This window comes from Ornithodoros turicata, chromosome 8 (genome assembly GCF_037126465.1).
Source record: "Ornithodoros turicata isolate Travis chromosome 8, ASM3712646v1, whole genome shotgun sequence".
Taxonomy (NCBI): Eukaryota; Metazoa; Arthropoda; class Arachnida; order Ixodida; family Argasidae; genus Ornithodoros; species Ornithodoros turicata.
Window position 1 is genome coordinate 19,334,812 of NC_088208.1, and position 142,065 is coordinate 19,476,876.

The 142,065-nt window shown below is 47.5% G+C and overlaps 8 protein-coding genes across 11 annotated transcripts; 4 read left to right on the forward strand and 4 right to left on the reverse strand.

Annotated features, from left to right (window-relative positions):
• Nucleotides 1-1,375: 1,375 nt before the first annotated feature.
• LOC135367545 (integrin alpha-4-like) lies at nt 1,376-17,335 on the reverse strand. Its single transcript, XM_064600839.1, has 13 exons — nt 15,850-17,335; nt 13,407-13,543; nt 11,850-11,954; nt 11,626-11,746; nt 7,955-8,030; nt 7,553-7,598; nt 7,316-7,409; nt 6,597-6,685; nt 6,459-6,515; nt 6,224-6,373; nt 2,756-2,858; nt 2,575-2,669; nt 1,376-1,555 (listed from the first exon to the last, which is right to left on the reverse strand). The coding sequence occupies exons 10-13, from the start codon at nt 6,371-6,373 to the stop codon at nt 1,376-1,378; spliced, it is 528 nt and encodes a 175-aa protein (XP_064456909.1). The 5' UTR covers nt 6,459-6,515; nt 6,597-6,685; nt 7,316-7,409; nt 7,553-7,598; nt 7,955-8,030; nt 11,626-11,746; nt 11,850-11,954; nt 13,407-13,543; nt 15,850-17,335.
• Nucleotides 17,336-19,267: 1,932 nt separating this feature from the next.
• On the forward strand, nt 19,268-23,791 carry LOC135366033 (uncharacterized). Its single transcript, XM_064598687.1, has 3 exons — nt 19,268-19,427; nt 20,902-21,546; nt 22,316-23,791. The coding sequence occupies exons 1-3, from the start codon at nt 19,386-19,388 to the stop codon at nt 23,693-23,695; spliced, it is 2,067 nt and encodes a 688-aa protein (XP_064454757.1). The 5' UTR covers nt 19,268-19,385; the 3' UTR covers nt 23,696-23,791.
• Nucleotides 23,792-24,199: 408 nt separating this feature from the next.
• LOC135366609 (integrin alpha-4-like) lies at nt 24,200-68,038 on the reverse strand. The gene is made up of 27 exons (XM_064599390.1): nt 67,385-68,038; nt 54,623-54,759; nt 53,685-53,791; nt 53,488-53,608; nt 52,254-52,324; nt 49,275-49,320; nt 48,926-49,006; nt 47,204-47,292; nt 46,327-46,383; nt 44,616-44,765; nt 42,478-42,580; nt 42,296-42,390; nt 40,191-40,293; nt 38,132-38,177; nt 37,186-37,346; nt 36,822-36,982; nt 35,002-35,133; nt 34,600-34,679; nt 34,213-34,435; nt 29,969-30,123; nt 28,367-28,436; nt 28,162-28,269; nt 27,867-28,100; nt 27,612-27,737; nt 27,397-27,495; nt 26,181-26,303; nt 24,200-25,935 (listed from the first exon to the last, which is right to left on the reverse strand). Exons 1-27 carry the CDS (start codon nt 67,546-67,548, stop codon nt 25,681-25,683), a joined length of 3,297 nt encoding a protein of 1,098 aa, XP_064455460.1. The 5' UTR covers nt 67,549-68,038; the 3' UTR covers nt 24,200-25,680.
• On the forward strand, nt 31,425-33,553 carry LOC135366034 (sulfotransferase ssu-1-like). 2 transcript variants are annotated; one of them, XM_064598689.1, is made up of 3 exons: nt 31,425-31,545; nt 31,676-31,965; nt 32,851-33,553. In XM_064598689.1, the coding sequence occupies exons 1-3, from the start codon at nt 31,528-31,530 to the stop codon at nt 33,446-33,448; spliced, it is 906 nt and encodes a 301-aa protein (XP_064454759.1). In that variant the 5' UTR covers nt 31,425-31,527; the 3' UTR covers nt 33,449-33,553. The 2 variants fall into 2 exon arrangements, with proteins under 2 accessions (XP_064454759.1, XP_064454758.1); XM_064598688.1 differs by having other exon boundaries at nt 31,425-31,965.
• Nucleotides 68,039-72,336: 4,298 nt separating the features above from the next.
• Nucleotides 72,337-75,048, reverse strand: LOC135366611 (glutamyl-tRNA(Gln) amidotransferase subunit A, mitochondrial-like). The gene has a single exon (XM_064599392.1). The coding sequence runs from the start codon at nt 73,957-73,959 to the stop codon at nt 72,451-72,453; it is 1,509 nt and encodes a 502-aa protein (XP_064455462.1). The 5' UTR covers nt 73,960-75,048; the 3' UTR covers nt 72,337-72,450.
• A 103-nt stretch (nt 75,049-75,151) lies between these two features.
• LOC135366610 (ATP-dependent RNA helicase DDX42-like) lies at nt 75,152-92,398 on the reverse strand. Its single transcript, XM_064599391.1, has 18 exons — nt 91,884-92,398; nt 91,103-91,259; nt 90,959-91,035; nt 89,011-89,164; nt 87,721-87,981; nt 87,059-87,166; nt 86,488-86,556; nt 86,282-86,410; nt 85,216-85,315; nt 85,095-85,142; nt 84,222-84,413; nt 82,664-82,744; nt 81,640-81,741; nt 80,297-80,398; nt 80,095-80,219; nt 78,388-78,507; nt 77,343-77,519; nt 75,152-75,426 (listed from the first exon to the last, which is right to left on the reverse strand). Exons 1-18 carry the CDS (start codon nt 92,117-92,119, stop codon nt 75,280-75,282), a joined length of 2,385 nt encoding a protein of 794 aa, XP_064455461.1. The 5' UTR covers nt 92,120-92,398; the 3' UTR covers nt 75,152-75,279.
• A 985-nt stretch (nt 92,399-93,383) lies between these two features.
• On the forward strand, nt 93,384-118,816 carry LOC135366612 (phospholipid-transporting ATPase ABCA3-like). Of its 3 annotated transcripts, XM_064599394.1 has the most exons (12): nt 93,384-93,449; nt 93,879-94,330; nt 95,646-96,859; nt 97,942-98,147; nt 98,577-98,768; nt 99,393-99,814; nt 101,417-102,098; nt 106,512-107,270; nt 108,116-108,390; nt 110,606-111,220; nt 114,421-114,617; nt 118,115-118,816. In XM_064599394.1, exons 2-12 carry the CDS (start codon nt 93,888-93,890, stop codon nt 118,150-118,152), a joined length of 5,043 nt encoding a protein of 1,680 aa, XP_064455464.1. In that variant the 5' UTR covers nt 93,384-93,449; nt 93,879-93,887; the 3' UTR covers nt 118,153-118,816. The 3 variants fall into 3 exon arrangements, with proteins under 3 accessions (XP_064455464.1, XP_064455463.1, XP_064455465.1); XM_064599393.1 differs by lacking the exon at nt 118,115-118,816 and having other exon boundaries at nt 114,421-114,983; XM_064599395.1 differs by lacking the exons at nt 106,512-107,270; nt 118,115-118,816 and having other exon boundaries at nt 93,385-93,449; nt 114,421-114,983.
• A 5,579-nt stretch (nt 118,817-124,395) lies between these two features.
• On the forward strand, nt 124,396-135,735 carry LOC135366614 (neprilysin-2-like). Its single transcript, XM_064599398.1, has 2 exons — nt 124,396-124,581; nt 133,525-135,735. The coding sequence occupies exons 1-2, from the start codon at nt 124,516-124,518 to the stop codon at nt 135,667-135,669; spliced, it is 2,211 nt and encodes a 736-aa protein (XP_064455468.1). The 5' UTR covers nt 124,396-124,515; the 3' UTR covers nt 135,670-135,735.
• The last annotated feature ends 6,330 nt before the right edge of the window (nt 135,736-142,065 follow it).

Consider the following 142,065-nt stretch of genomic DNA (forward strand, 5'->3'; position numbering starts at 1 on the left):
AATCCGAGTACCTGTGTAACCGTTGGTACTTGCAGCTGAAATGAAACTGTGTCGATACGTATTGTGGGCAGACTTTAACACGATTCTTTCTCTGTGTTCGAGTATATCATATATATGTTAATATGTTAATTGCCAAATTATCTCTCTTACAAATGCATTGCAAATCGGACCCTGTCCAGATGTTTAGGCCTTTTACAATCTTTTCTGAACGAGTTCGTATTGCAAGTACACAAGACAAGACTTTAAAGAACCTTTTCGTGGCGGAGCCATCCTGACCAAAGGCTGGCGTCTTGGCTTTCCACTCCCGCCACCTGCATCACCACACCTCACGTGATACCCAACGTCGCATCACACCAGTTTCGCAGCGCGCTTCTTCGGTGACCACCGCGCCGCCATATCTCAGACACAGGGCGCAGTCACGCTATCCGATGCTTAAAGGGGATGTGACACTTTGACAGATGTGGTTCATTTCATCATGCACACATTGTACTCCACTCCACACTACCGAGGAAAATTCTTCTGCGTGTCGGTTGGTGAGATAAAGACCCAAACACACGCCCGAGCAAAGCACAGACGTCACAAACATCAGGCTGCGGCCACTCCCACTGGTAGTCGTAAGCATGTGTCCCTCTCTCGTGTCCTGGTGTCGATTGCTCAATTGCTTGGGTGTTGCAATGTAAACGCTCTATTCTTGTAGTGTGTGATCATGACATGATGGATAGAGGCAGGTACAACATTCATCGGACATAGCAGGAGGTGGCAGATTGGCAAGGCACGCTGGCGGACATCATAGCACCATCACATCATCGAGAATGATGTTATGTTGAGCGTCATGTTAATGTCAGATGGCAGTCTATAATGTCAGGTTGAAGTTGAAGTTAAATGGTAGGCTTTAATTTGAAATCGAATGATGGGTTTTAAAGTTGAAAGGCCACCATGATGTGATGTCGAATTCATTTCTAGGAATGTGCTGTCCTGTGACTTCTAAAAATATGTTCACAGAGACAGCAGAAACGTGTACATAAGCGTCGCATTCGCCACCTATTGCCATCAAGCCCCAGACACGTCTAGTGGTTGTAAAGGCATACAAGTGAATAAGAATAATACGGAGCTCACCAAATCGGTGCTTGCCGATAGGTCACCGTGGTCATAACATGCCGTCACCGTGAAACACAGAATTCTTCGTTTGTTTAACGTTTTGCACTTTTCCATTTGGTTGCTGATCATGGAGATGGAAGTCGTAATTGTTGCTCTGCCATCCATGATAGGCCGCGACCTGTTAAAGGACAAAGGAATAGGTTTCATGAGGCATTTTATCGACTTCTACCAGATGCTTGCCTCAGTATACAGCACTGTCTGACTGGAAGGCGCCCTACTACGATTCTGTGAGGATATAACATTGTCTCCGTTGATACCGTGAATTTCGTGTGCCCAAGTTGCACTCTCTACATACCATTGTAGCGATTTTGTCTGCGTCGTAACCTTTGGAGATGCTGAATCCGAATCCTCTGAGAGCAGCCCCTGTCTTTGACGCGATCTGGCTGGCCAGAATGCGCTATAGACGATAAAGTAAAACAGAAAAAAATGATAAAAGGCTGTGTCCCTGTGCATTCTCGAAACAGAACTTCAGCATGGCACCCTTCTAGACAACGCCATCATGAAAGAGAAAATTCCGGTTCACACGTATTCTTCCTTCGCCACTTGGCATACGAGACACACCGTACATTGACACTGAGCGACACCCCCAGAGTACTTCAACGGAAGATGCGGGAAACGTCAAAGCTTTCTGCTGCCACGTGAGCACGAGTGCTCAACGCCATGTCTTTTCGTGCTCGGCAAAATTTGATGAGTTACCCACAGTACGCGGAGGTGAAAACGCCTTACAGTCGTCCAGCATAGGCCTATGGCTGTTTAGAAAGTCATACGCGATTGAAGAGCCCTGCTGGTGCGCAGGTCAAGGAGTCCTAGATATTCTGAATTGCCTGATGTTGATGGTTTCTATAGTTAATGTATAAGGGTGTGTCGTTCCCGTGTAGTGTTGACAGGCCGTGAGGATGTGTTCAATGGTAGCCGAGACAGCGCATTGTCGTACACAACATTGTGCTTCTGAAGCCACACTTCGAGCCAAACAAAGGTGCAAATGCAATCGACGTACGAGAGACGTGAAGTGATCGTGAAAGTGTCAACGTTGAACGGACACCTTTTCACACATTCTAAATGAGTATGTGTGGTGTCGTCCCAATCATGCAGCCACCACCTTCATTCCACATTCCACCATTTAATGACCATGACGATGGGTCTCCCCAAAACGTGTCACATCACACGACATCACAGTATGCATTGGCCCTCCCATAGGCCCCAAACACAGTGAAGTCTATCTTTCAGTACTAGACCATTCTTTATCTTCATTTTCTATGACTTGTAGCGACACCATATCATTCCATGTCGTTGCACATACGACATATATAGCGTCCCACATTAGAACACGATTCCTTAACTAAAGTTCTGTCGCATGCTCAACACAGCCGGCCCGAACTGCTACTAACGTCTCTAGAGCCTCCTACCCATATTTACCTGAGCGTAGTTACCCCTAAATGTAGAATCCCTTGCTCCGTGGTAGACGTAGACAGCTCCAACATTGTCTTCGAACGGTGCACCCACTGCAACGTCTGGCCGAATGCGAACAGGCACATAGTGTTCACTTCACCTCAATACGGTTTACAGACACACCAGAGGGCTAATATTGCATACTTGCCGTTGTACCCGTCCATATTGATGTCACCGATGTCGGCAATGGAAGTTCCAAATCTTGATTGACTTGTCGCGCCGCCATCAAGGACGATATCAAAAACCAAGCCCTGCATATGTGATGGTAGAAACGCTGTAGCCGACAACAACAACAAATACGATCACAACAAATACGTGACGACGCTGGGAGATCGGGATGTCCGTCGGACGTGCACTATTTAAGCGGTGGGTGTCTACAAGACGTCCTAAACGGATGCAAGTGGCTGCAAATTCGTTGTACTCTTAATGTCCTATTATGATCCTGTCAGTTCATCTACAAGATGTGTATGGGACACTATTTCTACATGTAGTTACACCGAATGTAACTTGTTTTAGAAGTCAGCACACATTTGCAATAGACATCGCCATTTTTTCAACATCGTACTTGTCTCACTACATAAAGTCATGGATTACCATACTTTTTTTTCTTGCTTGTATTTCCCACAACGGATGATGAGTGCAGCGTTCTAATGTACAAATAACAAATAGAACAAAAAAAGATAGCAATATAAAAGCCCACAAGACCAAACCGCCCAAACAGCTCCCATTAGCAGGTATTGTTTTCCTATGGAAAAACAGATACCATAAACTGCTTGACTCGTGAGCTTCTGCATATATAGAGTCCTATTCGCCTGCGAGTCAAAATGAAGGGTGAGGTGTCTAAGTATAATTCGATTACATATAAGCAACACTAAAGTGAGGAATTGCTTGGAGTATTAACTCTCCATGAAGATAATGTTGTGTTTCTTACAGCTTTTGGTTTGAGAAATTCAATTGTTCTGTCGAAAGTCGAACTTTCGCACTGCTACAGCATCACGCGTTTCTCTCTGTCTCTCTCGCAATAAATGCTCCATGTAACATATCGTAGGAGACCTGATTTGGACGATCCCCGAAACAGCCTTGATGGGACAGCCTGCGGATATACGGCCAGGGATGTGCATCTATTAAGCTCCTACACATGTCAGCCTGACATCCATTTCCGGATATAGAGATTGGGATCTATTTGGGACGTCCACGGGACAAAGTATTCTGTCTGGTTAGAAATCCAGAGATTGTACGCAAAGATAGGCGGCAAGTCCACCCATGTCCACCAAGTCCACCCATGTGTTTTACAGCGTCAGCTGTATAGTGGAGACCTTGCCGAAATCGCGTCAGCGTCATCGGCATCCGCATGTCCGCACACAACTCTTATCGCATGCGCACAAAACTCGTATATGTGTCTTCTCACAGGGCTCGTGGTGGCTGTGTGCTACTTCTCGCCTCGCGCCCTGCCGAAACGCAACCGCGACTTTGTCATGTATGTACTCGCGCCCTCCCGCACGCACAAGCTTCTCAGCGTCGGAGCCTTCAACGTGGACGTTTCACTGGCCAAGATCACCATTTACCTAAGTGGCATGTCCGAGCAACTGGACCTTACGCTGTGCACCGACATCCGCCAGCCCAGAACTAGCCATGGCTCAGGCATAGACTTGGTGTTCCAGAACAGCCCCCTCGTTCAGGACACCACTCATCTCGCCAACCGTTTCCGCAACCACAAATCAATACTCATCACGCTTAAATAAATTTGTCTACACACTTTCATCCGGCCTCATTTCACCACACGCATTTCGCGTTACACGAGTCGTAACCGTGCTGTAACTTTTTTTTTTTGTCAATAACCTGACAGCTGTTGGTAATGCATCACAATTGTCGGTCACAAATTATTCTGAAGTGAGTAGTATGAACTCGCGCCAATACGTCCACACTTTGGCAATATTCCCTTTCCCATCATCACGCTTACTGAAAGGTGCACGGGATACCTAGTCACCTGTCTGTAAGCCTCTCTGCTCCCGTTTGCTGGAACTTTATCGCTACGACAACGATATACACCATTGCAGTGTTCCGTAAATTTTTGTCGGACCTGTACAGACGTGGACACATATGGAGGGAGGACAGCAGGAAGGAGTGGGGGACAAAGGGGAAGGGACAACGGGGAAGGGATAAACATAATATGAATGCTACAATGTACGTTTGGATACCGCACCACAATGTGGGAGACCTGATACTTGCACGGTATGGCTTAGTCCGGTCGCGAGCCCCATTTGTTGGGGCCGCACACGTTTTAGGGGCGGGTAAGAAATCAAGGCACTTGAAAGGCAGTCGTCTACGCAAGACATAACGGCACAGAAGAGGCATCTTTAGGAAATATTGTTCCTTACCCTCCACAGAGGGACGGATTATACCATGGGGAGTAAAAAGTGGAAAATAAATAGATCACGAATGATGACAGGTCGATAGGTATAGCAACAACAATAAATGATGGAAAAGTGATAATGACATGGGATGTTTCCCCGTGTGTTTGTCCTATTTTTGGATTCTACATTTTTCTCACTGCATGAATATGGTACGACAGCAAATTACAATTTAATAAATGAATTATTAAATAAATTATTTATTAAATTGCAATAAATAAATAAATTCAGTTCATTTGTTATCATGCATTCCTGCAATTTTACTGTCCCTGCAGGTGCAGCACCTAGCTTGCAAAAATTGGTGTTACACAGCAGCGTAGCTGAAAAATATTCCGGGAGTGCGTCTATGGGGACTTTACATAGGGGGTTTGAGCACCCTAAACTCCCCTCTGGCTACGCCAGTGGCGGTACATCGCGGACGTTTTTAACTTTTTTGTGTGGTACCTTACTTTTGTATACACAGTGTTACACCAGTGAGCAATCAAGACAACAGCAAACCCAGCAACGTATTGGTAGTTAACACAAGAGTACTACATACAAGACATGCAAGTTTTGTGCCTTATTCGTCAGGTATCTTAAAAATTAAAACATTGCTCTCTCTTATTCTTTATTTTAGTCCTTAAAGTAGTGCTGCAGAATAAAAAATGATAATTCATTTCATATTATAAATCAGCCTCGCTCAGAGACTCGGCGTGCAAAATATAAATGCCGTCAGTCAACATTACGTGCATCCACAAATTTTTGAAAGAAACTGAAAAACCCCATAGATTTAGATTGTCCAAGAGTGAGCGACGTTATCGATAGTTAGTATCTCTCTTAGCAACAGCTGGATCGTCTTCGCTCATCATTCAACATCGGAAGCCCACCACCAGCTGTAGCATGTGAGCAGACGGAAGTCGACCTCGAGAGCAATGTTGCCAAATGCATTGCAGATACTGTACCCTGTGATGTCATACCTCTCAAACGTATAGAATTAAGTTTATACTTTGCATAAAGAAACAATATTTTGGAGAGAATACAGTATGAGATGCATGGATTTGATTGGAACGCATTTGATAAGATTCGATAAGGGACAGAAGACTTGGTCCATAGTACGCATTTTAAGCAAGCTCTCTCTATAAATGAGAGACGGAACGATAATTCAGAGCAAATGTAGACATAAAGTGAGCCGGTAAGAAGAGAAGGCAAGCAAATACATGTCGCACATTTCCGTAGCTCCGGTAGACGTAGACTCTTCCTTCGTCCATTCCATCAGGCTGTGTGAACTGGGGAGCTCCGACCAGAAGATTGTCGTATGCACCTCCTCGCTGGTCAACCCTGATGGCCAGAAGAGAGGCTCCGAAATACTCGCCCATCTGCAACCGACGTTATATGTGCTCCTATACTTTCGAAACGGCAGCAGGGATATGTAGAATATCGAAGACAATACTACTGGCGTACTTGATGTCCGGACAGTTTCTGCTTTTCAGTCTCTGCATCACTGGCATACAAGATCACCTAGGAATTCAGGGATATTCAAGACGCTTTTAACAATGAATATATACCGTTCATCAATATCATAGAGATTGATGAGCTTACCTCCCCTCTGTATTGATTACCCCTTGGAGCGCCCGCGACGATTGTCACTGGGTTTTTCTTGTAAAATCGACCGCTTGCAACCGAATAACCTGATGAGAGAACTTGCTGTAGCACTTATATGTCACAAGCTTTCTCGAGGACCTATAGGAATGATGAAAATGTAGTGTTGTCCTTTGATACAGAATGCATCCTGCGCATCATTAGTGAAGGTATAAAAATGTGCGTCTGTGGTTGCACCACGTGAACTCCTTCCAGTTCCTCTCTCCACCTCTCCCTTAGAGCAGGTAGACAGCAACATTAGGGTCGTATGTACATGACACGCTTGTTTCATTCCCTCTCTCAGCTTCGCCTTTCGCCTGCGTTACTGCGTTTACGGCTTCCTGCAGCGTCTTACGTCTACCCTTGTTCTATCCTGTAGGATGTTCCGTTGTAATGATGAGCAGTGTGAGCTATCTACAATTCCTGCCAAATGCAAGGGCACTTCCCCATCTGAACGGCTCGGAGGAAAGCTACCAACCTAATTTCATGCACACTGGCCTCGTCTGTCGTAATCCACCCGCGGTATGCAGTACGATAAAATAAATACGTTTGTGGGGGTAGTCGAATTTGCCCGGTGACGAATTCAATCTCTCCCTATTATTTTTCTTCATCAACATCAACATCAACGTTTTGCATACGCTAAGGGGCGACGTCTACGGCTCTCAGGAGAAATACGTTACCGATGTACGCATCCTCTTCAAGTTTCCATGGTTTTTACGTTCCCGAGCTCAGGCGCCCAACCCTGCAGCGATGGTCCGTATTTTATCACAGTTCCTGTTGCGTGAGAGAGCAGTCTCCCATGACACAAGCAAAATGATATATCACAAAGATATAGAGCATTCTTCATTCATTGAAAGTTGTCTCTGCGAAGAAGGAAAAGGAAAACTGAAAGGGGAGATCGAATGAGAGACAAGCACCTTTCCAATTGGAAAGTCCAGGAGCTCCAAGGATAATGTGACCATCCTGTAGAAGAACAAAATGTCGCCTATACATCATGTACAACCCAAAAAGGTGCTTATACCACAAAGACAGCTACGCTTATGGAAAGCAACCGACATAATTTATTGCAGGCATTACTGTTCATTATGGAAGTCACGTTAAATATGTCATACTGCGGTTAATAAGCAACTCAACGTTCTCCTCCTTCCTGTGATTTAATCTATAATATAGCACATACAGGATATCTTGTACATCTGATCTCCATGAACGGTATATTCCTGCATCTATCGTACAGGGACGCATAACAACATTTGAAAAAGCACCGCTCGCCACTAGACAAAACACTGGAATGCTGACGGAACAAAAGAAAGTCTTCTTACGCTTGCTAAGGTCGCCGAAAATCCACACTGTGCAGCGTAGTAGTAGTACGAACCGTCCCTGTGACAACCTGCAAATCTGTGCAATTTGGAATCATGTTCGTTTGTTTGTAAGGAAAAAAAGAGGAGAAATTGAACTTGTTTCCTCACTTGTTCTGCTACTCCTAACATAAATTATAACCAAAAATACTTCTCACGTGCTCTACTGATGATGATGATGATTGAAAGAAAAAAATGAGGATCACGTGCTCTACTAGCAAGGTCGTTATTCACTACTCACATGTTCGCTATTCAGAAGTCCACTATTCATATGTTCACTAGAAGTCCACTATTCACAATTATCCCTAGATCATGCACAGAGAATCCTAAAAAGGTTGTGTCCATCCCACAGTTCTGAACAAATTTCACAAGTGCCGCCAAGGCAGCATCCCTCGTGTTCGGTGCTTGAAGTCCCAACACCTTCACTGTATTGAAGACCCTGCTGTCTTGTCGAGCAAGTGTAGCTTTCAGTGTAGCTCTTTGAGACGCATACCTATAGTGCAGTGCATTATGCATGGGATATATGCAGTGCATTATATGTGCATTATTATGGTGCATTTGGAATCATGTTTGACATGCGGGGGTAAGGTAACGTGTACCGCATAACGTGCATTGCGAGATTGTATGTATAGAGATATTGTTTTACTTCAATTACTACAATTCAATTCAATTACTACTTTACTGTTCAATACACACACACTCTTAAATACCAGAACAGGTACGTGCGGTTCCCAAACCCTTCTACCTATTTTTTCAGATAATACAATTCCTCCTGAATGAGGGTGATAGAGGGAGCGTTGGCACATTTTTCCCCTTTTTCGTGAATCAAAAGGCTTCATATATCTCTCGATCCCGCTGCGATCGGATATTAATTTCTATGTAAGTTTGTGTTGATACACCTTCCCGTCTGGCCGATGTACATACATCCTTCCACAAGACAATGAAATGGACTCGTCTGCGAGCCGTGGCACCGTCATCCCTCGTAAAAGGTCAACGAGCCACTCAACACTAACGTCATCCGACGATGAACGACCTTTCTAGGACGTCGTCAAGCGGGCCCGAAAGGTCAACCTGCGCGGCGGTGCGCGAGTGAGCCCCCTGGAGAACTGCACTGTGCTCCTCACGCCCTGGACCGATCTTCGAACCTCGCTAAGATTAACCACTTGAAGCTTTCTCAGTTCCTGACGTCTGAACTCCCAGGCAGGATAAAGGAAATCCGACACAACTACGCAAAGAATATTATTGCAGTCGACGTGGCTACCGCATCTGCGAAAGCGTCTCTCCTGCGACTCGACAGGGTCTGCAACGTTCCAGTCCGTGCCTACGAGCCTCGTCCGTCGAACTCCAGCTATGGTGTCATCCTTGGAATTGACACGTTTCTGTCGGATCAGCAGATCACAGAAGCCATAGTGTCCGACCCCCGCTCCTCGCGGCGAGGAGGATACGGAAAGATGCTGGGGGTGATGTTGATGTTGACCTTCCTCGGTCCGAAACCCCCGTTGCACGTAAGCTTCCACCTCCTAACCATGTCGGTCCGAGGCTATCTTCCACGCGTACACCAGTGTAAGAAATGCCTCAGGCCTCCCAGTCCTCCACACCGTAAGCAAGGCCAATGAACGCGAGCCTCTCAACTACCAGGCCTGCAGCCTGCGCGTCTGCCTGGGTGTTCCCAAAACGACAGAGACATACCTGGTCCTAGCAGAGGGCAAGGAGTCTCCAGCACACATTCTGCGCGACGTGCAAACCCTTCGCGCCTACTCACGATCCCCTCACCCCGCTCGTCATCCAGCCCACCACTTGCGGGAAATCGACCATGACTGCCCTGCGTCGGCATTCGGTGCCGCTGTCCGGCGACTGAAGGTATCGGTCCCATCAACTGCGTCTACTTCGTCTTACACCCCACCAATGTGGTCGATGGTCACACCCACCGTGTACACACATATGCCTGGCATCACGAGCAAAAACGACCATCCCCCACCTGTCCTGCTGTACCTCGTGCTGGAGCACCTGGACGCCCTACTCAGCCAGCGACTGCAAATACATACCGACGGCTCGGTCTCCGCGGGCGTCTTCACAGCAGCACTGTTCCTCCCTTCCGAAAACATCGAACAAGCCTTCAAGCTTCCCCACGAAATGTCGTCCACCGAAGCGGAGCTTGTAGCCATTCACGAAGCACTGAAGCTTGTATCCTCTCGTCCACCTGGAAGCTGGACAGTCCTCACAGACAGCAAGTCGGCGCTGGAGGCACTGTCTTCGCCTCGCTCGCAAGTTGTTTCTGACATCCGCTCACTGATCCTGATTGTGCACAACCTCCTCGTCACCTCCGGCCACTCCGTGTGGTTTCAGTGGGTGCCAAGCCACATTGGCTTGCCGAGAAACACACTTGCCGACACAGCAGCGAGGCGCGCTCATGGCGCAGCTGAGTGCAACACTGTCATCCCGTTATCACCATCCGTCTGCCGCATACACATCCGCCGGCGCCTTTCCTCCGACACCCGCCTTTTCATGGAAGACACTGTCGCAGCCAACACTCCCTCCACCGCACTGACCCGAAGATGGCCTTCAGTGTGTCGATACGGCTGTCTCGAAAGGAATGAGTCAGCTCTCCATCGTCTTCGCCTGAATGTTGCCCGTACTACTCTCTCGGAAAGAAGAGAAGAGTCAGCTCTCCATCGTCTTCGCCTGAATGTTGCCCGTACTCCATCGTTCTGTTCAAGATCAAGCAGCGTCCCTCTTCGGCGTGCCCCTCCTGCTCCACCGACGCCGACACCCATCATTTACTCTTGACCTGCCCAAGATATGCCGCTCCTCGGACCGCACTCACGCACCGCCTATCTGCCCTGGGGCACAGAGACCTCTCTTTGGCCACCCTACTGGGCCCCGTAGGGCAGAAGCAATGGGCTGTTACCAGAGCGCTAATATGCTTCCTGGGTGACTCTGGGCTCCTGGACTGCCTGTGAGCGATCGTGTACTCATGCCCCCCTGCTGCCTATGTGCCGCTTGCGTCTTTCTCCTTTTCTGTTTCTGTTTTCTTTTTACTTTTTTTACAAGGAATAGCAAGTCGGCTTGTGCCTGGCTGACCTTTCCTTTTTACCTGCCTCTTTTTTTTCGTAATAAACATATCCCCCTTTCCCCCCCCCATGGCGTTCTTCTTCATCTTCTTCTCTTAACTGGTGATTGCTGGAGCCACGTGGTGACTTCATATGTCGCCTGCAGCTCCATTTCTTGTGGGGTGGTGTAGGTGGTGATATCCACAGAAATGTATTTAGCATGTGTCACTCTTGAGTGAATGACACGTGACACTTGGTTTTGGGTCTCATGCATACACGAGCCAAGGGCAGACATCATTCACCGAGAGCCTCTGACAACAACTTCACTTCTTGTCGCATCGCCTCAGTTTATACCAGATTGTGACCCTTGTCCTGTTCTAGACAGCACGTGTTAAAAATTCCAACTGTTCGTTCTAGGACCAGGACCTGTTTGACAACAGCAGGATTTGGGGCTGCCATGACAAGAAACGAAGTTTGTTGTTAAAGACGCGTTCGCTAATACTGTTTGTCCTTGTCTCCTCTACAGCCAACACCACGAGCTGTATACAGTCAAATCTATTCGGTATGGATGTGGATAATAGTCACCGTGACGGACGAAAGGGAGCAGCTTCCGTTCTAGTTTCAGGGCGCTGTTCAGTACGTAGCACACACCGTTGGGCAGGTGGTTCTTGTCCCACTTTTGGTTTCGCCATAGCTGCCCACATACCTAACAAAACAAAGCATCCATTCCCCCCCCCCATTGGTCATATTGGTACAATATTCTCTGAGAGTCTCTCCCTTCTTTTGAAATACTAGAAATGCAGCAGTACCACAGTCCTGCCTCCTAGTCGGATTCCAGAGTCATGCCCAGCGTCATGTTATCCTTCAGCTCAGAGTACTTCAATTCTCGTCGCCGTATAGCTTCCTGTCGTGCCCTATGTGCGAACGAGAATTGTGCGTAGGTGCTAAAGCATAAGGGTACTTATGGAAGAGACGGTGACCGCAGCGCCAAATGCCCTACTCCTCTAGAGTAGAACGGCCTTACTAGACGGTATTGTCCGGCGTGTTCCCTGCCTTACCGCCGTCCAGGAACGTCATATCTTTTTGCGGAAAACCTTGCGCCACGATTTTTCAGAGCCGCAGTGTAGGTGATACATGCCTATGTACGGAAAAACCTCTTGCTACACGACCACAAATGGCGCTGCAGAATACGGTTCGGAGTATACCCTCAAACATGGTGAAATAGGCCCGTTGCAGGATGGCTGCGTAAGAACACTTATTGTCTGTCCTCTTTTTCTGCCTCAGGTCTATTTTACATTACCATCTATCTGCACCCGTGTCCATTTTAGTTGTGCAGGTCACAAAACCTAGTCCTCTTTGGTGTCCACTTTAAGTTTCCTAAGACAACGTAGATACTACGTCCTGCTCAATCTCACCCCCCTGGTGAGGTGTTTTCGGCATGGGCTGACGTCACCAGACTGTTCTCTTTGTCGCGTGTCACACTCTAAAAACAGAGCTTCACCGCATAGCACGCTACTAGCCAACCATAATCCCGAATGACAACGTTTTCTCCCTTGATTTGATGAAATCGGGGGGGGGGGGGGGGGGCGTACGCCATTTTTGTGGCAATTGTGAACTGCCACAAAAATGGCGTGTGTCCCCCATTTTTAGAAAATCAGAGGATAGGACCGTGTCACTCGGGATGATGGTTAGCGAGGAATGTGCTATGCAGTGAAGTTCATTTTTAAGAGTACAGAGGTAAAAAAATATGGCTGTACTCTTTTGCGCACTACCAAAGGCATATGAAATGCGATAGCATTACTAACATTGCAGCAGATGAAGGACGACAACTTCATTTTGGATACGAAAGAAGCATACCTTTGGGAGGTTTAGCAGGTCCGCAACAAGGCATTCGAACCCGGGTGACTTCCAGTCTCGACGTGACATGGCCAGCACGCTAACCATTGAGCCACGCTAACCATTGAGCCACGCGAGCTGTCACCCTAGTCACCCTGTCAGTGGCAAGTCACGCGCCCTTAACCAATAGTCGAGCTCTTGACCCTGCAATCTTCGTGAAAAGCATGAAGGTTGCAGGGTAAATTACTTTACTCGGTTGAGGTCGACTGGACTCATCATCTTCATATAATGTTCCACGTGCAAAGGGGTGGGTACCGCACCGCCGCGGTGAAACACCCCATCTCATCGTCAGCAACTATTGTTGTTGTTGTTGTTGTTTGGTTAAGCGCGTGACATTCATTCCTGTTCTTCACGTCACGTGACGACCAATGAAAGACGAAACACAAAGTAATCCAGGTCGATTACCTTGACGAGAATAGGGCCTCTGCTATATAACTATTATTTTCTGTTGCACAGAATTTTTTGCTTACCTCGGGATTCGACTACTACTTCACTGCATCGCCCTCCTGGGTTTTGAAGCGGACACTTGAACAACACGCCAGGCTGGTAGATGTCCTTCCAGGTTTCGAGGGAGGAGTTTGCTCGAATCGCACCCACTAAGGCGAAACTGCAGACATATATGTACTTACGCGTTACAAAACTGACATGTCGTGTCACCCTTGTGTTCCCGCTTTTGCTCATATATTATATTCTCCAGATCACAGTTATCCTTGCACGTTTTGTTTCCTAAATACCATACAGCTTGTCTGCACTATATGCCAACCACACAAAGGATCAGTACGCTCGAGAACTATCGTTACTGGATAACTTGGAGCTTGTCCTGCTCGCAGGAGCGGGTTTGCAAAGTTGAAAGAGTTTTAGAAGATCATAGTTACATAGAAGATCTAGAATACGTTTGCTACAATAGTTTTTCCAGGATCACAGACATGAGGGGGCGTAGCAAAAAAAAAAAAAAAATATGGGGAGTTCGTCATTACACCTACGTCGTACAGAAAAAAAAAAATGGGGGTGTTGTGGGGGCCTCGATAAATCACCAGTTTGCTAGGGCCCGCGCAGGGACAGAGTTCGGAAGGGCAGCTCATTGGCGAACGCTATTTTTCAGGGATACCCTATATGCAAGTAGGTCAGCTGTGTGCGTGGCTCCTCAGCGGATCAAAGTTGATGCTGGTGGTGCTCGTGAAAGGGCTCGCTGTTCTCGGCCTCACAAAGGTGGGCAACGTCACGACTGACGCCCTGGGTGGATGTGCGTCCTGGGCCGACTTCTAAGGGAACGGTGCCGACATATATGTCTGAAAGCGTCTGAGGAAAACCCCCGAAAAACCACAGACAGCACAGCCGGCACCGGGATTCGAACCCGGGTACCTCCCAGTTGGATAAAGCACGTGACAAGCGTCTGTCCACTCAGGAAGCAGCAATAAAGGGGCATTCGCAGACGGGCCACAACACTAAGTGAGAAAGATGGGGCAACGTGGACTTCAGGTGCACTTGCCGTGGTACTCTCTTAGAAATAAACTTCACCGCATAGCACGCTCCTACACTCTTAAAAATGAACTGCACCGCATAGCACGCTACTAGCCAACCATCATCTCGAACGATATCGTTATCTGCCCTGATTTGTTGAAAACGGGAGGCGTACGCCCTTTTTGTGACACTTATGCTGTTCATAATTGTCACAAAAAATGCGTACTCCTCCCGTTTTCAACAAATCAGGGCAGATAACGATATCACTCGAGATGCTGGTTGGCTAGTAGCGTGCTATGCGGTGAAGTTGCAAAAATGCAACAAATGCTAAATGCAAAAATGTTAATTGTCACAATAGGACGAACGCCCCACGCTTTCCACAAATCAAGAGTGATGAAGGTATCACTCTGTGCAATGAGTGGTCTTCAGCGTGCTATGTGGTGAAGCTTTGTTTTAAGAATGAGAGGTTAGTCCAGACCCAGTCAGGACTGCCTACTCCAAAACGCGCAGAGACGAAACTGCCCTATCGTATAGCGAACGTACGTTAGAAGATTTTGGGGAAGCATCTCACAGGAATGCGGTTAGTATCGGCTACTTCTTGGACGTCAATGTTCCGCTCCCTATGAGCGGAAAACGGAAAGTACAACATGAGTACAAAAAGATATCCATACATCACGTTCAGTAGCGTCTTATCAGTCGTCATTGTATTACGGCTGTTTAAGTAGACATGCCGGATTGCACTTGCACCACTACACTCCTAAAAACGAACTTCACCGCATAGCACTCTCCTAGCCAACCATAATCTCGAATGATATCGTTATCTTCCTTGATTTGTTGAAAACGGGGGGCGTACGCCTTTTTTGTGACAATTATGAACAGCATAAGTGTCACAAAAAAGGCGTACGCCTCCCGTCTTCAACAAATCAGGGCAGATAACGATATCATTCGAGACGATGGTTGGCTAGGAGCGTGCTATGCGGGAAAGTTCATTTTTAAGAGTGCACTCTTAAAAATGAACTTCACCGCATGTGCCCTGATTTGTTGAAAACGGGAGGCGTACGCCATTTTTGTGACACTTATGCTGTTCATAATTGTCACATAAAAGGCGTACGCCTACCGTTTTGAACAAATCAGGGCAGATAACGATATCATTCGAGATGATGGTTGGCTAAGAGCGTGCTATGCGGGAAAGTTCATTTTTAAGAGTGCACTCTTAAAAATGAACTTCACCGCATAGCACGCTCCTAGCCAACCATCATCTCGAATGATATCGTTATCTCCCTTCACTCCCCCAGGGCGTGAGTCGTGACGTTGCCCACATACGTGAGGCCGACAACGGCAAGCCCTATCACCGCCACCACCACCAACCATCATTTTTAAGAGTGTGTATATACAGTCACAGCTCCAGAAACTTTGAAACAATAGTAGAAAGAACAAACCATGAGTACTTACGTTCCTCCTTCGTGACTCCGATAGAACGCGACAGAGGAACCGAAATAACTTCCCAAGGGCCCGTTCATCAGGATCGGAAAGGCAATATCGATATTGAACCCATGCGACACCTTACCACTGAGCAGGCACAATAGGGCAGCAAACAGCATGTTAGTAATATGGCGTCGACGCTAAGCAAGTAGCCGCCGGCAAACGTACGAGGCCTCGCTGTTTTAAATGTGAAGATCGGTATAAGAAAAGCGATTTCACTTCCTCTTTCGACGTATCTTCGGAAGGCCAACTTCCGGTGAGCCATGCCAACCGCGTCTCTAATACTCTGTGTTCCGCGTGTGAACGCCGTTTCGACGAAAGTGTAAATCATGCATTATTACTATGCATTATATGCATTCAAAATTTCAGAATTGTCCTCTTTTTTTTTTCTTTTAGCAATCAATCAATCGTCCAAAATAATCTTGCGCGTTCGTAGCAGTTCACGATGCTGACGAAGGTACAGCTGCGAAAGATGGAGCTGAAGCAACGTCAGGCTAAAGAAGGGCGGCAAGGCAAGTGACCAGAGTACAGGAACGTACTGTAAAGGCAAAGCTGAGATATTTAAATGCTATGATATATAGATAATGCAGTGTATCATGTTCAATGCAGTCATTTTGCTCATTTGGGGTCCGCTGTTTTCCTTTCACCTGTATGCATGATACACAACACAATTGCAATTGCATTGCATTGAAGCAATGTACGTGTGCGTGACAAATCTTATACTCATCGACAGCCGAGTCAACAATTAGTCAGCACAGAAGTTGAGAACATGTATGATAAGGCTTGCACACGAAGGTCACAGGAAATTTGTGTAAAGTATATGCCGGGTCTTCAGGAAGACCTGTCATCTTCCTCTGAATAATTGTCGACAGGACTTGAAAGTTTCATAAGTCAACATAAAATCAATATGTGATGTAAACACGAGTTCAATAGAAAGTCTACTTATAGCCCGTTTTCTCTGTAGACTGCGGAAACAAAAGGTCAACAGCCATTTTTTGTAAGGGGCTTCCCCGTACCATGAACCTGTTTCATAACTGGAAATAGAGAAATTAGTTCGAACAAACAAGTATATATGTTGTTCAACGCGGGTAAATGTAATTTGATCGAGAGCCGACGAGAAACGCCATACGTGTCCCCTTTGTTATAAACTCATATACCGGCATCGGTGGCTGAGTTGGTAGCGTGTTCGCCTTCTGATCCCGAGATCGCGCGTTCGAACCCGGCCGAGGACGCCAGCAACTTGGTGGCAGGGTACAAGTTGCTTAGGCACGCCGTCTTCCGCGAGGGACGTTAAATACGGGGTGCCGTGTGATGAGCTTTCATCCACGTTAAAGAACCCTCAGGTGGGCAAAAGCAATCCACAGACCGACCGCTGTGGCGTCGCTCATGATCTCAGTTGTCTCGCGACTTAAACACCCAATTATTATTATAGACTCATAGTACAGGGAGGACGGAATGGAAGTAGTATTCACCCTTTATCTTATCCCTTAGCCCTTATCACCCTTTATCTTATCTTATCCTTACCTTGTCCCTCACTTTATTCTCTCCGCCACACGTACTTATTTTATCCAAAAAGTACGACAACGGGAAACACACAACGCCGGATTTAAATTTAAACGCGTTTAGTACAATGTACAAGGACACGGCTTCTTTTTTTTTTTTCGGAAGTAATTGTGGTAATTGTTGCTGTGAGCGACGAACACACGTGGGCAGGTGGAGAGGGGGTAGAAGAAAAGAGTAAGAGACAGAGGGATGTAAATGTGTTTTCGCTTGCCGACCTAAAGGGGAAAAATGCCGATATTCATCCGGTACACCCAGTGAAAATTTCAGTGAGCAGATCCAGTGGTGGGACTCGAACCCACCCTGCTAGATGCGTCCTCTCACTCCTTCGCACGTAGACATATAAAGTCCGCCAGTCGTCAGAATGACCTTACAGAGACCGCCTATACGAGCGCGTGCTGAATTCATTGACCCGGCCACTGGCAACACCAGCTAGGGACAAAGCCTGATCGCTTGAGCGACGTGGCGTAAAACTAAGAGTACGCCAATCACGACGTTGCTTTCAGCGGTTGTAGCTATGGAAACGGTCCACCATCAGCCGTATGGGCAGCCACAGAAAGCCTGTGTTTCAAAATCGTCTGCGGCGATTGGCTGACACCTTGGCCTGCTGCCGCGATTGGCGGACTTTATTACTCTACGTGCGAAGAAGTGAGAGGAGGAGGCTCACGTCGAGACTGGGAGGTACCCGGGTTCGAATCCCGGTGCCGGCTGTGCTGTCTGGGGTTTTTCCTGGGTTTTCCTGAGACGCTCTCAGACATATGTTGGCACAGTTCCCTTAGAAGTCGGCCCAGGACGCACATTCCCCCAGGGCGTGAGTTGTGACGTTGCCCACATACTTGAGGCCGACAACGGCAAGCCCTATCACCACCACCACCACCACGTGAGAGGAGGCATTAAGCAGGCCTTCTGTATCTACGAGGCGTTGCCTCTGATACGCAGATTTGTAACCAAAATACTTTTGCCGCTTCATTCAATTTGAAGCGCAGGTTATCCTGTAGTTAACTGGTTAGTCAAACATGGCGCGTACGCTACCACTGCTACCGTGCGCAAACACTCTGCGCGCCTCACTCACACTATATCGTCTGACACGTATACGTTAGAAAGTACGCCGTGCATAACCAGTGATTCTTTCGAGTAGGTTGGCCGGTTGTGGTGTTTTACGAGAACCTTCGGGTTACCCAAAATGGTGGCATATTGCTCGGAGGAGAGATCGTACTGCCTGCGTCGACTTCACGGGAAACTGTGGCGACATTTCACTGAAGCGTCTGAGGAAAACGCAGGAGAAACATTGCAAAGCCGGGGCCGGCATTCGAACCTGGGTCACCTCCTAGTGTCGGCGCGATAGCAGTGACCTTAGAGACACGCATTCGCAGAAGAACAATAAAAAGAAGACTGTGTCGAATGCCGTTGCTTAGCACAGTGCATAACGGACAAAAACAAGCACATACATTCGCAAATACATACATAGTTGACACCTGTGTAGTGGTGGTGGTGGTGGTGGTGGTGCAGCGAAAGAGCACGCCGTTGTCGGCCTCACAGAGGTAGGTAGCGTCACGACTAACGCCCTGGGGGAATGGGAACTGGGCCGACATGCGTCTGAAAGCCTCTGTGGAAAAGCCAGGAAAAAAAAACCCGAAACAGCACAGCCGGCATCGGGATTCGAACTCGAGTACCTCCGAGTCTCGACATGACATGGTGAGCACGCCAACCATTCGCGAGCTGGTTCACCTGTGTTCATGTTGTTACATGTGATCACGACCACATGGACGTAATTCCACCAACCTCATTTAGTGACTTTCCGGGCGTTTCCTTACTGACTCCTAGGCCGTTTTCTGAGAGGACGAGGACGTAGAAGAAGAAAACAAGCACTAGCGTCCAGTTGGCTGTGCGCCATAGCAGTTAGAAGAAGAAGAAGTTGACATCAATTCTTTTCCGGGATAGGCTAGATGTCAAGCGGCATTACACCTGCACCGTTTTCAAGGATGGCGGTAAGGGGTGATTTACTTTGAGTTGACTAAACATTTTTTTTTCGACCACGTTTCACTACGTTACGCTACATTTGGGGTTAGTGTTCCACCTAACGTATCACAAAATTATATTAATAAATCTACTCGTCTGAAAATTGGGGAAATGTAGGAAAATCGTAGGAAAATTTTGCCAATGTACCGCAAGTGACGCTTTCTAGTCAGAATCGGAAAGCGCTCTGTGGATTTACCCAAAATCAAACACACAGTAGGCAACCTATACACTCTAAAAACTGAACTTCACCGCATAGCACGCTGTGCGCCAACAATTGCCACGAATGATACGGCTACCGCTTCTGATTCGAAGAGCGAGTGGGGGCGAACGCCTTTTTGTGGCAATTTTCATATATCCAACTTGTCACAAAAAGGCGTACGTCCCCCCCTCTCTCTTCCAATCACGAGCGATATAACCCTACCATTCGTGGCAACGGCGAGCGTGCTATGCAGTGAAGTTCTGTTTTTAGATGTAGCTTATTTCTGGCAGCCGAAAAAAAAAAGTGCATGTCGAGCAACCAAAAGGAGAGTGGAGGGGCAGGTCCATGTTCCTCTCGCGTCGGTTCTTGACGGAGGGCTGTGCACAGCTCAACGGTTGAGCACGAGGTGGCGTATGCTTCCTAGTTCTGGGAAGAAAGCGTTACCTCATAGCTTGGCACATCGGAGCTCACTCAGTTCAAGAAACTCTTTTACCGTAATTTCACGCGTATAAGCCGCACCGCAGATAAGCCGCAGGACGCGTTTTTAGGAACGTTTTGAAACTTTTTTGGCAGATAAGCCGCACTCGCAGATAAGCCGCGGGCAATACGAGACGACTGATTTGAACGACAAAGGAGACCATAGAGAAGGCCCTAAACCCTGTGGTCCATAGTGTGCAACAAAGGAGGTCAGCTCTATAGAGTTTTACCAAGATCGGATTGTGCCCTTGTTGGGCGTTTTTCATGGATTGATGGGACAGTAGTCTTCCAATAGACGTGAATCACTGTCACCACTTTCGTTAAAGCTGCTTGGGGGAGTGCACCAGGAAGATTATTCTACTCGAATGTGGGCGCGTCCCTGTTACGCACTGTTCGTGCATCGGCAGGGCAGTGCTGTTCCAGAGACACTGTCGGCCCGGCCCTTTCGTTAAAACTGACGTATGGGGAAAATACCAGGAAAAAATAGTCATCAGATAAGCCGCACCGGTGGATAAGCCGCAGAGCACCCGTGAGAAAAAAAAAATCGCGCATAAGCCGCGGCTAATACGCGTGAAATTACGGTAATTAAAATGTGATGAAATTACTAGAGAAAGTGCGTAGAAAAAGTGCATCGAACGCAAGTACCGTTCACACCAAATGATCTAGATGACTAGTTCTTTAACAGACATTCCCGACACGTTAAGGGAAACACCCTGAATATAACGTTAGTTTGTCACCCATTATAATATGCTCCATTTCTGTCAAAGGCACTACACAACGAGCCACCGAAGCGTTACGTAGGAATTATACCAAGGGTCTCAATACAAGAAGGTGTGATGCTTGGCGCCTTCGGCCTCCTGATAACGACCTGCACTGCACTTATTACGCTAGTTATAGCTAATCACTACCTCGGAACACCGGATTCTTCCGAGGACTACATTCGAGACCTGCAGGCCATCATGAGAACGGAAGTCAGCCCGTGTCAGGACTTCTACAAGTACGTCTGCGGACGATGGGACGCCGTCCACCCTGGAGATCAAGGTCCCCCACAGATGGCAAATAGAAAGATTGACGTGGCATTCGAACGTACCGCGCGCGGCAGGTCGCTTGTCAAGCAGAACACCATATACGACAAAATTGATGCGGGCATGAGGCTGTGCCGTAAGATGCTGAAGAACAAGCGGAACGACCGTGACTCGGTTGCCCGTTTCCTCGAAAGGTTCGACCTGAGAACGCCGTACCAATCGGATGAAGTCGATGTGCCACATCCTCTGACGGTCCTGGTGAATCTGGCCCTCGGGTCCAGTCTCTTTATTCTTTTTGGAATTCATCCTATGTTAGACTTGCGTCGCCAGGATGGAAGCACGATCATGGGGATTACGGAACAAGATATGTTCCGTGATATTATTAAGGTGAGTTTCGGGCGTTCGGGAGTTCCTCCGAGCAAGTTTCTTCAGCGCGTTGTTCGTTCAGTTCAGGGTAATGTTTGTTCAGTTCAGGTAATGGCGCAACGTGGAAAAAGTCAAGCACGAAGGTATTACGTTATGCATTTAGGACAACGTATCTTGTCACAGAGTTATTTTAAGCTATATTGAGATCTGCATGAATTTCACTGTAGAAGGCTTATAGTGTGCGGAGCTGCTTGAGCATTCAGGTACTAACCGTCTAAGTGTTTTCTTTTAAATCATCTCCCCTTGCTCGAATGAATCAACTTCTACACAGCAGCAGCTCTTGTTGTTCTTGCATTTAAGGGCGATAGAGAAAGGACGTTTCTGGCGGAGCCACAAGCGCAGCGCAAAAATGACCGCCAAATGTGCTTTTATTTCCAGGATCACCCGCAATATTAGATTTTTTTCCCTGAAAACGGTAGTGGCACCAGCGTACAAAAAAAGAGAGAGAGATGATGATGCGATCACACCGAACCTGCACCTTTCATAGTTTAAAAGTTAAGATTGCTAGCGCGGTCATTCATTATAACTCAGGAAAAAAAAACGCAGTTCCCTATTTTATAAAATTCTGTTAGTGCAGATCAGTTACAAAGCATAGGTGTCTCTTTATCCCGAGAACACGTCACAAACGAATTCCTCGCAGTTGCCTTTCAATAATATTTGACCCCTATACAAGAAAACTACTTTTCTACACTTGAATTCGTTCCACTATTTCTTCTCTTTGTCTTCGCAGTCTTCCGACAACATCTTGAACTACGCATCGGCCATTGGGGGTGACCCCTCGAAGAACAGTTACGCAAAGGACGTCCAAGCAGTCCACAGCCACATAAAGAAAGCTCTAACGTTTGCTTCTGGAGGTAACGCGGAGTACGTATCCCTCCAAAACCTCACTGTCCACACGCCTCATATACCGGTAGATGTATGGATCGAGGCCTTCAACGCTATCATGGAAGCACCCTTGCAGAATGATTCCCAGATCTTTTTACACACCCCGCTACCGCTCAAGGTGGTTGACCACATGGTCGTCAAATGCGGAAAGCACGCCAAGATACTGAACTGGATAACTTACATGGTACAGGTCTATTTCTCTGACGCCTCCTCCTCCCAGTTTTCCCGCAGCATTGGTCTTGAGAATAATATGTGTTTCCAATACATGGCGCACATAGCACCGATACCCGTCGTCGCGAAATACCTGCATGACGTGACCCCCGCCGGTGAAATTGGATACGTGAGACACGTGTACCAGAACATGAGGGAAGTCTTCCCGCTGTTCTACACCTGGATGAACAACTTGACTCGCTCCACCTCCATGAGCAGGTTCGACAAATTGGAACCGATATTCACCGAGTATCTCCAGTCTCCCACTGATCTGGAAAAAATGTACCCGTATATCCCCGAATTTGAAACTCCATTCGTAGAATCCCTTCTAGCAGCTCTCGAAGGCAAGGCTGCCTACGCTCTCCACGCGTACACGAGGAGCAAGCGGCGTGCACAATGGAGTAACCACGCCAACCGCACCAGCTCGGCAGTGGACCTGGACTACGGCAGCTCCTACCACAGCATAACTACGCAACTTCTACCGTTAATGGTTGCGTTCAAGAAGAGTAGGTCACTGGCGGCCTGGTACGGACGCCTGGGACCCGTACTGGCGCACGACATAGCACGGAGCTACAACATGAGACACGTCGTAGAAGAACGCGACGACGACATCACGGACGAAGAGGGCGAATACAAGCGCAGATCGTCGTGCATACTGCAGCTGTACGACAAAGACGTTGTCATGCTGCACAAAGACACGTATAGCGAGGTCACGTTGAACGAGAACATGGGAGACGTCGGGAGTTTGCAGGTGGCGTTGGAAGCCGCAAAACAGGACGAGAGGCGCCCTCTGGAAGGCGACTCGCGCATGTCGGGAACAACGAATAGGCAACTCTTTTTCATCTCGTCCTGCTACAAGTTCTGTACGTTCGAGCGAAACGTGACCGTGAACACGTGGAGAGACGCGCACGCCAGGAACGACCACAGGTGCAACGTACCTGTGAGGGCCACGAGGGATTTCTACGAGGCCTTCGGGTGTGCAGTGTCGGAAAGCGAACTTTGCGCTATTGCTTGATCTGTCTGTCTTCTAGTGATCTCGATTTCGTAGAAGGAATACGATGATGGTTTCTGCATAAATAGACCATGAACTCTGTAGAATTTAGTAAAACCTGTTCCTGTTTGGTTGAGCGACGACAAGGTGGGGATGTTTCTTAGCATGGTTGTAACCTTGGGGTGAAAACGCTTAGTTGTAACGCTTATTGTGATCGGACACGCTGTGAGAGCGTACAGCGACGGCTAATAGTGCACGTTGCCCTGCTCTTACTGCTCACGTTTGCTGATTGTCCGGAACGCCATGGGCATGCTCGGAGCAAAAATATTTCCGTAGACCGCGAATGGTTGTCATGTTAAAAGGCACAGAACGTCACACAATGGATTGCATGCACACAAACTAACGCTGTTGCGGGCAATGTGACATCAAGGCACAAGCTCAGTGTGTCGACCGACCTAGGCCGTATTGGATGCCTCTTTCATGCATAACCAGGAATGAGCAGCGAGGAAGTAACCATTCTGAAACAAAACATGTGTAAATGCATTTATTTGTTCATGTGGAACCTGTCGCCGGCACCGCTCCATTTTCTTCGTGGCAGCTTTCGTGGTGACAGGCGTATGACTACGAGGGTACAGCATCAAATTGCGGTGTACATGACAGCAAGAAATCGCATGAGGCGACACAGTTGCCAGTTGTGAACTCAACTGGAGACTGTCTCATCTAGCAACCACATTCTCCTGAACGGTCAGTCTACCACTGAGAAAAAGCGGTGTCTGATGGGCTGGGTAACCAGCAGCACCGGCCTTTCTGTGTAGTGTTTTGAAGGCGCACGGAAGGGCTTGAATAAAACAAGGAGTAAAAATTTAAATTAAATGTCCTCGAGTGCATGTCTGCACGAAAAGGACAGGTGCAGTGCGCAATGCTGGCGCGCACGAGACAAGTCTGTGACGCCACGTCTTCCTCCCAATAGTAACGCACGCGCCTTTTCCTTTTCCAGTCATATTTGACGCTCCCCTGCTCCATGGGCCCTAGCAGACGATTCTCGGCAGCCAATAAATGTGTTCGATGATCTGACGTCACAATACGCCAGAAGGTGCTGAGAGAGGTCGCCGCTGCTGCGCGCGTTCTTGCAAAAAAAGTTTACTCAGGAAATGCACGTTTCCTAAAGGACGATGATGACGACGATTCGAGTTTTAATGGTGCATGGACAACAACAGTTCATATCGCGCACAAAAAAAATATATATATATATATATTTATTTTTTCGGGGTGCCTTCTATGCACCTGCAAAAAGGCCTGCAAAGCAGCATATCGAGCATTATATGCATAATCGTCCATGAAACAACATGTCTTCATATGAAGTCGAGGTAGGAAAATATCACCACGTTGAACCGGGCGAATTAAAACCGCATTGGCACTTTGATGACGATGAAAACCACTTTTAAAAAGTTTGCGCATGAATATAACATAATATACAGTGGTGTGAAATACCGTCACGGTTCCTACATGAATGATGGAAGATTATTTAAATTTATACAGCCAAATGATGACAATAAAACAATCGTAAGAACTCTATGACTAGGTGATAAATATCGTCGGACCACTCGCAAGCTGCTTTGGATGCACGTAAACCATGTCGTCTCGAGTCAAGGAACCCTGCATAACTATTCACAAATTAGCTACTCAAGTTATCTTGTAACTCTGCCACGCGAAGTTCATAGCATACGATGAGTAACCGTGGCGTCCTTCTGTACTAACCGACTTCAGTAAGTCGAGAAAAATAAATGCAGCGTGATATTCTGCGGTCGAACCAGTAGTGGCAATGGCGAGATGTAAGGTCTACCCCTATGGTTCACTGTCGTGTGTATCCATGGCGCGTGCTCCTCAACGTCCTTGAATTCCAAACAGAACAGTCTCAACGCTGCAGAATTTCCTCGTGAGCTGAGGTCCTGCAAATTTGAAATGCAAAGGGGCAGGAAACAGTGTCCAATCAGCGGCTTTGAGCGTTGCTACGTCACTGCAATCCCGGTGGGGCCCTGAGCCGGTTTTTCGTCTGCACGATCCAGGTTTTCTGCACTACTTAGCGAACCGTCGAGGAAGTTCATGGCCCCGTTGCCCAGTGCCATCATCATACTTTTTCGGAATAACTCTTTCTCCGCCTGGACCTCTTCTTCAGTCACCATGAATTCATTCCACTCATTCTGTGCGTCTTCGCTTCGAAGCCTCACCATATCTTCCAGGTGACGACGACGGAAGAAGCCCAGCTGTTTTGAAAAGTAACAGAGCGCTGTTTTAGAAATAGAGACTACTCAAGTGAGTAAAGCATCGTGATCATTTTTTTTTACCCGTGCGATTTTCGGCACACAAGTAGTATAAAACAGTGTCAGCTAACACGGCGAACCAAAGATATATTTCGCAGTCGCGCAAATACTCATAATGGTGCGTGAAGTTACGCAACAAGAAGGAAAGTGGAGGAACAGAGGGGGAGAATGGCTCCACGTGTGCTTACATGAATAAGCGCTGCAAGCAGAAGCGAGAAGACAATGAGTCCCCCAAACGCACTGGCAGCTATAATCCATGGCGCTATTTTCTTCGCAGGAAGTGGACCCTGTTTCTGCAAAACTGTTGCAACCTAAAAAAAGATAAGAAATAAATACACACGCGTGTATGCCTGCTTGACATTCTAAATTTGAAATGAGCAGTGTAACAGCCAGAAACACAAATGTGTTTTGTCACTCTGTGACAGTGGTACATGAGAAAGAAGATTATCTATACAATGCATATAGCATGTGGCACGGCACATCATCCTATACACGTCGTACCCTAACTTGGCTTCCTGCCAGGATGCAATTATCATTGCTGTGTCCCAAAAGCAGCCAGAGTATAATACGCTCTGCAAGTAACCGAGCGTTCGGCGCATATCTCCTCTCCCGGTCACTCCACTCGGAAAGCCCCATTGGCTACGGCGGCGCCCTCCCTCTTCCCCCTCACTGCCTCCTCTCATGCGCAGAGACGCACTTGCACAGCGTATTGATACTGCAAAGTTTTTTTCTCTCGTACAGAGTTCCACTTGTCGCGGACAGCGTCGTAGAACTGTAGGAATGCTGTCACATATTTTTTTGCGGGCCTGACGCGTACGTCTGCTCGAAATGAGCCGTCATCTTTGCATCAACGTCTGGGTTCAGGGTACTACGCGATCACTCCAGAAAATTCGCATGTACACTCTTAAAAATAAGGGGGGGGGGGTCATTGGCTGACAGCGATACGAAAAGAGATGACTGGCTGAAAACGCAAAGATTGTAACAGGCGTCATTATCAAATCTACTTGTTTTACTGCAAGAATAATGAATAAAACCAACTACCAATGTGAAAGTATGAAACAACGGACATGACCATGACCACGTTTACATCACGTGTACGGTGACGTTTGCAATGAGGTGTCACTCAGACCTATCTAGATTGGATCGCATTCGCTCGCCACACGGCTGTCTATAATAACAAGTTTGTAGTAGGGCAACCCTGTATTCGCAGACGAATTTGCCATAGCGAAGGAAAGAATGCTACCCCTGTGCCATGACCTCTCTCTCCAACATCTGAAATCCAAGCTACGTATTTATAGCATTCTTCTAAGTTGCGTTACTCTGTGACAGTAAGCTAGTCACCAAAAATATGCTGCGCGGTTTTCACTTCCTTGCTCGCTTAAGAACATACATGCGCTAACTTACCCTTATTTCTTTCAGCTGATCGTTGGCACTAACAAAGGTGATATTGTCTGATATCTTGACCGATCCCTCCGTGCCGACGCTGAATGCATACAACACGCCCTGTGAACAACACAATACTTGTAAAATACAACATCTGGACGTACATGCTTAGAAAATGGTGGATCCAGCACAGTAGTGCACGTGGAACACAATATTTAAGGAGCACAGATACGTACAGCCTGCTTCTTAAATTCTTCCATGTCAAATAGAACGTAGAAGACGATTTGTGCAACGTTTGCTCGCCGTGGCAAGAACGGACCCAGTGTGCACAAGAACTCTTGGCAGAGAGCTGTGTGGCAGTTCTGTAATGATTGGTACCATTATACTTCCTTATTGACCTTAACTGATAGTGTCGCGTTTTCAAAATCTGCACAAGTGATCCATCGCATGAACTGTAGAAATACAAGAGAACGCGTAGCCAACGAACATACCAACGGGGGTACGTTGTCGTAATTCAGTTGAGTTTGTGCCTCCGCTCGAAGTGCTGAGACTTCCGCTTCAAATGCGTCGCCGGGATCTGCAGAGCGCTGTACTCGACCTGCTATACCAGTCCCGTTCGCGGAAGACGCTGTATTCGTCGTCTCTGTCGTTGCCTCGGCTTTCCAACTGAAGTATCCTTCCATAGCACGACAGCTGCCTGGTACGTAGAGGTCGCCTTGGAGAATCTGAAGGATTGAGTTAGTGGTCAGCCAAAAGAAACAATCTTTTATCTGTCGTGCGGTTTACCTTGAAGTTCCTGATCCGGCTGAAGGGAGGTGCAGACTCAGAGAAGATGTACGGCACATGCACGGAGAACTCCACTTTCTGTACCGGACTGGCGTATTGTTTCGTGACCTGCGAATAGATTTCAGTTTCGAATTAGCAACGACCTGCAAAAGTGTATGTTCCGGTATGCCGGGATACCTAAAACAAACGCCGAAATCTGGCTTACCAGAAAGCTATGCTCCATGAGGACGGATTTGGTGTCAGTATTGTATTCCACTATGCTCGGTCGGGCAGTGCTGAAATAAATTGGCAAAGAAAACACGGCCTTATCAAACTGCAATTTTTAGATATGTCAGTTCAAGTCATCACTGCAAGATACGATTCCTTGATTTTTATCGTGTCGTGTGCTGCTTCGAATACTGAATCTGTATGCTGCTTGGAATATCGCTTACTTCTTCCAGTCCTGTGTTCAGACTGATCTGTGTTTGCTAGAGTGTCATCTTCAACATGAGAGTCACTTAGCCGCAGTACGTGCGTCATCACGTGACTGTACATTGTAGACCAAGCGGTTAACATCTGTGATGTAATCAAGGTCACCCCTGACCGTGTTAAGATTTGGACTACAAATCAAAGTCAGAGGACTGTGACTTATCCGGATACACTCTTAGGAACAATTTTGGTCCTTGTAGGGGGCTAGATGCCTGGGCATGTCCACTCAATCGGTGGGGAATAACCCCCCTGGAGGGAATTTGGGAATGTCATGGGTGACACCCTTTGCATCCACTCTCCCCCATTAGTAACGTCTATAGACGATATATGCCATGATGGCTCCTAGGTGCGCACGGTACTGGAAGGGCTATCTACGCTCTTCGAACACATGGTAGTGGTGGACAATGGGACTGCTTGCCAGAGACGGCTGAACTTCTTGATGAAGGGCAAGAGTACGGAGGTCATATTTTCTCAACAACTGGCCTAAATAGCAACGGTTCACAGGATATCACACGTGTTTCATTCTGAGTACCCAAATAGTTAAAGTGCTCCAGGAGACGTTTGACCCTGGAAATAATTTAAAGGGACACTGAAGCGCACAAATTTCTCCTCACGGAGTGAACGAATAGGTTACCTTGACGCCAACACAAAAGGCACGGAGTTCACCGGTTGCGTCATTTGTGAACTATGAGCGAAAGAAACCGCAATTTGCGCCTTTCACATCTCCCGCTCCTTCTCACAAAGCGCGACAACGCGGAGAGGCCTCGCATTGGTCTCCTCAAACGTTCCCTCGCCATGATTAGACATATTGTTTGAAGGAACCAATGATAGAGCGCTCCGCACTGTCGGCCTTCTTGAGAAGGAGAGGAAGAGGGAAAGCGTTAATTGCGGTTTCTCTCGCTCATCAATCACGAACGCCGCGGCGGATGAATTTCATTCCTTTTGTGTTGGCGTCAAGGTAATGTCATCTTCCATTCCGCGAGGAAAAACTTTTGCACTTTACACCCTAAAAACAGAACTTCGCGGCATAGCACGTTCTGCGCCAACCATTGCTACGAATGGTAGAGCTATCGCTTCTGATTGAAAGAGACAGGGGAGGCGTACGCCTTTCTGTGTCAATTATCATATATCCAAACTGACACAAAAAAGCGTACGCCCCATTCTCTCTTTCGAATCATAAGCGATAACCCTATCATTCGTGGTTGGTGCAGAGCGTGCCATGCGGTGAAGTTCTGTTTTTAGAGTGTAGTGTCCCTTTAAAGCAACCGGCATGTTCAGCATCGTCAACTTCCCGCGTTATCGCTATTCGAGCAAAATGGCGTCGTGTTTGAGTTCTCACCCATAGATCCCGATGTCAGCCTGGTACACGAAAGGAAGCACACGAGAAAATACGTTGTCCTTCGCGTCGATTTCTTCACTGGTGGTTGTCGCCGTGACGTTCAGCGCGAACGTCTCCAGCACCTGGCTCAGGTCCAGTTTCAGGTTGAAGGTTTCCTGCGCGGTACAGGAGGTAACTTTGAATGGCATCGTGAAGGCCAACGTGAAAATGTCGGATGGTACAGTACGTGGGAATGCGCGACAAGGTATTTTGCAGACACGTGACCGTATGCTGTTGAAATCGCCAGCCGTTATCATTGGCTGTCGTAGGAATTCTTTGCAGTGTTCGCATTTCTCTGAGCAGATGGACAAAAAGACCAGTGTTCGGTTCCCAATGAGTATTGATGATGATGATGATGATGGGAAAAGATATGGAGATGGGAAAAATATGGAGATGTGATCCCTCTCGCCGCTGGTCAAGCTACTCCAGATCTAGTAGAGAAGGAGAGAGAGAAAGACGGAAGGGTAACCGTTTAAAAAGACTAGAACTCTGCTCTTAACCAAGGTGATGCGTGAGCGCTGTGCACCGTGACGATGAATAGAAGGCCATTCGCACAGCACTTTCACGACGCCAAAAGGTCGGCCATCAAGACGGACCAGGGACGAGTGTTATCAACCGCTGCTTCAAAGCTCTCTTTGAGAAGAACAGCCATAATCTTCGCTTCAAAATCACGACGAAATTTGTCGATGAAATGTCGTGGGTGCTTTTACCAATAAGGTGGAGGGCCACGCTGTCCAGCTGTGCACGTCAACAGCGCGTCAGAATGCACGAGATCTAACAGATCTCCCTCGTGAAATATAGGAGGGTTTGTACACGAGACGAGCAATTGTTATTTATATTCGCCTCCGCATGCAGGAGTAGTACGTGAACAGAAAATTATTTACGCAAAACGTCGTCCTACAGGTACGTTTCCTATGTAGTTGACGCTTCACAGTCTATATGAGCTGCCAACCATTTTTATGGTGCTTGTTACCCGAACGTCGCCACAGGAGAACCTATACATATTGCTATGGCTCTCCAGGTGCCGTCAGCTCTGTCAGGTATTGTATTAGGAATAGTACATCACTTCAAGGTCCCCAGGGCCTGGTGGCCCTGGTCACCGCAGTAGCAGGCTCAAAAAAAGCGTATTCCCTACATTAGGGCAATCCCCTAGGAATTACATTAGGGCATTAGGACAAGTTGCAGTGGTGGTGGTGGTGGAGGTCATGGTGAAAGGGCTCGCCATTCTCCGCCTCACAGAGGTGGTCAACGTCACGACTGACGCCCTGGGTGGATGTGCGACCAGGGCAGACTTCTAAAGGAACTCTGACGACATATGTCTGAAAGCGTCAGAGGAGAACACTTTCCTTAGTAGCTCACGGCTATCTTTTGATTGGTAGAGGAAGAAGAACTGTACAGAGCACCGCGTACCGCCACGAGCACGGTAACGGCACGCGCTCAGTGTCTATCTGTGTCTCCGAACCAGACAGAGAAACTTGAAACGCCTCAGTCTGCTTCGAAGCTTACTACAGAAGACTGCCATGGGATGTATTCCAATGGTAAGCAGCTATAGCATGATGCTCCGTCCAGAACACTTTAATTTCCAGCAGCAGCATGTCATCAGTTTACCAGGATTCGTCTGCGTCTTCTGTAATTCTTGAGATGCCTACCTATCTTTTCTGTTCAAAGTCCGGAGACAAGCTTGGCTTCTCGCAAGTGATAAAGAAGCCAAAGTTCATCCACGTGGAAGGCATACGTATGAACCAGACTTTGCCGCAGGACAACATTGTGTTCGCCCTCAACTTCGAACCCAAGGAAAGCGATATCATCATCGACTCGTATCCTGGTTGCGGTAGCAGCTGGGTCGTGCAGATCGTCTACCTGCTGCTCAACAACGCCCACCTGGGTAAAATATCGGAGTCCCTCACCAGAGAAGTGTGCTACCTTGAGGCCGAAGGTGAAGCGGTCGACACGTACAGGTAGGTGTGGAACAAATTGAACTCGAAATCAGCTAGACATGCAGAAATACACGTTGTTTACGACATACGTTGAGAACCGTTGGTAATTATGAACGGAACCACAGGCCGCAAAGGGACTGCTTGTGAAGCCGCATGATCCATACTATCTTTCATTCAGACCAATCCAATCCAGCGTCTGATCAACGGTAAGAGTTGGTTGAGGGTGGTAAAAGAAGCCCACTGATAAAGATTATTGAAGGGAAAGTTTGTTTGCTAGTGCAATTGAAGTAAATGTCTTGCATATCGGGATAGAAACTGTATTTCGACAATGTCTAAGTGACCTATTAGTTGACTATGGCTTAACTAGCTACGACTGACTTTTGGCCGCCATCGCACACAGGGGTCCCATTGTCGTCAAAGTAATAGACTTCGTGGTCGTTACGCGAAGAAGGCGTGAAGAAGAGGTGAATGTTACGCGCCCTCAACCAATTGTCAAGCACTTGATCCTGCACTCTTCATGCTTCATCTACTTTATCACGAAGATTGCAGGATCAGGCTCTACTATTGGTTGATGGCGCGTGACATCAATTTCTCTCCTACACGTAACGACCAATGACAGGCGAGACAAAGTAATCGAGGTCGGGTACTTTGACTAGAATAGGGCCCCACTGGCGTCCCGCACCTGGGGCCTCATTCATGACGGATCCGTTGCGCTTCTGCTGAACATTAAAATTCGTATCCGCGTGAGACACCTTTTTTTTTTTCAGCGACGTTCAGTTCTAGACTAACATTTTATGACACATTCAAACTTGTTCGTTGTACTATATATATCATATATCAAGCAGATCGCGCGGGTATGCCCCACTGCTGCGTCGATAAATAAATGCATCGTAAATCCGTTTACAGAACTCCTCGAATCATCAAGACGCATCTTCCATTCAACGGAATCGCTTACACAACCGCGGCGAAGTACATCTACATCGCGCGCAACGTCAAGGACTGTTGCGTCTCCATTTACCACATTATGAAAACATTCCCCGAAGACTACCAGTTCCAGACAGGAACCTTCGCGGACCTCTTCGAGTGTTTCATCAGGGGCGAGATGGAATACAACGACTATTTCGACCACCTGCTACCCTGGTGGAGTTACAGGAACGAGCCCAACATACTATTTCTAGTGTACGAGACGATGAAGAAAGAGCCGAAGGAGCACGTTCAGGTCATAGCAAAGTTTTTGGGAGGCGTCGCGCAAGATCTCGTCCAGGAGCAGTCCAAGCTGCAGTCTGTGCTTCGCATGTCCAATATTCTCTTCATGAAGCTCAAGACGAAGGACTACGCCACGGTAATGCCGAGAAGGAAGTTCTTCGTGCGAGAAGGGGTCATCGGACAGTGGAAGGGTTTTTTCACCGGCGAGCAGTCAAGAAGAATTGACAACAAGTTCTTCCAGAAGACAACCGAAACGCCGCTGAAGCTCCTGTGGAAAGGCATGGGTGTTTTCGATTGATGTCCGGGATGCTCGGAAAGGCTATCTGTACCTGTTGAACACCTAAACTAACACCGATGTACCTGTAGAGGAGGTAATATAAACGATAATTAAACAATAACAATAGCGCAGTTTCGCCAGCCGGGTCAAAGTTACTGTGGAACGGGAGAAGTACCGCAAAGTATGACCGCCACGACGAGCGGTTGCTTGCGCGCGTCCGGCGGCGGGTCTAATTTCAGAGGTCCTGGTCGTCTAGCCTTTCGTTCGGGGTGCTTAGAAGCAAGCCCATGCCGCCGGCATACTTGTCCCAGGGGAGCGACGGCAAAGAGATAGCGATTGCGGTAGTTCCTCTGTTCCAGCGGATTTAGCCGTACCTAGAGTAGAGCCACCCTACCGGCACTGGGGTATGACAGCAGGGAGGGCTTGGACTCCGCCATGTCGAGTTCTGGCAGTGGCGAAGCCAGAGCGGGGTTTCGGGGGTTCAACCCCACTCCCAGAAATCGTACATTTGGGAGTGCATTTGGGAGAGGGAAAACAATGGCGAAGTCATTAACGTAGAGGTTGCGGTAGAACCTCTCCCGAAATATTTTTCTGGATACCAAGGCAGACTTTCGCGAATCAGATGCACGAGCTCGGGAAACACTAACAGTTGCGTTCCCAGGCGTTGCTATGGTGGCTTCGCTCCAGCTGTCGATGAAACTGCGCCTACGTTAGCTATGCTTCGAGATGTATCTTTGTCTTTGTGCCTGCTGCGTATCTGTCAATGCACAACGAACCGAACTTACCGTAACTCCTTGTCGTAGAGGGTTTCCTGCATCGCAGACCACCATCGTGGCGCCCGTCTTATCTTGTTGGACACTGCAGCGATCCTTGTTGACGACGCGAACAGTGGACGCAGCCGTGATGACGACACGCGTCAAATAGGCAGGGTCTCCTGTACGTTTGTTGTGCACCTTTACCGCGATGGACATGATGGACTGCTCTCCCACGACGAAGTACGCCTCTGGGCTGAATTAAAAGCATGAATGCAATGTGTAATATGAAAATACAAATAACGATAACGTTCGTGCAGCGCTTTGGAACGCGTCCGCAGTTTTTAGAACGAAGTGCTGGCATGTGCCTTCATACATTATGTACTAAACCATGACGTCACATTACGTCTTGGTACTTACTCGTCATTGCCGATGTCTACTTCCAGTTGAAGGTCGGACTTGCACTCGTCGTCTTCTCTGCATCCATGTTTGTAAGGGATCTGAAAGCCAGAAAAGGCGGTGTTGCGGCACATTCTGCAAACTGGGCAGTGTCCTTCCCATATGTTGTATCCAGAGCCGTAGCGAAGGGGGGCGAGAGGGGCAGCCTCCCCGTGCGCCCTCGCGAGAGAGGGCGCCAAACGGCAGGCCCTCGCCGGTTGGTTGGACAGGATAAAGCGGGAACGAAAAAAAAAATCTCGGCAGTGCAGCGTTGTTTACAGGGCTTCTGACGGCAGTGGGTGCGGGCGGGGGGCGCTTCAGATTTATTCTGCCCTGGGGGCAAGCTTTCCTCGCTACGGCTCTGGTTGTATGTATGTCACGTACCGTCTTGCTGACTACCAACTGCTGACTGGCGTCCAGAATAGGACAGTTTGAACACCAACGTGAGTTACCAGTTTCCTTCAGGTTATGGGAGAAGCGAACCTCGAACGGAATAACTGGATCCAGGAATGTTGCCTGCAAAGCATGTTGTATCTCGTTATCTACGATAAGACTTTAGCAGGCGCGCAAATGATGAGTTCATAGCAGGGGATGGGCTTGCTACAAATGCAGGAACGGTATAGTGCAACTTCACAGAAGTAGGCACAACAAGTACCGGGGTGACTACGTGCGGTGTTTTCCAGTGTGTAACTCGGCATAACGTGTACCACTACAGTGTAAATACTGGCGCTGATAGTGCACATAAACAGTGAACTGTACATTGCCGTTAGTGTGTACTGTAGTCAAAACCCGTTCGTCGAGTGTGAGTGCTGCTCACTGCGTCTATCACGGGCGCAACGTTTACTCGAAGCCGTCAAAGCTCCGATCCGACGCGCCATAGTAGCTTCCCACAACGCAGGTTTGCGAATCAGGATGACTGGCACCACCACGGCGTCCCATGCTTCTCTGACTCACTTCACTACCTTGTCATGCTCTTCCCCAAGCAGCACAATGTACTGAAAGTCGAGTGCAATAGGGGTGGACGGGTAGGTGGAAGGGCTTGAACAGACTTGTGAAACTAAAGAACATTGATAAAACACATACCGGCCACCCCTATTGCACTCGACTTTCAGTACGTTGTGCTGCTTCGGTCGCCTCACTCTTTGTGTACCCGCATTCACCGTCTATCATTCCGTTTGTCCCCGAACATGGCCATTAAACGAACAACTCGCAACTAGTCGAGCGGCTTGAGCAAAGCCTAGGGCTTGGGACTGAACGACGTCTGCTTAGGGCCACGTCTTGGAGCCCCTCCGTGACACATCTTACAACGAGTAGCGCACGTTATACAAGGAAAACTAGGGTAACTAAGATTTATGTGAAATACAAAAGTAATGGAGTAGATGTAAGGTGTGTCAGCCTAGTTAGTGTGGTGACACGTTGCACGTGCCGCAGGGCAGGACTGCGGATACTTTCGACCACCTGGTGTTCTTTTGACGTGCACCAGAAATCTCCGCCAGACGGTGCTGGAAGCAATGTTTACCTCCTCCGCAATGCTATCGTTCTCGGCCGGGATTGAACCAGCGATCTTGAGCTCAGCAAACCAACGCGTACGTAAGATAAGTTAATAGAAGTAAGATAAAATGAAATCGGTAAAATATATACAGCTTCGGAGAATATTTTACGGAACATCGGGACGTCGCACTCCTCCATTAGAGCGACACTCCAGCTGCAACCAGGAGCGGACACACAAATTGAGACAGGGATAGAATAGCCAGTCACCCGAGTCTTATTCGTGTCTAGCAGAGTATCGCTCCGACGAAGAAACTGCCCGCTCCACTCCAGCACCGTGGTGTTCCGTGAACTCTTGTCCCAAGCTGTAAGTGGTCACGGCAGTGCAGCGGCAGTCTGCAGTAGCACGTGTCGTGACACGCAGGTGTCCGTGGCTGTTTAGTGTACGCTTTGATAATGTACGTATTGTGGTCACGTGGAGCTCCATTTAATATACAGAAACGAAACTGTACAGGAACGTCAACATATAAGAAGCTAGACATTCATCGAAACCGGAACCGAACGGAAAGAGCCCAAACAGAAACCTATAGAAGAACAGTTCTCTGTCCGCAAGCGAAGTACTTCTCTGCCAAAGCTGTATGTTGGCGTGGTCGCGTACAATGCATGAGCAAATTCAATGGCTAGCTGTATCGTATGAGAGGGAAGAAGATACTTACATGTAGGTAAACCCTCCTACTAACGCAGGTGTTATGTCCCGCCCTTGCAGTCAGGCTGCTCTTGTACTTGCTCACTTGATTCGGTCCGTCGTGCATAAAGCCTCGCACTGGTCGACCGTCAGTCATGCGCTTCGCATCTATGGTCAGCTCTGTCTCAAAATCTGCGTACGGGACATTGTATTCAGACTTCCTCTCGAAGTATTTCCTTTTTCTTTCTTTTACTCTTGACTATTGTCTTTGTCAGGTTCTGTATGTGCCTTCACAAAGTAGTTTGCACCTCTTGAGCTTTCTGACAGTGGCATATTGTTTCGGTATTACGCGCACCTTTTCACATCCCCGTAGCTTACTGCGATGGAAGACTTACCTAGTTCATTCTTTGCAAACCGTCCCGCGTAGCCGAGACACAGCTTCAAATTGAAGCACGACAATGTCTGCCCCTCTGCGACCTCACAGCTGCCGATCTCCGGGCTGATCATTGTAATGTCTGGTTCGACCGATGCCCTCGTGCGTATCAGTGGCCGGGTTCTGAAAACGTAGTATGTACTGTATCACACCCATATGAATACGTGTGGGACCCACACAAACTGATGTAGGACGCATGTGAGTCTCATACCGGATTTTTCAGTAGGGGACCTTAGATATGCAGAGTTTATCTAGCTCAGCTTGGCTAAGCAGGGCGAGCTCAAACTGCAACTACGGTCTACATCACGGGTCTTCGTAGTCATGCCGAATTTATCTCATCGGAGTTCACGTGTCTCACACTGTATTTTCCCAAAATACTGCTTCTCTGTATGACATGGAAGTAGAAACAAATTTCAGGTGTAATTTTAGGAATTACGACGTCATGGGATGCACGATCTACCAACGCGCATGGCAACATTTCTCCCCCCCAAGGTCGATTTCAACGTCCTCACTACAGCTAAAAAATTGTTAAAAATTGTGCTGTTTGGTATTTCATACTTTAAAAGCGATAAAAACCCGCGCCGGGAACCAAACAAAAGGACAAGACAACACACAGCACAGACGACACAGCACTACAGCTGCCTGCAGTCTTGCAACGTGAGGTGGAGAAGAAAGGGGGGAGACGCGCGCTGTTGCTAGGAGACAAACGAACAGAACTCTCAGTGGCGCCACCTATTTTTGGAGAGTCCGAAACTATGAAGTTTTGCGGGCTCTTTCGAAAATTTGTGGACACGCGTAATACGTTCACTGACAGCGCCTATATTTCGCGTACTGTGTCTTTGAGCGAGGTTGAGTCATAACACGATTTTTTTTTCGTCCGTCGTGGCGCTTTAGGGAAAGCAGCTTACCTTAGTAGAACGGCACTGTCCGACTGGTAGGCTCCAATGAGTACATCTGCAAATCGTAATACGGATTTGTTGATGGATGTTGAAGAAAAGTGAATGAACAACGTTCTGGTTATCGTCTACGAAAATATTTCATCGAATTTGTTTGTCACGTGGCGCTGGTGGTATTACACCACGGGAGCACTTTCTCTCTGAGCGGACACTTACTGCATACTCTTGCCATCTGGACCATTGCAGACGATTAATCTTCCATACGAATACTGTATAACGATGGCTGCATTATAGCTAGAATGCCTCGCGGAATGAAAGCTGACGTTACGTTGACACCAACACAAAAGGAACGGAATTCATCCGTGTACATCGTTCAGGGTTTATGAGCGAGGGCAACCGCAATCTGCGCTTTCCCTCTCCCCCTCCTTTGCAAAAATCTCGACAATGCGGAGCGTGCTCCTATTGGTCTCCTCAACCGATCTGTCCAATCATCGCAGGGGAGCGTTCAAAGAGGCGAATCCGACGCCTCTCCGCAGGGGAGAGACAAAGAGTAAATTGCGAATTCTTTCATTCCCAAATCACGACCGACACGACCTACAAATACCGCTTCTTTTGTGTTGCTGCCAATGTAACGCCATCTTTCATTCCACGAGCAAAAGGTTTTCCACTTCAGTCGTTTTAAAGGTCCCGGTGGGACACTTGCCCCCCCCCCCCCCCAAGTTGATACATCTGCGCTTTCCGTTGTTGCGCAGCCATCTGTGACATTTACAAGACTTTGTGGGGTTTACAGCTGCATCAACGCAAGTTACAAGGTGAAAGGGGCGCCTCTTTTATAACCTTATCCTGTTCCGCTTGGAGGATACAAAACTATAAAGTTTTGTCATCGACCAGAGTTGGAGCTGAGCCACTGTATAGCAGGCGCCTGGGAAAGATAAAGGGAGAGAGTGTTTGGGGCAGGCCACTCCTATTAGTGGAAGGTCGGTCGGTGGCAACGATCGCTACATTCCCTACCAGTGCATCCGGTATAACGGCGGAGTCCCCACTAACAAGAGTGGCGAAGCCCATAGACCCACTTTCCATTCATTTTTCTCAAGCGCCGCTATACGACGCTCGACGCTAGTAACGCTCGCAAAGACGCTCTTGCTCGCAGCGTTACCGTTAAGTACGCTTCGAGCTGTACTTTGCTTTGCCAGAGAACTTGCTGGGCCAGTTTGCAAGGACAAGATAAGGATCTTTTCTTGCTCCTTGTTTCTTACCTTCCGGTTCAGCACAGAGAGCCCTCCTTACAAGTACTCACTTATGCGTGGTTTCTTTCTTTTTTATTCCGTGTGAGCGCCTGAAGCAACCGTGGCTATGAGCGGATGTGGACAATTGTCACTATGCGGATGCGTACAGATAAAGAGAGGGCAGAGAGAGGGCAGGGCGGAAGGAGTGGAGGACAGGGGGGTTAGCATGCGTCCTGGGCAGGCTTCAGGGCGAACTGTGGCGACATTCGTCTGGGAAGTCTTCGGAAAACCCAGGGGAAAGCCTCAGACAGCACAGCCGCTGGTAGGATTCGAACGCACCACCTCACAGTCTTCAGCACGACCTTGATTACCACTAACGAACTGGACGCCTTAACCCCTCGGCCATGCCGCCCGTACCTAATATGTACTACCAACAGTAGAGTTCACGGAAAAGTGTACTATCGTGTAAGATTCCCACGACGCAATGGTTTACTCAGCTAAGTATCGTAGGTAAGAGGCTCTTGCTATGGGGCCCGGGTCGTCTGAGTGTGTCCATAGTTAAAGCACATTACGTAATATATGCCACATAAATTCGGTACGTGTTTTTCTACTACTTTTTGGTAAATTATACACAACATCGACGTAAGTGTAAACATGGATCGTAACAGAACATCTTCTCGGTACCAAAAACGAAACGTAGCAGTAAAGGAAATGGGTTGATAACGGAAACAGGAACGGTGACAGAAAACAGCCCGTTACATTCACCTGCAGCCATTTTGCCGGTAGAAAACTGGCTCGGGAATAGTGAGAATAGCCTTAGCAGAATAAGCAATGTTCTGGCTCACCATTATAATGGTTAGCGTCTGCATCATAGCCCGGAGCGATGCTGATACCGAGCCCCTTGATGGGAGAGCCCGTTTTGGTAGCGATGTCACTTGCTGAGATGCGCTGTGATAAGAAATACGTAATGAGGTACACAGAAGGGTAGAAAATCCAGCGAACCGGTAAGGACATGTGAAGGCAAGTGCCTGACACTGTTCTCCTTCTGGGCACCGTCTTCATCTTTGGCACGGTATATTTAAAGGGCTAGAGATGACGTGTTAAGGGGTCATGCGTATTGCGGGTTCATAGCCCGGAGGGTAGAAAAGGTCCATTCAGTCTTTCACTACGGAGTTGAACGGATTGCATGCGTAAGCCGCTAGAGTGTTGAAGGGGATTACGGGAATCAAGGCATCTGTATGGCAGTTCACAATGTTCACAATGAAGGGCACGAAGAACGCCGCGAAACGAGGCAACAGGCAGACATCTTACAGTGTTGCTTGGGGATTTGTGCAACACGTGTACGTGCCACTTTCTGCATTTTCAGTCAATATGGGGTGTGCACAGGCAATATGGGACCCATATTGCCAGGATTTTCCCCATACTGGCTCAAACGGGACAATAAGGGGCCCATATTGGCTCAAACTGGACAATATGGGGGTCCATATTGCGCAGTTTGAGCCAATATGGGGGAAATCCTGGCAAACTGGGTCCCCTATTGAAACCGTATCGCCAATGACCAGCCAATATGGGTCCAATATTGTGTGTTGCTCGGGTAGTTAGGTGGAAAATGACAGTGCTTTATGGAGTTGAATGTCCACTGAGAAATCCCACTACAAGAACAGAGCTTCACCTCACAACGCTCACGAAGCCGTCCGCTGATATCGCTGCCCATATCACTTTCGATATGAAGAAAGAACAGGACGCGCGCGTTTCTGTGATATCATTAACATAAATGCAGACTGTGTCACGGAAGGGCGTACAGCTACCGTTTTCAACGAAAGAGAACGATGTTATTCGGGATTATTACTTGCTCGGAGTGTGTTACAACGTGAAGTTGTCTTTTAACAGGATGTTGGCAACACAAGAGGGCGAAGATGGGTCTCAATTAGTCTAAAACCAGGGCGTCATCCCAAGTCTCCTTATCCAGTTCATCATCACTTAGTATCGTCTTCATCATCGCGCGTGTCGTGATTTTACCTACCAATATGAAGTCAACCTCAGAACTAGAATGAAAAATCACCACACCCAGTATTTTACGGTGAAGCACAGAATAACGGCCGAAACGCATAGAGCGTTTTCTGGGCGCGCGCGCTTGGTGTGCGTGTGACCTCGGAAAAGCCAATTTCCCAACGCGCGCGCGGAGAGTGTACGCCGGAATCTGTCGACTGCAGATACTGCGCAGGTCTAGGCGCGTTTTCCGGGGCGTGCACAGAACGATGGCCGCTGAGCAGCAGACAAGGTTGCGTATGACTAGGTCGCACAAATTTTTGAGACACTACCCACTAGACTAAATTTACATCTACATTTTAACGATATATAGAATGAATGAATGTAGAAACCGCAGGAAACAGCATCATCGGCACATTCTAACAGACACTTCTGGTCAACGAATGTAGCGACACTGGTCACAGCGTCATTCGCTCTGTACGCGTCCCATGCGTTTCGGGCAGCCGTAAACGCAAGGACTGCAAGCCGTAAAGCAAGGACTGACGGGGGGAAAAACGTCCGATGCGTTTCGGCCTGTACCAGCGTGTCCTTTGCTTCCTTTTGCATTTATTTATGATGCGATGAATCAGTAGCAAACCTAAGGTAAACAAAACGTAGTTGGTTGCGCTGAAGACAATGTCACGTCTTATACCCATGGCGCGTCACGTGGGCATTCTTCAACCATCGTTGAAATCAATGGCCATTGAACATGTAGGTAGCGCCACCTCTCAAGGAGCATTAGATCCAATGCTCCCGGACAGGTTGACGCATCACACGCTTCATAGCGCTACCCACATGTTCAATGGCTATTGATTTCAATGGCGATTGAAGAATGCCCACGTGACAACGGTAAAGTAAAGCTAAGATCGTTGACAGGCGTCGCAATGTATTCCCCATTTTTCAACCCGCGTCCATAGCTCACCTGTGCAAATGCAGTCCTGGAACCTTGGAAACTTGCACCGTGGTATATGTACACTGCTCCGACGTCGTCTTCATAGGGGGCTCCAACTGCAATGTCTGCGTAAAATAACGGACGTTTTAATATGCTCCAGTGCACGTTCCGTGGCTTTTCAAAGTGGTGTGAACCTGAAGTTGAACACGCACCGTCAATACCGTCCATATTGATGTCGCCGATATTGGCAATGGAAGTTCCGAACCTTGAACCGTGCGCTCGGCCGCCTTCTAGAGTTGCAGCTGGATACAGGTTCTGCGTTCACATACAAGTAGCACAACGTCAAGATGGTGACATATCTGTGTAGATATAGCAAGGAAAATGCGTCACATTCTCCCTCTTCCTATAAAACACACGTCATGTCGTTTCCTTAGTGCTGAAAGCTGTAGACTGGCCAGCACATAATTCCTGAACGTATCAGTTCCAAATCTCTTTTACGCAAAGATGATTCTGGCAAGCGACATCTCCTGCCCTCAATGCCGGCTTTGCTGAAGATGGTAGATGCGGCTCCTGTCCTCCAAGAACTCTGAAGCACTGAAGAAATTTGAAGAACTCCTACGCGACAACGCGCCCGCGTACAGCGATAACAACGTCCTCAATCACACTGTGAAAAAGTAAATAACGCGAATATTTTCCTCGTCCGTGTGCTGCCCGTACTTTTATCGGCCAGCATACGGACCCACTAAACTCTACGGGAACGTTCACACATTTGCTTTTTTCTAGGGACCGTATGTCCGTCCCGAGAAACTCGGCACATGACCAGTTTTGAGAGGAAAGAACATGCTGTGGTGGCCGGGTGCAAACGGCCGCTAGATCACATAAATGTGACGGTTTTCACGTACGTAAAATACGGACGTTCAAGACGTCACGTCGGTGTAAGTCTAGCCTAAACGAGGTCTGGACCTCGCCTTGCTGCACAACCCCATGGACGCAGGAGCTCCACGTCGGAAGTCCCGGCACATCTAGTACTGAGTGCACTGTATACCCATTTCACCATTATGACACACATAGAAACTGGATTAATCTGGGAGTACTCGAATTTAGATTATTTCACTGTCTCTATATAACAAAAACTCGCTGTGGTCCTTCACGTTCTCAGAGTCATCTCATCAGCCTGCGGGCTTCAAAATAACTAGACGCGTGCGTGTGGGCGGTTGTCTCGCGGATATCCACGAAAAATCGTGCGGTGCGCGGTATCCGCATGGCATCCTGGTTTCTGGATGAAAATAGAATGTCCTGAAAAATGTGGATGAAATGGCACGCCTCCGCGGAGCGCATAGATATCCGCATTTTACCTGCAAGTAAGCATTTGCGACTCTGGAGACGTCTCCATGGTGAAGCCTTAGTTCAGAACACTCAATGAATTCAAAACGATGTGTCCTAGTGTTGCGTTGCTGGAATTATTGGACACTACTGTGGATGAAAACGTTTTTGAACAGCTTACATGACCACAAGTAGAAGAATCATTCATTAAATATTTCGTCACATCGATTTTCTCCTGCAAATGCAGTGAGCATGGATGTGCAGATATGCTCAATACTGTGCGGGTGCGGATACATCGATCTCAAATTGTACGGATGCGGCTCTTACACGTGCAGGTACTGTCCTGATGTGGATTTTATCAATGTTATCCACGCTCAACTACCAAGCTCCTACCGGCCGACTCTATCGTTGCACAGGTGACGCTTGCAAAGGCTGTCCAGACACCCTCAGGTTGTGTCCCTTCCGTTGTGAAAGTAACACTATCCCATTTCCTCATGACCTACTTTATCGGGCGCGATGTCAATGGAGAGTGCGTAAGGGGTAACGTCACAGTTTGTTGAGTGCATGTGACCTCTGAGCCTTACGTCACGTCTTCTCGCGTATGTCCTGCGCGTCTGGAAGATTCTGTACGCTCGCCCCAGAACATTCCTTCTTCCACTTCTAGTCTGCCGGAACCATCGTTTCATCTCCCTCCTACTTTTCTAATAAATCTTCCATCATTTCTTCTAGGTCGCTGTGATGCTCCTGGCATTTCTTCCACGACTTCGTCTTGGCCTTCCTTTCTTGCTCTAATCGGCCGACTACTCTACGGATAAAGTCGTTCGCGCGAATTCCCGGTGAGAGGGCTGCAGACACACGCGGAGCTTCCTCCATTGCTCCAGCGTATATAGGATGCAACAGAAACCAATCACTATGAAGACACACTGCCCCCTTAATGCAGCATGCAATTGTTCATTGCAAAGTAAAATGCGAGGTCTAATCCCAATTGATTTACTTAGAGAAACTTCGCATAGTCGTTCTAACTTACAGTGCCAGTGCTGATGTAGACATAAACCCGCCCTTCGTCCATTCCACTGGGTTGGGAAAACTGGGGGGCCCCGACAAGGAGGTCATCAAAGCCGCCAGCGGCCTTGTCCAAGTCTATGGCCAGCAACGAGGCACCAAAGTACTCGCCCATCTTCGCAGGCACATGAAAAGAGAGCATGTCATTATACACCACCCGTAAGCAACAACAACTTTACTGTAATGATGATAGTTAGAGAGTTTCATCGCCAAGGGCGATACTCTGCTGCGTTGCTGCAGGTAAAGACAATAATATCGCCATATATAGTATATACAGAAAAGAGCTATTAGCCTATTTTGACGCTTAATAATAATGCTACAAAACATTACTAGCAATGGCAGCATTGCTTTATGTATTCCAGTTCACATGGTTCACTTTGTTGTTTCTGTATCATCCGTTGATAAGGCTGTAATTCATGCACTGTGTGCACCAGGGATGGATTATGACTCTCGCTTTAGGAGGGGGGGGTTCTTTGTCGAAGTACATAACTGGGAAGGGGAGAGGGGGGAACTAAAGTATAATGTAACATTTTTGGGGCGATCGCACAATCCGTCCTATCCCCCTGGATCCGCCACTGGTCTGCACTGGCAGAGGATTTGCAATGCAAGCAATTGTGATTACATGCCAGCAACGAAGATCACGAACACTGTTTCCGAACGCTTAACAGTAGCAAAACACAGTAGATGAGCAATATCAGAAATAGTTATCTATTTATAGCCACAGACTTCAGTACTGTTACATCACAGTTTTCTTCCCAACTGTGCTCATAGTATCTCTATAATATTAAAATTTAAACTATATAGGCAACACTGTATTGAAGTCGCCACTGACTTTGCATTGCCCGTCAGTTACGGCACAAAACTACATTGCAAGCGCAAAACACTGGATCTGGAGCGGAACGAAAGTCGAATACGTGTCGGCTATGTAGCCATCAGGAGCAGCAAAGAATTTTCGAAAACGTAGGTCATTGTTGGTTGACGAACTACGCATAATTTTTCACCAGATGACGTCGCGCCCTTTCATCGTGATTTTGCTGGTAAGTTAAAAATATTAAGCATACCTGGTAACACATATCACTTGTAACAGCCTATGATATTGGAAACATCTCAAAACACTCAACAATATTGCAATTGATTCCTCAGCCCTGAAAGAAGCTTGGAAATACTGGAGAATAAGTATGTCGGCAAAACTAGAAATTAGGATTACAAGCCCTGGGACACACATTCACACAAAAGCTACAAGCGCAGTTTGTAATCCCGGAGCGCCTAAGAGAGCGTTCAATCTCGCAGATCAGAAAATATGCTCTCCTTGGCTGCCAGTCTGCAACGTCATGTGCCCCGCTAATACTGAGGCGAGAGACTTCTTTTTTCTTTCTTTCTTTTTGCAGTCATTTTTTGCGCCGCCCCTCGCGTATCTCGACTGGTCGGTCTCGCTAGCAGATGATACTACGTGGCCAATGAAGAGTCGTCTTCCAATGTGACGTCACGAGACGCCGCATTGGGACATTAAACTCGCCTGGTCCTATACTACTGAGGTTCGTCCTTGGAAGAAATACCGTCTGAACTTCTTCTTTCGTTCAGTACACTCCGCGACCTTGAAGGATGTGTGTTTTATATATTGTTTGTCTTGAAACATTCCAAAGACCGCATGCGGACTAGTGGCTGTAAGTGCTTACCTGACTTCCAAGCAGTTTTCCTCGAAGCGAAACGCTAGTGCTGCTCACCAAGTACACCTGGAAGACACGTGTACATGTACACCGAGCTACATGCATTATACAAACGGCAAACAGACTGCCAAACGTGTGAAATGTTCTGGAAAGGGCTGAAGCTACGTTGTGCAGAAACATGGAAAGTTTATAAAATAAAGAAATAGCTTTTTTTTGTCACAATAAATGGCAATATATTATTGGTTAAGGGGGACAGCTCACTGCCACACTAGAAACCTCTTATATCGTCATCCTCAATAATTTTGACTATGTAACTTGTTAACTAAGGAATGTACAAGTTCGGCACTATGACAACATACGTTCTTTTTGATGTTTTCACATCGTTGCGTTGCTAGAAACAGGGTCGCCCCAATATAACGCGACAAAATGGCTGTCGAAATAAAAGCAGATTTCTCACACACCCGCCTTCACCCTTGCCCTTAAATACGAGGGAGCACAAAAGCTGCTACTTTGCAGATTTGGTGGCGGAGCCATAAAAGTGACCCCGAAATCTGTCTTTCTCTCAGGGGGTCATTTCGTCGCTCTAAATCAGGTCGATAATTTCTCCGAAAACAACGCAACACAAAAGGAATTATCATTGCTCGTTCAGAATTAAAATGTTCATTAGACGATATTAATTAAGACAACGCCGTATGAAGTCGCCAGTGTGGCCCCACTTGGCCTACAATACATCGCCATTTATTCGAATTGCCAAACGGGGACCTTTTCCTATTTTGTGAAATGCTCTTGATAATTTGCACAGATACCCTCAATGTCGAAGTGTCTTACAACAGTGTCACAATTCGATGAAGCTTTAAATTTCGTGTGTCTTCGTGTAATCTCTTACCTCCCCTTTGTAGGTGTTCCCCCTAGGAGCGCCCGTTGCTATGACGACGTCTTCGTCCCTGAAAAACCGTCCGCTGGTCACTGAATAACCTAGAGGAATAGAATATAAGCACGGGGGTAATTATAAATGTAATCATCTTCATATTTTTCACAGTTATAATCACCATCATGAGGCAACACACACATTCATAGCTAAAAATTACTCACTGTGGCAAAAATAACTGGGCTACAGTTATAGCTACATGGAGTCACGAGACACCGCACGGAAAAAGATGAATGCTTTTTTTAAGTTTTATATTATGATCAGAATGTGTTGAATAAACATTCGGATACACGCTACAATACAACCATGATACAATACTCTACAAGCAACAGTGATACTAATACAACTTCTGATACTGGTTCAACCTCTGATACTAATTCAACACCACTAAGGATATTCGTGCATCATAATGGCCTCGTGATGCAGAAATAGCATTGCCAAATTCCAGTAATCCCAGAAGTCGACAATGGTATTTCTGGCTGACTTTTCAGACGAATGTCGGCACAGTACCCCTGAAGTCGGCCCAGGACGCATGCTAATCCCCCCTCGCTACTTCCTGTTGTACCCTCTCCATCTGTCCATGCCTGTACCTCGCTCATAGCCACAGTTGCTTCGCGGCGCTAACACGAAACGAGATCTTATCGAAGACCACAAACCAACACAGAAAACTATGTAAGTTTTCTGTAACCTTCTAAATTTAACCAGCGATTTTTAACCACGAGCCTATGTTTCAGCCTTTCATCTCGTATCGCTTCTTGACTACTACACGTGTGTTCTCGGTTCCTTCTTACGTCGGGTTTGCACACGGCTCGCGCAAAGGAGCGCCAGCCAATCGTGGGCGTTCCGTTCGGTGCGCGGTGACGTCGTCAGTGACGTAAGTCAAGTTCATCCGCACAGCACTCCTACACCACCGCTCGCCCTCGCATAACGTCAGGGGTATCGCTCGGCTTCGTAAAACTTTGGTGCTTCGTTAACATCGGGAAGCTTTAGTGCGGCACACGTACTCGCTTTGCGTACACATGGAAATAGCGGGTCCATACTGCGCATGTGCACAACGTGGCTGTGCGGGTAGCGCGTGCGCAGAGCGAACCTGCTTGAGTTCCTTGAGTACGAAAGTCGACTGCGAACGCTAGACGCAAAACCCTATTACAGTGAGTTTTAGCGCATCCTATGTACGCTATCCCTTACGTACCCCAATAACGACAGCGTACAATACATTAAAACTCACTAATATCTCGTGGAAAAAAATACGATCCCTTGCCAAACCTAAAACTTCGGTTTAGCATTAGGGAACATCTCTTGCATTAAATAAAACGCGAGAAAAGATCGGTCGTTGTCACTTTGAGGTAAAATCGAACCGGCCTCGGTGGCTCAGTCACTAGCGTGTTCGCCTACTGATCCCGAGATTGCGGGTTCGAACCCGGCCGAGGACGCCAGCAACTTGGTGGCAGGGTACAAGTTGCTTAGACACGCCGTCTTCCGCGAGGGACGTTAAATACCAGGTGCCGTGTGATGAGCTTTCATCGCACGTTAATGAACCTTCAGGTGGGCAAAAGCAATCCACAGACCGACCGCTGTGGCGTCGCTCATGATCTCAGTTGTCTCGCGACGTAAACCCCCCAATTATATAGGTAAAATCGAGCGACTTTGAGTAAAATGAATCACTTTGATTAAGTTTACCTATGTATGATCCTTGATGTCGTCCGACAGAAGAGGCCACCGAAAACCTGTCCAGCATAGAGCGGTATCGAACCAAGGTACCTGTTGCGTAAAATATTATATTGAGTCTGCACTCTTAAAAATGAACTTCACCGCATAGCACGCTCCCATAGCCAACCATCATCTCGAATGATATCGTTGTTGAAAACGGAAGGCGGAGCCCATTTTGTGTCCATTATGCACAGCACAAAATAGACTCCGACTTGCGTTTTCAACAAATCAGGGGCGAGAACGTTGTCATTTGGGATGTGGGTTGGTTAGGAGCGTGCTATGTAGTGAAGTTCATTTTTAAGAGCGTATGATCACTTACCTTTCCAGTTAAGAAACCCTGGAGTGCCGAGAATGAGATCGCCTTTCTGTTCAATGAGAACGCATCATAATTTTGTTACTACACACAAAAGTCACTTGAGAAGTTCAAGAAGCTTAAAGGGACTATGAAACGATTTTTTTCTTCGTTTCGTTCGAAAGAAGACATTTTTCTGAGTCTAGAACCGAAATTTTACTTTCGTCGCGCGAGCGGATTTCTCGGGAGCGAATTTAGACGGAGCGGCGAAGGGAGGACAGCTGGCGCCACGCCGTGGCGAGCTGCCGAGCGGAGACACAACGGGTAACTTGACGCGACCACGGCCGGCTCAGCAACACGTCATCGTGACGTGTTGCCGAGCCGAGGAATCCCGCCAGGAGCATGCGCCGTAGGATCCCGCGTATGCGTTCATCGGGAGTGGAAATCTCCATGACAGCAGCTTTCGCGCGATCGGCAGATTTCGGCAGTGGCGGCAGCCACAGCGCGAGCTCGCTGCATTACTTGCCATTGTGCAACACCGGTGACGTAACGGAAACCGAAGTGCGGTCCGTACAGTTATACCATCGGGAGGGAAATATGCGCGGGAGAGGAGGAACGCGGAAGAGACATTTCCAGCGCGCGCTCCTCGCAGAGTGGAGCGATTTCGTCCGGAAAAATTTGTGGCATATTAGTTTCTCTGCGGGAAGAACAGTTTCCATCGAAAAAAAGTATGGGCGTTCGGGAAATTTCATAGTCCCTTTAAGCAATAGGCACTCAGTCACTCAGCGTACAGTGTGTCTATGAGAACAGAAACCATGGATGTGATTTATTGGATCACGCACACACTCCTATAAAATGGGGGGGGGGGTTGTTGGCCGCACACGTGGGCATCCGTCAGGAAGCACACACTCTTAGAAATGAGGTGGTGGTGGTGGTGGTGATGGCGATAGGGCTTGCCGTTGTCGGCCTCACGTATGTGGGCAACGTCACGACTGACGCCCTGGGGGAATGTGCATCCTGGGCCGACTTCTAAGGGAACTGTGCCGACTCTTAGAAATGAACTTCACAGCATAGCACGCCCTTAGCCAATCATAATCTCGAATGATACCATCATCTGCCCTGATTTGCCGAAAACGGGAGGCGTATGGACGCCATTTTTATGACAATTATGAACCGCATAAGTGTCACAGAAAAGGCGTACGCCTACCCTTTCGAACAAATCAGTGCGCATAGCGATATCATTCGAGATAATGGTTGGCTAGGAGCGTGCTATGCGGTGAAGTTCATTGCGGTGAGTGCAGGGGGATTTTTAAACTCGACTGTGTGTGTGGGGGGGGGGGGAGCTGTCGGCAGCGTAGCACCCAGTATGCCAATAGCATCGCGGATGACTACGCTGTGTCCCCCGATAAGCTGGGAAAGGGGGTGCACACATGTTTATCTATCAACTTTCCTTCCAATCGGAAGATAAAACGATACATTTCTGAATGTTGGTTGGCCTAGAACGCTTCATGCAACGAAGAGGGCTACCTGTTACTGCCTAAAAACCTGCTCTCTAATCACGACTATAGCCAAAAAAAAAAAAAAAGGAAGAAGAAAGTTGGAGGGTGGGAAGGAAAAAATGATGGTGGTGGTGGTGAAAGGGAACTTATGCAGTACATATTTGGTACAAAAAAGGCGTACGCCTCCTGTATTCAACAAATCAGGGGCGAGAACGATGTCATTGGGATGATGGTAGACTAGGAGTGTGTTATACGGTGAAGTTCAGTTTTAAGAATGCGCCGCACGCGTTCCGCTGCACACCACAGTGTTGAGATTTGCTTCCCGTCTACACTCTAAAAACAGAACTTCACCGCATAGCACACTCTCAGCCAACAACCGTCCAGAATGACATCGTTCTGCCCCCTCATTGGTTAAAACTAGGAAGAGTATGCACCGTTTTGTGACTCTTATGCAGTTATCTCAAATTGTATCAAAAAGAACCACGCCCCTCGCTTTCTACGAAATCGGGAGTGGTGACGGTATCATTCTGTGCAATGGTTGGTTTCAGCGTGCAATGTGCTGAAGTTTTGTCTTTAGTACACTCTTAAAAATGAACTTCACCACATAGCACGCTCCTAGCCAACCACCATCCCGAATGACAACGTTCTCGCCCCTTAGATTTGTTGAAAACGGGAGGAGGAGCCTATTTTGTGCCGTGCATAATGGACACAAAATAGGCTCCTCCTCCCGTTTTCAGCAAATCAGGGGCGAGAACGTTGTCATTCGGGATGATGGTTGGCTAAGAGCGTGCTATGTGGTGAAGTTCATTTCTAACAGTGTAGAGATGCGTGAGCTGTCTAACACTTAAAATAGAAACTCCACCACATAGCACACTCCTAGCCAACCAGCATTCCGAATGATACCATTCTGTATAATGATTCGTTCAAAACAGGGGGAGGAGCCTATCTGGGACATGCATAATGTGTTCGAGATAGGCGCCTACTCTCATTTTCAACAAATCAGTACACAGAATGATATCATTCGGAATGATGGTTGGCTCTCAGCGTGCTATGTGGTGAAGTTCTATTTTAACAGTGAAGTAGGACAAGGGACTACGCATCCCTCGAGCTTCTTCCTTTCCCTCTTTTCGAAGGCCGTGACCTCATTGGTTGGGCTTCAAATCAGGGGAGAAGCTAGTAGTATGTGCTGGACCATATTCTCGCAACAACGCGGATAGGCGTCGGATTGGTCCCCTCAAACGATCTGCCGCTATGATTGAACAAATCGTTTGCGGAGACCAATGAATGCACTCCGCCCTGCATTGTCGCGTTCTTGAGAGGTTGAGGGAAAGCATAAATTGCGGTTTCTTTCGCTCATGAAACACGAACGACGCAACCTATGAATCCCGTTCCTCTTGTATTGGTCTCAAGGTACCGACATCTTGCATTCCACGAGAAGGTTTTTGCACTTTAGTAACCACTGAAACGTAACTTGCTCTATAACCTTGCAGCACTGCTTAGCACCTACCTGTGTGAAGGTCGCGGAGAAGCCACTCTCCGCTGCGTAGTAGTAGTAGTCGTAAGAAACAACCTGTAGCGCTGAAATAACATCAAATACGTATCAGAAGGAATAAAAGTAAGGAAAAATCAATCATGGTCTTTAACAGTAACACTACGTCGCATCTACACGTCAGCAAACACACACCACAGAACTTTACCAACACAATAAACGTTCACAACAAACCGCAATACAGAACAATATCATTATGCAAGGCAGGATGTCATTCTGTTTCCTGATTTGTTGAAGATAAACAGCACATCCTGGTGCCGGATGTGCTGTCTGGGGTTTTTATTGATTTTCCAGAGCCACTGTCAGACATATGTTGGCACAGTTCCCTTAGAAGTCCGCCCAGGACAAACATTTCTCCTAGAGCGTTAGTACTGACGTTGCCCACCACCGTGAGGCCGACAATGAGGAACTCTCTCACCACACCACCCCCAAAATCGGTTTGTAGAATGCATGTGGTGAAGTTCCATTTTCAGAGGGTACGCTCCAGGGCAGAACACACACTCCTGAAACAGATTCCTCCTGGACTCCAGCTCCTCTGTTCACGAGCGATGTGCCTTCTGGTATTGGGCAATGTTACTCGGAGGCGCATAGAGCATCTTGGGCCGACTTCACAGGAAACTGTGCCGACAGTACTTCAACACATAACTCGAGGAAGGCCAACCATTGTAGAGAATGATACCGTTATCACCCCTGAGTTGCGGAACGCTTGGGGCGAATGCCTCTTTATGGCAATTAACGTAACTGTATGCGTATATATATATATCACAAAAAGGCGTTCGTCCCCTGTTTTCAACAAATCAGGAGAGAGGGCGATGTCATTCAGGATGATGGCCGACTAGGAGTGCGCTTTATGCGGTACAGTTCTGTCTGAAGAGGCCTGTCTCGTCACCACTGCCACTTGTGTTTTAAGAGTGCAGGAGAAAAAGAAAGTCACAGGTTGTGCTACGAGGGCTTTGGGAACCTTTCCCGCGTTGAGGACATGCTAGCCCGTAAATCTTAAACCTACTACTACTAATAGTAATAATCAGAAGAAGAAGAAGAATTAATTATCATTAGTAGTAGTTATTAGTAGTGGTGTTATAAACAATAATAATGATAGCACAAAAGACGTGGAAATCAATGTTGGAGGGAAAAGAAAAAGAGCAAAAAATACAGAGGTTTCAAAGTCATGTGTGAGCAATATCGTCCTTACTTCTTTTAACGAGTGGCAGAAGCTTCTTCAGTGGTTTCAAATCCCGATCAAGGACGTAGCACACTCCGTTGGCGAGATGAACGCCTTGCCACTTTTGGTTCTTCCACAATGGGCCGCACACCTAAACGACGGATCAAAGCATCAGACTACCCATCAACGTAACCGAACAACCGTGAGCACATCCAAGCAACACACACCACAGTCCTGCCTCCTGGCGTTGATTCGAGAGTCATGCCTAAGGTCATGTTGTCTTTCAGGTCGTAGTACCTCAACGCCTCGTCGATACTCGGTGTATCACGGTTTCCTAAAGTGGAAAAGGATTAGGTTGGAGTGAAAGGTTTGCGTTAGCGGTCGCGCGAAATCAGTGGTCAAAGAGAGAAACTGTCTTTGCATGCACGGGTGCACAATCCATGGCAAAGGTCACGCACGCACAGTGGTCATCAAACTAAACCGTAACAGGCAAGCTTGTGATCTGCGCAGAAGCACCTCGCGCGTTAGGGTTAAGTCTTGCAGTCGTTGTACGAGTTCATCAATTACGAGGAATGAGAAGAGAATTTTACGGAAGCTATAACTTAGTCTAATCGGTTCCGATAGATGTACGGCAAATTCGGGTGGTCATTTTGTGGCAAACTTTTTTTTTGCCCGATCCCCAGCAGTCATGTTCGCTTGGTCAGAGTGCAGCAATCTCGTATGTTCGTGTGGCCCACATCATCATCATCATCCATTCATCTATGTTGTTGTTGTTGTTTCCGAGCGCCAGGAATTTGCCAGCTATACCACTTTTTTCCGCCCGGCCTCGATACAACCGGGCAGCGGGTTGCCCAACTATATTCGATGTCGTCATATGTGCACTGCGACAGCGACGAGGGCCCGCATTGGCCCGCACGCCGAAGTTCACGTGGGTTAGCAGACGGCGAACGCCGAAGTCGAGCGACCGCGATGCCGCCAGCACTCATGTTCAGGTGGCAACGTTCACGTGATCCAATGCGGGCGCCAGATTAGCAATTTCCGAGCGCTGGGGCGCGTTACCACGAAACGACCATTCCGTGAACTTGGTGTTAATCGCCCACCCTGTTTCGCCAAAGCGGGATAGTGATATTAGGATTGTGGGTCAACGACATAAGGAATACTTTACCACCACGTTCGACGACCACTTCACTGCACTGGCGACCATTTTCAAGCAGGGGACATCGGAAGACAGCCCCCGGTTGATAGATACTCCTCCATTGCTGCAGGGAGGAGTTCGCACGGATGGCTCCCACCAAGGCGTGGCTGCAGGAAAAGTGCACACTTTATCAGTGGTCAGTGACATGTGACCATATGCGAAGGAAAGTATGTTTTAGGTTCACAGGTGTTCTTAGCCAGACATGAGAATGTTTTTTGGGTGAAGAAGTTGGAAGGCAAGGTTGGTTAAGGTGGTAGTAAATACACGTGAAACGTGGTATCGTGGCGAAACACGTGATATACACACCACGTGAGACATGCGTCATTTCATTCTAGTTCGAGCAAGCACAGGAAGACGTTTCCGTCCCCCGTCTTCCGAGTCTATATTTGTGCTTCTTCAAGCTCAAGGAAATCATGCCTGTGGTGGTGGTGACGGCGATGGAACTGCTTGCCGTAGCCGGCAATGACTATCGCGGGGGATAGTACGTCCTGGGCCGACTTCACAGGAAACTGCTGACGTTTGTCTTCAAGCGACTGAGGAAGACCCAGGGGAAACGCACACAGCACAGCCCAGACAGCACAGCCTGCGCCCAGATTCGAACCCAGGTCACCTCCCAGTCTCAGCGTGGAATGCCATCATCGTAAGAAATGAACTTCACCACATATAACGCTCCTATAGTCAACCATCACCCCGAATGACATCGTTCTCGCCCCTGATGTGTTGAAAACGGGAGGCGGAGCCTATTCCGTGCCGTGCATAATGATCACAAAATAGGCTCCTCCCGTGTTTCAACAAATCTAGGGCGAGAACGTTGTCATTCGGGATGATGGTTGGCTAGGAGCGTGCTATGTGGTGAAGTTCATTTTTAAGAGTGTAGGTACGATGATGGCCGCAGGAGCGGTTGGGAGGAACTATGCCTTTGTCATCTTTCTTGTGATTTCAATGAAGTGTGTATTCCACAAACAGGAAGCGAGACAAAGAATGAGAACACCGAGAGAGACGAAGCATATGTATCAGCGGCGGTGTACTACACTCTTAAAAATGAACTTCACCTCATAGCACGTTCCTAGCCAACCATAATCTCGAATGATATCGTTATCTGCCCCGATTTGTTGAAAACGGGAGGCGTACGCCTTTTCTGTGACAATTATGAACAGCATAAGTGTCACAGAAAAGGCGTACGCCCCCCGCTTTCAACAAATCAGGTCAGATAACGATATCATTCGAGATGACGGTTGGCTAGGAGCGTGCTATGCAGTGAAGTTCATTTTTAAGAGTGTAGCTCCACTTCTCCCTTCGGAGCAGGTAGCAAGTGACATGAGGGTGGTGTCACATGACATGCTCGCTTCGGTCCTTCTCGTCATTTCTCTTTTCGGCGAGGGTAGGGTGTGACATCAGAGCGGTATGACGTGATGCGCTTGCTTCAGTCCCTCTCTACACTTCGCTTTTCCGAGCAAATGGTGAATGATATTGCTGATTGCAAGTGATATTGCACAAGATACGCTTCAGTCCATCTTTCCGTTTCTTTGTTCGAGTGGGCAGTGAGCGACATCAGAGCGGTATCACATGATACCCTCCATTCTGTCCCTTTCTCCAACTCCTCCCCCCCCCCCCACACACACACGGTGTGATACCGTCGAGTGATGCCCTTTCATTCCTCTCTCCCCCAAGCTGCGTTGGTAGCTGTTGCCATCTGTAGGACGGGACAAGCGCTATGTTTGCCCATATCACGGTTCAAAAACAGTATTGCCTCACACTAAAAACGAAGAGCAGGCCCTCACTACTTTGTCCCCCTCCCCGGCGAACATTAGAGCGCGGACTTGAAGGGAGACAGCAACAGATGTTGTGGCCTTATTTGGCCATTCTCAGCAGTGCGCAATGTGTTATGTATGAGACGTTATGCTACTGCAGTGTAGCAGGCCCTCGAGTCTGCTTCGACGCACCAGTGACAGTACCGTTGTATTGTGAACTATATAATGCGACAAGCGCAAGCTTTCCCATGTCACGTTTCACATACGACTGGATTCCCTTGAGCCTAAAGAATTCACAAACAACACACGTAACAAAGATAAAGAGAACAGAACGCAAAATTTACACAATGGGAATTGATGTTCTAAGGCTAGAAAACATATAAAGGACAAATACATACAAAGCCTCAAGTGCCTAGGAAATTAATTATGAAAGAAGGAAGTCACTGCAAGGAATTCCTGCAGCTGGCTAACTTTTTCAGCGGCTTTCCTCTTTTTTTTATCATCACGAAAAATGTTTACTTCAAATTCTCGATCTCGTTTATTACGAGGGTTACCTTTTTTTTTTTTTTGGCAATAAAAACTATGTTATTCCTATGTTTGTTTGGTCACATTCTGGAACTACTAAGTGAGGGAATAACTGCGCGGCGCGAACGGCACATCAAACTGCGTAGATAATAGGAAAACTTGGCTGAGATGCCCGAATCCGGCATTTCTGCGTGTCTATTTGATATAGGGATGGAACGACATTTTCTGTGATCGATTTTATCGGTGCCTTCGGAAAGTATCGATATTGTTCCCGCGAATATCGATATATGTACATCGATAAAGTACAGATTTCTCAATCGATGTTCATCAATATTCAAAGCCCGATATACTCAAAAGTTCGAAGGCCAATATTTCTCGACAACGTTCAAAATTACGATATTTCTCCACTACGCTCTTAAAAATGAACTTCACCGCATAGCACACTCCTAGCCAACCATCAACTCTAATGATATCGCTATGTGCCCTGATTTGCTCAAACCAGTAGGCGTGCGCCTTTTTTGTGACACCTATGCTGTTCATAATTGTCACAAAAATGGCGTACGCCCCCCGTTTTCAGCAAATCAGGGCAGATAACGATATCATTCGAGATGATGGTTGGCTACGAGCGTGCTATGCGGTGAAGTTCATTTTTAAGAGGTACCCGGGTTCGAATCCCGGTGCCGGCTGTGCTGTCTGGGGTTTTTCCTGGGTTTTCCTCAGACGCTTTCAGACATATGTCGGCACAGTTCCCCTAGAAGTCGGCCCAGGACGCACATTTCCCCTGGGCGTCAGTCGTGACGTTGCCCACATACGTGAGGCCGACAACGGCAAGCCCTTTCACCATCACCACCACCACCATCATTTTTAAGAGTGTATAATGGCCAAAATCACCCTCGGAGACATTGCCTTTTATGGGGCTACCCGATGGCGAAATACTGCAGGGACGAAACGCTGACATCCTTGTTTATCTACGGCTTCAAAGTACACGTACACGCGTGAGAAACTTGAAGAATAAACGAACTAAGAAATGCAATTAAAAGCAAAAGCTTCAAACATGACTAGCTTGTCAACTTGTTCGGCAAATATCCGGCGCCAGTGTTCCGCGAAGTGCTCCGGTTGCACTGGGAAAACCAGGTAATACGGAAGAGATTGAATAGTTTAATCTTTGTACTGCGCATGGCGTTCCTGTTACAGGAAGTCTGAATTACAGTTTGACATACTGAGTGTGTGATGTGTGCTGTGCGTGCCCCCAGCGAATACGACTTTTTTTATTCTCACTTTGTTCGAAACTTTTGAACTGCCATGTTGAACTCCATTATCATCTCTGTTCTTCTCTCGTTATCATCTCTTTCTTTTTCATCATCATCTCATCATCTGCTTGTACTTTCTATGTGTAAGTGTACTGGGGTAGCCAGTTCGACTTCGTCGAAACTCACATCCCCATTTTTTTCCCCCTTTATCGCATCACATCACAGGGTGACCTTCGTGTGCAGACGTGAGTTTTGATTTCAAATATATGCCTCACAATGTGACATTCTCGTTTTTTTTTAAATTCACAAATTTAAATAAGCTATTATTTTGTACTTGTAACGCATGTATGCTCTAATATTTGCTTTTCATGTAATTCAGGACACGCAGGTGCATTTCAAACAACAATCTCCATCCCAAGTACTCCTTTTTTTGTTCTATCAATCAACGAACAACTTCCGGCATCTTATTTTAAAATTTTCTTCCCCATGCATGCTACCTACAACCAACTCGATGAAGAAAAAGTGTTGTCTTTCCCAGGGGTTCGTGCTTTTCTCTTTCAGGACGTTCGACAAAATCCCTTCAATGGCGCGCACAGCACTTTACACGCATAAGGTTAGTACCACGGACATTTCTAACGCTGTCCCCTCGTTAAAACGGAGCCTCACCACATGGCACGCTCCTAGCCAACCGCAATTCCAAATGATGTCATTTTGTCTCCTGATTTGTCAAAATTACTTTTACGTTAGAAGTTCTATTTCAGGAGTGTGTAAATGGTCACTGAAGGGCGCAGGCTTCGCCTCACGTCGTGAATGATAACGCTTTCGTGGCTCGTAGTATAGTCGCCGTTGAGGCTGTTTTGTGGTGAAGACCCCTTTTCAGAATGTGGACCGGAAAACTACAGCTGCTAGCAGCCGGATAGAGTGAAGTACAGGGAGTGCCAATTTGATGATAGAAATGGTTATCCAGACTACCCATCTGATATTTTTCTTAAATTCTGCGTTAGCGCCGCGAAGCAACCGCGGCTATGAGCGGCGTACAGATGTGGACAGATGGAGAGGGGACAGGTGGTTTTAGGCTGCGTCCTGGGCCGAAATTCGTTTGGAAAGTCCTCGGAAAACCCAGGGAAAACCTCAGACAGCACACCCGGTGGATTCGAGCCCATCAGCACCTAGCCTTATTCAGCACGACCATGGCCACCACTGGTCCCATCCCATAATAGAGTAGCAGCAGAGCAGCAGGATAAAGCGCTTAAGGGTCCCTACATATTACGCGTGTCCATCCCATACAGTGTCTTTGCATGTCCTGGAACCCTCTCATATTTATTTCATTTATTTGCGAATCTTACCGGCAGTAAGTCATGACACTTATTTGCACGCAAAGTACGCAAGCTTCGAAGAATACAAATGCGTCCGACCTAATTCCATCACTGCTTCAAACAGTAGTCGGCATTCGCGAAACCCTCCATGCCGCGGATATCCCACTCCAGTTACGTGAAGAACTACGTGAATACCAAAAATGACGCGTTTCCGTCTTGTGTTTCCGATCCGGTCGCGTGCCCTCGCGGATGCCATGTTCGTTTTTTTTACGCACACGGAGGACGTGTCGCGGCGGAGCCGGACCTCCGCCCAGAAAGATTGCATAGATCAAGGCCGTTCGTTTCGCAAAACAGAAGACCAGAAGCGTTGTGGTACACAACTTCATTACGTGACTCATTATATATCACACACAAGAAAACTGGTGGCGCCCGCCTTTTCTGTAAGACTTCACATGTACGCAAAGTCGTCGACAAGCCAGGACACAGAACTGCTGATTGGCCGGGAGAGTGTTATGCGGTGAAGTTCTACGCACATTCCCCCAGGGGCGTAAGTCGTGACGTTGCCCACCTCTCTGTGAGCCCGACAACGGCGAGACATTTCACCACTACCACCATCTGTGCATATGCTGTGGCGCGTGAAACTACCGTGGACACTGCAGGAATTGTATGCTGGATGATGTCCTGTATATCCCAGAGGCCCTTTCACGGAAGGACAGCCAAAAACTCGCAGTATCGTCTGCTTTCTCCGGTTGTCTGGACACGCCCAAAAGACAATGAGACTAAAAGTTTCTTTGCTCGGACTTCTCCAACTCTGGCGGTGACCCGCCTACATCTTAACTTTCGGCTGTCATCACTCCTATACATCCGTTACCATATACTATATCACCTCATCCTGGCAACAGTCGCGATGCAGCCCACATAAGTGAGGCCGACAACGGCAAGCCGGTCTCCTCACCGCAATTTGTTTTTAGAGTGAAGGTCTTATCTGCTTCGCATAATGGGTCTGCCAATTGTCAGCATGAAAAGGAATTTTAAACAATTGTATACCAACAGAAACCTCCTAGAAAGCCGGACAGCCACCATGTTGCTTCGCCAGATAACACCGCCGTGAACCGACCGTCGTTCAGAATGATATCTGTGGTTCTGTAACTGATGATTTCTTGATTGATTGATTTGTCTCGGCAATACCGCCTTCATGTCACTCACTACCCGCTCCGGAAGGAGAAGTGGAGAGAGGGATTTAAATGAAGGCATCAAACGCTGATATATGCTTCGTCTCTCTCCACTTCCTGTTTGTGCAATACACTCTGCATTGAAATGACGCGAATGATGACAAAGGCATGGTCCCTTCCATCCAGCTCCCGGGACCCAGTGGGTAGGATGATGTCATTCTACGCCGATGCTGGAAGGTGACCTGGATTCGAATCCCAGGGGGCCGGTTGTTCTGTCTGGGTGTTTTCCCCGGGTCTTCCACAGACGGGGCGCTTTAAGACAAATGTCGGCACAGTTCCCGGTGAAGTCGCCCCCGCCGTGTCGCCGTCCTGGGCCGACTTTAGGAGAACTGTTCGTGAACATTCGTCTGTCTGGAAAGCCTGCCGAAAAACACAGGAAAGGCCTCAGACAGCACAGCCGGTGGCGGGATTCGAACCCAGGTCCCCTCCCAGTCTCGGTCGTCCCAGCCATCGTGCTACGGGGGCCTCGTTATTGCGCTATTCTCGCCACATCTGCCGATCCCCGTCCACGAGCCGTCCTGCTACGAGACGGAGCAGTACGACATTATATGATGACAACGAGGAGACCCGAAAACAGGGGAAAATTAACAGATAACAATTTCCAGTGAACTGGTACCGCACTTGCGTGAATGTAACGGTTGTGAACCCATTTTCTCTCAGACTGATGTACCGTGTGAAGATAGGGACTTATGGCGTAGCTTGCTTATATACCCAAGCAGCACAACACCTTGGCAAAATATTGGACCAAGATTGACCAATATTGGGCCAGTATTGCCAATATCGATCCAATATTGTGCCAAGATGTTGTGTTGCTTGGGCACGGAGCCATTGGAGACAGCTACACGTGGCGATTGCGTCAGCAAGCCATCCTAGTGCCCATTCCTCCAATCCGGAGGCTTTTGTGTATGTAACCGTGTGTTCACACGAGCGACATCCTGATGGAATATTCTAGTGGAAGAAAAAGCGAAAACACTGCTCACAGAGACGAAGTTCCTTCCCGTGTCATGTTGGGCATTCACAGGGTGCGGAATATATAGGGAGTGGCGTACTGCGCATTTAGCAGACGGCACTTAGCAGACGATACCGTCAGCGTGTTTTCCTGTCGTCTGCTACGGAATACCTTGTAGCTGTGTAGCAGGATATTCCCCACGGTCAGCAGTGTACATGAAGACACGAGGTTGAGTGCTCACGCGACAGCAGAAAGCTATGACGATTTTCGCATCTTCCGCTTCTGGGGAAATGTCGCTCGTGTGAATACACGGTAAAGCGTGGTGTGCCATTAAAATTCGTTGGTATGTCAAAGAAATTGTTGTCTGTCAATTTTCTCCTGTCTCGAGTCTCCTCCCTGTCATTATGAACCAGCTAGCCTGCACCCGTTCACTGTTATCGATTATATGACGAGAAACGTGAATAAAAATCGTGAATTATTTTTATTACATCCACGCGCTTAAGCCCACCACCCTTGTACATCGCACGCTTGCATAATAAGATTCAGAACGACCAGCATGTCATTCGCGCTGCCTCACACCTCGATACGAGACATGACGGCACCTGAATCCATTACTCGTCGCCATTTATGGAGATCTCTGTATCCACCCACGCGGTGAGCTCACAGATTCCATGCCCTCACTGCGTACCCATATGCCCCCGCTTCCGTTCGCAGTTATGAAGAGCTTCCTCCAAATGGATCTTATCGCGACGACCCCAATTTAAGAGAATCACTGCGCAGCTCAGCTGCGGGAAAGCGAGAGAAAAAAGGATGCAGTGAGATGAGTGAAATGTGAGAATTAGGAGGAAGGTGAACTGATGCCCCTTTCTCTGACACAATGTTTACCGCTCTATGTACGGTTGGCGGCTTTATGAGTCAGGATGTGACGAGGCTATGTTGCTGTGTGGTGACAGCTGTGAGGAGAGGCGTTCCGGTGGGTCCAGAAGGGCGACATCCTGTTACCTATAGAGGCCGGGACATCTAGCCGTGGGAACAGTGAAGTTGTGAAATAAAAGTTACGCTACTTTAAAAGGAATGTACAGATACGACGAATATACAACCACGCAACATATCTGGACTACAAATGTCACTACGCTACGACGAATATTTAGCCAGGACGCCCACGAATGTTGTGCCTATACAACAAGAAGCATGTCGGTATTGTTTTTTTTTGCCACCTTTCTGCAATGTGGTAATAGTATTCCGTTAATAGGTATCAACGTGTCAAAATCTGAGTTAATATTAGTGTTGAAGGTTTTATCTTGTCATGTTATCAGTGATACCTCCGACGGCAGGTGAGAACGCTAAAATTTTCTGACTGGTTCTTTACGTTAAAGGCAGAAAAAGAGGCTCTGTAATTTCTATAACTCCCTCGGGCGCACATTTATAACCAAACTTTAAATGAAAATGAGCCGAGTAAGGATTTGCTAATATTTGAACTTTTCGAATACTGAGTCCACCGAGTCCAGGACGTATATAAACGTCCTGTTGTATGACTACTCTTTAATATGATGAAGTGCAATCTCTGCGCGAAAGTCTGGTTCGTGCTAATTGTAATGACGTGTTCCTACCCGTTTTACCTTCCCTCGGTGTAGTTACAGTTAACAGGACTTTGGCGTTGCTTTTTAGTTCTCGTATTGTGTTGTTACATACGAAAAGGCCAATAGAAAATGTCACAAGTAAAAACATTTTGATTGGCAAACTCGAAGTACGGAAAAGAAACGTACATTTGCACAGCTACTATGACACACAGAACTGACTAGGCTACATAAAAAACACCACCGTCATCTAAAATTGTTTAAAAGGTGTATCCTAGCAACATTAAAAGGCATATTGGCCGTATAGTGGTTCTTCATTTACACGGCCATCCTTGTTCGCACGTCGTATGTACGTCACTGTCACAGGTACGTATTTTATTTTGTTGTTCATAATATGCTTATCTACAGACGGTATTTTTTTTTCCCTACCAGATATGCGTTACTTATACATTATATACTGTGAATGTTTGAGTTTATATACATTATATACTAGTTTGCATCGTCATATTTATCGATTGCATTATACTGTATTGTAATATATACGTATACGTTCTAAGAACAGCCGGGTTCTGATGGCATTTATGTAATACGTGTATATGTACTACGAATTATTATTTTTGTATTTTTATATATAAAACAAAACAGTGCAACACGTTCTAGAACAACACCGTTCTCAATGTTATAGTTCATTCTCCTGATTCGTTGAAAATGGGAGGCATATATATTTTTCGCACTTATGATGCGCTCGTGTTAATTGTAACAAAAGGGCGTGTGCACCACTCTCGTCCCAAATAAGACTCATCGTTATAGCGATGAGTCTGCCACTCGACGCATCTGTTGGCACAGTGCGATGCGGTGAAGTTTCGTTTTTAGTGTGCCTCGTTTCAACTTATTTTACATTAACACTGCTTGTACTACGCTACGAAAACAAATACAACAAAAATAAATCTTCACTGCACAACATGTTCTGCGTCAATCAGAATGCTCCGAATGGTGCACTTATCAGTTGTGATTTGAGGGGAGGGCAGGGCGTACGCCTTTTTGGCAGGCGTACGCGACAACCAACGTATACCCTAAATTGTCATAAAAAGGTGTACGTTCCCCATTAAGAAAAACTAGAAAGGCAAACAACATCATTTTGTATGGCGGTTGCTTCCGAACGCCTATTTTGTTCTCCTTTTAGAGTGTTATTTAGAAACGATTTTAGCGTCTTAAAGGGGGACTAAAGTGCAAAATATTCTCTTTGCGGAATGAAATATGCCGTTACCTTGACATGAAAATAAAAGGAACGTCGGTCGTGATTTATGAACGATAAAAAAACGCAATTTACGCTTTCTCTCTTCTCAAAAAAGCCGACAATGCGGAACGGGCTCTCGTTGGTTCTCCCAAAACAACTTATCCAATCATCGCAGGAGATCGTTTGAACAGACCAATCCGAGGCCTCTCCGCGTTGTCGCGCTTCTTGAGAAGGAGAGAGCGGACACATTGCGGTTTCTTTCGCTCATAAATCACGAAAGACTGAACGTATGAATTCCGTTCCTTTTATTTCGCTATCAGATGACTGCATCTTTAATTTCTTTGCCCAACGGCACGTTTAAAAAAAAATTGGCGGCTTAGTGCCCGTGCAGTTCTAGTTTCTTACTGGGCCTTCCTGCCACCGTAACTTGTACACTAAAGGAAATAGAGACATTAAATTAATTTGAACGTTACACAATAGAATGTATCAGATGAAGGCGTAATGATTCCGGTGTTCCGATGTGTCAGCGCCGAACAATAGCGCGACTGCCGATGCATGACACAAGGACATGCATCTCATGAATAACAGACTCAAAATCATCGTGAATCACGCGCAAGGCGTAGTCACAGAACCGGAGAGTGACTAAAAGAGCGGTCTGCTTCTCGTTGGTAAAACACTGCGGCTAAACAAGGTCTGTCAACAGCGGACTGCGGAAAGTGCAATTTCACGAAACAACGCGTTAACGCAAGAGAAGGTCAAACCAATGATCCGTAATGTATAATGTCAGCACACTTCAAAGGATCACGGAACGTGTTCACGATAACGATTGCTAAAATACGATAAGCCTGATTCCCGCGAAGTAGCTCACATCACGTTAGTAATCTTTGATTTGAGAGTTGGGCTTATAGTACGGCTCTCGTCAAAGTTAACTTGAACGCGGCTTCCAGTCTACGAAGCGGGGAGAGAGCCGGTCTGTCACAGTGCCTATCAGGAAGCAGCGTCTTCGTAACGACGGTCACCCCCTCTAATTGTATATAGATGACCAAAGCACCCTCCGCCGTTATTTCTACTGAGCACCACTATAGGGTACGCAGGCGGGAATGGCGTTCAAGTCGACTCTCGTGCGAGCTGTACGTTGCAGTTGTAGTGATATGACAGTCGTCAATCATCTGGATGGCGAGTTTTTTCAGAACTGCCACACTCTAAGAAAAAAGAAAGAGAGATAGAGAGCAATCTTACTCCTTTTGGGGACTAAATGCATTGCCACAAAACATATAGTCCCCTTCGGGAATAAATGAATGTCAGAGCGGAGACTGCATTTCACGCTCTGTTCTAAGGGTCTCAGGCACTACATTATTCGTGTGCATGCATGAAAAATACTCTGAATCAAACGTCGACCGTGATAAATCGAGTGATATAAAATCTTGCGACATATAGATAGGGCACATTTGCAAAGAAAGAAGCGTTGTTTTACTCTTTGTGGGTGGAAAATTTCCAAGTTGACTGAGTTATACAGCGTTATATGCCATCAAATTGACCAAGAGCACACATTCACGAGAGAGTAATTGCAATCTAGGGGACTATAGAAGCTGCAATTACTCCCAATTTTAGTCCTTTTTCTCTTAGAGTGCACCACAACCGCGTAACGTCCGCGTGAACAACTCACGGTCTACAAGAACCGCAGGCCATAATGTTAAAAATTCATCCGTCCGCGCATATGTCATTAAGGTACGTTTCTAATACTTTGCTTTTTCAGGCTCTGTCATTGTTAGATGCTGATAAGTGACGTCACAACCCGCTTGATATGCATTCTGACATCTGTGTCCCGAGACTGTCTTTTGAAACCGCTACCTTGGAACAGCTAATCGAGCATCTTACCACCTGAACTGTACATGCTAAGAATAAAAATATAATGTAGAAAAAATACAAGAGTCTCCAGACTGAATCGAGATCGGAATCATGTTGTGCAAGAGAAAGTCGATCAGACACCGCGTTGGGCTCCATCGAGAAAATACTGCAACAGCCCATAGTAGCCGTGAATGCTTTAGTAACGTCTCCGGTGTGCTCACTGCGGATAGAACGATATCGATATATTTTTTTTTAAATCGACGTTCTCGATATCTTATGGACGTATGTATCAATATTTTTTTCTATCTGTTGGATAGGTTGTCGCGTGGCACCCGCAACCTTATGTCATACCAAGGACGATAGAATACTGATATTGTCACGTTAGCGTCGATATCCGATCGTTATTTTCTCGAAAATATCGATATGTTGCTAATATACCAATAAAGTACCTATTTTTACAACCCCGATACTCGTCTATTATATGTAAAACAGGTATGACAGTTTTGTCTACTGAGCACGTTAACTTTATATGCGAATATAGTTACACAATTTCTAGTTACTTTCAGCGTTGGTGAGCAAATTGGGCTGTTAGCTCAAAATCCGTGTACAATTTTAATTTAAATTCGTTTGTATGGTTACTGTGTAAATATTGCTTTCAGATTATGTGTGGTACATCACATCAGATGGTCAGATATATCCATCCCTCACACAAAACAGCGGTAGGCACCTCGAAAGATGATGATTATGTCGTGGATCTTGGAAATCCTCCTTTCCACTGAATTTGCGAGCAACTGAGCAGTACAAGATAAGCGTAAGGCAGCCGCAAAATTACATCTTCCTTCCTGATTACTTCTTTCTGAACAAGATAACCCCTAGACAGCAGCACTACGACAAGCAGAAATATGAAACACTCATAAAGAAGTCAAATCAACCGGTTAAGCCAAGTCAAAATTAAATCACATATCTACAAGTATACCACTAACACATATGCTGCGTCAGTAATCGGTCCGCACTTTTCTGCTGACCCCTCACACATGGCACACTCACCTTTTGCCTGTCCTGTCACGATGAAAAGCTACCGTGAAGCCAAAATCGCTGCCGGGAACCCCGTTCACGACGATCGGAAAGTCAGTGTCCACATTGTAACCCCACGACACGTCGTTGCAGTAAAGAAAAACACAGAGAAGGACAACACTGCACAGACCACACATGTTTGCTACACTTGTGTCCGCGGCACGACACAACAGGCAACTGGAAAGAAGCACATCACACTGCACGCATTCTTGACGGAGCGACCCCAAAATAATATCACAAAATCCGCCTTCCGTTAAACGTACCACATTTCCGTCGAATAACACCTTCCTGTCCCCGTAGGAACCGCCCGGTTGACAAGTTCGATGAAACGGAAACGTCACTGCTAGCAGACGACTACCTGCAACACGTGCGCACGCATACGGTCTGAATGAAACGCCACGCTGCAGACGATCGTCTGAATGAGTAACGGTCTTCCTCAGAAAGAGCCTCGACCGTTCGGCCGTCGAATATTAGTCTGCCGGTGACATTCTGCGTCATAAGGGCAGGTATTCCCCCACTTTCTTTTCGCGTACTGTGCTGTGTGATCCGCGATAACAGGTTTCCCAAGCGGGAACTGCTGGGAGGAAAAGTGTTTACGCGGACGGGCCACCGCAACTAGGGCAACTGCATGGCGATAGACGCCACGAACTTCTTAGAACCATCATATCGCTCATATCTTATAAGGGTTGCAATTTTGAATATGTTTTTCCTTTCCCCTCGTTGCGAGCGAATTAAATAGAATCGCCGAAAGACATGGTGGAGAATGTATAACCAATGAGGCATTCCATAGGGAGGAGCCTTTAGCAAGGTCGGTCTAACACGGTCACGAATATGCCTGAAGGAGGGCAGTGAACTACCTGGTGGTTAAAAAAAAAAAGACACAAACTCCAACGGCGCTTGTCCCTGTCAGAGTTCGAGGTAAGTCGTTACAAGTAACTCGCTACTGTAACGAAGTTATTTTTCTCTTTTTATTTCCTTTTTTTTTTTGTAACTTGCCACTTAACTCTGTACTTTTGCGCCGTGGTAACTTTCAGAGGAACTCGTTTCCTTTTCAGGTAACTTTGCCAAAGGAACTTAAGCCAAGTTCCAAGTTACTCTTAATTCGCTTTCTAGTCACGTCCACATATTTTCTTGCTTTCTCTCCGGTTCTTTCATGGCATTTTATGCCATAGCACGTGATATTCAATCAATGACAGTATTCTATTCAGGAAGTAAGAATCGCTGCTATTGAAACGAAGCTGAACCAATTGTGCCCACAGTGAGTAAGATACAAAGCGCTCGAATTGTTGGACATAAACGAAAATGATCTAAGCGTGCTGCACTCCTCCGCAGGCAACTCAACTGCTCAGGCGCGCTGCACCTGCGTAGTGCTATTTTGTGTCCGAAGGCTGTCCAGGCTGAATAAGTTCATTATTAACTTAGTTGCAATTTTCACACGGCAACTTAAGTCGTAACGAGTTCTTTTCGACGGGGAACTTCTCGATCTATGGTCTCTGCGTGCTACACAAATGCAGAGACCATAGAGATCTAAGAACAGAGATCTAAGATGACCACGCGCGGTGAGACGTTATATATATTCGGACGTCCCTGAAACCTTTCAGCCTTTTATACAATACTGCAGCCAAAAACTTGCAAAAAAGAAAAAAAAAAGAAACTCGTTTAAAAAGCCCTCGATCACGAGTGATATGCGAAATACAGTGACGGATAAAATTGCGCATACACATCAGCAAGGTGGTGGATTGTTGCCCCGTTCAGGCTTGCCGTTATGGAGTACATGCAGTGACCGCTTTGCTTTCCTTTCTGAAGAAATCGCAGACTTAATGCCAGTAAAACCAGTTGAGATGTTTCATCTTTGTAACTGCGCTTTTTTTTTTTTTTTTTTTTACAGGCAAGCTGGTGAGAAACCCATAGCAGAGGAACCCTAAGTGTGAGCGAAAAGCACAGGTGATGGTGATCGCGGTGAAAAGGCTCGTCGTTGTCGACGTCGCCATGCCATTACTGGACAGCTGTTTCGGCCTTCTTTGGCCTCATCAGCAGTACGCAGGCAGGCAACGAACTTACGGAACTTACAAACATATGCTATACGTGCAGCCAAAGAGCTTTGGCAATTTTTTTTTTTTTTCGTTGTAGACTTGACTGGCTTTGCACTGGGCTTTCAGTGGTGAGTTAGCTCCACCCTGATGGGAGGAATCACGTGTTACGTGACGTTCTGACGCCATCCGCACAAACGTTGCCTGCTTGCGTACCGCTGATGAGGCCCAAGAAGGCAGAAACAGCTGTCCAGTACCGGCGTGGTGGCGTTTGACTTACAATCATATATATATATATATATATATATACAGGGTGTGTGCAGAAAAACATGACTCGCATTCTTACATGTAACTCGTTGTCTACTTAGCCGAGGAACTTCCGGTGGCGCACGACGGCGTATTTATGCGTGCGAAAGCTACAAAAAAATCCTGGAAGCCATACTCAGTGTAAAAAAATAAACAGAGCGCGAAAACATGGGCTTCCATGCATTAGAATGGGGCGGTCATGACAGTGCATGGTAGTGCATTTCGGTCTCATGAGAGTTACGTGCAGGCACCGCTAGGGGTACTGCCGATGAGCATCCATGTGGGACATCGTTTCGATCAGGGGCGTCGGAACTATTTTTCCACTGGGGGAGCGAAAAAAAGTGCTACCATAAACATCATCATCATCATCACCACTTATTCTCCTTTGGGGCTCATGCCTGCGTTATAAAGTGTTGCTACGCAAACTGTAAACGTGCTCCAGGCAAATTGCGACATGCGCATATTTGTACAGTAGATCTAAAATAACATTGCAGAAGTATTGTAATTAAATTGCGCTTGGTGGTGGGCTAGTTGGTATGAGTTCAGTGCGTCCGGCTCTTTGTACCTCTACGCAGTGCGTAGAGTACAAAAACAAGTACGTACAGTACTTGTACAGTACAAGTACGTAGTACGACAAGTAATGTGTAAGGAACTTCGGGGGACTTGTCCCCGGGAATCGTCGTCGCGGCAAGTACGTGTGCGGGACTGGAAGCGAATATCGTCTGATCTGCAAGCCTTCTGCGAACAACTTTTCTGGGGAGGTTTCGAGCTCAGCAAGAGCCTACAGGTGCCCTCTGACTGGGTGTCACGCTGTCGTTATCACTCCAGGGCGACTCAATAAGAAAAGCCGGGTAAATGACAACAGCGAGTAATTTTGGACATCGGTACGGTGGAAAGTGAGGAGCCAGCAATCAGGTTAACAGCTAGAATATTTTACCATGACAGGTTAGCATATAATATGAAGATAACAAAGAAGCTGCGATACATATATCTTGCCAGAGGTGTGGCCTTCTCCGATGTCAATGGCGCTTGATAATCCTGTAACGCTGCTGAAGGCGACGAGTGGATGGCGCTCCCTCGGCGTTGCCGCTGCCGACACATGAACACAACACCGGTGCGACGTTTCGTCTCAGTCCATCTCACTTGTCGTACTACAGGTCTTACAGGCGAGCTACAAACAAAGCTTACAAACCGCCCCTATAACCACCATCTGTCTGCAAAAAGGCGGTTTCTTTGTATCCTTATTTCCCCCAGATGTCTGGTGTCTTGCGTGCCTTTCGCGATTCCCGTTTGCGCCTCTGTCCCCCCACCCCACCCCGTGGATTGAGTCTGGTAATGTTCGCGCCTCCTGGTACACACTTTCGGACTGATTTATTGCTCTTCGAAACTTCGACAGTGCACTTTGTACCACAAGCCTTGCCATGGTCAACTCCAGAACCCTGTGAACCTGACGCCATTGGTGTGTAGTTCTTCTCAAATGGTCTCCGCACACAGTGACAGTGATAGGCTCTGTGTTTATTGCTCTCTAAATTTATGGCCGCCGAAAGAACACATGCACAGGCCATTCCGTTAGACCGTAGTAGATTATGATGCCGGGCTGACACTGGGGGAGCCGTGCTCCCCCATTCGTAAATGAGGGGGAGCCGTTGCTCCCCCTGCTCCCCCTGTTCCGGCGCCCCTGGTTTCGATTTATGCACCGATAGCTCCCCTAGCGGTACTTGAACACAACTCTCCTACGTGCACCGTGTTGCCCTTTCACATACACCCTGTTGTCCACCATGTTGCCCTATTCTGATGCACGGAAGCCGAAGTTTTCGTTGTTCCGTTTATTTTTTAAGCTGAGTATGGCTTCCACAATTTTTCTACAGATTTCGCACGCATAAATGCGCCATCGTGCGCCACCGGAAGTTCGTTAGTTAGGTAGGCAACAAGCTATGTGCCTAAATGCGGGTCACGTTTTTCTGCACACACCCTGTATATATGTATGTATATATACACCTTCCGAGCGCCATATCACGGTTGCGATATACAGTCGTGGCATAAAGTTTTGAGACTGACATAATTCGTTTTTCTTTTCTTTTTTTCACAGCGTGCTGCTAGATATTTTTCCCAAGATGTTTCTATGGTGTATTAACTCTTCATGACAATCTAAATAGGCGCCTCCCTGCTTGTAAACAAATGCCGTCATAATGTTTGACAGCGCCACCAATTTGGTAGAGTTGAACTACGCTCCAAGCCACGGGGGCGTACAAGGTCGCGCCCGAAAGTCACGGTCTTGAGGGGATTGCCACCTTCGGTCCTACTTTTCTTTCAATAGGAGGCTGCGAACAAGTGCCCATTCGTGGAACTCAGCCCTCCCCTTCCGATTTGCTTCGGTTTCTCTGGCTACCAACGCCATGATGACGTTCCTCGGGTAGAGGTCTATTGAGTGCAAACTGCCACTAGCGAATATAATGCACTCCCTCTTGTTGAAACAAAAATCTACATCCGTTCCTCAAACCATTTAGCCACATCTGCAGTGTTTCTTTCATTCTTTTTATTTATTTGCACACTTCGATCGTTTGATTGTCTAAAGAAATCCACACTTGATGTCACAGCAAACAGTCACTTGCTTTATTCCAACTTCTTACAAAGTCACTAGTAATTTTACCCGCATTACAGAAGGAAGACACGAGGTTTTTCTCCTATCTACATAAAGTAGTATCAACCACACTGTCCCGTCGCATGAATTTGCGTATCTAGCCTAGGGAACATCACCTCCATTTCAATCCTTTTGGCCACGTTTAGCATTAGGGGTTCGCAAAATCGTTGCCCTATCAGCTGAAGACTCAAAGGCAGGCCCTGCGCAGACAACCTGCACGGTACACTGACAGCGGGCAAACCCGCCATGTTGACCGGCTGCGTGCAGAAGTCTTCAACCGACGCACGCTGTCTGTTGTCCTTTCTGTACCATTCTGACTGTTTCACGGCTTCAGTGAGCGTCACGGGTGTCAAGAGCAGATCTATCCCAGACTGAAACACTTTGTCGAAGTCTTCGCATATTAACCGTCTCACTTTCAGCGCTTTGTTAAAGAATTGATCGTAGTTCTTGCGCAAGAGAAAGTAGTTCCCAGCCAGTATCCTCCCGCGCACCACTTCGTTGAATCCTTCGTGCCTGGTGGCCGCATAAAGGGCTTCGGTCGAAGACTCGTCTTCGGCGCGATGTCCGAACTCGATCCCGTCGTACCGCGCGAAATTCGACGCGACTTCGCAAGCGTTCAGGACGGAATAACACTCGGTCGAGTACCGCGAGTGTGGGAGCGACACCGGAGACACGACGGCCCCTAAACGGTCGAGTATGTCGGCGATTTCACGCCACGTATCCAACGTTTCGGAAGACATGCCTTCGCAGTAGTACTCCGCTGGGATTCCTACGCGAACTCCAGACACGGATGGTTCTTCCGAAAGCGTCGTATCTCGCATCTCGTCTCTCGTCTGAACAGTCGTCGAGTCCAGAGGGTCGAACCCCGCCATCGCTTCGTATAAAATCGCTGCGTCGTCGACGCACTTAGCTAATATCCCTGGGACGTCCATGGAATTCGTGAGCGGTATCAGTCCGTGACGGGAGACGGTTCCGTAAGTGGGTTTCAGTCCGACCACGCCGCACCGAGAAGCCGGGTTGCGGGTTGAACCGCCGGTGTCCGATCCCAGCGCACCGTACGACGCGCCGGTCGCCACGGCAACCGCGCTGCCGCCTGAGCTTCCTCCAGGAATGTACCAGTCGTCGTCAGCCGTTGCAGATTCTGTGCATGCTTTCCAAGGGTTCTTCGTCGGACCAAATACGGAGTCCGTACCGCCAGAACCCATGCCAAATTCATCCATGTTTGTTTTGCCGACAATAACGGCGCCTTTTTGTCGGAGCTTCTCGACCACCGTTGCGGTGTACGGTGGGCAAAAATTAGCCAGCATTTTAGACGCACATGTCGTACGCACTCCTTTGATGCAGAAGTTATCCTTCACTGCGATTGGAACTCCGTCCAGAACACCTAAAGTCTCCTTCCGTTCCCATCGCTGCTGGCTTTCGACCGCTTGCGATCCCTCAGCGACGGTGACAAACGCATTGAGCGGAGAAATAGCCTCGATTTGTTTGAGGCAAGAGTCATAAACGTCGCTGGGGGACCATCTTCGTGATCTGAGGTTACTTGCGAGCTCTTTTATCGTGAGCGACAGCATTTGCGGCAACGGATCCACGTTCTTGTGCAGAAGCGGATGTTGACAAACGGCCGCGCCACCTATACAGGAAGTTAGCAGACGACGGAGAGCAACAGCGCCATCGTCACCGTCATAACTTCAAACCGAAACCAGAAACGAACAGCTGAGGCGGCATACGGGGAACAACAAGCCCGAAAGCACGCTCTCGTGGAATACTCGCACCAGTGTTATTTCTCAAGCAATGACAGTTGGTTCCTTTTCTCCAACTCACCTGATGCAATTCATCTCATTGGTCTGCTCGAATGATTTATTATTCCGTGCACAATTCAACGAGGTAATCATTAGGAAAGTTCCCAGTGTGACTCTGTGGTACGTTTGTCATTTCAAATGTAGTAGTAGTAGCAGTAGGGTAAAAAGTTCCAATTATCGCAAGTTGGAAGCTTTTTATGAAAAACAGCATGTGGCAAAGCATGCTGCAATCACTGTAGCTTTGTCAAGCTTTGTCTCTATTTTGTCACAGTGTCTCTGTTTAGGTTGCAAAAAGCTACACAAACCGTACCCTGTTGGAGACACCCCAGTCGTTTGTTTGTCGAAGAACTTTCCAATTGACAAGTTTGGATCACAAAACCAATATTTTAAAACTTACCAAGGAAGTCTAATTAATTACTCAGACACAACAACAACATGAAAAAAAAAAAAAGGGACTGGCAGCGACAACACACAATTCTTAACAACATCCCATTCGTTTTGGTTGCACAAAACAGCCTTTTCTGACATCATGGTGGATGTTACTTGGGCACCCTGCAACATAGGGCCTTGTGTTTAGGATTAAAAACACTTTTTGCCCCCCCCCCCCCAATTTGCTTAATCGTCACTTGGGGTAAAATCAGAGGAAAAAAAAAACACAAACTTGACAAAGTTCCAATTGAGCCACCAATACCAGCAATGGAGGACTCTAAGCACTGCGCATTTAGTACCGCTGTTCCACGTCCTCAGTTCATCTAAAGTGCGAGAAGCGCCCCCTTTTTTACCCTTCACCCTAAAATCCGCTTTTCCACTCGATATCCCTAAACTTGACAGCTCCCGGTCAAACAAAACCCGATTTTTTACGTCCGGACGTTTGAAGAAACGTAAAACCCGAAAACACAAGGCCCTATGTGCACGTGTGAAAGAAAAGCCGCAACTGCACTACTCAAAGGGGCTCCACAGACGATTCTTCATTATACATTTAATATTACAGCACACTACTTTCTAAGTAAAGTAGTGCACACACTTTGGCCGCCGCAATGAAATGTGCAGACACAGAGCAACAAACGCGGACGCCAGACCACCGCGCATCCGTTAGACGTCCCACCGCGACTTTTTGCGTCGCTTCGATCCCGCAGATTCCGTCAGGTCCGGCCTGGGATCCGATGGTGGATCCGGCACTCTCTGCTTCTTCAGCCAGGACGTGTCGGTTGCAGCTTGAAACTGGGATTTGTACTGAGACTGCGCAAATGGAAAAAAGTGGAACGAAGCGTTGAGTTAAATACGGGCCTTGATCTGAAAAGCCATAATGCTATAACGGCAGATTCGACTGGTTGATCTGGAGTGAGCACCGTGGGGTAGGAGGCACACACCCTCTCTAAATTTGGAGGCTGAAGTTTTCGGGAATTATTTTGTTCTAAATTTGGGGGGTTAAAATTGGGTAAGTAAACGCGTGCTCTAAATTCTTGCAAATTCGGGTGGAAAAACTTTCAGTGCGCTGAATTCGGGGATAAATCGGGCTCAGTTGCTCAAACTAACTGTACTGGTCTGGTACAAACTGTGATTAAAGCCCGAATTTTTTGGGAAATATTCTTTTCTAAATTCGGGGGGGTAAAAATCGGGTAAATAAACATGTGCTCCGAATTCATTGCAAATTCGAGTGGAAAAACTTCCAGTATGCTACGTTTGGGAAGAAATCTGGCTCAGTTACTCAAACTAACAGCACTGGTTTGGTACAAATGGTGATGCAACTTACATTTTCTGCCAAACAAGTAAGTTAATGCATTCCTACAGACATCCCCGTGAGGGGAATTTGCCGGGTAAAAATCGGGTTTCACCCTAAAGAGGCAACCTTCAATTCGGGGTGCAAATTCACGGAAGAATCGGGTTACAGTAAACCCTAAAACTTCAGGCTCTATTTATATTCGGATGTCGTCACAACAATCTAAACTCCTCGACGCGCGCAATGTACTACGCGCACCGTGCATCTCGAGGAGGAAGGGGTGAGGAGGTTGCACGGACAGTTTCCTCCGTCTTTGTTGACAACAGACAGCTCCCTCTGCTCTCGAGTTTCATTTATTCCATATCCCCCGCTATCGCAACATTTTCGCTGGAAAACGTCGGTGCTGTACAAGCGAGGGCTCACCTACACTAACACTTGGGATCGTAAGCTTCGGGTGCGTACAAAGTAAAATACCAGTTTATGCGTCCTCAAATTCGTAAAACCACGGGAGATTCACATATACAAAAATAACATTGTAGTTGATTCACTTGCATACTGCTGAATTAAAGCTCTTTACATGTGATAATCACTCTTTCACTGCTGTGTGTATGCTATTTTACTAATAATTAGAGCCTGAAGGTTTAGGGTCTAACCCGATTCTTCCCCGAACTTGCACCCCGAATTGAAGGTTGACTCTTTAGGGTGAAACCCGATTTTTACCCAGCAAATCACCCTCACTGAGATTTCTGTAGGATAGCACACTAACTTGTTTGGCAGCAGATGCAGTTACATCACCATTTTTACCAAACTAGTTCAGTTAGTTTGAGTAACTGAGCCTGATATCACCCTGAATTTAGTGTACTGGAACTTATTCCACCTGAATTTGCATGAATTTAGAGCACATGTTTATTTACCCGATTTTTACTCCCCGAATTTAGAAAAAAATATTTCCTGAAAACTTCAGGCTCTACTAATAATCTAATTTTATTACTTGTCTTGCCTTTTCTTGCCTTTAGTAATTCATTTCATTGTTCTTCTAATTGTACTGCACTAATATTTCTATAACTGTACACGCTTATGGTGCCCAGTACTGCACTAATTGACCTAACTTGTCTGTGTGCTAAACATATGGGTGTCAGGCCCAGTCCACTTGATTAAATAGCAACTTTTCGCCTGAACCCCCCAACGAATTTGGTAAAATAAATTGAATTGAATTGAATTGAAATATGTCACTGGTGAGCTTACTATACACTGAAGGTATGGAGGTATGAAACCTGCTGTGCTGGTCAAGTTGATACTGTAGCAACATCCAACCCCCCCTTCTTTTGACAGAGTGATCACAGGTTTAACTGCCAATTTTTGTTGCTTCTCTTATTTGGAGAAGCATAGCTCAGGCGTTAAACATATCACGTTTGCAGGTAACAAGAAGACATACTTGGAAGGCAGCTCGCATGGCTGATAGACGATCGGACTGTGGGCCTGGAGTGGTCTTTGCAGATGGCTGAGGAGCAGAGCAGGCGCTTCCCTTGTCCGAGGACGCGACAAACTGAGGCGCGGAAAGGACACTAGCCGCGTAGCTACCCATTCCAGCAAGTGGGCCCTGAGTACGAGACTGTGCAGATGGAAATGAAGCATGGCATGGCATGTGAGGGCGTGCAATAAGTCATATGTACTAACAACGCAAGGCTTTCGGCTACCACTGTATGTTGTGTTTGTGTAGAAGTACATGTGTGCAACAAACTTAACCCTCTACCAACCAGAAATTTGTCAATTTCACACTCATGTTAACTACATTGTGCCTTAACTGCAAATGCACATCGCTGTAATATTTCTACATAATGATAACAGTGATTGTTCTGAACAGTCAACCCACTAGCTGGAAGATCCAGTATGAAAAGCGTTCCAAGTTCTCGAATAAAAAATAAATGAATTTATAAAAACATACACCTGTGAAATTTTTAGTTATTCGGATTTAGCCAAACAATCTGATCTGGGGAGCTCAACTGACTGGGAGCTCCGCAAAGAAGGTCATGCTCCAACAATTATTTGTCAGGGTTCGTTTCTGCTTGTGTCTACGGAAAAAATGAGTCGAAGACTACTAGTCCACGTTTATGTGGATATCAGAAATTCCAAAAAACACTTGCCAATAAGCTGTGTGCGCAATAACACTAATAATTCTCAGTGTGAACGGTGTAACGGATGAGTACTGTTCCTTTTATGTTGTTGTCAAAGTAACAGCACCTTCATTCTGCGAGGATACATTTTTGCACTTTAGTGTCCATTAAAATACATTAATGACTTCCACTTGCCAGTGCATTCGCTGGCACTATCAAAATCAACTCGGATCATCACAGCTTACAAGAATGTAAACCCAAACCTTCTGAATTTGCCAAAAATCCCAAAGTATGAACCCTATGTATATGAGGTAATGGACACACATCATTACGGACCTGCTCTGCCGTGTGGCCTTAAATAATTACCTGCGGTGGAGGAGCTCCAAGACCTGGCCGTTCACGTATCCTAAAGCCGAGACCATGACCGCCAATGTTGAGTTTCTTGCCCTTCTCTTGTTTGAAACGGGACTTTCTGAACCAGGAGCTCTGCGCAAACACGAGACGTAATGGATGCTCTAGTTGTCCTCATCTGGCAGCGCAAAACTAATTGACAATAGAGAAAAATTGATGGAACAGCCCCATTTATTGAACAGTAAAAGTGGGGGCACACTTGTGACACACTATACTTACACAATTGTGGACAAAATAAACTGCCATGCCACAGCATTCAGTACAGCTGGACTCTTGCATACCCAGGTTTTACGTTTTCCAGAAATCGGGGGTTAAAAATCAGGCTTTATTTCAGGAGCTGTAAAATCAGCTAACATTGGGGTATATATCGGGTGGAAAATAAATTGTGCCTGTAGTCCAGCGTAGTGTCTGTAGTCCAGTTGGATCTCTTTATAGTGAAGTTGGTTGGACCACTAAAGCACTTCATAACATCAGTATCTTCACTACATCAGTATTTCATGGATGGGGCTTCAACACACTGAGACTGCAGGTTTATTTTACCAACACAGTAGACGAATGTTTTTTCGGATTCCGATTATTTGGACTCCCACAGGGAACCATGCCCTTCACCACAGCGTTAATACATTTTTACTACCGTTTTTACGGTCACATCGAAGTCCGAAAGCATGATTTTCCAGACTAAAACGCTTGCTGACTATTTTTCGCTGACGGCTTTCGAGACTGCCATCTTGGACTGTGCGCATGGATTGGATTGGTAATCGGCATCCTAGGCGAAACTGCCCAAAACTTTCTAACCATACCACCAGGTGGAGTCACGGTGTCCGCGACCGGGCACCACTGTTTTCGACGCCAGCACTATCGGTACTCTATGGAGTCGGGACACTTGTCGAGTTACTATTTAGGCGCACTGTCGCTGTTCACCAGCTTTCGACGCGCTGTCGGTACGATAAAGAGTGACGCACACGCAAATGCACGCAGGTACCATTATACACACACATGCAGCATGGCACAATTGCAGCTTTCTTTACTGCAGTTGAGGTGAGATCAAGTTTAACATAGCAACCGTCCGATTTTTCCGACTGCTGTATTATTCGGGCTGTTTTCCAGTCACCGCCAAGCAGTGATGGCCAGTAGTTAACTACATGTAGTTAAACTACCTGATTGTAGTTAAAAAGTAGTTATCAACTACTTGCAGAGATGTAGTGTGCAACTACTACTTAAACTACTATTTCGAGTAGTTAACTACAGTAGTTAGGTTAGTGCAGGCACCAACTAGTTCCGATTTTGCCCAAAGACACTATAGAATGGGATTGGCGTTGAAGGACAACGTTAGGTAGTTAGAGATGTAGTTAAAATACATTGCAGTAGTTAAAGAAGTAGTTATAACTACCTCCCCTGAAAAGTAGTTAAACTACTCCATCATAAAGTAGTCAGTAGTTATAATTAAACTACTGTAGAAGTAGTTCGTGGCCATCACTGCTGCCAAGTTCGGAAAATCGGCTGGCTACCGTATATCCATATCTCCACAATATGCAGGTCCACCATAAAGAGTTCTGCCGTACCTCCTTATTCTTTGCGCTTGTTCGAGTGGATCACACATACTACCATCGGTTTACCATCGGTTACCATCGGGGCTTCATCGTACGAACAAATTGTCCTTACTTGCATAGCGAGGTCCATGAGTGCAGAAGGTACGCCCTGATTGGCTCCTTCCAGGTTTCGGACAAGATGGCCCGCGAACTCTTTCTCCTTCTCTGTGATAAGAGTGTACGCCAGACCCTTCTCACCTGGATAATCGGCAGATATGGATCAAGTGTAAATACGGGTATAAGTACGCGTGAAAATAGGGTTTTAATTCCCGTACCTGCTCGTCCAGTTCGACCAATGCGATGGGTGTGAGTGTCGATGTCACGAGCAATGTCGTAATTGACGACGGTCTTTACATGGGGTATGTCAAGACCTCGTGCTGTTGTAAAAAAAATAATTGAACACGCACGTATAAGGAAGTTACACCATGGTACAACTTCAAATTATAGTTAGAGTCTGAAGTTTTTGGGAAATATTTTTTACCAAATTCGGGGGTGGGGGGGGGGTAAAAATAGTGTACAGTCGCCGTCCGACTTTTCGGACTCGGCGGGGATCGCGCAAGAGTCCGAATAATCGAGCAGTCCGAAAAAACGAACTTCGCTTCAAAATAAATTTTACTGAGCCCTACTAGGCTGGAAAAATTTGTCGATGCGATCCTAACGCGCTTCGAGCTCTGCCTGATAACATCAGCTTCTATTTCCCGAAGCGACATTTCGTCGCTGTAAGTACACTGACAGAGACACCGCCGTCATCAAGTCCGCAAGTCGGCTTCACCTAACGCACGCGTGCTTTAGGTGAAGCTCGCTTTACAGCGCTGTCGCGCGACTCACAGGCGGACAGCACGCGCTGGGCCGTTGGCCAAAAACGAAGACGCAAAAGCGCTACGACAGACCTCTTCTACTCAGAGGAATGGAAAATCAACAATCATCACTGCCTATTTTTTTGCCTCAATATTTCAGTTGGTTGATTTCTTTTGATACGAATTTCAGATGATACCAATGTTTTCCGTCACCCCATGAGAGAAATTCGCGGGTTGGGCAAACAGAGTCCGAAATATCGAGCGACGGAGCTGCACGGCGTCCGAAATTTTGGACGTTCGTTCTTATACATCACCTCTATGGGACCCGCGGTCATTCCGCAAACGAGTCCGAATAATCGAGCATGTCCGAAAAATCGGGGTCCGAAAAATCGGTCGACGACTGTGAATACACGTGCTCCAAATCCGTGCGAATTTGTGTTAAAAAACTTCCAGTATGCTAAATTCGAGCTCAGTTGCTCAAGCTAACTGTACTGGTTTGGTAAAAACGAAGATGTAACTGCATCTGCTGCGAAACAAGTTAGAGTGCATTCCTACAGACATCTCAGTGAGGGTAATTTGCTGGGTAAAAATCGGATTTCACCCTAAAGAGACAACCTTCAATTTGGGGTGCAAATTTGGGGAAGAATTGGGTTAACCCCTAAAACTTCAGGCTCTAATTATAGCGTTGTGTTTCTGCCACAAAGTAAATTGTATAAATGAAAGCACAAGTCTTGATTTTAAAGGGTTTGTGCACGAGCTTGCTCCACAAACCAAGGTATGTACCTAAATATGTCATCTTCCATAAGAAATGTAAAGCTTACCTGCAACATCAGTTGCAACTAAAATGGGAAACTCTTTTCTCTTGAAGGACGCGATAACTTTGGTACGATCGTTCTGGTCCATGTCACCGTGCAACAGTCCCACTGAAAAACACGTTGGGGCATGTACGCTTGAACTACGTCACATTTCGTTAGTCTGTAACATTTTTGCTGTTTCTGCTTGCTAAAAATAGTGGTGCAAAAATATAGCGCCACTCTTAAACAGAAATTCTAGCAGAAATATTCTGGAAATTGAGCCTGGCTTCTACAGTGAGGCCGTGGATTAACCAGAGATGAGCAATACATTTCAAGTGTTGGACCGGAACACAGAATGCAAAACTGTCAAATTATTGGCACATGCTCACAGGTGTTGGCATGCGTTGTATTTTGGCTGTCCATAAAATAAAATTCATAGGGGATCCAACACTGTTTCTCTTCTTACAAGGGTTGCATGAAAGAAGGAAGGTTACATTTTGAGGAAAAATCTTGCCTATTCATAACCCTGAGGAAAAGTGCAAAAAGTTTCGTTCTGACTGATGAGCATAGTAATTTTCCTTCAAATACAAATTAGTAGAGTAATGCTATACAGCTAAATAAAAACATAAAAATTAATAGGGGGAGCTTGTACTGCGCCTTCAGAGTAATCGTCATTCTAGATCTCTGTATATTAATCTGTCCTGTGTGTTACAAATACATAGCAGGGCAACAGAAATTTTCAGAATTTACGTTGTCATAAAATATTGTGCAAACACTAAAATTTGTGGAGTTGCCCTGCCTTCAGAGAGAAAGCCTCAAGTCTATGGCTCTGTATCATTTCATCTGCATCATTCTAAGAGTTTAGTTGTTTACTTTGGTGACTGTTCTGACATGAAATGGACATCTCGAAGAAGAAGTCTGTTGTCACCCGACTGCTGCGAATTGGAAACGTAAAAGTAATATTTGTAAGTACGATCTACAACCAATAAAGTAATTTCTTGTGCCCTCGTTGTGAACTGACTTGAAGGAATAGAGAGCATTCGACACTTACCTCTGTGATCTTTAGTCTTGAGATTTGTCGCTAGCTCCTCTGCGTTGGCCTTTTTGGTGACAAATATCAGCACACTTCCCACTGCAATTTGTTTTTTTGTTTTTTTTTTCAAAATTAGCTATGCTCTAAGCAAGCATAGCAAGTTGAGCACAAGCAGATGTGTAGATTATACTTTGGGTCTTGTGTTCTAGGATTAAACCTGGTAAAACCAGTTTTTGCTCCCCCCCCCCCCCCCCGACTTGCACCGTTCTCACCCAGGGTAAAACCGGAAAAGCTCGAATAAACAAACTCGCCAAAGTGCAAAATCAGCCACAAATCAAAATCAGCAAAATCGACCAATTTTTTGGACTTCAAGGAGCCACAAAATCGGCCCAAATTTTTAGACAATGCTTAAATCTGCAATGTTTCAAAAAAAGCTTTGTTTGAGCTCTCACACTGCCTTGAAATAACTTTCAACACGAGTTTGCTTTGCCCGACAGACACGGGATAATGCATAGCGTCAAACTTCTGCGATACACTTCCATTAGCTTAGTAACGGCCGCAAGGACCTTCCGGTGGCAGATCGAGAACCTGACCAACGGGGTCGTTAATAGAAAGACAGCATTGGGCATTGTCGTCCATGTCTATCTTCACTTGACAATGTACGTAGTTCCATCAGCAATACTTCAGTTTTGGAATGCGTCTAAAATGGAGCGGTAACACACGCACAACTAAGCTCCGCCTTCTACGCATGCAGTGGGTCGGCGCGCTTCCCCTCGTGGCACAGTCCGAAGTATTGAGTCCCGAAACACACTGTAGCGCGTCTGTTTTGAGCTCTTGGGAGACGAAAAGTCAGAAAAAATAAGCATGCCCGGAGTGAAATGAGTACGAAAAACTGGGCAGTCCGTCCAAAACATGGTCCAAAATATTGGAAGCGGAGATGCATTGGCTCTCTGGGGCGTTTGACGGTGCCAAGAGTTTTTTTTTCCGAAAAATTGGAAAGTCAAAGTTAATTTAGACCGAAATATCGTTTGGCGACTGTATCACCCGATCTTACCGTGTTTTACAGCCCTTGAAATAAAACCAGATTGTTGTCCTTCGATTTCCAAAACACATGAAACCCAAAAACAGGGGCTTAATTGTACTTAGGGTCCTGTGTTTTCGGGCTCTATGGTTTTTGAAAAACTGGGAGGAGGTGGGGAGTAAAAATCTGGTGTTCTTTCAGGGGCTGTAAAACAGGGTAAAAATCATGCAATACCAAGCAGAAATGCAAATTTTTGAGTGAAAAAAACAAAAAAAGAGGGGTGCTTTGCTCATTTTGCACTAACATGAGATGCAAAACATAGTGTCCACAAGTGCTGTATATTGGTGGCTGAATTTGTATTTTACCAAGTTAGTTATTGGGGGGGGGGGTTCTTTAGGTTTTAACCCAAGCGACAATGATAGAAATAGAGTGGAGGAGGAGGGTACAAACAGATTTTATCGGGTTTGACCCTAAAAACGGGGCCCTCATTACACTTTATGAAAAATCGTTTCAAGCTAACCGACACACGAGTAAAAGTGCGTAGAGCAGCCGTACCTGAAGTGAGCTCAACCAGCTTGCTGGTGAGCCAGGTCCACTTTGCAGATCCTGGTGGCATAACCAACACCAGCTGCATAACATCCTCGTTTGCCTCTCCGATATCCCCCTGGACTACCCGGATGGGGTCTGTTAGAGCATGACGCGCGAGGCGCTCCACTTTCTTTTTGAACGTTGCGCTGAACATGAGCGCTGTGAAAAGATGCAATGCACGCATGACGCATTACTTCCAACATCATTTGGGGATGCATCTTAAGGCGCAACACACACGGACAAGAGGGAGAGACACACTCGCAACCCAGTTTAATAGCAAAAGGCACATAGACAGGAACAAAAAGAAAAAGAAGACCATCCTGAGAAACAACCTCCCACCCTGTACCAGCAACATCGAACAGGTTCACACTACACAGCGATAAGCGGCTGCCACCCGCTATCATCGAGATACTTTAATATCTCCCGCATTGACAACGTCACGGAAGGCTGGCTCACACAACTTTCACCCGACTTACTTATCATGTATGCCTCAACAATCTCTCGCGTCAGCACATTGCGCGACGGTGCCAAGATACCAGTCCTCCGCAAGACGCGAGAGAGAGCATGAACAGTCACTGTCCACTTTGTTGCCGCAACTTTTATTTTGGTGTAATTCTTTCGATACAGATTTCGGATGGTACTGATTTTTTCCACTACGCCGTGAGATTCTTATCATCGAGATTCTACAGTACTTGTAGCGGTTGTTTCTTCTGAACATGGCGTTCTCTGTGTACGTTAGACCTAAAAGACTTTCAGGATATATCACTGTTTGCATAATAACTGTTTCTAACAAACAGTCGAGACTTTAAAAAAAATATAAAACGAGAGAAACACACTCACTTTGCCTGTCTGGTCTCACATGATCACAGATTGACCGTACCTGGGGTTCTGCGGAGTAATTTGGCAATGAGTGCGATTTTACTTTCCGTACGTATCTTTAAAAATAAATAGTGGCGCTCACCAAATCCCATATCAAACATCCGGTCTGCCTCGTCAAGAACGAGCATCGTGACTCGTTCCAAGTTGGTGGCTTTCATCTTGATCATATCGATCATGCGACCCTGCAAAGGGATTTGCAGCGAAACACAGGAAGGTATCAGAGAGCATTCTTTCAATGACACACATAAAGAAAGGTGTTTCCAGCGCAGCACGGCTTTGTAATAGCATCCATGATTTCCATGCACTCCACCCCGGCAGTTGGTGCAAACCATAACCATATCTGGTAGGGGTGTGCGAATATTCGAGATAACCGGTATTCGTACCGAATAACGGTACCGCGCCATTCGTATTCGACCCGAACGACATTTCATCGAATACTCGAATATATTCGAAATTCCGCAAGCTGGCTTCAACTCATGCCTCTGAGCGTTTGGCGAAGCCTACTTTACAATTCTGCGCCTCCAATATATCCTGCAAGGTGGCTTCACCTCATGCTTCTCTGTGTTAGGGGGAAGCTTACTTTACAGTTTTGCGCATGCAGATTTGACAATATCCTGCAAGTTGGCTTCGCCTCGTGTCTCCGAGCATCAGGCGAAGCCTAATTTACACTTCTGCCAGTGCGCCGCGGGGTTGCAGGCATGGTTTAAAAGTGCGATTTGAGGGATCACTGAAAATTGCCGCTTTTGAGAAATATTTTAGCAGATGTTGGCAGGGATGTTTAAGTTAGTTTAATTACTTTGAGCTTTGGCTGGACCAGCTATGACGCCATAGAAAGAGGGATTTAATCACACAGCCAGCTACTTTATGTCTGGTATTACAATTTTCAGGACAATTCTGGCACAAACGTATTCATCAGTGAAATATGTGTATATAGTTCGCAGTCAGCCTCACAAACTACAACTGAGCACCAGGTTTCAACGCAAGCTTTTGCTTACTATTCAGCAATAAGCACACATTTTTGTGTGGTATTCGACATTATTCGATTCGCTACTATTCGAAGATTTTACTATTCGATTCGTATTCGATTCGAACCCAAAAATCACTATTCGCACAGCCCTAATACATGGTTTTTGTCAAAGGCAACTTACTGGAGTAGCAACTACAATTTCAGCTCCTTCTTCGAGCGCTTTTGATTGCTCCCACTTGCTGCCACCTCCAAAACAGCATACTGCTGTTATGTTGTACACCTTCCCGAAGCGCTTGGCCTCCAGGTATATCTGGAAACATCACAAAGATGAGCCACCTTCCTGCCATCTACAATGCTATGCATTTCAGTTGGTAGCAATGATTTCACCTGTTGCGCCAGCTCTCTTGTGGGGGCCAAGATCAACCCTATAGGTCCTTCGCCTGGCAGAAGTTCTCGCTGTGGAGACAAAGTTTAAGTTTAGAAGGAATGCCCCACAGAATGCGAGCACCCTTAAAAATTAAAAAAAATAAAAGTATGCCCTGCAGGGACAACAACCATCGTATCAAATGCCAATACAGTCCCCGACTGACAATCCGGACTCCAAATGTTCGGACTTTACAATTTTTCGGACAAAACTGTTGGCACCGTGAGATGCCCCATAGAACCAATGTATTTCTGCACCCAATAATTCGAACCGTCTCTCGGAAGACGTGCTCGATTATTTGTAGACATCTTGCTCCAAACGTGCATAATTTTTAGGCCAGTCTCCTCTCAAGAAGAGCGACAATATGGAGAGGCCCCGATTGGTCTCCTCAAACGATCTCCAGCGATGATTGGACAAATGGTTTGGGGAGGCCAGTGAAAGCCCGCTCCGCATTGTTCGCGCTCCTTGAGAAGGAGAGTTTCCAGTGAGTTTCGTTCTATATGAGTAGCCTTTTCAAAATGTAAGACTTCTTACTTGATCCATAATGTGAACAAGCATGGGCCAGATGAATGCTGCAGTCTTGCCAGAACCAGTCTTTGCAATGCCTATCATGTCTCGTCCACTCAGTGCTATTGGTACACCCTAGGAAATTGCAGCAATTGACACTATTGCTCCAGTCACACACACACATAAAGGAGACCCTTTGGTCCTATGGACCAAAGTACTTACTCCCATGCAAAATGCATAGAGCCTGAAGCTTTCAGGAATTTTTTTTCTAAATTCGGTGAGTAAAAATTGGCTAAATAAACATGAACTCTAAATTTCTGCAAATTTGGATGAAAAGACACTAAATTCTAACTAAGACACTAACTGCTTTGGTACAAATAGTGATGTGACGGCGTTTGCTGCCAAACAAGTTAGTCTGCATTCCTACAGACATCCCAGTGAGGGCAATTTGCTGGGCAAAAATCGGGTTTCACCCTAAAGAGACAACCCAAAATTCGGGGCACAAATTCGGGGAAGAATCGGGTTAAACCCGAAAACTTCAGGCTCTAAAAATGCATTCTCTGGCTTTGCCACGTCATTGCTATGTAAGCTGCCTTCTTGGCAAATTTTTGCCAGTGCCTCCCACCACCACCAATGTGAATAAAACAACTATTATTATTACGTGCTCTTTATTCGCGTATATCACTCACCTGTGCTTGTATGGGTGACGGCTGTACGTATTCAGACTTTCGTATCGCTTTCATGAGCTGCTCGTCAAAGCCAAAATGAGCGAAGCTGGTGATGGGCTTTGGGGCACACGCACCCGTGACCTTCACGCCAAGCTTTTGCCGAAGGTCCTCAACCTCAGCTGCTGTCAGCCGTGCGATGTCCTCTGGCTCGTCAAAGAAGTTCTTAGAGAACTCTTTGTACTCGATTTGAGAGTGGTCAATCGGTGGCAAAGGGTCAATGTACTAAACAGAGGGGAGGAAAAAAGCAAAATCAATCAGAACAGATAATATGATTAGTTTTGTCATGCGCATGAACAATAGATGTAGGAGTAGGCAATCCCCCTTCTTATACTGTCAATTATTAATGCGTTCCAGACGCATTTAAGATGGACAGAGGTTAAGAACAGTCTCTTATGTACTGTAAAATGTGCAGGTGCACAAAAACGCTGGAGCACAAAGTATCAGAAAGGTACAGAGGGTGTCTCACCTAATATACACACACACAAAAAAAAGATCGAATTAAAAAAATGTCTTTGTCTGAACAGCATGGGGTCAACGCCATTTATCTCGGGGGGGGGGGAGAGAGATTCTGCCATGACACAAGAAATTTGAAAACCGTCACTTCGAGATGCGCAAATTGCGGCGTTCTTCGTCAAATTGCAGCAAGAATATGAACACGATATCCAGCACGAGGTCAATTACGCTAAGAAGCGTATGATGGGACTCCAAAGTTATACTACACACCACTGTGCAATCCCACCTTTGTTGTGCATAGAAATGAGGAGAATGCAAAAGTGAACAAACACTTTACAAGCTGAAGGGATTTGTTTTTTATGCAACCCGTTTCTCGTACTGTGCCCTGCGGAGTTGCAACATGCACCTTTCCGACGTCGGCGAATGAATTGCGCACCAGTATTGCAGCAGGAATTACATTACATTACATTACATTACACTACTTACATTACATTACATTACATTACACTACATCACATTACATTACTTACATTTGGTGTACACACCAAATGTAACCCAGAGTTCCTGCAGTTCATTATATCGCAGAAAACCTCACCGTAAACTGTGGACAGTCACTAGCTCCGGTACATTAATTTAGACAACATATTTGCCAAAGTGGTAATGGTAAAGTGGTGTACGGAAACGAATGCACAATCAATGGAAACATTAATAATGAAGGAATGCCATCTTTAACTCAGGCATCACAATAGCTTGAACTGGAGTTTGACAAGAAAGAGAAAAGCTATTATGCGCACTTACTTTGGACTTGAGGGGAGCAATTGGATTACCATCTTCGTCGTACTCGATCTCAACATCACTGGTGTCGTCAGCAGCGGCGGCATTTGGGTTTTCTTCAACGTACCTGTAGTACGACTCTTCATCGTCCTCATTCTCAATGTCGTCACGTACACCCCTGTAAAGGTCACGAGTACGTCACACACAGGGTTGCCAACTGTCCAGATTTCACACGGACAGTCTGGAAAGTGTAGCTCTGTGTCCGTTGCCAGAGTGAAGGTGTGATCTGCGGTGACTGATGACCGTCTTGGAAATGATAAAATGTAATGAGCAAGAGAGAGCGAGTGCGGCGGACAAAAAAAATGTCAGTTGGGGACGTGACTTCACAGGGCAGCCGAACCGCTGGCAAAAAAAAAAAAAAACGTGGCTGAAAGAATTTGCACAAGTTTGAGCATCCTAAGAAAACATGCACCAGCATTTCGTTAACTTTGGTAACCGTCCAGACAGTCAATTAAAGAGGAAAAAAAAAAGACATTATTTTGAAACAGTTTATCCGTTAACAGAGTTGTGAAACAATTCTCCCACGTTGGAATGACTCGTGTTGATGGTGCAGGAATTTGTCTTTCATATATAGGCAGCAAAGTCCCATTCCAATGTGACCTTGCTTTTGGAAGATATTCCACGTAGAAAATATGGCGCTGCGACGGGATGCACCTTCACTCTTTCTCCCCCAGGCCCAATAATATACATACATACATATTATCATAGGAAACGACGAGCATGCCTCTTCATGCGAAGGAGTGAGGCATACCCGTTCCCATGGTAACCATCTGGTCCTCCGCGGGAAAATTCCCTGTTCCGTATCACGCCCTGTCTATTGAGCTTTGGGAAGTGCAGTGTGCTCCAAAAACAAGCATGCTTTGAACATACATTAGAACCTCGATAATTCGAACTCACTATTAATTTCAAATCCCACTTAATTCGAAGGTTTTCCGTGGTCCCGTGTTCACACGCTCAAACTTGACCTCATAATTCGAAGCACCGTGTCCCGCTTAATTCGAAGGTTTCCAGCGGAAATATCCACCATTCATCAGCTTCGGGTGACATGTGTCTGCCCCCCTTCCCTCTCCTGGTAACAGCCAGCTGACAGCTGCTAAGCGGCCAATCACAAGCCGTAACCTCCTTCCACGCATTTTCCTCCTCGCTCTCTGTGTCCCCGTCATCTTCGGCGCAGTTTTGGTCGCACCATTTCCGTTGTCAGCATTCGCAAGTCTCAGTGGGTGCCATGGACTCTGAGGAGCTCGTCGGCGCTTTCGAAGATTACGCGAGAACTGACGAAGGGGAACAGACATGCGCATCGTCCGTGGAAGATGACACCATCCTGACGGCTGCCGATCCGAGCAGCGCCTCTCGGCGTGCCGTCGCTTTCCGAGGTGTTTGGAGCTATCAGTGTCGTGCGGAACATTATAGAAGCCAGTGGTGCAAGCAGCGCTATGATGGACTCAGTGGCCTCTTTGGAACTAGCGGTGACGGCCGACAGTAATTACTGCAAGCGACAAACAAACATAAGCAATTTTTGTGTGTAATAAACGGCATTCTGTTCAGTCGCGTGTTGAATTTGCTTAATTCAAAATTTTTTCGCGCCCCGGGCGGCTTCAAATTAATGAGGTTCTACTGTAGTAGAAGAATGCAAGCTAGCTGGTGTATCTTACTTGTAGAAGACATGACCCTGAGTTTGGGGCAAAGACGCAGACGACACATGAGGTGGACAGTCCCGTCCTGTCAACTTCGTCTGTCGTCTGCGACTTTACCCCAAACTCAGGATCATGCCTTCTACAAGCATGCTTTGTGTTTTGAATATGTGGGCCACAACATCACAAAGAGTGTGCTAAACTCATGTGGCCAGACATGGTTTCCCCAACCTTTTTTAATAACTTTGCCGCACAATTCTCGTTGATAACGTGCTACTTACTTTGTGTCCTTCTCTTTTGTTATATCTTTCTCTCTGCCCCCTCGAATTGGCTTTGCACTGTCACTTTTGAGCTTTTTCTGAAAAATTACGGCGAAAAAATTCCAGAGACACAAAACGACAAGTCATCGGCCTTTCCTGTCCCACCTCAATGCCCGCCATAAAGGCATCCAGAGGATCTTCCTCGCTGTCCGAAGAGTGCTGATTTCTGTTGCCGCAGCTTTCGTTCCAGGAGGGGCTTCCAGGGGCTGGCTGGTAGGCCAGTTGCCCCTTTTTGTCATCCTCGTCGTCTTGGTCGAAGTACCTGTGGAAATGTCATATGGCAATGACGAAATGTTGCCCGCTGTAATGAAGCATACGCTTTCCAATTTCCATCAGAAACAAAATTACCCAAGCAGCACAACGGCTTAGTTTGAAAAAATGGTCATGACTGAAGCGCTTTCTGTGCTCCTTTGAAAGCGGAGTGCATGCCATGGGCCTTATGATCCAATTTATAAAGAATCAGGTCCGTCTGACGGACCTCTGCACAATTCCTTTAAAAAAAATTTAAATGACGGTGCTGTGAAGAGCAATTACAACGCTGCTCCCCAGATGTGAAACACTGCAGCCCCTCTTACTTCAAAAGAGATCACTGCGATACCATCCGCTTCAGTGTTGTGCGTTCCGTCGCCATCTGGGGAGCAGTTTCTCAACTTCCCTTCACAACACCACCATTTGCGTTGTTTCGACTACCGAGTTCGTAGCATTCGCGTTACGGCTCTGCACTGCGAAGCTCAATCACTTTGAGAATTACCAGGATCCGAACTTTATATATAGAAAACAAAGTTCTCCACCTGCACTGAGCTACTGCTATGCACAGCATGCCGGCGAGGGAACACTTTTATGGGTCGCTGCGCTGTACACACGAAATTCAACCACTGTCACTTACTCCTCTTCAGTCTTTGGCCGCTTTCGAAGGTTTCCGTAGTTAATGTCCATAGCATTTTGCGTGATGGTCGTCAGTCCTGTATAGCCACGTCTATTAATCACAGGTAACGATGGCGAAGGGGTGCTTTCTGGCGGCAAAGCACTTTGGCCGAGCTGAGGGTCAGATTTCTTGGCTGCGACGTTGAAGCCTTCAAAGCCGAAGCCTCTCGGCCGTCCTCCGCCTCCCTTATGATACATTTTTCCGTCGCAAAAGCTCCCGTACAGCCGTTTACCTACACCACTGTTCTCGACCTTTGGGAACTATCGTAGTGAAACAGACATATCACGGTGTTCATGCGACACTGCTGCACTTGATTGTAATAGAACTATAAAAGGTGGCCTGTACGGTAGTACTTGTGCCAAGGAAGACTGTTATCAAGCACAAGGTGTAACATAAAATCATATATTCGTAGGGGCAAACAAATACACTAACATTGCGACGCGCTTGCCTCACAGCAATACAACACGATAGTTACGATGACGATAGGTTGCCTCAACCGTGGCTGTCTCTTCGCGTTCGAGTTTTAATAACCTTTGAACATACAGACTTCAAAGTTCACTTGGGAAAATCTAAATTGCAGACAGGAAATGCGCTTGTGTTTGACAAGAAAAAATAAATAAATAAACAACAACAACAACAAAAAAAGAAACGCAGCAGCAAACTGGGGGGATTACGATGATCCCTGAACGGAACGCGACCTCCGGTTCCACTTTTCTTTCAATACAAGTGCCCATTCGTGGAACTCAGCCCTCTCCTTCCGATTTGTTTCAGTTTCAATCTGTCCACCAACGTCATGATGACGTTTCTCGGGTAGGGGTCTATTCGGGTGGTCATTTCGTGGCCACTTTTTTTTTTTTCAAATCCCGTCTGTTCTCGCCGGTCTTGCCAGCGCATGTTCGCGTGGCTCTTTCCGAGCACCAAGAACTTATTACGTGCATTGAAGACAAATATCTTTCTAGAACATTTTAATATCAATATTAATCGCATCCAGTTTTCCATCATCGTGTTATACCATGAGCTATATCCCTTCTACCGCTACCACCAGCGTTTACATCTCCCTGAAAAACCTAGAAAACCCAAGAGGCAGGCTAGAACACCCTTTTTATAGTTTTGTTTCGGTTCGTTACTGGTTTCTAGCGTGTTACTTTCGAGCGATCTGCCTGCCGGTACGGTGGCATGCTGCTCCGGGTGGGAGTCATTGGTCTTGGGCCCACTTCACAGGGAACCATGCTGAGGCTTGTCTTACAGTGTCCGAGGAAAACCGAGGTAAAACTGCCAGAAAGCACAGTCGGTGGCATGATTGGAGGATTGGTGACCTCGCAGCCTCGACGTTGTGGGCTTCTGTTCGGAACAGAGAAGACTCACCATAATAAAGGAGAATCATTAATAATTGTAGGCGACATAACAAGAGCTTCTTCTTTCTCAAACAGACAGTGGCCGTAATCACGTTCAAAATCAACTCACGCGCTCTTGCGTACCCTTCGAAACTGGAACCATTCCGTGTCTGCATTAGCAAGATCTTAAAAGGTACGTAATGCATCGCTTGTCCAGATCGAAAGTGGAAGGAACGATCGAAGCAGAATTAAGTCCCTCGTAGAAATCAGACGGCGTTTCGAATGTTTCCGTATTCCACTGGGGTCTTGTACTTGGCCCAGTAGAAGAGCAGACTGTGTTCGGAACACACTCTTAGTCGGCGGCTTCCGAGGTGAGACTTTCCGGTTAAATATACATTCACGGCATTGTTGAAGCCTCCTCGAAATGGCAGGGATGTTAAACTGCAGGGACTAAGTGGCTGCAACTTCGAACGAGATCTCATCATGCCGCACGTATCACGTTTGATCAGATGGGCAGCTCGCTACACTTGCAAAATCATTCTGTGTCTAATCACTAGCTACTTCCGTCTGCACTACCTCACGTTAAGAGGTACGTAGTTACGCATTATTTCTTTACATGCAGCTTTCCGAAATGGGCCATCTCACCCAGTTAGCGATAATCCTCTGGAAGAATCTGTACGTGCAAAAACTGAAGCGCCATTACCTCCTGACGGCCGCAGAGGTGCTCATGGCAGCACTGTGTTTCGTCGGCATTGAAGGAGACCGGCCGATCATTCCAAGGCCCAACGGCACAGAGCCCCCTTACTTGGCACCGTTCCTCGTGTACAACGCCACCACAGCGGCAGACGTGCACAAGCCTAAGGTTCTCCTCTACTCTCCGAACGGCGTAGCTACCGTCAAGACGCTCGTGGAATCTGCTTTCCAGGGCTACCCTTCGGTGCAGCTTATGGGCTATCCCAACGAGGACGCGTTGATGAATGCGTTCCGGAAGGAAGCGCCCATACCAGAAAGGGGCCCGGACCAGACGGTTATCACGTTGCAAGTTGAGGTGTCGCTGGCTCCCGCCAATCTGCAGTAAGAACTTGTTGTGATTTGTTAATTGGCGGCTGTCTGTCACGAGACAACTATATGAGCACAGGCAACGCCGACGCCATTTTGGCCCGAGTGCGGGTTCGTTTACGTGCGCCGAAGTCTCGGCACGCCGCATACAGTATTTAGCGTTCCTTGCGGAAAACGGCGAGCCATTTGTAGCCTTCCAGTATGACTTCCAGTTGGAGATGATGCCTGCTACACCAAGCCTTTGCAACCTTTCACTCTATACCCTGTAGCCTTTCTCAGGAAAAAAATCTGAGCTGGAATCGCAAGTGGGTCCACTTGAAAACCAAGTGGAACCACATGGGAAACAAAATGGGACCATTTTGTTTTTCAAGTGGATCCACTTGGGCTCCAACTCAAATTTCGGTCTCGGCACGCATTTCGCTGTCCGGGGAAAGCATGACTTGGATTGGATTGGATTGGATTCCAGGAATGCAGAGACAGAGTTAAAAGGCTGTGGCCGTATCAATCGTGGCGGCTCCCGGAATTCGACGCTGGCAGGCGCCCCCCCCCCCCCCCCCCCCAATCGCGTCTGCAAAAATCATTTGCTCTTTCCCATTTTTCGCTTTCCCAGGATTTCCAGGAGAAAACTACGTATATAGTGGGATTGGCAACGACGTAAGAGCATGTGTTGAGGGTGACTGCGTGCCCCTGCGTATGTTGACGAGCGGGTAGAGAGCATGGTATATTTGGCAGCATCTCTGACTGGTGCCGGTGCCTCCCTCAACAACACCGAATATCCTCTGTATGTTCGAATTCGTTAGTATGTTATTCGTACATCCAGAGGGTATTCGGTGTTGTTGGGGTTTGCATCAATCGCGATGCTTCAATTGAAGTGTGCAACTATACTACAGTGCGTAGCATAATCCAGTGGCTTATGCAAAAGTTGTTGCAGCATTTCGTACGTTCGGTGTGACATGAAGTTAAAAAAGAAGCAGAAAGAATGGCTAAAAGTAAGACTATTTGGCCTGCACAGAATGAACTTGGTGATGACCTTTTTGATTATGTGTACTACGATCAGTGGCGTAGCTAGTTCTCTAGGGTTAAGGGGGTCCGATACGAAAAGTCCCCCACCACCCCCCGATATACTACATGTACCTTTTTTTTTTTTCGATTTGCGTGTGTCAGCCTCCCTTCACTGGCTACGATATCTTACCGATTCCCCAGCAAACTGGGCACGTGAATACATAAATGTTTCTTTGTTTCCCTCACAATTCTGGAAGCGTCCCTCAAAAACGACGAAGTGCAAGAAGTTTCAGCTACGTCACCCACCAATATGTTTCCTATTCCGCAGGTACATCGTGGGCTTCTATGACAATGGCGACTTCGTATCTCGTCGTTACAAGAACTACCCCATATTCGACCCTCTCCCGGATGCTGTGACCCAACGTGAAACTGTAACTCTGTGCCAAATGGCCCTGGGAAGCGCATACTTGAACATGGTACGCACTTCGAGAAAATACGCCAACGCTTCACTGTACGACGTCGTCAGCCATCGAATACCACAGGGACCTCACCCATGGGATACGGAAAGCCGCCGTTACATTCTGGCAATCCGCTTGGGAGCAGCATTCCTTCTGCCCTTCTGTGTCTTCGTTGGCAAGATGGTCCGGGAAACCGAAACTGGCATCAAAGAGCGCCTTTGTATGATAGGCATGCACGACTGTGCCTACTGGACAGCGCAGTTCATCACCTCGATGGTCGTCGGAACGGTCGCTTCGGCGCTGGTAGTCGCCTACATGTCGTGCTACCCGTTGACAGGCCACGGTGTCTCGCAGACCTTCTTAGACGACACGAGCAAGACAGTGGTCTCCTTCTGCTTCTTGCTCTTCTGCGTCCAGTACACGGCGGTCGCTATGGCGATGTCCCTCTTTTACACGAACCATGTAGCCGCTGTAGCCTTTGCCTCCTTCTTCTGGATGACTGCCTCCTTTGTGCCTTGCATGGTACTCGAGGACTGGAGTGGCTGGTCAGCATATTATCTCACGCTCCATCGTTACACGAAGCTGTTAAGCTCACTCCTTCCGTGCATGGCGGTTCACTGGTGTTTCCGAATCATCGGCTGTGCCAACTTGGTTGGAGAACAGTACGGCTGGAACTGTATTGGCCATTATGTTCTGGACCTTGATAACATAACCATGGCGGAAATCTGGGTGTGCATGACTGCAGGAACCATCGTGTCGCTCGTGATGGTGTGGTATCTCAGCAACGTACTGCCTTGGGCAAGGGGCGTGCCGCGTCCCTTCTGGTTCTTTCTGAGTTCCCGCTACTGGCTTCCAGCCCATATGGGGACTTACGTTGAAGCCGAGTCCCAAAGACCCGATGACGTGTACTTTGAAGAAGGACCAAGCGATACCAAACCAGCTGTCATCCTTGATGGGTTGGGATTGGAAAAGCAGCAGTCGTACATCTTGCACGACATGAACTTCAAAGCTTACTTCGGTGAGATCACAGTTGTGCTGGGCCCCAAAGGAGCGGGAAAGACTCAATTGGTTAGCCTCATTGCTGGTGAGTGTTGTCATGCGAGTACTTGAGTGTTCTTTTTATTCTTACAGCGTTCAATCAGAATTTGGAAATTCAATTCCAATCAAGTAGACCATTCGGAGCAGTCTCCGGGGCAATACCAGTGCACAGCAGCGAAAAAGCAAAGCTGGGGGAAATTCAGCCATCGCTAGATGTGATTGTGTTTCAATCGTTAAAAGTATGTTCGTATTGATCAAAGCAAAAGTCAGACATTTAGCAATGCTTCCTTGGCAAATTTGCCTCCAATTAAACTGTCCACGAGGAACTACCATTCACATTATTGCAATTGTATATGGTGCCTTATCACTGGGCAACTAATTTTACGATAACTTAATAATAACGATACGCCACGAAATCGGGCCAGGCTGACGTAATCAGGTCCGTGTGAACGTAGCATCAGCGTGCAGAGCAGCCACGAGTTCTCATGTCCCACCGAAAAATTCATCAGCTACGGGCGCGCTGCGGTGTTACCTTCAGGTACGAGTCTATGCGGGGTATAGTTGGTACATATTCGCTACCTGTGCGACACGAGCTGTTAGACCACCGGACAAGGATGACTAACAAGCCAATTTTTCCTCTCACCAGCCCTTATGTTTTCTGTCGCATTAAATTCTGTCAGGTGTATAGTAAGCAGCAGTTGCGTGAAGTTTGTCGTCCCTTGTCTCTGACTGCGTTTCTTCTGTAGCGGTTACCTTCAGGGATTTTCAGCACCAGTCGAGCTCTCTAAAAAACTAGAGGGGTTTGTAGATGGGGGCGCGCGTCAGACCCCCCTCTCGCGCGCGATACATGTCAGCTTTTTTAGTTTTCATAGTTTTTTCTCTCTCTTTTTTTCACAAGACCAGATGTAATCTCTTGGACGACGCGCCACAGGCCAAATGGAAGAGATTATGATGAGTTCTTCACTCTTCCTTTAACGTGAAATTATTACGGTGGGTGGTCACGCCGCTAGAACGTTCAGAGCAATTTTTCCAACTGCGCACGTACCCTGTCCCTAATGTTCGTCTGTCGCTTCAATGACGCGCGTAACGCGCATGTGGGAATGAACCCATCCTGCTTCTTGTGTGCAGGCCTTGTGAAACCGACGAGGGGCCGAGTCATCGTCAACGGTTTCGACATGGCATCGGAGACGCGATCCGCTAGAAGGGAGCTTGGGCTCTGCGTGAACCCAGATATCCTCTTCGATGATCTCACGGGTTACGAAACGCTCGTGCTATTTGGCATCATGAAGGACATCAGCCGCGACATACTCTACGTACGGATCACTGAAGTTCAGGTAATTTTCACAGTCGCCGTAGCGTCTCAAAATTGCGTTCGCATTCAGCGGAATGCATTCCCACAGAAGTGTGAACCAGTAATGCATACACTAGGAATCTCACCGGCGCACGCGCGGGGATCCCATGTATATGGAAAAGTGCGAGACTCTTTCGCTTTGAGAGCACCGCAGTCAACAGCTTTCCGGGCCCTAGGCCCGTTCCTGCGGGGGCATCGTGCGCTTATGCCGGTGACGCCCTGCGCTGTGTGAACAAACACAAGGCAGTGGCGTTGCATTCCCACTCACAGCGGTGGTGTTCCTTGCTCAGGAGGTACTACGTCAGAATGTATACAGTGCTCCATCGAAAGCGCCGAGTGGTTCCGGACTGATCACTATGGCGTGTAAACCATCTCAGCGACTGTGTCATATTCTTCAAATTCTCCTCAACAGGATGCACTGGGGATTTCACCAGTTATGAGTACTAGACTTACCAGTGAGATGTCAAGGTCCCAGCGTCGTCTGCTTACAATTGCTGGCGCTATATTGGTAGGATCTGGCATCATAGTCCTCGACGAGCCAGCCGCTGGCCTCGATGCCTATGGTCGAACAACATTGTGGAGTACATTGACGAAGATGAAACATGTGAGCACATATTTGTACAAGTTTACACGCAAGACATGCATAGCATAAAGCACGCATGCCTGGCGAGTGAGTGCCTTCATTCTTAAGAATTAACTTCACCACGTAGCACGCTCCTACACTCTTAAAAATGAACTTCACCGCATAGCACGCTCTTAGCCAACCATCATCTCGAATGATATCGTTATCTGCCCTGATTTGATGGAAACGGGAGGCGTACACCTTTTTTGTGACACTTATGCTGTTCATAATTGTCACAGAAAAGGCGTACGCCTCCCGTTTTCAACAAATCAGGTCAGATAACGATATCACTCGAGATGGTGGTTGGCTAGGAGCGTGCAATGAGGTGAAGTTCATTTTTAAGAGTGTAGCCAACCATCATCCCGAGTGAAATCGTTCTCTCCCCTGTTTTGCGGAAACCGGAAGGCGTACGCCTTTTTGCGACACTTATGCAGAAATGTTAATTGTCACAAAAAGGCCTACGCTTCGCGCTTTCCACAAATCAAGAGTGATAGAGGTGTCACTCTGTACAATTTGTTGGCCTTCAGCGTGCTATGTGGTGAAGCTTTATTCTAGGAGTGTATTGGACATCGCAGTAACTTGAATTGCAACCTTTTTTCTTCGCAGTCCGGCCCTACATGCATTATCATAGCCACGGCTGACGCGCTAGAAACGGAAAACATCTGCGACCGCATTGCCATTCTCGGCTACGGCGCGCTCAAGTGTCATGGTTCAAGGGCTTTCGTACGGAGACGTTTCGGCTGCGGACTCAACGTTCGTCTCGAGAAGATGCATACGGGGTTCGCGACCGGCGCCATTATTGACATTGTGCAGATGCATGTGCCGGATGTGGTTGTCGTATCCAACAGCAAGGAGGCTATGGTCCTCGGCATGGGTGAGCAAAAGGATCTGCGTGTCATGGCCGTAGCGGTGCAGATGCTGGAACGGGACAGAGGCAGTCTTGGAATCTTTTCCGTAACCGTATTCTCGGATACCATGGAGGATATAATGATCCGTCTTGTGATTGACCTGGTCCCGAAGCCAGTAAGGTGAGTCCCAACACCAGCGCTTAGGGGCGACGGCAATTTGTGCGTCGGAAGCAACGAAGAGGTCCCATCAAAATGGCAGAGTTGGCCTGTTGGTGCATGACTGAATTAAAACCGGGAGCACGGAACACGGACAAGAACCCACAGCAAGTGTCGTATGTGTGTCCTTGTCCGTGTTCCGGTTTTAATTCAGTCACGTACTCTTAAAAATGAACTTCACCGCATAGCACGCTCCTAGCCAACCATTATCTCGAATGATATCGTTATCTGCCCTGATTTGTTGAAAACGGGGGGCGTACGCCATTTCTGTGACACTTATGCTGTCCATAATTGTCACAGAAAAGGCGTACGCCCCCTGTTTTCAACAAATCAGGGCAGATAACGATATCATTCGAGATAATATTTGGCTAGGAGCGTGCTATGCGGTGAAGTTCATTTTTAAGAGTGTAGAGGTCGCAATATAACAACGTAGTGGTAACAGTAGGCAATGGGTGTGTATACGGGGCGTAGATCTGAATGAATTAATTAATTGTTCGGGGCTTTACGTTGCGAGACAACTGCGATCATGAGCGACGCCACCGTGGTCGGGTCTGCGGATTAATTTTGCCCACCTGAGGGTTCTTTAAGCGTCGAAATCTCGACACACGGTACACTGTTAAAACAGAACTTCACCACATAGCACGCTCCTAACCAACCATCATTCCGAATGATATCATTCTGTGTCATGATTTGTTCAAAACAGGGGGGAGGCGCCTATCTGGGACAAGATAATCTGTCCCAGATAGGCGCCTCCTCTCATTTTCAACAAATCATTGCACAGAATGATATCATTCGGAATGATGGTTGGCTAGGAGCGTGCTATGTGGTGAAGTTCTGTTTTAACAGTGTACACCACATTTATCGTCCCTCCCGGAAGACGGCGTGTCTAGAGCACCTTGTACCCTTCCACCAAGTTGCCACCGTCCTCGGCCGGGTTCGAACCCGCGATCTTGGGATCAGCAGGCGGGCACGCTACCACCTGAGCCACCGAGGGCGGCCCATAGAACTTAGCGCAGTAGGTAATGGTTGTGTCTATACCTCCATAGACACAATATATACGAAATAAACTAGACGAAAATATACTATCTATACCAGACATAGAGCTAAGCCCAGTTGATGGTGGGCGGTTGTACGAGACATAGATCTAAACACAGCATGCAGTAGAGCTCTACCCGAGAAACGTCATCATGACGTTCGTAGACAAACTGGAACCGAAACAGATCGGAAGGGAATGACTGGGTTTCACAAATGGGCACTTGTTCGCTGCCTCCTATTGGAAGAAAAGTAGGACAGAAGGTCGTGTCCCTTTGAGGGATCATCGTAATCCCCTCAAGATCGTGGCTCTCGGTCGCGACCTTGTTCGTCCCTAGCATCGGCCGTAGTCAAGTCTACCAAATCACGAATCCTCCCTCATATAGATAGAGAGCTAAGGTTCCGGCGCAGTCAGTACTTGCATTCTTCGCCCGCGTGGCTGCTTCGGCGGTTACGAATTGCACAAAGCAATTGCACAAAGCGCGGAGCCAAGTGGTTATCATGTTACGAACCACCTTGATTTTATTCACACAGGGTACGGGGCAGAGAAAGCTCGTTCCGCCATCAAAGCATTGTCTCCAGGCCATCGCAGACCACCCTTGCAGACTACACTGGGGGCTCCACAACACCAGTGAACGTCCCGGCTATGCATATTGAAGGCCTAACGGCTCTGCAAGGACCTTGCGAGCCTGAAGTTGACGTGCGTGTACACGTCAAGGAGCTGTGGAACCTGAAACCGGCCCATCCGACAACCACGCAAGTGTTCTGGGCTCTCCTAGCGAAAAGGGTATTTTACACGCGACAAACCTGGGGTCTGCCTCTATTCTGCTGGTTCGTGCCCACGGCCGTGGTTTTCTTTATGTGCCATCTGGAAACCACGCTTCATTTGCGTCGCAATCCCATGACGCTCACCTCACTGTCGCCCGACACGCTTGTGTACTCACTGCGCGACATGTATCCGTCGTCCAACGTCTTCATGGCGCACGACAAGCTCGCCGAACCTCTCGCCCATCCGCTGTACCAGACTCTAGTGGTAGAGAACGCCGGACTCATTGCGTCGATAGACAAATTGGATGCGTTTCTGTTGCACCTGGCGGAAAGACGTACTCTCGGTATTGCTGAGGAAGATTTTCTTCTGGGTGCGCACTTCACTGCTGGTGGAAGATCGAAGCGACATGCTGTGGCATACTACAATGGCGATACCTATCATACTCAAGTGAGTTCGCATCGTATTTCTCTTAAGATTCACAAACAGATACAGCGATGTTACGCAGCAGTACGCTCTTAACTTCACCGCATAGCACACTACTATGGCTATAACCATCAGCCTGAACGAATCTATTTCAAGGATGGTGATTGGCTCGGACGTTGGGCTGGATTGATGGCTGGATGGTTTCGGGATGATGGCTCTACTAGGGGCGTGCTATGTGGTGAAGTTCCCTCTTAAGAATGTTGGAACGATTAGCGCCTTGGGACTCACACTCTAAAACCTTCTATACGTAATTTTATAAGAACCTCGCCGCATAGCTCGCTGAAGGTCAACCGTTGCACAGAATATGATACCGCTATCGCTCCTCATGTGTGGAAAGCACAGGACGCACGTCCTTGCGACTATTACGGGAGGCGTACGCCAATTTTGTGACAATTATGAACTGCATAGGTGTCACAAGAAAGGCGTACGCCCCCCGTTTTCAGCAAATCAGGGGAAAGAACGATGTCATTCGAGATTATGGTTGGCTAGGAGCGTGCTATGCGGTGAAGTTCATTTTTAAGAGTGTACCATGACTGCATGAGTGTTACAAAAAGGCGTGCTCGATGTCATTCGGGGTGACGGTTGGCTACACACTTAGAAATGAACTTCACCGCAGAGCACGCTCCTAGCCAACCATAATCTCGAACGATATCGTTATCTGGCCCGATTTGTTGAAAACGGGAGGCGTACGCCTTTTTGTGACAATTATGAACAGCATACGTGTCACAAAAAAGGCGTACGCCTCTCGTTTTCAACCAACCAGGGCAGATAACATCATTTGAGATGATGGTTGGCTAGGAGCGTGCTATGCGGTGAAGTTCATTTTTAAGAGTGTAGGGCCGTGCTATGCGGTGAAGTTCTGTTTTGAGATAATTCAGGACACTGAAGATCCCTGTCGGAAAACGTATCAACAATTGATCCCTATATCTAAACACGCGTGAGTTGTTTCGCGTGCTGTGCACAGCGCGTTTCCGCTCCAGTAAGAAAACCAGAGCCTTCTGACGGTCATGTCCGTATTGGGTGTTCGCGTCTCGAGAAACCACCTGCACTTTAAGAGCATGACTTCAAAGCATAGCATGCTGTGCGCCAGTCATTTCCAGGAATAAGGTTATCGCTTCGGTATCGAAGAGGGAGGGGGCGTACAATTTTTTGTGGCAATTTTCATATATCCAAATTGCCACAAAAAGGGGCGTAGACTCCCCTCCCTTCCTCTCTTCGAATCAGAAGCGATATAACCCTACCATCAGGGAGGGGTAACGGTAATTGTAACTGAAACAGAGACGGTATATTACCGACATTGGAGATGGTAATGATAACGGAAACGGAAACGTATACCACTGTCCTCCATTACCGGAAACAGAAACGGAGACAAAAAATTATCGTCCGGTTTTGAATTCGGGTAATGGCTATTACTGATGTGCGATGATATTTCGGTGACTTTTCGTTTTACTTCTGCACTTTGATGACTCCATCCCCTGTACACTACACGACAGCTTGGAAACAAAGCGCAATATTGGATATTGGTGCATCACCCGCTTACCTACTCGTGACATGACATCAAAACATGAGACTTACACAACATACACTCTTAAAAATGAACTTCACCGGATAGCACGCTCCTAGCCAACCATCATCTCAAATGATATCGTTATCTGCCTGATTTGTTGAAAACGGGAGGCGTACGCCTTTTCTGTGACACTTATGCTGTTCATAATTGCCACAGAAAAGGCGTACGCCTCCCGTTTTCAACAAATCAGGGCAGATAACATTATCATTCGAGATGATGGTTGGCTAAGAACGTGCTCTGCGGTGAAGTTCATTTGTAAGTGTACACTCTTAAAAATGAACTTCACCTCATAGCACGCTCCTAGCCAACCACTATCTCGAATGATATCGTTATCTGCCCTGATTTGTTAAAACCGGGAGGCGTACGCCTTTTTTGTGACACTTATGCGGTTCATAATTGTCACAAAAAAGGCGTACGCCTCCCGTTTTTAACGAACCAGGGCAGATAACGGTATCATTGGCGATTATGGTTGGCTAGGAGCGTGCTATGCGGTGAAGTTCATTTTTAAGAGTGTATGGTGCAGTAGAGTGAGTTGAGTCTACAGTCTTAAAAATGAACTTCACCGAATAGCACGTTCCTAGCCAACCATCATCTCAAATGATATCGTTATCTGCCTGATTTGTTAAAAACGGGAGGCGTACGCCTTACACTCTTACCATGCACTCTTAAAAATGAACTTCACCGCATAGCACTCTCCTAGCCAACCATAATCGCCAATGATACCGTTATCTGCCCTGGTTCGTTAAAAACGGGAGGCGTACGCCTTTTTTGTGACAATTATGAACCGCATAAGTGTCACAAAAAAGGCGTACGCCTCCCGTTTTCAACAAATCAGGGCAGAAGAGCGTGCTACGCGGTAAGTTAATTTTTAAGAGTGTAGCGCCAGGATAACAGCATATGCTTTTTTTTCCTTTTGTTTTACTTTCTTCATTTCATTGTGGCAATGGCAGTATTGTTTACTACTGAGAGCGTCCATGCACCTACGAATGCGACGTTGGATGAAGCTAGGTTACGCCCATCTTGGGTTGCTGTATCTAGAGAGACTGAAGACAGAAGTCTCACTGAAGACATGTTCCTATGCGTCTTTAGAAATGTTTCAAGATGTGCACATTCTGACGACGTAAAATTACTTGTGTAGTAGTGTGTACGCGTGACACCAAAACGGCACTTGGGCAAAACAGGGTGCGGACAGAGCCAGACGGGCTGTCCTCCCGCTACTCTGTAACAGCCGTTCCATTACCGGAAACAGTAGCGGAAACGTAACGAAAACGCAATTAAAAGCTGGTATCAGAAACGGATAACGGAAACGAAAATATAGCAGTGACAAAAATGGAAACGGTAACGAAAATACGTCCGTTATCCTTCCCTACCTATCATTCGTAACATTCGATCTCGTGCATAAAAATCATATAAGGGTGAAGTTCTGTTTTAGAGTGCTGTTCGAAGTCCCGACTTTGTTGTGCATTTTTCTGCAGTATTGCACGCGAGTGCGCCGTATATTGAGTATACGCAGTCCAATATTATCATGAAAAAATGGCTAGGAAGCAAGCGAGCTGGTGAAGATGACGCATAATGTAAAAACCCCGAGACTAGGGACCACGAAGGGACAGACACAACACGAAGTCTCAAACACAGCTGAAAATTTTACTTCACATACAAGAAATATATACAAACAGAGGGAGGGAACAATTAGTTGAGGACAAAATAGGAGGTCATTTCGGGGGAACGAGCAGTCTGTTCAAGAGACTGTTCTTGACAGTTGAAGAGATAGTTCTATAACTTAAACACCCGAGACTAGGGGACAAAAACTAGTTGACGAGATAGTTCTGTTGAGACTTCGTGTTGTGTCTGTCCCTTCGTGTTCCCTACACTCTTAAAAATGAACTTCACCGCATAGCACGCTCCTAGCCAACCGTCATCTCGAATGATATCGTTATCTGACCTGATTTGTTGAAAACGAAGGGCGTACGCCTTTGCTGTGACAATTATGAACAGCATAAGTGTCACAAAAATGGCGTACGCCTCCCGTTTTCAACAAATCAGGTCAGATAACGATATCATTCGAGATGATGGTTGGCTAGGAGCGTGCTATGCGGTGAAGTTCATTTCTAAAAGTGTACACTCTTAAAAATGAACTTCACCTCATTGCACGCTCCTAGCCAACCATCATCTCGAATGATATCGTTATCTGACCTGATTTGATGAAAAAGGGAGGCGTACGCCTTTTCTGTGACAATTATGAACAGCATAAGTGTCACAACAAAGGCGTACGCCTCCGGTTTCCATCAAATCAGGGCAGATAACGATATCATTCGATATGATGGTTGGCTAAGAGCGTGCTATGCGGTGAAGTTCATTTTTAAGAGTGTAGTCTCGGGGTCTTTTACATTATACATTATGCAATATTATCATGCTGTACACTGTTAAAACAGAACTTCACCACATAGCACGCACCTGACCAACCATCATACCGAATTATATCATTCTGTGTCATGATTTGTTCAAAACAGGGGGGAGGCGCCTATCTGGGACAAGATAATCTGTCCCAGATAGGCGCCTCCTCTCATTTTCAACAAATCAATGCACAGAATGATATCATTCGGAATGACGGTTGGCTAAGAGTGTGCTATGCGGTGAAGTTCTGTTTTAACAGTGTACAGTACGACAGGTCGAATCCAAAACAGTGTCTCAACTTGCGAAGTAAAAAAGGCTAGTTTTCTTTTTTACGTCTCAACTTCCACAGGACGCATTTTATACAATAGCGGCACCGATGCCTCGTTTTACACAACACCAATCTTCGTATTTTTCAGGCAATTTCTCTAAACCTCATCAACACGGCCTTGCTCCGAAGCGTCTCGAGCGAGCCAACCGCGAAGATCACTGCCGTTCTTCGTCCTATCCGCACCAGTCCCAGAATGCACACGTCTAAGCGCGTCGGCAACGTAGAACGCGCCCGTATTCTGTCCAGAATAGGCACGGACCGCGTCGTGCGCTTTCTTCTTTTGCCCATAGCTACCGGGGCCGTCCTCGCGAGCTTCGTCCTCTTCCCCATCGACGAACGGGTCACCCGGGCCAGGACCATACAGACGTTCTCCGGCGTGACCCCAGCCGCCTATTGGATATCGAATTACACCTGGGACTTGATCGCGGCGCTAATTTCTATTCTCTGCATGCTGTTACCCGTGTTCTTCTGCCACCCGCACGTGGTGAGGCTTGTGGTTTACATCGTCTGCTTCACTCTTGCCTATGTCCACTGCACGGTTCCTCTGGTTTACATGTTCTCGTTCGTGACCGACTCTATGCTCGTTGGGTTCTTTACGCTCATGGCAGCTCTGTCGTTCACTGGAATGTCTTCCACAATGTGGTACTCCCTATTCTTGGCTGAGAGCGAAAAAGGCCAAGATCTCTTTCAGCCGGCGGAGAGGAGTGACGTTCTCTATTTGCTCTATCCTCTGCCGCCCTTTACCTATCACTGGTCTATAGTCAAGGTTATCCAGCTCTCCTTGGAGAACTGGATCTGTACCGAGAACACTGCACAGGACCTGCACGACATCTGTGCTTATATTCAGGTGAGCGGCGATGTCTTCTAGCCTTTTACCCCCTTTACGAGATCACTGCTCTTCTAAACGCCCTTATGACGTCACGGTAGGCTCGCGAATGAAGCCAATGGCAGTGAGTTATCCAGATCCCTGAAGCGTCTGGCAACACGCGCTAAACTTTTTTTTTTTGAAAACTCTGTACTCCCTTGCGATTTCGGAGTTCTCAGAGTGGAACGCTTGCTGCAAATAGGACTGTATACATGTTCTTGGGTAACCTACGCGCCTGTTTGCGAGTCTGTACTGTACCATTCGCCGCTAGCGTCTCACCCTGAGGAAGGAACGTGCCGGGGCGTGTTCCGTAAACTTTTGTCGACCACTGCACACGTCGGTAATGATACCTTACACTGTTATGACTCGACTGTAATATTCAATCGCTCCAATTTATGTGGCAACATTGCTTCCCACCCTCTCCCAGTGCTTGGCATTCTGGATAAACTACCGATTGATGGCAGGCGACGTAGGCGGAGTGTCCCTACCAGAACGACACCGCCACCTTGATCGTTTTGACTACAGAATTTCTTTGATACGTTATACCGTTGTCTTGTGCCGTCCAGTCACTTCGAAATTTACCAGGATCCTTCACAGCTTTACAAGGACACAGTAAAATTTTTCACTTGCATCGATTAATTCCGGGAACTCCGGCGTCTCGGGGGACTTTTATGGGTTAATACCCTGCACTTTTCTCAGGAAATTTGCACTTCCAGAGGAAATATTTTGCGTAACAGTTCCTATAAGGAATAATGCTTCCTTCACACCGTAAAATATGTTTGAAGTGCTTCTCGCACTGTTTTAATAAATCGTGGATTTCCTTGCAGAACAGCAAAGAAGGAGCCGCTGCTCTGTTGACAGGATTGCGCTTCTGCTGCGCGGAATTTTATAAGAACAACATGACCCACCTATCAACTCTCGGATATCTCAGTTTCCATCGGGATTCAGCCGGGACAGAGCTCCTCGTCATGATCATCGAAGGAGCGCTTTTTATGTTGCTGCTGGTGACCTACGAAGGCGGAGTATACCGACCTTTAGTTGGATTCCGCTCGGAAGGAACGCCTTCCGGACAGCCTCCGCAAGACGTGGCAGATGAGAGAAGGTTTGTGCCTTTATAACTCTGCGGTTCAGGATAATGTCTGGTCCACACCAGGGTTGCGGAATGGCATCACCCATTCCATTCCAATTTCATTCCGGGGAATGAAGATTTGTGATAATTCCATTCCTTTCAGTTCTTCCTCGGAATGAAACGGCAATTCCCATACCCTGGAATGGGTTGGCAACCCCATTCCATTTCCTAAATTCCGCCAATAAAATAATTAGGAGCGGTAACCGTACTAGGTAGCCCAGCAGTGAAATAGAGGAGATTGAGATTACCCAGCAGGGCAAAAGCACAAAGACAAGGTTATTTCGCCCTCCTCCTCTTCCTCTTCATTGGCATCATCATTACAGGAGTTTTCCACTAGAGTAAACTGGTGCAAGTGATGTGGGTGTTGCGAGCCACGCACTAGTGAAGCCAAAATCTCCATTTAATTTTTTCTTAAAACCAAACCAAACCATCGCCCTTGACCGTGTGGCACCCCAGGCCATTACATTCCAATTTCATTCCACCTGCGAAAAAATGCCTAATTCCATTCCCATTCCATTCCCAGGACCAGTTTCCGACATTCCATTCAAATTCCATTCCGGGCTCTGATAAATCTGGAATGATGCCGGAATCATTCCAACCCCGGAGTGGCAAATCCGCAACCCTGGCTCCACACTGTCAGTGCGCTTTCATGCGTTACGGATGCGCCGCGGCACGGTTGTCATGGCAACGAAGCACGGCGAACCGAAAAAGCACACGCACCGCAAAAGGTGATCTCGACTAGAGTCACTAAATAGGGGTTTCAGAGTGTCGCAGTCCCTTTCCGTGCCGGACCCGCTGTTCGGTGTCCGCCACTGCGCCGAACGTGTCACGTGGTTTCTCCGTTCAAGAACGTCCCGTCCATGTTGTCTCCTCCATCCAAAACCGGTTTCCTCTGTTGCGAGCTGGCTCGCCTGCGCGCTGTTCACCGGCGGAGAAGGGGGAGATTGGTGTCAAGATGGCGGGCTCGCTCGCCAGCGTGACTCAGTGTCGTTACTCTGCTCCCTATTTAGTGACTCTTAAAAATGAACTTCACCACATAGCACGCTGAAGGCCAACCATTGCACAGAGTGATACCCCTATCACTCTTGATTTGTGGAAAGCGCGGGACGTACGCCCTTTTGCGACAACACTTCTACATAAGTGTCACAAAAAGGCGTACACCTCCCGTTTTCAAGGGGGAAAGAACGATGTGATTCCGTATGATGGTTAGCTAGGGGCGTGCTATGCCGTGACGTTCATTTTTAAGAGTCCTCTACTATTTAGAGGTTTGCCAAGGCCGAGGTGCACTCTAAAAAGAGAACTTCACCGCATAGCACGCTGTGCACCAACCATTGCCAAGAATGATAGGGTTATCGCTTCTGATTCGAAGAGAGAGTGGGGCGTGCGCCTGTTTGTGGCAATTTTCATATATCCAAATTGCCACAAAAAGGCGTACGCCCACCTCTCTCTTCGAATCAGAAGCGATAACCCTATGTCAATCGTGGCAATGATTGGTTAGTAGCGTGCTATGCGGTGAAGTTTACACCGTGCGGTATTTAGAGTGTAGCCGAAGCAGTGTCATCTATAGGCTTAGTTGTGTCTACTGGGATGTGATCCACGTACGTGGGCGAGACCGACAGGAAACGCGACACACGGTCACGTGTCATTTCATTCGTTGTCGACCAATGAGCAAGCTATCGAACACCGCACGTGACATAGTGGCGGAGTTTCACTACTATTGGACGGAATACGTGACAAGAGCGAACGCCGGTGGCCGAGCTCTCTGAAGCAGTTCCTGGACGAAAAAAGAAAGCTGCCAGCAAATTCTACGCCGATGCCAAACATCGCGAGACAACTGAGATCATGAGCGACGCCACAGCGGTCGGTCTGTGGATTGCTTTGGTCCACCTGAGGGTTCTTTAACGTGCGATGAAAGCTTACCGCTCGGCACCCCGTATTTAATGTGTCTAAGCAACTTGTACCTTGCCACTAAGTTGATGGCGTCCTCTGCCGGATTCGAGCTCGCGATCTCGGGATCAGAAGGCGCAAGAACACGCTACCGACTGAGCTACCGAGACCGGTAATAGTCATCTCTCCGACGTGGCTGCCCTTTTGAACCACGCAAGCTTTCATGTAAACCACTCTGTAGCGCTGCACATAGTGGCGGCAGCAGACCATAAAGAATACATTCTTCGAATCTCTTTCGCAGAATCGTGGAGAAAGCAACAGCCCAACGGGACTTCAGCAACGCTGCTCTATACGTCCACAACCTCCAAAAGAGGATCGGGCAGCGCACTAAGGTCCGCGGCGTCAGCTTCCACGTGAAACCTGGCGAATGTCTCGTTATCTTTGGCCTACGTCACAGCGGCAAGAGTACTCTGATCAACCTTCTCAGTGGCGTCCAAGAGGCTACGGCCGGCACGGCCAATATGCCGGATGTAGCCCTCACGGACCTCGAGGACTGGCATCAGCGCATAGGCGTTTGCCCCGACTACGATGGGAACCTGGGCAGCCTTACTGTCCATCAAACGCTGTGGGTGTACGCCAAGATCCGAGGCATCGAGAGTGGCCGCGTGGAAGAGCTCGTGTCACACGTAGTAAACCTGCTTAATCTGCGGAATTATGACACGTGGTACGTCAAAGACTGCGATGCCTCCGTACGTCGAAGGTTGGCAGTCGGCGTAGCAGTCGTAGGCCTGCCACCTGTCGTGCTTATGGACGATCCTGCGTTTGGGTTGGATGCGGTCTCCAGGCAGAATATCTATGATACAATTCGTTTGATTAGAGAACTTGCAACGTCGGCGGTTGTGATCGCAACAAGCAGGTGAGACTTTTTGGTGAATCGACTATGAGGGTGCGCTTTACCAGGGGAAGGGATAACTGCTACGCACGGCGCTAATACAGCCGCATTTACATGAATACGGCACAGACGTATCGAATCGAGTCGAAACCGGAAAGAAGACTACACGCCAGCGTCGAGGCAAAGTCCAGGCTGGAGATAGCGCCACGCGGTGTCATATTGCGCACTTCCGCAAAAAACTACCGTTTGCGATGTTCCGCCACCCTCGCATCGAACGTTAAAACGTGGACTGCGTTACCTCTACGCCTCATTTTCTTACGTACTTCGGAATAAACTCTGCTGTACGACTGCCAGTGTAGACCAGCCTACAATATCAAAAAAGAAAAAAGAAAAAAAGGAATGTGGCTTGGTACACCGCCATCTTGTAAAGCCGAATAGCAGTAGCAGACGACCGAACTGACCCGCAGCCGAACGCCCCTTCCTATAATCCTTTTTCCATGGAGGTAAGAAACTAAGGAGATGCCCTAAGCGCCTCTCCCAATGCAAGCGAGCGTGCTGTGACCCGCGCATGGCATTGTGGTTAGTTGCCCACACACGTGACCCATAAACGTCACGGCAAGACGTCATAAAACATGGCGTCCTCCATGTCCGCGGCGTATCTTACCTGAATACAGAGACGAGCTGCGGCCGAATAACTTGTTTCCGCTTTCATAACATCTTAGAAGTTATCACACCCGTTGAAACACAAGATAGATCATCTCAGAGTGGAAGCAATTGATCACAAATCGCTAGAAGACGTACGTACGTCATCGTGAGATTGCCTAGCTTCTCTTCTGTTTTGCTCAACTTTTGTTGTGATTTATCACGCGGCAAATGTTGAAACAACCCATAACCTTCAAAGTATTGTGCGAATGGACTCCTTGAAGGTAGGACGTTTGCTGGAGATGAGGTTTGCTAAACTTCCAATCCTCCGAGCAGACCGCCATAATGCCGAAACATGTGGGGATCACGTGACCGGGCAACTAGATGGGCGTGGTATTGCCAGGAGCGACCGCTAGAGGGGTCCCACGGCCCTCCGATCTTATAGCCCTCTCCTTAGTTTCTTACCTCCATGCCTTTTTCCCTCGATGCCCATCTTCTGTTTACATCACGACTACAGTATATAGTAATAGTAGTATTATATATATAATGACTGTATCCACGACCAGCTTGTTTGTAACGACCATGTCATAAGCACCCCATCCCAGCGCCGCACTAGGAAGCTAGCGGTGGCGATACTCACCGGCCCGGTTATTGCTTCCTAAATTTCTACGATACTACGTACTTCAGCTTGGTATTCTTTGCAAGCGGTGAACGTCCCACGGGAGATGCTTCTTTCTAAAGTTGATTATCATTATTCTACGCGTTTTCACAGAACCGTTGCTGTCGTCTGCCGCGGTAGCCGTATGTCGGCTTCTACACGTTCAAAATTAAAATTTCCATTGTCCAATCATGATGTAGACATCGCGGGCCGATGTGTAGCGCTCCTAGCGTATCTAGCGGACGGACTCCTCATAGGGGTTGCCGATTGTGACGTGGTCGTTATAATCTAGTAGGCCGTGGGTTGCACGCACAATATGAATGCGCGTCCACCGCCTCGATCCACGGATTGAATACGATACACGGATTTAGCGGATTGAATACGATACGCTACCGTACCGAATAGGCACACGTTGACATGGACGGATTCGGTTTGAAAACTGGATACCATACGCTTGTGTCGTATTGATGTAAACGCGGCTGGTGACAGCTTATAATCATCCTGTCATAATAGCGCCAGGTGCTCTGCCGGTCACAACAAATTGGCAGGTATTTGCTATTGTTGGTATGTTTGAAAGCTGTACACAGTTGGCTCTTGACTCTCGGGAGGGTTATGGGTGGAGGACACTTGTTAGTGCCAAAATTCGCGTATGACATACAGCCAATTGAAAGTAACTGTGACTGAGACTAAAACACAACCTCGAGCTTAACAACCACCCACTCTAAGAAAATCAATAAATTTTACTCTGTTTGGGGACTAAGTGCATTGCCAAAAAAAAAAAAGTCCCTTTCGGGAGTAAATGAATGTCCCAGAGTGGAGGCGGCATTTCACGCGCTGTTCTAAGAGTCCCAGGGACATAACTCGTGTGCATTCGTGAAAATACTTTGAATGCAACCGTCAACCGTGATATATCGACTAATATAAAACATTGCGGCATACATAGGGCACAATTTGCGAAGAACCAAGCGCTAACTGTTTCCTACTCTGTGTGGGTGGAAAATCGCTATTTTGGGTGAGTTCTATAGCCTGATGCCATCAAATCCTGGGGAGTAAATGGCGGGGTTAGGGGACTAAAATGGTGAGTAATTGCAATCTAGTGGACTAGAAGCTGAAATTACTCCCCATTTTACTCCTTTTTTTTTTCTTCTTGGAGTGTAGGCGCTAATTTGGGACCCGTCCTCTTGACCCAGATATGAGGTGAAGGCCGCTTCGTTGCTGCGCTCGAAAAGCGCACAGTTTTGGCTCATTTGGCATTGCGAAATTTAACATTTTGTATCTCAAAGTACGTTCGCTTCATGGGGTGTTTAATAACGGCGGTGGATAATGAATTTTAGCTAATGAGGCTTGTGCAGTGACGTCATGTTTGGTCACGTGACATTGGAAACCATCTCGCCGCACCAGAGTCGCAGTAAGAGGGCATCATGTGAGTTGTTGCGGTATGCGTGCAATTACAAGGGGATATTGTAAAAACGCTGCTGCCTCGTTCGGCCCGCGGTAAGACGCCTGTGACGCATCCCCCCATGTTTTCCCATGTCACGTGGCTTAAGGGCGCGCAAAGGTTTTTGCGTAAAATCATGTGCGCAAGCCTCATTGGTCGTCCAACAGGTGCATCCACACTGTCCTACAGGGCGTTTGCTAGGCCACATAAACCACCTCCTAAAATGGGATCTATTTTGCTCTAATTTTTTTTAAATAAAAATTCTATAACAAACCAAAACACCCTGCATATTGATTGCGGCCAGTCTTGTGTTTGTCTGCCCCAGCATCGGAACACTTAATTTTCTAAAGTGGTGTGCTTGAACAGAAGACGCGCCCAATTAAAACACGAACAGCGTTTACTAGCGCGACGAGCGAACGCTGTCCGTGTCCGTCTGTCCCGTTACACTGCATAGCGCGCACACATGTATCCTTGCTTTCCTTCTAGCATGAGCGACTGCAAATTGATGTCTGACCGCATGGCACTCATGGTGGACGGGCAGTTCCAGAGCATTGGCACAGAGAAGGATGTTCTCAAGAGGCTCTGTCAAGGTTGCCAGCTCAGACTCCGATTCCTTCCCTTCCAAGCGGAGAACGCCGTGTTCATGGTCTACGTCAACCGAAGAGTTCGTCATTGGTTCCCAGGTGCTGTCCTCATCTCCTGTGTACAGGGCACAATTCTGGAGTACCTGGTTGAGGTGACGACATCTTGGGGCAGCCTCTTGTCTTCCTTGCAAGACCTTAAGACGTTGCTTAATCCGCAGGAAATTCACATTGGCGAAGCGACGTTTGAGCATGCCATGCTGAGAGCTATGAGGTAGAGAACCGCAAAGTGGGAACTTCACGTTCATAGTCTATTGACTGCTCTCACACGTTCCAACGAACGGTTGTACAATTAGGTAGCTTCCATGGATGCATGAGGTTATGTGTTTGATTGAACCTTACGATTATCTGTCATTCGAATCAATGCAATCACGAGGAAAGAAATGTAGCGTATCTTGCGTCTCCGGACTCACTTTGTCTGTCTGTATGTCGTCTGGCAGTATGGCGCGAAGAAGCTTCAGTTGTAGAGCCATCGAGCCTGCGCGGACACCAGCGCCGCGAGAAGCGTTGGGATCTGGGTTCGAGGCCCTTGTCAGGCCGCACGCAGCACCGACCATACCAAGTGCCAAGCAGTCTGATTCGGTGGGGTGTAGTTGCTGTCGTCATGCAACGTATATGTGTCGGACCTGTCTCCAGTCATGGAAGTAACCTACCGAAAAAGTAGTAACTCGTAACTAATTTTTAACTTTTAGTGGTTCACGGGCGTCCTTTTCGAGTTGTGACGTGTGTACATCAGAAAGTGGTATCATCAGAGGGAGTAATCCGGATGCAGTCAGAGCAGTTTATAGAAAGTTTTGCCATTCTCTGCTTCGTGCCGCCTTGTGGGTGGAGCCTATTTTGACGTCAGGGTCGCCGTTGCGCCTTCCAAAAAGTCTTTATCCAAGTGTAATCCGTCCAGAACCCGCTTATCTGGGGGGCGCCATTTTTATGATGTCCACCACCTGGTCTGCGGGTGCTTTGTCGCGCTCAGTGTACAGAGGTCGCCACCTTATGACCCACAGCCTCTTATGATATGGGTGCTTGTTGCCTAACTTAGAGTTCAAGCGCGAATAGGAAGGGCGAAGTATGCACGAGTCTTCCCTCCTTGCATTGTAAACAAAGTTCAACATGAAAATGGCGTCGGTGGCCGGTTGATGATGGGGCGACAATCCTGGCAGGGGAGGTCGTACAGACGACGTCGCATGACACTCTTCAGGTTAGGCAGTAACCCCACTACGAAGACCCCTACGTCAGTTTCAGGTCACTAGAAGTTGACTGTCCAACTGCTCTCCTTTTTGACCTGAGTTCAGTGTCTCTCAAGGCGCCTAGAGCAAAGTAAGTTATTCACCAGTAGTATGCTCTCGCAACAAGTTGCCGCATGGAAGACATGTCAGCCGTATGGAGAGGACGGACTTGCCGGCTTCCTATGCCGGTCTGTGACGGCCTTCCCGCAGCCACACCAGCTCCGGTGGCGCAGCGGTAACGCGTGCGCTTGGAGACTGGGAGGTCCGCGGTTCGAATCCGCGGGCCGGCTGTGCCGTCTGGGGTTTTTCCTGGGTTTCCCTCAGATGTGTAATAGGCGTATGCCGGCACAGTTCCCCTGAAGTCGGCCCATGGACGCAGCTATCCTCCCCACGAGCGGATTCCGCTCGGTCTTCCACTTCACCCTTTCCCCCTGTCCACCATCTTTCCCTTCCCGAGAAACATGCCGCCTAATCAGGCAGGCAGACCTCTCGGGTTCCTCCCAACGACACTCCTCCTCCTCCTCCTCCTCCTCCTCCTCCCGCAGCCACCCTGCAGTATTAGTTGACCGTGACTGATTGGCCGGACTTGCATTCATCGGCAGTTGACGCTTCTGGAATATGCGGAGGCTGGGCGAAAAGATCGCCGGCGGGGACTTGCATCTTTGACGCTTCACGCAGAGAGTCCGACGCCGAGCGAATGGTTAGCGGTTAGCTCATATTTTTGTCGCCGCTGGTCCCGGTAAAGCGTAAGAGGACTGTCTTACACTCCCTTATCTGCTAATGAATTATGTCCATACACCGATGAATTACGTACTTTTGCGCTTCATCGCGACCAGCCACGCCCAAATTGGTAAACTGAAACCAATTACTGCAACAAATGACCCTCTTCGGTGGCAGATTTTTCTCAAAGGTGAAGGTCTGGAAGTCTGGACTGAAGGACTGAAGCTCATTCGAATTTTTATTTCACACACTGCGCAGGTTGGGGGTGGAATCTGACGGAGACTTGTCCGTCTATTGGTGTACCCATTTGCGAATTATTTAGAAGGAGGAGGAGGAGTGTCGTTGGGAGGAACCCGAGAGGTCTGCCTGCCTGATTAGGCGGCATGTTTCTCGGGAAGGGAAAGGTGGTGGAGAGGAGGAGAGGAAAGGGTGAAGTGGAAGACCGAGCGGAATCCCCTCGGGGGGAGGATAGCTGCGTCCATGGGCCGACTTCAGGGGAACTGTGCCGGCATACGCCTATTACACATCTGAGGGAAACCCAGGAAAAACCCCAGACGGCACAGCCGGCCCGCGGATTCGAACCGCGGACCTCCCAGTCTCCAAGCGCACGCGTTACCGCTGCGCCACCGGAGCTGGTCGAATTATTTAGCTCGCTGAGACACCCAGCATACCAGTATATGAGGCTTACCATTTGATGGAAATGAAGGGAGTTTTCAGGCATAGTTCGATATGGGCTTTCAGAATATTGTTCCAGCTTCAAAAAGTGAAGGTACCGGCGGAGCTGGAGGAGGAGGAGGAGTGTCGTTGGGAGGAACCCGAGAGGTCTGCCTGCCTGATTAGGCGGCATGTTTCTCGGGAAGGGAAAGGTGGTGGAGAGGAGGAGAGGAAAGGGTGAAGTGGAAGACCGAGCGGAATCCGCTCGGGGGGAGGATAGCTGCGTCCATGGGCCGACTTCAGGGGAACTGTGCCGGCATACGCCTATTACACATCTGAGGGAAACCCAGGAAAAACCCCAGACGGCACAGCCAGCCCGCGGATTCGAACCGCGGACCTCCCAGTCTCCAAGCGCACGCGTTACCGCTGCGCCACCGGAGCTGGTGGCGGAGCTGACTTTTAAATATGCATGCATTCTATCTACCTCTGGAGTGGCACATATTGTCATTAACAAAGTCCCTTCAAATTGCCCTACGCTGGACAATATTAGACCGATTGCTTGGACATCTGTATACTCTGCAGGATGGTTCAGCGTATAATTCATCGCAGACAATTTTCCCAGGTGGTATCCTGCGGCGTTCTGTGTGTGCCTCAAATAGGTTTCTATCCTCACTGCTCTATTTGGCTCACTCAGACTTGACTCAGACTCAGGTGCATAATGTAAAACCCTGAGACTAGGGAACACGAAAAGACAGACCTTCACCAGCTCGCTTGCTTCCTGGCCATTTTTTCTTGGTCAGACTCTCCCTGCACGTGAAATGGAGCACTGTGGACATAACCAAAACCAAACCATAACCATAACCATAACCAAAGCCAGTGTCGCACATGCTGTGCCTCCCCGCGCATGCTTCTACAGAAACCCACACTCCCCTTGTCTTGTAGAGGAGGTGGTGTCCCTCTGTATGAGTCCCGACCAGTGATGATGGTATGCCACGGAGAGGTGATGACGGTGCCCTGTCTCCATGGCCGCGCCCGTGGAACTGAAGAGCAGGTGCTCCAGGCGCACCCACCATTGCTGTCCACCGGCCGCCACAGTCTATTTGCTTGAATCGTGAACTTTCTCTCTGATGGCACCTTCCCTTCAGACGGTCAATCTGTCTCCTTAGCATATTAGGGATGGGCAGTATTTAAATGCATTGTAATTGAAATATTGTAAATATAAATGCATGTATTTATATTTTGTGTTTAAGTACAGACTTGAAAAATGTATATACAATTATATTTAAATACAAATTTCTCTGTATATATTTCCATAAATTCTCCTAAATATGCAAGAAGGGCAAAGCAGGGCTTGGAGAGACTGCGCAGTTATGCTGTGTTTTCGCAAATGCGCACATGCAACATTTTAAGATGGTGATATTTTCACTGTTGTTGCTGACAACTGCCGGGACTACCCGGCTACCTTGTTGTATGAAGCTTCGTAAAATTTAATATGGGACTTCTGCATCGGCACCTGTGGAGAAATGTCCTCTGCGAATCGAATTCTACAGCTGAACAGAATATGCCCAGAAGATGCAGTATTCGAGAAGCTTCTAATATTAAAATCGCCATGATAATGTAAGAAATAAATGCTATTCTACCTTGCTGATTTGTTATGGTTATCATTATTTCTGCAATTCCAGATGACATCATCTTCACAGTATTTATGGTAGTAGTTAGGGTATTTAAATACTGCATTTATATTTTGTATTTAAATACATTTTGTATGCAGGATATTTATACCTGTTTCAACAAGGTATTTTCGTATTGATATTTACACACTCTGGGCTCGTCGTGTTGTCGCCTGCGAGGAGGACCATCGTGAAGCACGGGGAAGCCGGGAGTAAAACTCACTGTGGCTTCCGTGTGTGTTCCCGGCGAAACATTGGTCCCGGGGCCTCTTGACTGCATCTGGACGAGCTGCCAGTGTCTTGTATGGAAGCCTAGTTGGAAGGCAAGGCGGGCAAGGTGCTGAGACTGGTAGCGTAGCAGATGCGGTGGTGCGGTCGACAGCGGCGTACCGCGACCGGTACAGGAGCCTGATGCTCGGGAAGGTGCCGCTGGTGGAAGCCCGAGGAGTGCCATCACGAAGCGTGTGGCGACGTTACGTGGAGTGTGCTACCATGGCGACGTAAGCTGGGTAGAACCACGGTGTTGCGCGGCCGGGCGTTGCGATGAGTGGAGCCGCGGTGGCTTGACGTCGTCGCCTAGCGGTTCCTTGGTAGAATGATGCACTGTACCTTCGGAGATGACTTAGGAGGTGGGCTTGCAGAAATTCGGGATGGTATTGGGCCGAATTGCGCCGAACATGGTGTTCGTTGTTTGGGTCACCAAATGTAGAGGTGGTGGTGTCCCTCTACATGAGTTTATGCCTACCCTGCTCAGCGTGTACCCTCAGTGTAGAGGCGTTCACCAAGGCCCGGTGTTGTCTCTGATTTTATTTAACATTCTGATTAGCTCTCTTCTTTCTGCACCTGAGCTTCTCACTACAATGTATGCCCATAGTATGCCAATGGCATTGTGTTCTTTGCTTTGGCACCACTGTTGTCAGCCTGCTGGCAAAGCTGCAAGTGCATATGGGCACAGCTGCCTAGTTGAACTCCACCACCTACCTCTCAACATGGCTAATACCACTGCTAAACAGGTAGCCGTGAACAACCGTTGAAACCAACGCGCCCATCGAAGATTAGCGCAGCGTAATCAAATGTGTATCGTGTCAACCCGTTAGGTAGAGCATATTGGACCCAATCCGTTTAAGAAGTTGACTGGTAACTTGGCTATACCTTCTGTACTTGGCTATACTCTAGAGGGAGGAGGAGCCTATTTTGTGCCATTATGCACAGCACAAATCAGGGGCGAGAACGTTGTCATTCGGGATGGTGGTTGACAAGGAGCGTGCTATGTGGTGAAGTTCATTTTTAAGAGTGTAGATGGTAACTTTAGAAGTTGCCACCTTTTCACAGCCTTTTTTCTGAGAGTGCAGCACCCTTCCAGCAAGAACGATGTGTAATCAAGGGCAAAGTATTTCAAAACCTCAGGGCAACCATGTCGCCACGCGTGCTCCTGGCACACGACGAGAATGCAAACGTGTAATCCTGTGCACCACGGCAGCCACCATCACCTCCAAGCCCAACAGGAATCAGACGTTGCAACAGCTATCGTTTCTATTGGTACTCATCTTTTTTTTTACAACGGCTGATAACGACAGATGCACTACCAGGAAACGTACGACGCATCCTGAACCTAATTCTACCTTTGCAGTCGACCATCCTCAGTTTATTGTAAACTCCAAGCCAAATCGACAGCTCAGCTCGCAACATACAACATGGGACATATCCTGCAGTGGCCGTAATGGGATACAATAGAAATTCCACTGCAGGATGTCCCATATGTTCCATGTTGCGAGCTGTGCTGTCGATTTGGCTAGGAGTTTAAACTGGATTGTATCTCATTACGGCCGAAATCTCGTTGTGGCGGATGTTTCAATACGGCCGAAAGTCCCAATACGGCCGATAGTCATTTAATCCCTAAGTGTCTCATTACGGCCAAAGTCTCAATACGGCCGAAGGTAGTATCATAACGGCCAAACGTCAAAATGTTTATTGTAACGTGCATTGATATGCAATATTGCAGCCAGGTATGGATATACATTCCGGAGGGTATAAGCCATGCAGTGTGCCCTTTGGGCCCTTACCATATATATACACATATTGTGAGACAATCAGTATGTTATCATACCACAGCACAATGCATCATGTTGTGTAATGTGTACACCCCCAAGGGAGTGTTGATGTTGCTGTGAAGCAGCAGGCTGCTATGTGGAGTTAGCTACTTGTGGAGAGCTAGATGAACATTGGCTTTGCTGTGACGTTCCTTTTTTTTTTGAGTCAAGAAGGAACACCTACCTCAGTCGACGTCAGTTTATTTCCATTCGCTTTACAATGGTAATATTCTTGGTACCGTACAGGCTTGGTACTGTACAGGTAACGTTGTGCCGCTTCCGAGGTTGCTACCCTGTCCGAAGCAGACGCACGAGTACACCTCGAAGACATCGCTATAGGACTTGCTGCCAGATTCCAGAGCGCTGTGCCTCTTCCTCTCACGCCGCTTCCACAGGGGACACCGCACTCTGATTTCGTCGCTGTCACACGGGAAGAGTTGGAATGCGTTGTCCGCACCCTACCTGCGACGGCCCCTAGCCCGGACGCCATCGTATCTATAGGATGCTTAGACAGCTCTGGTCTTCTCACCCTCGCGTCATGTTCGACATCGTCAACACTTCCCTAGCGTCGTCCTGGCTCCCTCCTACGTAGAAAATGGCGAGAATCATCCTGCTAAAAAAGGTAGCTTCGAAGGGTTTGGCGATGGACAACCTAAGGCCTATAGCGTTGACGTCAGTCCTATGCAAGACATCGCAGGCTGTCTGTCTTCGTGGAGTCCGCCGGCGTTTACAACTCTAGTCAAATCCGCTACCGGTCATGCTGCTCCGTTTGGATGGCTCACCTTAACCTCGAGAGCCAGATTCGCCGCGCTCAAGAGATGGGTGAGATCTGTGCACTTGCTACTTTGGACCTCGCCCAGGTATATGACAGCGTCGAACGTCGCATACTGCTACTGAGACTTGCCGCTATTAATACGTCAGCGTATAGTGTGTCTTGGGTTCGGCAGTTTCTGCTCGGGAGGTCATTCTACTGCTCTGACCGCCATCTCGTCTCCACGTCCCAGCCCCTATACCGAGAGGTGCCGAAGGGTCCGTCCTGTCCCCCCTCCTGTCCCCCCTCATTAGGATTCAATATCCTAATGAGCTCTCTTCCTCTGGATCCAAACATCTTGACCATCACTTACGCCGACGACGTCGCCTTATTTGCTTCTACTCCATCTCTGCAGGTGTTTTACGTTAAATTGCAGAGACACCTCGACACCTTAGTTGGATGGACGCGGGATATACACCTCTCTCTGAAGACGCAGAAATGTGCTGCACTTTTATTCTGCCCTTTCCGTTCTCGGGGGACGCCACCAAGCATTGAGTTAATGATCGGAAATACGCGTCACACATACGCGTCAGTCACATATCCTGAAGTGTCTGAGTGTATGGTACAATAGCAAAAGGGTCTGTGTCTCTTTAGACTGCATTCAACGGTGCTCCAGCGCCAACGTCGGCACGCGCAGGGCTGCCTCGCTGCTTGTCTACAAGCGCTACGTGCGCCCCATCCTTGAGTATACGGATGTGCCATTTTCTCCCATCTCCCCGACTATCCTCTCACGAGGCTCTTTGTCATCGAGAGGAAAGCTCTTCGTCGGTGCTTGGGCCTTCCGAAGTTTACGGATAACGGTGCGCTCTACCTTGAATTCCGCGTTCTGCCGCTGGAGACCCGCATTCACCTTCTATAACTGTGAACACTCTCCTCTCGCTGTTATAGCATCCCCTTACATCCAGGCACAACGAGTCTCTGAGAGATATGAGATCTTTTTGGCTGCGTAGGCGGTGGCGTAAGTTTAATATTCAGCAGCTACTCTTTGCTGAATCTCTTCTGGCCCCTCTGAACGTTTCCCGTGTGGACACAGCTACACCAGCGCTCCCGGCCACACCAGACTTCATCCAGGTCCTCGATATCTCTAGCCCCGGCGCTAAATACGCAACCTTGGGCTATCTGCAGGCGGAGTTAACAGATCACCTCTCACGGTTCACCGACCATCTGGTCATTGCAACCGACGCATCTGTGTCAGGCGAGCGTGCTGCAGTGGGTGTCGTTATTCCTCAACTGGACTCTCACTTCTCTGTTCACCTTCCGAACTACACACCCGTATACGAAGGAGAGTTCCTGGCGATGTTATTGGCGTTGCGGAAAGTCCCCACATGCTTCAGTAATGTCCTTTTACTCATCGGTAGTATCGGCCTTAGGTAGTCACAATAACGCATGGTTTCATGCTGTCGCTTATTCCTCGTCATATCTCTCATCTTGTCATTACTTGAGTCCCTGGCCATCGTGGTCTCCCGGTCAATGAGGCTACCGACACCTTGGCAAAGATGACCCTGGCTGGCACACGGATCAATATTCTTCCGCCAATCGCCGACGTCGTTCGTGCGCGCCTTAGACGCTATGTCACCTTCTTTCAACAGCACTCACCCCGCCCTGGTTATGAACACCTATCCTGCTCACGGAACCCGAACCACTGCACCTCGACTCGCCGAATCGAAGTCCTTATTACCCGTCTCCGGTGCCTTGCCCTCCCGCTGTGTTTCTACCTCCATCGCGCTGAAGTGCTATCTTCGCCAGGGTGTCCACACTGCGGTCATGACGAAACCGTGCATCATTTCGTACTCGAGTGCACCCATTATCACAGTCTACGTCATCAACATCTCATTCTCCTCTTGATTAGGCTTGTATCCCTTTCACTTTACCATCGTTACTTTCCATTGCCGCATCCCACGATGGGAAGCGGCACCGGGTCATCGTAGACCACCTCATCTCATTCATCGTTGATTCTAACCGCTTCTAACTGGTAGCTCCATCATATAGTCATCGCATTCCAAGGCTGTCCTGGCCAATCCTCCTTGCGGATGCGGTGCCATGGTATGATGGAGGCTAAATAAGAACTCATCCCATCATGGTTAGGAATGTTGCGGCAGCTTCTGAATCATCGCGCACCTTCCGCCTCCTTGCTTCCTTCCTATACTATGGCTTCCTTCTACTGTCATATTAACCTACCATCCTCCTTGTACCGCGTGTGAAGCCGTGGGACTTACGAGTCTGGGTCTGGTCTGGTGTGGTGAAAGGGCTTGCCGTTGTCGGCCTCACGTATGTGGGCAACGTCACGACTGACGCCCTGGGGGAATGTGCGTCCTGGGGGAACGAGTCCCTAGAGATTAGTCTGCACAGAACCCTGGCCAATCGGCCTGTGTGGCTTGTGGCCACTGTGCTTAGTGGTGGAAGAAGAAGAAGGGATCATCGCCATCCCGCTCAACGAGCATTCCATTTTGTCTTTTGGTAGATTTGGTAGCATTTTCCATTTTGTCTTTTGGTAGATTGCCAGGTCGTCATTCCGCTCCCCCGCCCATCTTTTATTCAGTCATTTCATTCATCTCATCCTCTCATCGCTTCGCATAACCGCCATTAATTGGGTCCTCATGTCACGATCCGTGGCCAATTGCCCCGTGCGATGCGCCACTGCGGAGGAAGAAGAAGAAGAAGGAGGAGGAGCATTCAGTCATAGTGCAGGTTGACAGTGGATAACGGTCACTGCTCCGAGGGCGTAGAAGAACATCTGCGTTATTCATTTTGTTTGATATCGGTCAAGCAGAAATGGCAGGTTCGGAATCCTTCGTCGTAGTACAGGACGCGAGCGCTTCTTCGGGGGAATTCGCAGAGGTATGTGGGGAATCTTCCTTCAATCTCCATTTTGAGCGACCATCATTTCGATTGTCACCCATACCACTTGCTTATTTCTCCGTTTGACAGTTCGAATACAACAGTAGTGAATTTAGTTGGTCGCGGAAAAAGTCGCTCGAGCTGTTCGGGATGTGGTTCCTCGCGGGGACTGCCGCGTTTTTAGTTGAGCACTTTTGAGCCTTGGCGAAGTGTAGTGTCAGTGGAGAGGGCACTTTCACTCTCGCGATGCTTTATCTCCCCTCGATTTATTTATTGCGCGCCTGGGCCGATAAAAAAAAAAAAGTTATTAGCTGGCGGGGATTTAGCAGATTGGGAAGTCTTCAGGATAGCGGTTCGTGAAACACTAAGCCGAGACTCCTTTCGAGTGGCTCTCATCATGTTGTTCATCTTTGCTTTTTCTTTTTGATTCCTTGATAGCAACGCACACTAATTCGGACAAAACGTAAACCAGGCATGGTCCTGTAGAAGCCACGTATTAGGAATGGAAAAGCGCGTGCAGCACGTTCCGTTGATACCGCTTTGCATTCGTTCGCAAGTGGAACATTGCCTGTGTCATAGCGGAACATTTGATTTCGTTGGCGAATATTGGGGTCTGCGAGGTTCCACTTTGTTCCAAATTTCCCAGTCCTAGAGGCTCCACGCGATGTACTGAAGCGCTGCGCACCTGATGAGTTAACATGGATTCACCATGCAGTTCGCACGAAACGGGCAAGTTGACAGCTCTGTACGGTTCCTCAGACCGTGTACAGAAAGACAACTTCCGAGATTTGCTGCGCGTGCAAAAATTGGGCATTTTGCTGTCCCGACTTTTATTGACCCTCAGTGCAGTACGTAAAGGATGCCAGAACAGAAATGATATTTTCGGTTCACCGGGCTTAATCGCTTCATCGTCGCAGTTAACGAGCTAACGAGTTGAGGGATTTCAAGCACGTTAAGTACTGCGCGTGACGTATACCACGCCCGTCACGTATCGTGCGAAGAGCGACGTTCACGTGTTTTATCACGTGCCCTTGTCGACAAGTGCCCCGGCCGTCCCTCGTTAGCTCGTAATGCGTACAAGCGATTAAGCACCCAGGTACTGGACGACACGCTTTGTTCAGGTTCGCTTTAGCAGTCAGTGCAGCTGCGGAAATGTCAGTATGCACAGGATCACTGAGACAGAAAAGTACCAAAAGTCGAAACAAGAAATGCAGCGGTGTGACTCAAAATATTACTCGGCACACACTTCAACATTTTTCTCAGTATTTTTTAAGGTCTTTCGAGGATATCATTGCGACTTTTGTCTCGATTTTCGTGTGCTGTTCGCCGTGTCCACTCCACTATAGTTCCGTGCTCGAGATCCGTGCCAGGAGCGGATTGAGCTGGTGCTGGAGCTGAATCTCGGCCTCTTTCGCCTTGTTGCTCGACTACTCCCTTGTTCCGAATACCGTCCAGATGTCTTGACGACACCCTTGGCTGTAGGTGTCCCCTGAGCTTTGTTTTGCTCTGTTCTTCTTTGTTCTCGAAAACATCTGGTACCATCCCGTATTTCCCGTGTACACCCCCATATTGACGGAAAATGCAGAAAATGGTACGTACTCGTGCTGGTGTACTCGTACGAAATGCCCGAGCAGCACTGCAAGATTGGACGTTGAAGCGTGTGAAATGCCCAATTCAATGCGTCGTTACGTACACCAACTTCCCAGAGATCATAAAGATTGTTCAAAACAGTTAACGTACGTGGCAATCCCACTGTAACATGCACTGCAACTGAAAAACTCAAACTTTCCATTTGCCACAAACAGACGCCATTTTGCTTCGCGATGTCAATGGTAATCGGCCGAATGGACTGAGAGCATGGTCGTCCGAGCGCATGGAGGAAAGAAGAAAAGGAGCCCCAACGGCTCCTCGCCAGAACAGAGAAGCGTGGGGCAAGTGACGTGAAGATAGGAGATAAGCCATAGCCTCTTTAGAGCTGCGAGCTTGTCACGTTACCTGAATAGCCCAATGAGGTCGCTTTGCACACGCCACGATGGGGGCCACTTCGCCGCACTACCACCACGGGCTCCCATAGAGATGTATGCAACCGAAACCGGGAAGCGATCGGTGACGTCACTGGAGTAGCCCCCAATCTCGGCGTCACGTTTCGTAGCAGTAGGGCGCGTCCTCTCTTTCCTTCCTCGTCTGTCTGAGCGGAATCACGCGTCCTGCTACCCTATACGACTAATGCGCATGCGCGACACTCGCATCTGACGTCTCATTCGGGCTAAATTGTCGCTGGTTCCTCTAACGACGACGGAATTGCGGCAGGTCAAGTAAAAAACACGAGGTTTGGTAGTAAGGGACGTCTCTTCTGTAACGCTAGGTGCATTCAAGTTACCGCAGGCAGTGTGAGTTGCTGAGCCGTGCGCCTTTGTACTCTAGGAGCGGGTTGGAACTTTTTGATTCATACAGCATACGATCCTAATGAATGCTTTCGAGGCATGTTTGGCAGTTCCGTGGGACTGCCTGCCAAACACTGCAGGTCCAGTATGTACAGTGCAGGACAAAAGCTTACGGAACGCGGTCCGGCGCATTCCTTTTCCTTCAAGTGATAGGCTAGCAGCGAATGGTACCGTACGAACTTACAAACAGGTGCCTGGTTCACCCAATTTGTATCAAGTCGCGTCTGCGTTAGCTCCTTTAGAGCACCTGCCCATTGTAGGGTCAATTAGCTTAGGAAACTGACTGTCGTTTCGAGAGCCGCTTTAGCGAGAAAATGCCGACAGCGTTTTATTTTTGCAGGAAAAAATCGTGCTGTGTATTTGAGAAACCGCAGTCTGCTACGGCACAAGTTTTACGTACGGTTTACCAATGTGCAACACCGTCGACGATGTTATGGAACGACGAGCGACGTGAAACGAAATTCAAATAACATTTTGAACTTTTTGTGGGATTCTGTGCATTTTCTATGCTAGACTCTACCATCATTGTGGCCCTTTAACTTTTCCACATTTGTGTCTGGTGAACATGGAATATCTCACTAGAAAAGACTGTTGTACTGTTTGGCAAGCAAATAAATATAGTTATTACCATTTTCCATCAATCAGCAATGTTGGGACCTGGTGCAAATATAAATGTCAACAAGGAAAGTACTTACAAAGTATTCCTATGTATTCAAATGCAGACATGACAATTCTCCTTTTGTACCTGTGTACACTACAGTTTCAAAATTAACACTCTGCACAACATCAGTATCCCAAGAGGGGAATTGCATAGAGCTCCAATAATAGACTGGGCAATCAAAGCTCCAAAAGAATAATCGTTTGCCCTTGTGATGTGTAATGCTATGTACAGTTCATAAATGGAACATATGTTACCTCACTGCATTGCCTCCATGTGAGCACTAGGACAGGCAGATTTCCATGTTGCTGTTTTCATGTTTTTCTATGCCCTTTTTGTTTCTTTCTTATTTTTTTTTTTTTCAACAGCAAACATGGCCATAGTGAAACATAAGCAGCCAAGGGCAGGATGAGACATCTAAAATGCGAGTGCTAGCTCTCAATTGATATATCTATTAGTAGACTCTGGAATATACACGTATATGCTGCTAAACAACAACAACAACAACACCTTTATTTTCGGAGAGTGGGGACTTTGGGGACTTTGGGGACTTTATATTTGGAGAGTGGGGAGTTTCATCGCAACAGGCGATACTCTACCCCAGTGCTTGGTGGAATGGGGGGAATAAAATTGATCCCACGCTCGCTTTCCGCATGCCACGAAACACATCTCGTCAGGATGCTGCATTAATCCACCGCATGCGCCTCGATGTGGCCTTTACAGCTCAGTGGCGTTACCGCTTGAGACAAATTGATTCTCCCACCTGCTGCCACTGTGGTGCTCTTGAGGATCTGGAGCACATTCTTCTTCATTGCCCTCACTACGAACCTTCCCGAACCACACTCTCCGAGTCTCTTCGTCAGCTGGACTCTCGCCCTTTCTCCCTACCGAAATTGCTTGGTCCCTGGCCCAATCCAGCCCCGCAACGCTCTGCGCTCAAAGGTCTTCTGACATTTCTGCTGCTAAACAAATGACAATTTAACCCACAGAAAACGGACAAGAAAAGTGGGTTACATATCTTCCCCCTCTCCTCATTCTATTTCACGGGCAGCCCTAGTATCATTCTGGGTGCGCCCGTGCTTCCCCTTTGAGATAACTTCTCGGACAGAAGCAAATCCAACAGCGGACTGCATACACATGCAGCAGTCTTGGATTTCTCTAACCACTCCACTTGTTGTTGGAAGTGCAGCCTTTATCTCTGTGTTCTGGAAATTTTGGGATCATCCAGAGTCCCTGCAATGTGTTGCCAACATGGAGGTAAGAAACTAAGGAGATGCCCTAAGCGCCTCTCCCAATGCAAGCGAGCGTGCTGGGACCCGCGCATGGCATTGTGGTTAGTTGCCCACACACGTGACCCATAAACGTCACGGCAAGACGTCATAAAACATGGCGTCCTCCATGTCCGCGGCGTATCTTACCTGAATACAGAGACGAGCTGCGGCCGAATAACTTGTTTCCGCTTTCATAACATATTTGGAGTTCGAAGTTATCACACCCGTTGAAACACAAGATAGATCATCTCAGTGTGGAAGCAATGGATCACTAAATCGCTAGAAGATATACGTACGTCATCGTGACATTGCCTGGCTTCTCTTCTGTTTTGCTATTTTGCTGCGATTTATCACGCGGCAAATGTTGAAACAACCCATAACCTTCAAAGTATTTGCGAATTGACTCCTTGAAGGTAAGGCGTTTGCTGAAGATGAAGTTTGCTAAACTTCAAAGCCTCCGCGCAGACCGCCATAACGCCGAAACATGTGGGGATCACGTGACCGGGCAACTAGATGGGCGTGGTATTGCCAGGAGCGACCGCTAGAGGGGTCCCACGGCCTTCCGATCTTTTAGCCCTCTCCTTAGTTTCTTACCTCCATGGTTGCCAAGTGTCTCGAGGGCGTCAAAAGTCTGCCCTTGGCTGCCTGGGTTTCACTATGACTCTCAGACTACCCCATTTCAAGACAGTAGGGAACACATATTTGTAAATAGCACCTGTTGATGCACTGTATATACCCCCCCCCCCGCGCCAAAAAAAAATTAAAAAAATAAACGATCACGGTGGATACTACATCTTGTGCGATAATATCAGGAACACAAGAGAGCTAGATCTGACACCACTCTTACGTCGTCGTAGTAGTATTTGTGTGAAGCTGCGCAATTCCTGTCCTGCAAATAATTTAAACTAGGGATGGGCCAATAGAATCATCGAATCCTAGGCGGGGATTCCATATTGGCGAATCCCAATCCCAGTGCCTAAAACGGCGAATATGAAACTTTCGGATCCACCAACCACGTTTGTTTTTCTTTTTAAAATCGGTGCCTCGAAGCCTGCTTGGCCGGCGACCGCCGGGGCTCGACAAAACCACAACATAAAGCTCTGATATCTACAGGATATAGATTCGGTATCTATTCGGTAGGTATCTACAAGAAACACTGACACGGTTTTGCTATAATTGTTTCTTAGTTTTATGAAGGAAATTCAGACTCCTGAGTTTATGTATTTCCTGTAGTCGATGAACAACATGTTAAATAAGTTACACTAAGGAAGAAGTATATGCACAGGCAGCAGAAGTTGTTGCAAATGTGTTGCATCAGTGACCAGTGTAACCTCAACGTTGAAGTGTTCGCAGTGATGTTTCATTCCTACGTTCGTTGCTGTAGCAGTATTACTTGCTTCAATGTTCTTGCTATGTCTCAAAGATTGCGTAAAGCTAACATTGCGATGGTGTTACTGAAGCAATGTTAAATATGTTACACTCAGGTAATGTGGCGTTTACATTGTTGATACAATGTTTTCCAAGCAATGTCAATGCTATGTTGCACTTGCAGTTCTTGCTTTGCACTTGCATTTCAATGTTTTTGCCGTATTTCAAAAGATGCGTAGAGCTAACAGTGTGAATGTGTTTCCGAAGCAATGTGCGTGCGCTGCACTGGAGAAATGTCGCAGTTACATCGCTGATGAGGTGTTTGGCAATCAATTTTAATGCAGTGTTGCAATAGTTGCTCACAAAACAGTGCATCAGCGACTTAATCTTAGCGTTGCAGCACTCATTATATCAATTGTATTTCGAAGGATGCATTCTCTTACTAGAGCAATGTTGCACCTGGTAGATTGAGGAAACGTCGCAGCTTAGAAATGTAACCTCTAGGCAACGTCTAAAACATTGCAGCAGTTTACAGTTAAATTATTCTCGTCCTCCCATGATAAAAACTCGAAGGTTGCTTCATAGAGCGGCCACGGAAGATTATGATAGCAGCAACTGGAGCACGATTAGCCATTGCACTGGCCGAAGCGCAATGAGCTGACCGGAAAGTTTTTCTTCGTGCATAATCATTCCCTTGTCCAAATCCACAGGAGGCAGGATCCCGTGCTAAGGCCGTGACACTATTACTCACATATGACTCACTCAGCCCGTTGAGGGTCACTAACTCCAACTAATTTCTGTTCGCAAAGCTGGAATTCCCCGCTTGGTCAAGAGCCCAAGGCACGGGACACATACCGATTACGGATAAAAGGGAGGAAGACACTGTTAGGGGGAAGTAGGGGAAGGTAGAGTAAAAAAAAAAAAGCACGACATTTATTTGAGTAACTAGTTACATTTTGCAGTTACTTCCACAGAAATAGTCACTAGTTACAGTTGAAAGCTACTTCTCTGGAAATGTAACTAGTTACTGTAACTGCTTACCTGTAACTGTAACTAGTTAACCCCAAAAGTAACTAGTTCCAGTTACGAGTTGAAAGTAACTTGGTTACAACCCAAGACTGCATTTCGGGAGCATGCGGTGATGCACAGAAAAAAGTTCGGTCCCGATTTCGTTTCGGACAGTTTTTCGCGCCATGAGGTTCACGCTTGGGAATAAATTGTGTGTCTCAGCAGATCCGAAGTTCTCGAGGATAACTCTTCGAAAAACATATGATAATTTGACCGCCCTATTTCTTTGAAGTGACTTACGTCACGTTGCTGATTCGCGAGGAGAATCTATCATATACCGCCGCCACGAGGCGTTCAGCAGAAACCGACAGCAGTGTGGATTCACGTGCATTGCATACTTTACGTGCGGTGCGTTCTCTCCCTTATTTAGTCTTGGTACGAAGAATTGCAACGGAAAATGAACACTCTGCGAGACGTTAAGACTCTATAACAGTAGACATCCGAAATTTGCGCAAAAAAAGAAAAACATCAACACCATTCACTGTAAGAAAAAAAATGGAGTAAAACGGGGAGTAATTGCAGCTTCTGCTCCCCTAGTCTGTAATTACTCCCCATTTTAGTCCCCTAACCCGACATTTAGTCCCAACATTTACTCCCCAGGACTGCAAATTGTCACTGAACTTCGCGAATGGCCTCCTGAATGTAACAGTCTACGTAAATGTGTGCCCTTGGTCAATTTGAAGGGCATAAGGCTATATAACTCAGCCAACGTAGCAATTTTCCAGCCACACAGAGTAAGAAACAGTTAGCGCATCTTTCTTCGCAAATTGTGCCCTATGTATGGCGCAAGATTTTATATCACTCGATATATCACGGTTGACGGTTTGCTTCAAAGTATTTTCATACATGCGCACCAATTATGTACCTGGGACTCTTACAACAGCGCGTGAAATGCAGTCTCCATTCTGTGACATTCATTTACTTCCGTGCATTTACTCCCGAAAGGGACTATTTTTTGTGGCAATGCATTTAGTCCCCAAAAGGAGTAAAAGTACTCCTTTTTTTCTTAGAGTGTTGACGTGACCGTGCACCCCCTGTCGCTGCACTCCTCGAAGTATTTATAGCGCATCAACTGAACATGAAATTAGAACGATGAAGCAAAATACCGCGCGTAGCCCTGTGAGTGCCAGGCAAAAGTCATCGAGTAATAGTCTCAATAATAGTCTCAGGAATTAAATGAACATCTCACGCTTGTTGTTCACTTTGCTGTTTACTTTCATTGTCCTTTTCATCGCTCACTGCAATGAAGCCCGCTGGGAACAACACTTATCGATTGCAGCGTGCAGTGTTCTGCGTATGTCATCCAAGCGTCCGGGCACCTCAGTGTCCCTTATCAACTGGCTGAAATGATACTTGTCCCAAACAGTACAGTCTCATTACAATGACTAACTCTATACGAGAGGTGCCATCACATGGCTACCGAGAAAACAGGAACATAAATGGAGATCACGTGAGAAAACTAATCAGTACGATAAATTATATCCCGCGCTTTGTACTTTGCGGCGATTTGCTGTGCAATCATGCAAAAGTACCGGAAAGTTGCACGAGTGATTTATATCCAGATCTCCACTTCATCGCCCTACACCCCTGCCTCTTTTACATGTGTATACCCCCATCAGCAAAGGGGGGGGAACTTTGCTATTTCGACTTTAGATACACATCGGCAATGACGCGTTCAGAATAACCCCTAATTTTTTGCTACACCCCTCCGTGCCTGGAATTCTGGATCAACGACTGGGTTGCACCGTTGCACGTACCTATTGCTTGTGTCGCCAGCATCCGTCGAATGTATGGCAGTCGAAACAGTAAGACAGCGGCGCGATTCGAACCACGCCGCCTTCACTCGACTGGCATTAAAATTGGCACTCATTGCGGCAACATTGGCATATGACTGGCATTAATAAAAAACGAAGGTTGAATGTGCATAATGTTGTTTGGAGCGCGCCGGAAGCGCAGGTGCACTGCGAAGAATCGCGTTCGAGGTAATGTAGATCGCGGAGCGCCTCACCATTGAGCGTCAACAGCACTTATCCTACTTACATCCTGCTTACATCTTATCCTGTCTTGTCCCTCTCTTGTGTGCTCCTGCCAAAGAGGTGCCTTACTAATGCTTGTAAATATCGTCTTTTCCCAGGAGCATACCGGATCGGCAAAATTCAGCAAGGCCTGTGCTGTACTGGGGTTGATATGGTTCTCCGTCTTAGTCGTGGGCATCTCCGTGGCACTCTGGATTTTTCTAAAGAGGGAACAAAGGACCACTGACGAAGTCTACACGCCGGTATCTCCTGGACAAGTGACGATTCGTAAAGTCTCGTCTAAGCCGGGACCTCCTGTAGCAAATTACGGAGATTACGAAGACAGCAACGTGACTGGAAGAACCACTGCGCTGACAGAAGAAATCTGCGACAGCGATGATTGTCGGTACGTCCGCCAGTTCATTGAGGGTATCATAGACACGGACAGGGACCCGTGTGACAACTTCTACGCGTTCACCTGTGGAAAAAACGAGCAGCTGAGGAAGAGCGGCGTGTACGTAGACCCGCTGGATCGGGATGTCGGTACACGCGATTTGCAGGAAGCTATACAGAAAAATTTGGACAACGCACACATTCCCGATCACGGAAGAACTGCTTTTCAGCAGTCCGCAGCGCTCTACAGACACTGCGGCGAAGCTGACAGAAACACATCTGCGAAAGTCGCCTCAGATTTCCTAGCCCAACACCAGATGAATATAAGAGAAGACATGTTCTTTGACCCGTTGGATGTCATGGTTAGATTTATTTTTGAAATTAACATTCCATTACTTTTCACCTTGGAACCGGAGGAGACTGGCTCCCCAAACTTCACGCTGCGGCAGATTGCAAAGGACCCGCTTTTAGGATACGTGAGTGTTGACGAAATTATGTCCGGCTTATTCTTGGCACCTGCTAATGATGACCTCGTTCAGCGTATCACTCAGGTTGAGCAGAAGATAAGCAACATGTCAAGCACTGCCAGCACAGTGTCAAACGGCAGCAACGCTCTCAATGTGTTCAACTTGGGGAAATTAGGCTCAGAAAACGGGGACGACGCTCTTTCAAAAGCGTGGACTGAAGCTCTCGAGCGCTACTCATCCTCACGCCCCATTCAAAACATGAGGATCAGCATCACCGAGGCAGACTTCCGATTTTTCCATGCCCTCTTCGGAAAACAAAGTGTCATTTCGAAAAATGAGCTGAGGTTGTTACTCGCTTGGAGATGCACCGTGTACCTGTTTACAATTGCGGTTTATAAGACCGAGTGGTGCATTGGAACAATTTCCCAGGCCATGTCGGTCGCTGCGGGTTCCACAACGGTCTTCCCGTTAGTTGACGAAGCAAGGATTAACGGTGCAAGAGAAATGGTAGACAGAATCATCGAGGAAATTAAAGAATCCCTGAGAACCTGCTCGTGGCTCGATGATGAAACACGGTCCGGAGCCTTACAGAAAATATCCAAGCTCAGGATCCGCTTGGGATACCCGCCGAAGCTGAATACAGCCAAAAAAGTCGACGCCTTCTACAGAGATCTTCCCGACTTAAACGGCCCTTTCGTGCTGGATTATCTGAAGGTGAATGAATTTCACACAAAAATGGACTGGAAAGGTGTAGCAGCTGGCTACACTGATTATTACTACGAAGTGGCGACTCCCCTGAATCAGAACGAAGCCAACGGCTACAATGCCCAAGGTGCGAATATCATCTCAATATTTGTACCGTACCTCTTAAAACCGCACTTTAGCTTGGAAGCCCCTGCTGAGATCAACTATGGCAGGCTGGGGTTCGTAGTGACGCACGAAGTGATGCACTGCTATGATCACAGGGGTCGTCTGAGAGATGGCGACGGGGCTTTGTCACCGTGGTTTACGCGCAAGAGTCTTGCGGAGTACATGGTTCTGGAGCGTTGCTATGTGGAACATATAGACAGTGCACCGAAAGCGAGGGCATTTGCTGATTATCCGGGGGAGTACCAGGCAGACGCCTTTGGCATTATGTCCCTCTTAAGGGCGTACCAAAAAGCTGCCAGAGAGTCCAAGGTACATCTGGGTAACGTGAAAGGCATGACGAGGGATCAGCTTTTCTATGTCGCTCTTTGTCTACAATGGTGCGCACATGAGCTTGTTCAGTATGAGGAAGCGACACACCCGCCTTGGGATGAGAGATGTAACGTGCCTCTCATGAACTCTGTGCACTTTAGCAAAACATTTGCTTGCCGACCGGATTCTCCCATGAATCCACCACAAAAGTGCTTATTTTGGTAGATAATGGCTGAAAAATGCGCACCACTTTTGAGCGATGCTTAGTCCATTAAAGGGCTACAAACAACCTCTCTCTCTGCCGGATTTATTATTGTGCTGCTATTCGTGTACGTGCGTGCTTAGCGTGCTCAAAAAGCAAAGAAAGAAAACGTCTGAAGAATAATTTGTGCTGACTTCAGAGGGCTTTGCGAGGGTTTTAAAGTGTTGGGTTGTGAAAGAGCTTTTTTTTACGCTCGGCAAGCGAACGCAAAACTGGGGGGGGGGGGGGGGGGTGCAGTCCTCTTATAGGGGCAAAACGCAACAGAAACAGTAAGATGAGAGATGAAGCATAAGCACATATCCGGCATTTGACCTGTGAGACTACCCACGGCATGTCATGACCTGTGAGGATTGGAACCTCAGATGGTTAGCTCTCAGATTCACTGGACATGTCCCCGAAACGAACTGGAGCTATAAGCCATAGATATGGTCATAACTAGGGTTTGTGGTTTTCGGCATTTATTTTCAACCCAATACGGGGGGTGTTTATCGGCATTTATATTGGGGACTATAAATCGGATTTTTTCGGTATCTATATTCCGCACAAAAAATAAATGCCCGAATACGGGCATCTATTTATTTCGCATGAAGGAGAGCCTATTTTGCAGGCGAAGTAACAACGAACCGAAAAAAAGAATTGATTCATGGCTTCATTAACAATGTCTTTTATTGCCTGTGCCAAACCAGCAAACAATGAGACTACCTCTTGTTGTAATAGAGTCAAGCGTACATCATCATGCTCGCATCTGTCATAGCGGCTCGCTCCTTGCGATTAATAACACGCAGTTTAGAGAACGCGCGCTCAACATTAGTGCTAGAAACAGGAATAGCCAGTATGCTTAAGGCGCACTGCGATAACAAAGGCCAAAACTGAATAGGAGATATATCCACCTGAGGGGCAGGGCATGCAGCATATTCGAAAAACGCGCTTTATATCATCCATACGAGATTCATCAACACAGCTGAGGTCATCCTCCTATAAGCGCTTACGCACAACGAAACAAGGGCACAGCCCGAAGATAATGCCACGCTCGAGAAATAGTCGACAAAGGGAGATTCCAAGGGGATTTCCCTTTGCGGTTCCAGGAATGGCAGGTGTCAGGATACGAGAAATTCATATTTTTTCGGAATATTCCGAATCTGAAAAAAATCATTCGGGGGGTGTTTTCCGGCATTTTTCGGAAAATGCCGAAAACCACGAACCCTAGTCATAACCTAGGGTTGTCAGAATATCCGTTTCAGTTTGGAACGAGCATCGCAAAAAGCCTGCAAAGCGACAAAGTTTTTTTAGGGAAAATTCTCATTTGGCGACGCGACGTCGTGAGGGGAGATTGATCGCATTTCCGGTGTTTGGAGATGAGTGTAGAGCCAAAAAAAAAATTGCCACGCCTAACTTCTTTCACGACGGCGGCGATATACTGGCGACCAATAAGGTGACACAAAGGCCGCACCTCTCTCTCCCACGACGGAAGTGCTCCTCTACTTCCGGCTCCTTCTCACCAAGTGAGAATTGGCCCTAATGGCAGACTAGAATGACTGGTATGCTGAGCGACCTAAGCAATGCATTGCGGGCGTGTGACCACATAGAGGTGTGCGCCGGGCCACCGCCAAATTTTTGCTCGACGCCGCCGGTTCTGCTGCTGGGCGCTCCGATGTCGGTGTCCGAATTTTTTTTTCCCGGATTTTGCTGCGAAGTCGACAGGGTGAAACCATGAGTACCTGGAAATAACGTTGGGACCGTCCAGTCATACGGATATTATACCCATATGACGAACTGTAGCTTCAGCTCTCCGTAGTAGCATTGTCTAGCACGCAAAATATGAGGAACTTCGAGGAGTGCACTGACAGCCACGGGAGTAAAACGTGGGAGAAGACGAGAACATATCCGTGTGAAGCGTCTCACACAAATGCCCATTGCACGTTCACGATTTCAGGTGGCAGTTTAGGTCATGTTGGCCGGGTTAAGGTTAGATTAGCATCTAAGAGGGAGACTCGAATTGAGAAAAGAGTGAATCTCCAACGGTATATTGGTGTCTATGGCCCGGAAGCCCGATCGCCATCAGATGATGCACAGCACAAGATATACAGGGTGTGTGCAGAAAAACATGACCCGCATTTTTACATGTAACTCGCTGTCTACTTAGCCGAGGAACTTCCGGTGGCGCACGACGGCGTATTTATGCGTGCGAAAGCTAAAAAAAAATCCTGGAAAGCATACTCAGTGTAAAAAAATAAACAGAGCGCGAAAACATGAGCTTCCATGCATTAGAATAGGGTGGTCATGACAGTGCATGGTAGTGCATTTCGGTCTCAGGAGAGTTATGTGCAGGCACCGCTAGGGGTACTGCCGATGAGCATCCATGTGGGACATAGTTTCGATTTATGCACCTATAGCTCCCCTAGCGGTACTTGGACACAACTCTCCTACGTTAACCGTGTTGCCCTTTCACAAACACCCTGTTGTCCACCATGTTGCCCTATTCTGATGCACGGAAGCCGACGTTTTCGTTGTTCCGTTTATTTTTTAAGCTGAGTATGGCTTCCACAATTTTTCTGCAGATTTCGAACGCATAAATGCGCCATCGTGCGCTACCGGAAGTTCGTTAGTTAGGTAGGCAACAAGCTATGTGCCTAAATGCGGGTCATGTTTTTCTGCACACACCCTGTATATAGACAGTTAGTGAAGCCCACATAGGACCCTGCGTCTTCAGATGACTCCATGATAGAGACTCTCAGCGCCATCCATTCGATGTGCGGACTACTGCTTTTGTAAATAAATGATGTCAGATATGACGTCAGCAGCATGAGTAATCACTCATAAATAGTGCATAATTAGCCATTTCCGCGTTTGCATCCGCGTACTTCGTTTGCGATGTATTCCCTTCCCCTTTTCCTGACCGAGCCATACAAATCACTCAGGGGAGCAATACCACACGAGAACAGAGAAAAATAAATCATATCACCTATTACAGGTCTTTACGAAGGGTGCGTGATAACCACAGAAAAAACAGGCAGTTTCACTCAATGTCCATCCATTCCCAACCTTGACCTCAAAGTACACGTACTGATTTGCTGTTTGTATTTCTTCGAGGAGTGCTCATAATGGGTCCGTTGCAAAAAAAAAAAAACATGGCATCGTTGGTGCACAGCTGATTCGCTACGCTATTATGGCCGGTCTTGCCATGACGAAACTTTTTTTTTCTCCTTGCCAGCAGCACGGGATGAATAGCACTCTTGTGCTCACACTTGTTAATCTCGGTCTTCAGCATCGAGATGTGAACGTTGTGGCGACCGCCTCACGGCTCCCAGAGCCGGCGGTCCCACACCCGGGGCCGTTCCACCCACTCGCTACCAGAAGGAAGTGCAACCAACTCAAAAGGAAGAATGCAATCAAACGTTTAATGACATACCTCACCACGTACAAAGCCTTACCGAACACACTGCCGCAATGCCCAATGCTCGGAGTCGGAGTGCCCCAAAATCCTACGGTGGTCCCCTTTTAAGGAAAAGAATCCTCGCGCCCAGTAACACTTCGAAGAGCGGCACGTGCAATCACAGATAACGATAACATATCACCGGCGTGGTGACGGGAATAACGAAAAGCAGATAACCCGCACATGATAGTTCCCGACAGCGTGACGAGACAACAAATTCGCAGGGAAAGTTCTGTTTCCCACAACGTCGTTTCCTGTTTAATTCAAAAAGTACGGGAGCTCCGCATTACAACGCACGGTCACAGGTAACGTATACAAGAACGCACGGGCAAACGGAGCCTACTGCTACACATGCGCAGTGGACCAGGATACGGAAACATACTCAGGTGGTAGATGATTTCTTATATGTGTACTAGTGGAGCAACCGATAGCTTTTCCCGTACTTAAATTATCAATACACTATTAGTTTATACGAGACCCATACGCGCGACGTAAATATTTTTTGTTTACGACCGTACCTGGGCTACCAACACCACACCCAGGATCGCTAGCTCGAGTCACGGAGATGACAATGTTGCCGGGTCAGATTGGTTTTTTTTTTCCGCCTTCGCGGTGGAAGGGAATACAACGCAAACGAAGTACGCAAATGCAAACGCGCCATGGCTAATTATGCACTGGTTATTAGCTAGATCTACCTTGAACAGCTCGCCGGGAAGTGTGCTGGCGCACGAAGCATTCAGGAAAAACAGTCCGTGCTGGGACGTGGAGCAGGTCGCAGGGACCTTGACAGTAACCGGCAAGTCATGGATCGTCACCACCGGCTCGCTTGCTACCTACCTTTCCTTTCGTTAATAAATCCAAGTTCTGCAAGGCTCCCTGGCTCTCATATTGACTAGTTTGTTCGCAGGCTCTATGACCCACACGTTTACTACCACTTTACGTCCTTCAGGATCATCTTGTGTCAGCCTCGCCAAACTTCGCAGCCTGCTGGTGTGATTTCAAGGCCAGTGGTCTTATAACTGCGTCGATATACCCCCTTTCTTCGAGAAGCTTGATCTGCTGGGAACTTAGGAGCTGTCCCTGGGTCGCTCTACGCTGTGCTGCTACAGGAGTCCCCCGGATCATCGCCGGACACTGCTAGGCCTGCGGAAGTTCCCGTAGTGGAGTCGTCGTCCAGGTGGGTCTCTCCATGCTGTCTGTTGTCGGGGACTGACACACGTATGCGGTAATGCCAGGCCCAAAGACTAGGAGTGCGAGGACGGAAGGAGAAGATAACTGTCTCTTCGAGAGACCCTCTGTAGGAGACGTAGATGGGTAGAAATCCAGCGAACCGGTAGAGATGTAGGAAGGGAGTTGCCTCAGGACAGAAACTGCCGATATTTCGAACAGAGACTGTCCTTCTTCTGGGCACCGTCCTCATCATTGGCAGGGTTAGGTGGGACGCGTTAAAGGTTCATGCGAATTGTGGGCCAACAGCCCGGAGGGAAGAAGGGGTGTAGAGATTATGTGAATGGAGTGACCTTGGCTCAATATAACTCCGTTCACGTAATCCCCTCCACACTCTAACAAAGCCGGCCATTCGATCCGGCCATAGAGGTCCGTTCGGACCCTTTCTTCCCTCCGGGCTGTTGACCCACAATTCGCATGAACCTTTAACACGTCACACCTAACCCTTTAAATACCCTGCCAATGATGAGGACGGTGCCCAGAAGAACAGTCACTGCTCGAAATATCGGCGGCTTCTGTCCTGAGGCAACTCCCTTCCTACCTCTGTCGGAGAGACTGTCTGTTATCTTTTAGAGACTGGGAACTGCTCAAAGCCGCTCGCGCTCAGGAGTCTATTGACAGCTTCGCTGCTGTACCGCAAAACCAACATGATAGTGCCCTCACCCGTGTGAAAAGTCTGCATTGGCTCAAGAGGAGTTTGGGTCCCCAAGGGTTAGATGGTGCGGAAGCAGGTGCTTGTGATACCTGGATGCATGAAGCCGCTAGGTGGCTTTGGGGAAATGATGTTCCAGAGACGGGTAAAGGCAAAACTACGACATGTTTAGAGGAGGTTAACATGCTCAGCTCCTCAACTTTTGAGATAAAGGCCGTAGAAGGAACGGTTAGCGAACCGGCTGAGCTTTCGGATTTAGCCGCGGCGCAGAACCTCGCTGACTAAAGCGCGCGAGGATGCATTGAAGAACAAGGGCGGAATGTACCTAGATACGAGACTACTGTATCATAAGGACAAAGTTTTGGGTAGGCCTGTGAGACAACTTGTCCTACGGCGCTGCAGGCGCAAAGGGGATACTGCAGCCAGCTCACGACTAACCACGGGGTGGCCACTTTGGCGCTCGTAAGAAAACAGCTGGCATTAAGTACAGTTTTCTGTTGGCCTGGGTTGGAGACACGCGTTAGACAGCACTGTTCGAATTGTCATGGACAGACGCGAGACTGACAGAGTACCAATTACTCCCCTAACACGTCCGGAGAGGCCGTTTCAGTGTGTCAATGAATATGCCATAGCCATAGGCCCCATTAGACCACCTTCAGCTAGAGGACACAAGAATGCTTTATGCATTATATATTTCCACACCAAATGGCGGGAGCTGCCAATCTCATTCGCCAGCTGCAAGATTTCTCCTATAGGCAAGAAAGGTAGGCGCCTATCGAAAAAGGGGCAGGAGGAGGAGTGTCGTTGGGAGGAACCGAGAGGTCTGCCTGCCTGATTAGGCGGCATGTTTCTCGGGAAGGGAAAGGTGGTGGAGAGGAAAGGGTGAAGTGGAAGGAGGATAGCTGCGTCCATGGGCCGACTTCAGGGGAACTGTGCCGGCATACGCCTATTACACATCTGAGGGAAACCCAGGAAAAACCCCAGACGGCACAGCCGGATTTGAACCGCGGACCTCCCAGTCTCCAAGCGCACGCGTTACCGCTGCGC

What these genes read in the sequence shown, in the direction of transcription:
- LOC135367545 (XM_064600839.1), bottom strand. Translation starts at nt 6,373, where the DNA reads ATGGGCGAGTATTTCGGAGCCTCTCTTCTGGCCATCAGGGTTGACCAG. An exon ending in TCTACCGGAGCTACGGAAAT is followed by an intron (nt 2,859 to 6,223) that starts GTGCGACATGTA and finishes TCACATATGCAG; the next exon opens with GGCTTGGTTTTTGATATCGT. An exon ending in CAATATGGACGGGTACAACG is followed by an intron (nt 2,670 to 2,755) that starts GCAAGTATGCAA and finishes GCATTCGGCCAG; the next exon opens with ACGTTGCAGTGGGTGCACCG.
- LOC135366033 (XM_064598687.1), top strand. Translation starts at nt 19,386, where the DNA reads ATGTCAAGCGGCATTACACCTGCACCGTTTTCAAGGATGGCG. An exon ending in CACCGTTTTCAAGGATGGCG is followed by an intron (nt 19,428 to 20,901) that starts GTAAGGGGTGAT and finishes TTTCTGTCAAAG; the next exon opens with GCACTACACAACGAGCCACC. An exon ending in TGTTCCGTGATATTATTAAG is followed by an intron (nt 21,547 to 22,315) that starts GTGAGTTTCGGG and finishes TTGTCTTCGCAG; the next exon opens with TCTTCCGACAACATCTTGAA.
- LOC135366034 (XM_064598688.1), top strand. Translation starts at nt 31,601, where the DNA reads ATGTCATCAGTTTACCAGGATTCGTCTGCGTCTTCTGTAATTCTTGAG. An exon ending in GAAGCGGTCGACACGTACAG is followed by an intron (nt 31,966 to 32,850) that starts GTAGGTGTGGAA and finishes ATCCGTTTACAG; the next exon opens with AACTCCTCGAATCATCAAGA.
- LOC135366609 (XM_064599390.1), bottom strand. Translation starts at nt 67,548, where the DNA reads ATGTGTGGTCTGTGCAGTGTTGTCCTTCTCTGTGTTTTTCTTTACTGC. An exon ending in GTTTGCAAAGAATGAACTAG is followed by an intron (nt 36,983 to 37,185) that starts GTAAGTCTTCCA and finishes TCCCGTACGCAG; the next exon opens with ATTTTGAGACAGAGCTGACC. An exon ending in GCTGACATCGGGATCTATGG is followed by an intron (nt 28,437 to 29,968) that starts GTGAGAACTCAA and finishes AATTTATTTCAG; the next exon opens with CACTGCCCGACCGAGCATAG.
- LOC135366611 (XM_064599392.1), bottom strand. Translation starts at nt 73,959, where the DNA reads ATGCTGTCGCTCACGATAAAAGAGCTCGCAAGTAACCTCAGATCACGA.
- LOC135366610 (XM_064599391.1), bottom strand. Translation starts at nt 92,119, where the DNA reads ATGTATCATAAGGGAGGCGGAGGACGGCCGAGAGGCTTCGGCTTTGAA. An exon ending in TGTGAGACCAGACAGGCAAA is followed by an intron (nt 84,414 to 85,094) that starts GTGAGTGTGTTT and finishes ATCTTTTCACAG; the next exon opens with CGCTCATGTTCAGCGCAACG. An exon ending in AGTTGCAACTGATGTTGCAG is followed by an intron (nt 80,399 to 81,639) that starts GTAAGCTTTACA and finishes TTTTTACAACAG; the next exon opens with CACGAGGTCTTGACATACCC.
- LOC135366612 (XM_064599393.1), top strand. Translation starts at nt 93,888, where the DNA reads ATGGGCCATCTCACCCAGTTAGCGATAATCCTCTGGAAGAATCTGTAC. An exon ending in ATTGGTTAGCCTCATTGCTG is followed by an intron (nt 96,860 to 97,941) that starts GTGAGTGTTGTC and finishes TCTTGTGTGCAG; the next exon opens with GCCTTGTGAAACCGACGAGG. An exon ending in CTGGTCCCGAAGCCAGTAAG is followed by an intron (nt 99,815 to 101,416) that starts GTGAGTCCCAAC and finishes TTATTCACACAG; the next exon opens with GGTACGGGGCAGAGAAAGCT.
- LOC135366614 (XM_064599398.1), top strand. Translation starts at nt 124,516, where the DNA reads ATGGCAGGTTCGGAATCCTTCGTCGTAGTACAGGACGCGAGCGCTTCT. An exon ending in CTTCGGGGGAATTCGCAGAG is followed by an intron (nt 124,582 to 133,524) that starts GTATGTGGGGAA and finishes GTCTTTTCCCAG; the next exon opens with GAGCATACCGGATCGGCAAA.